This window comes from Plodia interpunctella, chromosome 4 (assembly GCF_027563975.2).
Source record: "Plodia interpunctella isolate USDA-ARS_2022_Savannah chromosome 4, ilPloInte3.2, whole genome shotgun sequence".
NCBI classification, from domain to species: domain Eukaryota; kingdom Metazoa; phylum Arthropoda; class Insecta; order Lepidoptera; family Pyralidae; genus Plodia; species Plodia interpunctella.
Window position 1 is genome coordinate 3621581 of NC_071297.1, and position 144179 is coordinate 3765759.

The 144179-nt window shown below is 33.6% G+C and overlaps 1 protein-coding gene across 2 annotated transcripts; it reads left to right on the forward strand.

Moving 5' to 3' along the window:
* The first annotated feature begins 28454 nt into the window (after positions 1-28454).
* Positions 28455-76992, forward strand: LOC128669424 (protein sax-3-like). Of its 2 annotated transcripts, none has more exons than XM_053744251.2 (11): positions 28455-28582; positions 61647-61786; positions 67861-68187; positions 68371-68524; positions 69511-69641; positions 69832-70104; positions 70285-71601; positions 71686-72019; positions 72208-72380; positions 72951-73297; positions 73879-76992. In XM_053744251.2, exons 2-11 carry the CDS (start codon positions 61735-61737, stop codon positions 74464-74466), a joined length of 3696 nt encoding a protein of 1231 aa, XP_053600226.1. In that variant the 5' UTR covers positions 28455-28582; positions 61647-61734; the 3' UTR covers positions 74467-76992. The 2 variants fall into 2 exon arrangements, with proteins under 2 accessions (XP_053600226.1, XP_053600225.1); XM_053744250.2 differs by lacking the exon at positions 28455-28582 and adding an exon at positions 39653-39796.
* The last annotated feature ends 67187 nt before the right edge of the window (positions 76993-144179 follow it).

Consider the following 144179-nt stretch of genomic DNA (forward strand, 5'->3'; position numbering starts at 1 on the left):
ATGCATATTTTTTTCAGTCTCACTTGTCAGTTTTGAAAGACAGAATTCAGAACTGTGAAGGCTTTATCTCTGTTTTTTAAATATTTAATTACTTGTGTGAGGTATTTAGTGGTCCGCCTGTTCAGCACCTGTCTGGGGGTTCTGGCTACGATTCCCAGTGCAAATAATTTTCACAGACATTTGCTTGCAGTTGTTAGTGAGTTACACAGCTAAAAAGTTAAAAAGCTAAAAAGTGTATGAGTTTCGCAACACTTGACTATGTCTACCTCGTAAAGCATAAAAACGTGACAATGTATCTGTTCTTTGGGTGTTGCATGATTCGTTACCTATGTAACTAGGTATAGGAATTTCAATTCCATTCAAATTCTATCCAAAATTCACTGCATAAAATCCGTTTGCAATATTTTTATTAACATAGAATTGATAACCAAGGATTTAATTAGTAATCCGTTGTACCAGCATACTGTGAATATATCTCGTAACGGCGTTTTTCATTCCGCGACTCGGGTATATTCGGACAGTATTTTTATAGCAATGTATCTGTCTATTTAATACAGATTTTTGGCAGTATATCGTTTTGTTTAAATCTAAATATATACCTCCTATCATGAGATTCAATACGAGTATGATTGGTCGTGGATTGAACATATCCGCGATTGTTTGATTATTTAAGGATATTGATTACGTTGATGCGCGTACAAATATACAGACAGATAGATAGACAGACAATAATTAAAAATATTTTAGCTTCTATTAGTCCCATAAGACCCCCATAATATTTTTTCTTTAATATCTCCTATGTACAGACACTGTTTTATATGTATAGATTTCTCTGTTGCAAATCATGTTCAATGCAGATTGGTTTGAATTTAGGTGAGCTTAAGCAGGTAAGTTGGTAATGATTACAAGGGTTTTCCATTAGTAATAACATAGTACGTATACTTGCTTCGGGCTACAATTAATGAACATACGATTATACGTGTTAAATAATTTAAAATTAGTCTCGTGAATTTTGACAGTCTGTTTATTACAATGGTGTTAACTAAAATAATAACTATCTAAATATATATAATATTTTCAAATTCGTAAAAGCATAACATACAAACACACCAACTAACTTTTGCATGTATAATTAGTAGTATGGATTATGGATATTTATTATAATGGATATGAATTACCAGAGTAAAAAGTACCCTATTTGATATTAAGGTATATGTTCTGTCCGCCTACTTAGAATTTGAATTTTTTGAATTTGAAGTACAAAATTTTATCGAAATATGTTTTGTTGATTTAGCGTGATTGAGTTACAAATATTCTCACAATCTCACTTGCTATCCAAACTTTTGCATTTATAATATTAGTGGGATAGTAAGATAATATTTGCAAATCTTCACTAAACAAATATTTTGTAGTTTCGAATAAATGCATTTTCATTAGAAATTACTACAAAGTTGGTTCTAACTGAACCGGTGCTACGTTCGAACTAGTGTATCTAAATGGGTTGAGAGCGGCAGAACTCTGGACGTTTCATTAAAACAATATGATTTATCGGACATATTCGAATATACTGCATCCCGCCTGTGTTCTGTATCGATTTTACAATAGTATATTTACATACATGTAGGTACTTTTATTATCAAAATATCGAATTTCATTTGTAATCTCAGATAAGTATCTTGTGAATGCGAATAGAAGTATACTATTAAAGTTAATTAAAACAGAACAAGATGTCGTTTATCTTTGAAAAACAAAAGATTGCAAGCAGACAATATTGCCGAGTATTGCTGTTCGAGCAATAAATTGAAGAAAATTATTAACAGGCCATAAATAAGAGCGTAAAAGCCTTCTACGAATACTGGCTCGTTTCCAACAGCGCTTTATAAGAGAAAACACCAATTTTTAAAACAAGAAATACTAGTACAATGTTTCCTATAATCAATGAATGAAGTTGTGACTATATATTTGTGTTAAGTTTTCGCTTATTTTAGGTCTAATTATAATAATAATTATATTTTGCAGCCTCTATTTCAAAAGTTTAGCACACAGCTAGTTCCTTCCTTTGAGTTACGCAACTCTTGGCTCTGTCTACCCCGTAAGGAATATAGTCGTGATACGGTATCTGTGTTAATTATATTGCTTTTTTTGTATTGATTGTACCTAATTAAAAATTAAAATTGGTAATTAATGTATATTTGTATTGTATCCTAGTAAGAGTATAGGCAAATAAAATTGAGTTTTATATAATGTGTTAAGTCAGTGCGAATTTCGATGATATTTTGGTATACGCATAGAATATTAATAAAGCCTGTCTGTCTGTATTATTGCCTGCCTGTCTGTATTAATAAATCCTGAAATTCGTAAAAGAAGCGGATATTTGGGTCAGAGAAGAATCAAAAACTAATGACTAAATTTTTAATTATATAAAAACAAAACAAATACAACACAGATCAAAAACATCTTTACATCTTACACATCAGTTAACTTTGTTGTTAACTTTACCCGTTGGAAGATTATTTTTATTTGTAAAACGGCATTTTTGTTTTGTATTTATGATGCTTTTTAAAATAAAAACTTTACCCTAAGTACAATAACACAAAGTCCGCCATTTATCTTTACCGATGCGGTGGCGCGCAGGTTAAAATTAACGTCAAAGCTGATTGGTGCAACTGAGGCTTGTAAGCAAAAATTTAGCTAGATCGGTGAAACGTAGGGTACTTTTCACACGTCATCGTCTGACGCGTCAGCCAGCGTCAATGGTCCGGAAAAGCCAATAGATAATGCTACTCCCGAGCGTCTCGCGTTATGGAAAATGTTTTTGACACCTGACGTCAGGGGTTTGCTACTTTAGGCACGAGAGCCAAATTTGAACCGGTATTGTCGCGATTAAGAGAGGGTTGTTATGGATATCAATATGCCGTGTCATTTTGATATAAAATATGCTTGTCTATTTTTAATTACATATCTGAAACTTTTCTATGAGATATCTGTCTGATGAGAGTATTTATTATACAGGAATTGTTTGTTTATCGTGCTAATGTTTTGACTGGTCTGATTTAAAGATTACATGTTGTCTGGTACGTCAAAATTGGTAAGGAAATGAAATTATGTAGACAAAAAATGTGTGTAAAATTGAATAAATATTGGTTAAGTGAGTAGGTTGTAGAGGTAACAAACAAACAAACTTTCGCATTTATAATAGTATTCAGGAATGGACATTGGACAAAATCAAGAGCCCTATAGGATCCACTATTTTATGGTCAAAACTTGAACTTAAAAACTGAAATAAGTAGTGCAATTAAAACAAAATATAACTGGCCACTTTAAGTGACTGGCCAATAATTGCTTTCCTTATTTCTGTTCTATTACAGCAACTACAAACAGCTTTCATGTTATTTCATATGTTTGTCATGAGAACATATACTTTGTGCAACAGATACTACTTATCACGAGAAATATCCCGCTTGCTTCCTCTGGGCAAATTTCCAACTACTTTTACTTCAAATTTGTTTATTGTGCCACTGACAATTCTTGTCTCTCTGTCTCTTTTTAAAATTTAATAACTTATGTTAGGATGTTGGTGTGATGTCAGCTTCGATTTGCTAGAGATTAGTGTCTACAAATAATGTTAAAGATAACAAGTAATACAAAGACACTTTAAGTAATGCCACACAGTTGTGCTTGGGGTAAATAAGACTAATATTAACTGCTGTTTATAAGAACGATATTTAAATTGAATTAATTGATTACTGCAAAAAAAATCAATAATTGCATTACCTGTCTATTTATAACAAGGTAAAAGATAAATACAAGTTAAAAAAGTATAATTAACGAGTCAACACAACGCTGCCTCTGTATCTAGTTAAGGAGATAAGAGTTGTTACATCCGTAAAGTCCTCACTTCGTTAGGTTGCTGTGACGTGGGACTAGGGCTGTCAATATCGATCTAATTCATGGCGATTTGCCTACTACAAAAATTATAAAACATATAGGTATGTATGAGTCGTTCAGTTGAATAGATTAATGAGATTCACACAGTTGTTCCAATGTAGTCAGGCTTTTCACACAATTATGATAGTCATTATATTAATGTATTAATTAATTTTATATTTCTAATGTTACATAGTCTTTGGTTTATCAGTTATATAAATCACCACACACACATACACCATTAAATTATCTCTGAAAACCAGGGCCATGACACAAGCTACGCTTTTTGGTTTTATTCAATTTAGTAGAATGTTGATTGTATACTATGTTTTATCCTCCAAACCAATTAGTATTTCTATTTCTAAATTACATATGCAACAAATGCAACAAAAAGTGACCGACACATATTTTCTGTTTAAATGTAACTAGTCAAAGTTTTCCATTCACAATTGCAATTCAGCGGCATTCGTTCGCCAAATCATGTCAAATGCCTTCAGGCTACTTGAAAATCTGATACTATAAGAAGGAGATGTATTAGCTTTATCTAAATACAGTCCATCTGTTTGAGTGATGGAAGCCAGCCCTGCCTCAGGGACTAATCTCCGTTGCGGTCCGTAGTAGGTCCGTTTATCCGGGCCTTGTCGACGGACCGCGATGCGGGCAGAATAATCATCCCGAGCCTTTGTAAGAAAGTCAGGGTTGGCGGGATAAGACCCGATATGCCAGCAAGTTCGTCTTTAAGTTTGTAATTAAACAAAACATATACGTCAATGGAATGGCTTATTAATATTTTTGTGATCTTGCAAATCCAATTGTTGAATGTACAATAGAGTACTTTTGCAAATTGAATTTTCCCAATAAAGTTCAAAATAAAATAACTGTTTTTGTAATGTAATTCTTCTTATTAAGTCTTTTATTTTAAACCTATTTCCTTGTGTGTTCTATGACTTCGGTAAGAGAGATGTGGAAATAGGTCTGTTTCGTTTTAAGTCAATAATGAGTTAAATTGTATTTCAAGTAATATGACAACCCAGAAAAGATTTTCTATCATTCCACTTGAATTTTATGTTGTTGTTCCGAAATAACTTTTATTAAAAAAAATTGGACTAATATTCGGAAAAAAACATATTAATACCATCAACTGTGGTACCACCCTAGATCAGGACCATGCCACTAAGGGGACACAGAGCCTTAGCAACTGACAGGCAACAGTGGTATTCACTAATGTTGGGCATCGTGGCGTACCAGCCCCTAATGAAACCGAATTAATATTAACATAACTTCCAGTTAAAACAACATTTCCAACAAAGATACTGCAGGCCGCAAAGTTGGCAAATCTGGGCTTAGCTCTAAATCTAGTCCCCGCATCGATTGGCAATAATGCCAGTAATTACGCCCTGCCATTGGCTGTTAATCTCACTTAAGGCTTACCCGCGCCGTGCCAACTTTAGTTAAAAATTATTGGCCCAGGTACTCCCCTTCCAACACATTTTCGCGAATCGATCGTTAATACGGTCGTATTATAGACTTTATTAAGATGACACTAAAGGTGATGGGGTAGTCTAATACGATGTAGGCTGACAGAATTGGGACTTAGTACTCTCGTTACTAGGTTCGGAGCTAGATACAAGTTTGGTACCTAATATCATTCTTAATTATTACAATGATTAATTTTTAGTTGTGTATCTTGTCAGATGACTAAGTTTTATGATAAATCTTGAGACATATCTGTCATTGCCCTATATACAAAGGGCATTTAGGTTCAATAACCTATTCTATAAATGCTCTTAGTTAGTAGGTTTTTATAAAATAAAGGGATTAAATTTTTCTATCAATTCTGGCACGTTATCACATACTTCGTTAGGACAGGTTATTGATACATCAGAATGATTCAAGAATTTACTAAACCATCCTTGTTGCTGGCGATATTTACAACAAAAAAATGATACGCCCCAACCATAATCTCATAAATAATTCGGCAACATTGCACATTCAACAATAATCCTAGCTGTTTTTTAGTAAAACGACTTGCGTAAATCTTTCTGTGAAATCGAATAAAAGGATCGTTCTGAATAATCAGCGAGTGTTTTATTTTGTAGGAAAATGTTGGAAGCCTTTGGAAAACTGTCGGTTATATAGTTGAGGAGGCCGGTCACGTGGCACCGTTCAGTTATACTCCGTTCAGCCAGCGAGCAGCGGTTTTGAACGTGGAAAAGGAACGACGCACACAGAGGTTGGGTACAAAAGGAGCATTTTGTTAGTGTCATGAAGTTTATTTTCGAATTAAATTGTGTCTTGAAGAATTCAAGATTGGTACCTATCTACTCTGTAATTTGCAGCAGAGATTCACAAGCTAATTTTAATAAATGTTTTCTCAATCGGGTTTGAGACAATATATGTAATAGAAATTAATCATAAGATCCGTTTCTAGAAAGCAATAAATTATTCACCAGATTTATGATTAGTATTAGCCTAAGTTCTATCCACTAATTAGTTATAAACTATGTAGGTCGATGAAGGATAACATCATGAAGAAACCTGCCCAATTACCAACCTGCTATTTAGTTCACTATAGCGTGTTATGTCGTAAAAGTCCCTTTGATAAGACGCCTAAATAGCAAACTCTATAAGACGAAGATTTATATCTACTATATGTTTCTTATTTGTAATAACTTCATTGTTTGTAAATTAGTTCGCTGGATCAAAGAACCAAAGTGGATCTGCCTCACTTCTTGTCATAAATTAAAACTAATTCAAGAACGATTTCAAGGAGAATCAATCCTATGACTTACGTTAAGTCCAACTTGTCATAATATGTAAACAATCTTACCATTTCTTTTTATAATCTCATAGTAATAATTAATATAGACTTTCCAGGAAATTACTTTTGTAGTTAATTTTTTGATTACTAGTTTGAACTAATATTTCACTTACAACAAAATTCAGCATAAAAATTTTGAGGTTTGTTGACAAGTTCTCGTAAGAAAAAATGTTGTGTACGTTTCCTGTAACCCTTCACAGTCCTAAGGTAGATATAAATGCCGGGTTATCCCTGGAGTGATATTAGTAGTCAGGCAGTTTTGTCACGGGCTGTCCCAAACGCTCCATCTCAAGTTCCATGCGATTCGCCCCTGGTGAAGATTATTTATGTACCTTATGATGTATTTTTAGACTGACTATAAAATGATCATAGTTACTGATTAGTACCATAAAATCCCAAAAAAAGATAAATACGAAAGTTTGTGTTTGTTTGTTACCTCTTAATGCTTTATCTAATCAACCAATCTTTTTGAAATTTCTCATATATATATAATTAGGAGTACGTGAAGGTATAAGGAAATTTGATCTCGGATAAGAGGACTGTTTCCATGGGAAATTTACGCTGGCGAAAATGCGGGCTAAATTTAGCGTAAAATAAACTGCTATGTAGATATTTCTAGGAATTATTTCCAAATTCCTCATATAGGTAGGTATTATTACCTGGCACGTAATATTTATACAACTTTACTTATTCACATATGCCAATCTGACTGTCTATTACTATAAATATTGTCGTTAAACAGACAGGACAGTCGATGTGACAACTGACACCCTCTGTTTTACCCCGGCTACATAAAATATCTATATTACATAGTTCACACTTTGTTTTTATTTATGTTTACTCTCAGCAGAAACTCATAAGTCACTAGCGACCTATTTCAATTCCACCAATAAGCCATACAGTTGAACATGGTCTTAGGCATATATAGGCATAGCCAAGAGTTTTGCAACTATGCCTTTCTATGCTATGCCTTTGTCTGCCCCGTAAGGGATAAAGTTGTGACATTGTATCTGTATCAATAATCTAAAATATATAGATTACATTTTTATCAACTATTATGCGTATTAAAACTTGTATTAATTTACTCGTATTGATATGTTAGCTTCCTCTGCATTCACCTTATTTTAGCCCGGAATCAAATAAAAGCATTATATTGTGGACAATGGTGATGTCCGAATGTCTTGGGGACTGGGGCACGAAATTGGGGATCACTTACCACAAACTCACAAAGGAATAAATAAGATTGTGTTTATTTATGGCTGGTTATCCAATTTGTCTGAGTATCATCGTTATTTTTCGGTATGGATAACTGATGAAAAAATACATTTCTTGGTTATAAAAAAAATATGTCTATATATAATAAATTATCCTTTTTAGTCAAAAAGCTTTTAGTCGCGGATTCACTGGTGATTTTCCTCTCTATTTCGTCTGAGCGTTTTTCCGGTTTCTTCCCAAGCCGTTGAGCGTCTGGGCCCAGGGTCCGCTTTCGTACATTTTCATCTCCAGTCGTCGGAACCTCTGGTTACCAAACCGTTGGCATGTGTAATATCCACCGATGATATACATGCCATTAACGATATCAAACCAACATTTCTTGGGTACATGGCCCTTCTGTCAGGGTCAGGTCGCACTAGCGTGATTTTCCTATGAGAAAAGTACATTTTTCTGCGATGGTGGTTGCCTATGCATTTTTCTATACTCCGTGTGTATGTATGAGAAATATTAGATTAATTGAATAATAAAACGTGACGGGATAAAAATAAACTTACTTTCGCATTTACATGTTGGGATATATTCTACATTTTTTTGTGTAGTACCTAGTATTTCATTATTTAACAACGGCAAATAAAATATCAGTCTACTGGCTTAGCGGGACATAAAAAAAATTAAACCCACCCCAAAACATCAAAGAGTTTGGGGTGATGGATTAAGCAGTATCAGTGTATGAGGCACGTGTCATAGAGTTGTAATACTTAACGATAGTGTTCCCGGGGGATGATTCAAGATCTTTATTGTAGACCTTTGCAGATTTGTAATTACTGATGCTATCGAGTTTAGGGCTGTATGAATACTTACAAGATATACATTTTTATAGTTACAATTGGGAGATTTATAGTATTTTATGTTTAAAGTCACTTGCATACCGAATGCGTATGCTGTACGTATGCAGCACGATTCTATGATTCTACGTATTCGGTGAGAATGAGCTTTAAATATCTCGAAACTGCACTTGCACAATAGTGTTGTATGTTGTTTCCGAATCAAAATTAATTAATAAAAGCTTATTTGTTACCACATAATATTACTTAGCAGAATATAAACGAAATAAAACAATATCGATCTGTTTGATCTTTTTGCGTAATCATGTTTTAAAGAGAAACCAAATACGAGTAGGTATATTAATTCAAAAAATACTGAGATATTTTTACCTCTCTTTATCATCGCGAGTGCGAACCTTATTAATTACTCCCGCGGTTTTTTCGGAATAAAAAATAACCGTCAGTACCAGTTAGTATAAAATCCGCCCATTTTGCGACATAATTGAGTAAGTCAAGCTTTTACATATTAAATTACATATGCGCATGATACTCAAAGAATCATGCTGATATATAAATGCGACTGTTTGAATGTCACTGAGTAAAATCCATCTTCACTCTTTACTCACATACTTACTCAGTGACATTCAAACAGTCGCATTTATATATCAGCATGATTCTTTGAGTATCATGCGCATATGTAATTTAATATGTAAAAGCTTGTGATAGACAAATTAAGCAAAAAAAGCGCTCATATTCCTCCAGTCATTAATATTGATGGCTGCATCGACTGTTTGGTACAAATTAATTCAATTTTTTGGGGAAATTGCTTAGAGGGAGGGGTGCTTTATCATATTACCGATTTCTTACAGTAAACTCCCCTATATTAATAGCTTGCTGAGCAATTTCACAAAATTATAAATATAAATGGGATCGTTTTCCTTGTGAGCATCTTACAATTAATTGTGTTTATTTTATGAATATCTACTGGTGCTTGATTGTAAATATATAATATTTTCTTGAACAAAATAAACAAATTTGAATTTAAACTTGAAAATCCGTATTTTTAAATAGGTTCTAAGGGTGAGTTGCATAAAAAACTGAAACATATGAATCTTATAAAACAGCAATATAGCTAAGTATAACTAAGCAATACATTTACGTAAGAAGTTTTCGTTTCTTTTCTGTTTAATATTGTTGAAAGGGTGAGTCGGTATCGACTTGAGTGATGTGTTTTCCTTGCATATTGTAATGTAGGCTCGGTTTGATTTTTACTTGACTATCCAAAAAGGGAGTGATGTTTTCAGGGTTCATGTAAAGATATTAAGAAAGGTGGAGAGGACACGTTATTGTTTTATACTACTAAGCAGGTAAGTGGTTCACCTAATGGGAGATGGTCACCGCTTATGAATGCCACCAAAACCAGGGTCATCAAACGCGCGTTGCCGTCCCAGAATTATATTTTATACTAGTCTTCCATACGGGACTGGTCTGGGAGCCAGCCGCTTCTCCTTCCGCGCAGATTGTAAAAGACATTCAAGGGAATGGAGTATAACTAGAGATTTTACGCATTCATATCAATAGGCATTGAGCTAGCAATCCACCTAATCTCAATTCTATCAATCTCAATTCCGCACCTAAACGTGGCCTTCGTTTTTGTAAAGACCTGAATTGACGTGATACTATATTTGTATCATAAAAGCTACTATTTTCCTACCGGTGGAATATTCGCCACAACACTCTATTTTGGGCTTTTCATTTGAGATATTGAATACGACACGAGACGCCTGCATTCTCTTTCTTACTAGACTTAGGTAAATCTCTCATGCTCTCCCAGAACCAGAAGGTCAACCACATTCTTGAAGGAAAAGTGGAGGAAAGAATTATCTAGAATTTTCTTAATAAATGTTTCTAAACAGATCTTACTTTAAAATATTTTATTATGGTTATTGTATTAATTCTAGATATCTTATTAAGTCACTAATCAGTCGCCGTATTCCCATCACGTTTGCACCAACAAAACGTTTTGCACCAATGAGACGATCTCGCATCAATCATCACTCGAAGCACTGTTGTAATAACATTATTTCCTAACACTGAAGAACAATTTCCCGACTAACTGTGTTACGCGGGCGCATATTGAGCATTTTCGATGAGGAGGGAGGGGATTAATTTTCAAAACGGAATTATAGCGAGACAGGTGACGATGAGGGATCTTCTGCTGAGGTATTTTGAACTGGCAATAATTAAGAAAGTTTAGCTTGAAATCAAAATCAAATCATTTATTCAGAAATTAGGCCTTCACAGGCACTTTTTCACGTCATATTCTAAATTAAATGATGTTTACCAAAGCTACAAACTACTAGCATTTCGGAACGACCACTGCTGAGAAGAAATGCCGAAAGAAACTCATTCAAACAGTGTTGGTCCCTATTATGCCAGAAGAGCTTACCATTTTTTAAATATAAATTTATGTATAATTTTTTATCAGTAATATAACAATGTAAGTACATAATAAAGTACATGGTCAAAAGGTATACTCAAACATATTATGATTGTGATCAAGTGCTGATGAAAGGAAAATATATTAACAAGACTAGAGACTATTTGACAAGACTAGCTTACTAATCTGGAATCCACCTTCATTTCTTAAAGCCAAAGCCTTTGGCTTTAACCAAGGAATGCGGAATGATTTCCAATTGGCCAGAACCATTTTTAGGGTTTCATACCTCAAAGGATCAAAACGGAACCCTTTGTTCTTCTTTCTAGTGTTATATTAAACTTTCGCGCTTCGAACACATAACTACATATTATATTAATGGGACTCGGCACGAATCTTTTTTATTTAATGTTGCTGATGTTTCAACGACTTATAGTCGTTGTGGTCGCAGCCAGACCACGACCAGTCCCACTTATCATCAGGTAAAACGCATGTCTGTGTGATTGCATATAAAAAAAACAACGCGTTTCATAAAACGCGTAGATATCATGTGAATATAATAGTTTCCAGATGAATTTAATAACGTTAAACCTTCCACTGAGCTCATCAGTCACTTTATTTCAACGGGCAATAGAGTAATGCTCGTGTTACCAGTGTTGCCACGTGCAAGCCACTCAAATTAGGCAGCCAGCCACTCGTAACTGCTGTCTGAAGCAAAACTGTACAGAATATATAAATCACAGGCAGAATTAATGTTTTTATTTAAAGTCATTTTGTAAGTATTATGAAAAATATTCTTTAGATATGCTCAGTTTAAAAAAAATATAGTAGTTTCTTCTGGTGTTGAGCACAAGTAATATGTATACCTACCTACACATTCTTTAATTACTGCTGGATTCTCTTAACGCCTCATATGCTAGAATACCAGACACAATAGTTAAACATTACATTTTTGCGCACGTTAGTACTCGAAAGGACAGCATCTTACGGATATCAAAATAAACAAAAATGTCGCCAAGCGTATTTTTTTCTCTTATTTCTCTAAATATCACACAAATCTTCTAATACATTTTTTTTATCTGTGGTTTATACAGTATAGATTTATATATTATTTATTTTGTGAAAACAGCATGTAAACTGGCAGCGTCTTCATTTCATTAGGGGGAGGCGCGTCTTAGACACCCCTGAGGTGACGCGCGGGAAAGTGAGCAAGTCGTGCGATTTTTGATCTCAGGGTTTGGACGATTTTAAGATCGGAATAAATTTAGTACTGATCGTATTATAGTAATATGAAACTGCTCTTGCAAATAATACATTTTTCTATGTTCGGTGGCACGATGGTCAAATCTGCTGTATTTGACATTTTCATTTGCTGAAATTGGAAATGTTTTTGTGCGAATATCGCATTATATAAATAAATTAATAGTTACTTAAGAATTTTTGTGACTCTTTTTTTCAACTCTTCCCATATATCTACACTACACCAACATCATCAGTCATGGCCATTTCCGATTTAATTTTTGGGTCGGATTTTCTAACTCTTTTGTGCTATTCTTCATTATTTTTCTACGTGAACAAACTAAAATATAAAAAGGTTAAACCTAACAAAATTTGTGTTGAAGTACCGCCACCACACCACATTTTCGCAATCTCTCAGTTAGCCGACATCGCTCGTCGTATTTCCCGGGAGCTTATGTTGGCATTGGTTAAGGTGCCGTCAGCTCTCCAGATATGTAGTAGAAAATACGTTAAAGATGTGCAAAATGCTTTATTTGCTTTAAAATTGAGCTGATAATGTTTTACATTATACCTAACGCTATAAATTCTCTTTCAGTTTTATCTTAAGTTTATAATTAAATCAAATTATTACAATGCAACGTCGATAGTAAAGTAGTACGTACATTTCTGTTCCCTTTATTTTTTTTCCTTATTAAAAGCAAATTGTTCGGAATGGATCTAAGTACCAAATCTTTTAATTTAAAATTCAAAGTATCACTTAGATGTATACTCAGACACGGCTCCATGGTAAGCATGTACCTCATTACTCATTGTAATAATGTACTACAAAAACGTGTATAAGAATACTAATTTATTACAAAAATAATAGAACAGTCTCGACAAGCGCTGAAATACATTGCTCATTATCAATGTACAGACAAAACATGCTGTGTTACTTTACACTCGTCTCTATGTTCTATGTTAGTGGCGAAATTCTATATAAGTTGTGTACGTTAATGTGCTGTTGCGTGTACGTACATTGCAGTGAACATTAATTAATTAGTTCCACGTCTTGTATCAACACAGCTTTCTCTGGAGGCGTATGTATGTTACATGCTATTTGAGTTTCATTTCGCAGATTAGTTTGCAACATTATATTTAATAAGAGAACCTTAAAGTTGTGTCTATCTGTAGATCTTAAGTTTACGTGGGAGTTTATTGAATCATTAGGAAATATAGTTATCTGAAAATGTATTAAATAACTGTTTTCTTTTTGTGTGTGAAATAAAAAATTAAGGCATTAATTTCTAATATTTTAAGACTCTCATTTGTACTACTAACATTAATGAATATTTTTTAATGAATTGAATGAATTCGTAAAGCAAGCCTTAAGAAAAATCATCTTCTCCTTGCATGATATAGTAGTATTACCTTTAAAGGCATCAAGTCAGTATTTTTTGTTTCATCAGTTACTGTGCATAAGTAAAAAAAAACTAAGGTTTTAAATAGTTTTTTTCTTCTAAGAGATAAACCCTTTCTTTCTAAAACTAACTTGAAAACTTCGGAAACTCCGCTCCATTATACATGGCCTGACAAACTACAAATATTATAGTATTCTAGGGTGAGTTGCACTAGTCAGCTTTGACGTTGACTTTAACCTGCACGCCGCCGTCGTTCGACGAAATAGCGTACTTTGCGTTTTTCTGCGCTTGTTATAGTTAATGCCGAAGTTGACTGGTGCAACCCACTTTTATACGACAGTTGAAACTGGTGTAATTGTAGGATTTCGTAAAATCGATTGCGGCTAACTCCGGCATAAATTGCTACATCAATCTTTTGCTTTGGAATCAAGAGCTATGATGATCTCGAATTAATCTCAAGATTGTTTTCGAGATCTAGACGAGACCTCGAGTATCTTCGAGTATCTTCTGCTGTTTTTATTCTGTTGATACAAATTTATTTTCACTTACTATAGAATCTTCGATTCAGGAATTTCATTTGATAACTACATCTAAATTCGGCAATGTCTCATAGAATCCGATGATTCCAAACGATATTTAACATAAATAATTTAATTTTTTCAGTATTGTAAAATCTGACAAAACTGATGATACATTAAAAAAAATCAAATAGATGCTATGCAGATATTTACATCGTATACATCGTGATTATGATATGGTTTGACATTTGACACTGTTGATTACAAGGGAATATTAGATAACCGTAAAATTTGGAACAGATGGATTCGTAAGACACAAAGAGACTAGATGCCATTCTAACTCTTTTAACACTACTTCTTACTCCATTGGCTAAGTGACTATCTACTAAGTGGACCTTGGCGTCCGAAATAAGAGAGTGCCCTCTGGCACACTCTCTTCTCTTCTCTCTCTCTCTCATCTGTTCGTAAATGAGATATAATCGCGATGGTTCGCCAGTATAAGATATTTATAATGAATTTTGTTAACTCGTCATCCCGATACTTATCAGATGCTAGATAGATGATAGTACAGACCTTGATAAGGATAATTGACTTTTCTTTTCGATCTTTAACGAACTTAATTAGAGACAGGATCTCAATTAAAGACGTGATACTTGTTAATTAGAGCGGAAGCGTGATTTTCTGTAGTCTTGTCTTTAAAAGTGTGAGTAAAAATCTTTGCACTGTTTCAGAAAACATTTCGGTGAAACAGTTTTTTGTTCGCTGGAGGATTTATAATCTAACCCATATCACATATATAATATTACATGCTTATAAACCAAAACGTTCCACGTTTGAGTTCTACTCGTACAACATGAGTTTTTTTTATACTTAGCGATTATTACTATAATACTATCCATCAATTACTTATCATCAATTACATAATCTCGAATGCCACTCAAACTCAAGGGCAAGATCTACAAGACGGTGATCAGACCTGTTGTTTTGTATGGTTCGGAATGTTGGGCCACCAAGGTGACGGATGAAAGGCGACTGTATGTTGTGGAGATGAGGATGTTTCGATGGATGTGTGGAGTGACAAGGGTGGATAAGATAAGGAACAAATATGTGAGAGGAAGTCTCAAGGTAGCACCAATCATAGGAAAATTGGAAAGTAATGGATCGATGGTATGGTCACGTTATGAGAAGGGAGTAAAATAATATTATAAAAAGGTTATGGATTTGAAATTGAATTGGAAAAGAAATAGGGGCAGGCCGAAGAAGAGGTGGATTGAGTGCATTCGGCAGAATATGGCTAAAAAGGAAGTAACAAATCGGTTAACATCAGACAAGGAGAAGTGGAGGAGACTGACTTGCTGTACCAACTCCACATAAAGTGGGATAAGGGTAGGCTGATGATGATGACTATCCATCAGTTACTTAGCTCGCTAACTCATGGATGGATAGTTTTCATCAACCACGAGCACCAGAAGGTTTTCCTTGTCATGCTTGTGGTGGGTGGTCGATGAATTAATGTAAGGAAATCTGCACATCGGTAGACTCCTAAGTTACATATGATTGCGTCTACTTGAAAATGTGCCTGTGAAAGCCTAGTTTCTAAATCAAGACCTTGACTTTGAGTTTGAAGCAGCGATATATTAGATGATGCAGCGATGTAACGAGATTGAAAATAAATCGTGGCCATCGATTTTCGAAGCTCTTGGTTCTGTCTACGCGTAAAGGATAAAAAATTGATACATACATAATAATATGTATGTATGTATGTTATACTGATTGGGAGAAATGTATTACTTGAAGAGTTCGAGACAAAAACCACCCACAGTAGAGAGCTTGGTGTAAAAAGCCACAAGCCGCACTTGGCGGGGCTGCCGGCAAAAAGTTAAATTAAAACATCCCTACATCCAGCCGACGCAGCACAATTAGTGAACGATGTGAACATGTTACCAACTTTCATTTTAATCTACCCATTTAGATTTAACGTGCATGCATATGAAATGTATATAATGTATGTAAATGCCTTAGAAATTCTTCTGCCTTTTGTGGACAAACAAATGAGTCTGATGGAAGTAATGATTGGCATTTGATAACTATTTATAATGTCTGAGAAAACTTTTTTGAATGGTTCCTAAACTACAAACTTTCAATATTAACGCATTCATTTGTATTAGCAATTATAATACATAATAACTTGGTCCCATGAGATCTTAGTTCCATCATTTACTTGAATAGTTAAAATATTTCTTGTTTCAAATGAGATTCGTCAATAACACAAGTCACTCAAACTTCAAACGCAAGATTTACCTTACCACTTGAACCTAAAATATAAACAAGAAAGAACTCTCAAAAATGTCAAATTTGTAACAAAAGTGGGGAACAATTAAAGTTTGCCGTCTTGGGAAGAGGAAGCAAGAACTTTGTAAGTGCTCCAGTTGATTTGTTTGACTTTTACAGCGGATCCATCCACATCGCAATTGGTGTAAAGGCGTCATTCCATTATTCTCGTCCTCTTCGCAAATTTTATACATTTGCTGGGATAGCCTAGAACACAGATGTTAGGCGTGGACGGAAGGAGACCTATACCCAGCAGTGGGTCACGGAGGTCTGCAGATGATGAATATGTACCTGTATATTCGTTAGTTGTATTGGAATAAACTTAAAGTCCTACATTTCAATTGAAGTCTTCGAAGAAAAGGCTACGGTGAAGTTTGTTGCCCCGCTTCTACTTCACATGCGCTTTGGCAATCGATTTGACACTATTTTAATGTAATTGTTTGACATCAGTATGATGTATTTTATCCTAAATTGAATTATTTTTTTTTTTTTATAAATTTTCCAGATATACTATAGTGCAGACGCACTATGCGTCTAACGTGTATTAAAGGCTAATAGCTAAGGTAAATATTGATCAATTCAGCTGATGCATTTACTTCCAAGTTAATATAGATAAAAGCATATAAACTGCATTTTCACTATTATGTATTAAGTAGCTGGCTTTACCGAATAGGCAAAACGTTTTGTCAATAATGAACCAACATTATAAAAGTGGACCAAGCTACCATAATAATATTGGAATTGCACCTTAAACGGATCCATCTACATTAAATTGTGAGTAAATCAGCGACGGATAATTTGATTTCATCACGAGTGAACAAAGACTTATTAGACATTTTAAATGTGAACACATCTTTTGTTTTTATTTCGATTCTTTGAGTATTCTACTATTTTCGTTTTATGAATTTCCAGTGTAACTTTATTCTCAACTAGCGGCCCGTCTCGGCTTCGCTTGCGTAAAACCATAATGAATTAAACATCTAAACCTAATCATTTAGTGAAAACCATATAAAAATCCAGGTTCATGCAGAAAGACGTGACACGGGTCTTCTTTTAATAACATGTTGGATAAGGATGGTTGATGCTATTTCAGTTCGTTCGATTTAAATCGTAGATATTCCAGGCGTGATAATATGTATTTATGTGTATCCTAGGAGTAACTAGTATTCCAGGAGAACTAAAATTCAGATTTTAAAACTAATATTCCACATACATGTAACCATTAATGTTATTCATAGACCATAGCTGTATGACAATGCAATGGAACATTAGTCAAGTAGCGCGACGTCGCGTTTTACAACTAAAGTTTCCTGTGGCTTTCGTCTCTATAAATTAAAGTGATTTATAGTCAAAACTCAAATACTTACAACTTTTGCCGTCTGAAAAAGCTTTCGCACTGGGACTAATGAAGGGAACTCTTTGTCTCGGCCACTTTTGCTCAGATTATTTTCCTCCCGGCTCAAATGGATACAATAAAAAACTCCATTGGCAGCGATTTTATTTTCAGTTTAATTTCTGAAATTTTGTTACTGGCCATAAATCTTTTTTCTTTTAGCTTTGAAATTTTACAGATTCGATTCAGAGCGTTTTATGTTTTCGTAAGATCAATTAATATTAATCAATTAGTATTAGGTATAGATAAACGATATTCTTATGTATTTTAAACTAACGCTGGTTTTTGGGATAATTATATACTCGTAAAAACATATTATCAGTGTCATATAAGTTTGAGCCATGTTTTAGTGGATTACGACTGGACATAAAAGGGAAGATGCTTATTTAGAGGAGAAATATACATATGAATAATAAAAATTTCTGGTTCGGCAGCTTGGTCATAAATTATTATGTTAAATTATATCTTGTGTTCTAGATAATTTTTGATCTAAGTGATAAAATTATTACACAATACACATTTATAATATATACTTAAGGTGAGTTGCACCAATCAACTTTGACGTTACCTACCTACCTTTAACATGGGCGCCGTCATTATTTAGATTAAATGACGTACTTCGCATATTTCTGCGCAGGTTAAAGTTAACATCAAAGTTTACCGATGCAACCCCACAGATTTATATATTAAGTGTGCAACCCACTCTTAACTCATTCTAGTTCTAACGTTGTCATTTGTAATTTTAACAGTTCTGATTTGCATAATCACCGGGCGATATATGGGTTAACCTGGATTTATAACCCACTAAGCTAAGAGTATTAAACGACTTGGAGAGATCTCATAAATCTTGGTGAGAATAATGAATCGACTTCTTGATCCAAACCGCCGCTTTGCAAAGTTACGAAGCCATTTAGATCTCATCCCGTCATAATGACAGTTATTTGAGAATTTATCATTTGAAAATAACTAATGGTTAAAGATAATATTACCATTATTCGTTTTAAAATCAAATTCATACAATATCCTGCGGTAGTATTAACGATTCGATTCGATTTGATTCGATATTAGTGTAGTTCATGGGCAGCGGTGACTACTTACTCAATAAAAAATGTATAGGTACCTAATTTAATCAAAGTATAAATAAATTTATAGAAATGAAGGGGAAGTTTATCGCTCCTACTATCTTTTTATTTAAATTTATCTTTCCTCACAAAAACTAAAATAGTTAAAACGCCTTTTTAACTCAAATAAGTACCTAATAAATTATTACTTAAATTTGTTAGGTACTTATTTTAAAGCCCCTCGTCATTTCAGCGTTTGAAAAACCGCTGGCCCCAAACGCTCGTGTGTCTAACGTCTAATGTGTCCTCAGGCAATTCCCTCACTCACCTGCGAAGTAGTATTCCGTGTCGTATACTTGAGTTGTACAGAACGATCGCGCAAAACAAGCAAGTCCGCCATTGCTGCCGGCTAAGCTGTCCCTGAAATTCTTTGATATTTCGTCCCATTTTGTAACTAACTAACGACCTGCGCCTCTGCATCTTTTTCGTAATAATTTTGAGATAATATAGTATTATATATTCCAAATTGTATTCGACCTTTCATCGAAAATGTACTTGATTGAATAACAAACTTCATAACACACTCATTCTTTCACATTCAACTTTTGCATTTAATAAGAAGTAGTATTTGAACACTTCATGCAATCCTACTAACAGATACCTATATAAATGTGAAAGTCTGTGAAGATGTCTGTTCGTTACTCTTTAACGCAAAATATACTTGACGGATTGTTATGTACACGGATAGAATTTAACCTGGAATAACACATAGGGTACCTACTTTATCCCGAAACTCCCACGGAAGCGAATCACCGGGACGCAGCTAGTACCTATTATATAAACTCCAAAAACACGATAACGTGTTACAGTTATTACAAGCTTATCCTCTCAAATGTGTTCAAGTATTATTTCAACTCGGAAATCACGTACATCGTTAAAACTCAATTTTACAGAAAATTTTCAAACAACGAAACATTTACGTTGATAATGTTTAGAATTTATTTATTCTTGGTTCTCGAGTTGGCTGGGATGTCTTTTGTACGGTAAACTGTATGTCAAATTAGCCTACATGGACTCTAGCGCGGTGGTTATAGGGACGAATTTACAATGAATATGGAAAGGGTGATGTGTAGCCTATTACTCTGTAATGGTATCGCCGTATTATGCTAAACATCTTTACCAATTGCACCGCTCTCGACTGCATTCATATAGCGCTTGCTTTCGAAGGACAATTACCCTATTTGTGTATTATTCAAATATTTTCAACTTGTACAATGTTTATGTTATAAAGTATATATTTTGTTCTCTTTATTTAGGCGTGAGTCTATATACGACATATTTCGGAGATAGGTATTTATTGTGAAGAAAAGGCAGCAGTGATTTTTTTTTTGTCGATTCTTCCTCGCCTATGCAGTTTAAATTTTTGGCACAATTAAGAGATGTATTTAATTTGAAGTAAAGATCCGAAAATCAGCATTACTGAAGGTTACAAGCGGGCATGACAATCCCCGCGTCGACATCCGTTGTTGGATTAAAACAGAACAACGCAGAAATCTTATGGAGTTTCGACGTACGTCAACGCACGTACGCATTATTGTCAAAACTTATGAAAAACAACGGCGCACAACGAAGCAACAACGTGCTTCGTCATCGCACCGGAGTACGTCTATTATTATGCTACAAATATCAGATCAGTGGACTTACAAAATCAGTTTGGACACATCAGCCAGTCTAGAAGTTTCCATAACAGTAATGTTTCGCTCCACATGAGTTTAAGCACTAAAAGCCGACATTGCTATTCGGCCTGGCATTTTCATTATACTGTCTAGATATATTATACCGAGGTCATCTAAGAGAATGAGTATGGGAGCTAGCCAAGATGAGTATTTTGTATTTACAATTTTGTTTGGTCTTTCATGCCAAAAAATAAATATAAGTAAAGGTTATAGTTTAGCAAAAGTAAATTTTAGTTTAGGTTAACTATATTCATAATCATATTATTTATTCGACAACCAAGTGTTACAATAATCTTAAAGTAACATGGATAAGTATATCATCAGCAAAAATAAGTGATAGGCATTTTATTTACCTTGAGTAGGTATTTTTGGGAGGTCGTTATTATACAATAAAAATAGTAATCCCTTAATACCCGCACTGCATTGGGACCATATTATAAAACCATTATAAGGAAAATGTAAACTACTAATTCAAACTTGCAACTAAATATTCATATAATGGGATTTCTTTTTTCTTTCTTTTTTCTCTATACTGGATTTCTGCACAAAATTAATTAATTGGTTTTATAATCCATGATTTATTTAGAACCTGGAAGTGAGAAATGCTAAATATTTATTCCGTAAGATTTATGTTTTCCGAATGTAGATCTCACACAACTGTCTAAAAAAATAGAAATATATAAAATATTGAAGAATGAATTTTCGAAGCTGTTTGCACCAGAGTTGTCTTCCCAACTTATTATTCGTTTTAAACAGGGGGTGACTAGAACACACCACTTAGACACCAAACAAGGGTGTATTAAGTGTGAGTTAAAATTTAAATTGATTCCACCCTCCCTTAGGAGAAAATTCAAATAGTGTTCAGTGTGATCTCGAGCGAGCAACACTCTGTTGTGGGATTTTTTTCTGAAAAATGGACGCCTCCGGCCGTTTGGCTTTAAAAAGAACGGGGAAAGACATTCTGTTTGTCTATATGTATGAACCTATGCGAAGTACAGTGGGATTATACGCTTCATTTGCACTGGAGGGGTGAAGTCTGAATTATTAGCGACAAAGATTTTAGAAAAAACTTTAGTATTTCAAAGATATTTATGTATGTAACTGTAAAGGTTGCTTGGAAGATATCTCTTACTGCGATAAGGTCGCCTTTTGTACAATTTATTTAAGGCGTTATTTTCTATTACCTATACTATGTAACTAATTAGTGCAAAAAAATATATATTCTATTATACATAGTATAAAAAAGAAATAAATAAAAATAGTAATTTCTTCCATTATTGGAAGAAATCATCCAATAGTATAGAAATTCCATTCTTGGTTGCAATTTATGGCTAGGACTTCCCAGTGAAATATATATTTACTGAAAGAAACTTGTTCATTTACAATACATATAATTATATAATAGTCCTTATGTGATTAATAAAATGCGAGAACTTTGTCGATTGGAGTTAGGTAGGTATCTTTATTGATCCAACAAGGAAAAAATTCCTACTACCATAGATAAATAAGGAATTTTTACTCTGAATACTTATAAATAATCATAATATATACAATCATAATGATATGACAGTACATAAAAGAGAGCGAACGTTTGTTATCCTAATTACAGATTCGAGTAATTTAAAAGAGAAATTCAGATTGTTGTTTCGCAACGTTTACGATTGCATGGGCTCGGATGAGCTGTAATATCATGCAAATTTCCCAAGGCTTAAGTATGAAAATTCCTTTTATTTTTCCTTTCATTTTCTTCGGGCATCGCAAAAAAAGCTTTTACGTTTCTCTTACAATGTTAACAAAAGGCGCGACTATTTTTCTAAACAACGTTCTTAATTGATGGTGCTTTTAGAAATTTTATCTTATGGTATGTTTTTAAAGGTCGGTTTCGGACTTTCGTATCGAGTGACAATTATGAAAAATAATTGCTAATGTCGTCGTTTTGACCTTTGACGTTTAAGTGTGTTTATAAACATGTCGCACTGCACTTTCGTATGCAGTACATAATCACTTAAAATGGTTTTAATCACTTTGAGTAGATTGCACCGGTCAACTTTGACGTTAACTTTAACCTGCGCATCCCCTTCGTTTTGACAAAATAGCCTACTTTTCCTTTTTTGTGCGCAAGTTAAAGTCAACCTTAAAATCGTCTGTTGGAACTAACTCTCGTATTATCTTATGCTTACCACAAATATATAGTAATTTATTTCAGTACAGGTCAAAATTAAACAGGCAGCGCAAGACCCAATAGTCACTATCTAAAAAAAACACTATTTTTACTAAGTGCAGTAGTCCTTAAATTAACCTACCAAAATTCATGCAAAATCGCCGCTATCGCCACCGCTAAAAAGATGGGTAACTTGATGTGCAATTGACTGTATAACACAATGGTCACGTGACTAATATTTTCCTCCTCGCTATACAAGTATAACTTCATACATGGCGCTGCCCTTTTCACAAGAGGCGGGGACACCCCGCAAGCATCTGCCCAAATCAATCTTAAATATTGAATTTGCGTCGTAATCTGATGGAAACTTTACGGGAAACGAGTTTCTATTACGTTTTAACACAATTTGTTTCGAGTTTCACCTTTTTTGAGGAGGTGCTTGAAACTTGTGAGTACGGCGGAATTTAAATTGCAAGATAAGTGCTTAAGCTTTAACTAATTTTAATTAACTACCCGTGAATAAATAACATTTCTGAGAATATTGAAATCAAAACTGGTAATGTTTTATATTCTTTTTATAACTTGATTATGGGTAAATGTTAATTATTTTAAGAAATGATATTCAAAGAAAAAAGTCCTTTCTTACTGGTCTATGAGCGATAGAAAAAAAAATTGAATTTTCCTGTTTTCTTATTTTGCGCAGATTGAAAAAGTCAATCAAGGAATAACGAACTACATGATCTATATATTTATTATGAATCTCGATTCTAATAAGCCCGCTATCAGCGAAACGAGGCTTTCCAATATTACATCCTTTGACTTTATCCATCCCATAAGTGGTAAAAACATGTTTTTATATTGCATCTGTAGAATTGTTAAGAATGTAGAATTGTAGAATTGTTAAAGTCAGTATTAAGATTTTATCTACAAAATAATAAATAATTTATTGAGTGGAAACAGATGATTTTTCGGTAGTCAGTTTTGACCTTAACTTTGACCTGAGCAGAAAAACGCAATGTACGCTATGTTGTCTAAAGCGCGTGGAAGTTAACGTCAAAGTTGACTGGTGCTACCCTCCCTAAATGTCAATTTGGTCGACGGAATATTAAAAACCCAACGTCTTTCGATTCCTTTATACAATTGTAATCCTGGAATTACAATCGATTTATTCATTGACACTTTTCCATTCAGGTGTATTACTCCAGATTACAGTTGTAAGCCGAATTTTCAGCGGCCTATACAGTATTTCATCCTATCTATACAGATTTTCATCCGGGTGGGATTAAGCCACGTCAATGGGTGTTCGTTACGGGCAACTTGCCCGTTAAGCCTTTTTACACTGAATTCACTCTTTTAAGTGCCCACCTTATTAATTAATTCCAGTTTTATAATCTAAAGTTTGGAGAGTTAACTTCACAATTAGGAGCGCAGGGTTTAACGTTGTTTGAACGGTGTAGGTATTATGTTTAATATTCCTGGGTTAATAAAGGGTGTTTTGATAAAAAATTTAGTTATATTTGCAATGAGGCGATTTAATTTTGTTCATTACGAAAAATAAAAAAATAGGTCGCAGCGCGCAGCTTTCTAGTTGATATTACTATTTCTAACCTTACTTTATTATTATTTGAATTAATTTTGATTTAAAGTAGGCACTACCAGTCTTTATACTTATTGTAATGAGTACATTTCATTTATTTGAAGTACAAAGTAAACGAACATATAAAACACATCATTAAAATAAAAACACTTATACTTGCTAGTAATGTGCAAAGTTTTTAAGCATTTTTTATCCAAATATTGTTTCTAATTAGCCTAGCCAACACACAGAGGTAATATGACTTTTGTCACAATAAATCATTTTTTGAATAGACGACCTTTGAGTGCAGATTTTTTTGTAGATTTCCCAAAATCCCTGACAATCGCATGAGACACAATAGAAGGAAAATGGAGCTACACAAGCACTGACGGTGAACAATATGGACTCGCAGGAAATAAAAATAATAACATGCTCTTGTACATTTCGGGTATGTTTGTTTATTTCGTTGCCTTTTTCTACGTCAACCGATGTTATGTCAGGTATCATATATAGGGATGCGGTTTGAAATATCTTTGATATTTTCTATGTAAATATTCCGTGCATAGGTTTGTTACCTTTTGGCTGTGGTGTCACAGATTACTATAGGTGTGATGTTGCTATAAATCGATGCCGACATTGATAATACAATATTATTATATTAATACAATATACTTATTTTTTGTGAAATTAAGTACTCTTAATTTTGTTTATATTATTATGACTACTGATAGAAATGAATAGTTAAAATAGAATAGGTCCAGGTTTTCTAAACCAGATTTAGAAAATCAGGGGTCTGCATCTAAAGGACGAAAATCATCTTATTATTTTCAATCTTCTGCCTAACTATTTCTTTCGTCAACTGCAGTTAATTTTTTATCTTCTTCCATCCCACTGCTGGGCAAAGATCACCCTCAACTCCATCCAAGCTGTTCTATCCGATAGAATCCAATATACAGTTAATAAAATTAAACATACGATTTAATTCATAGATTTTCACCGCTATTGCCACCGCATAAAGGACAGTTTAAAGTAACTTAAAAATAGTCGACTATAAGCATTTATATTGGTATTAAATAGGCATTTAATAGGTATAAAAACTAATGTTTTTATACCTATTAAATGCCTCACACAGACATCACAGATAATTCTGTGATTCTTTTAAAACTACACTGTTGTTTTGACTCACACTGTATGACATTCTTTTTTCCCCGAACAAACGTGCAGAATCCTGTATCCGTACGAAACACAAACATACATACATATATGTAATCGTAATATAGTGTTGTGATCCGGGAGCGATTCAGAAACAGTTGGGAGCAAATGGATTGGGTGTCACAGCGCCAGTAAATACATGGAGTTTTCATCTGAACCAGCCAGGAAATTGCTAGAAATATTCCATGTAGTGAAAAATACTGTATCCAATTTAAGTTTTTGAAGGCAAATTTTATGATTTTACTTAAGTCGATAAGAAGAATTTATAATTTAATAATCTTGTGATTGAAGAATCTTCAAAATACAATTTGATTGAAATAATCTTTTAAGAGTCGCAATATCTCATTACGAATCTTAAAAGATTATTTCAATCAACGGGCAAACGCGAATTGATCCCATTCCAATGTAGTGACGCGAGTCTACTAGGGGCCTGTAGTCTAACTTTGGGACTTTACCTATTATGATCATGTAATTGAAAATATGTTAACAATGGATTGACTATAAATTATGCTCACATTGTCCGCTAGTCTTATCTATATTTTAATCTTGAACCATTTATTCATAGAGCATCTATAGGTATGAAGCCAGAACTTTCCACTATAATAAAACTTCTTACTTACTAAAACTGTTAGATATAATCCATTTAATAAGTTCGAGATACATAGAACATAAAAACAACATATCCAACTTGGAACTGCTGGGTGCTATACAATTGTACTGCGTTAATTTTTTGCGTGGCATGGAGGCTTTTAGGGGACAATGATTAATAGTTGGTTGAGAAACATGTATCTCTCTTTTTACACCATCGCCAGCTTAACAATACCTCCCACCACATTTGGTTTGTTAATGGACTAGGTATTGGTTCTGAAAAACGAGAGGTCAAGTAATAATGGCTGTACAACTGTTTGAAAAGACCTCTCAGGCGGAAAAATACTGTGAAAGGAAAGCGCCTATGTCATTGCCACATTATTAGCATTAGGAACACTTATTTTGTTGTTTATTGAAATCAATCACCGTTCAACATTCTTTTATAGCGTATACTCGTACATTTTTGAACATTTTTTTTATTAATTGAATTATTAAGTGGAAGATATGGTCAGACAACTAGGGATGTCGACGTCCCTGCAAGACAAAAAATAAAGTGAAAACAAAAAGTAGAAAAGCAACCCTGAGTTTTGATATTTAGTGGCTAAGGAGGTAACCGGGAAAACGATCTGACGAAAGGGTGAGTATAGAGATGAGTTGCTGTATGCTAAACAATTTTTCCTATTTATCTGCGGTCTGCGATCTGAAATTATCAATAAGCCTCCTTTAGAGTAAAATTCATAAACTACCTTTGCCGTAGTGATTTTTGTAATTTATTATTACAAAAATTACTTCTTGCATTACTGAATTTTCAAGGTAACTGGGAAAAAGTAAAATAAAATTTCAAAGACATTAAATACTACAAAACAAAATCTAATGAAATCAGCAAGGCGGAAATTATAATCGTGATTATACACAACAACACTTGTTTGTTCACCCGTAAATCAGCGGGGAAATTTAAAAATACAGTTAATGCTGTCTCATAAAGAGGGAAAAGGACAACTTAGCGGGTCCATTAAACGTAAAGATAAGCTCATCCAACAAAATATCTAAAGTATAGAACGTCTTTTTATCTGAGTGTTTACCCAGCTTATTCCTTAGCCTTTGAGCATCGGAGCCCACGATCTGATTTCTAAGAATATAAAAGTTTCTAATACATTTTTTTAATATAATACTGAGCCAGCAAACATGCCCATGTGATAGGAAGTGGTCACCGTAGCCTATGAACGCCTGCAACACCAGGGGTAAAGGAATTTTCACGCCTAAATAACTATTATTGATTTGAATTTTATTATCAAAATAAATGGGCACGTTGTATAAAGTGACACATCCATAAGTCCCTTTCATTTGTGCTCACACTGTCAACTTAAACATCATTAATTTTGCCAACTCCACTTTTTATTTTATCTAATTTCTCTCTGTAAAAAATAAAGCGAGTAATGACATCTGACATAAAAATTTATGTATTTCTGTGTGTATTTTTTTACCGAAATCAATATGGATGGATATTTTTGGGTTCTCTACAACAGAAGCTAGAAGCAGAAGAAGGAGAAGTAGTTCGTGATAAAATCTATTATGACCAGCCAATATTAGATATGGGGTACACCACGACTTTTTAAAGTAATCATCATTTATAGAGAGATTACAAAAAGAACATGACATGATATAAAATTTTACGTTATCCTAGTTGGGTTACGTAAAACAACGAAACACCGACAAGCAAACAGAACTAATAAAACGAACTACAAAATTAAGCGCAGCCGTAAAAAAAAAAATTCACCCGCGCGTTTTCCACTTTCCCACAAGCACCTGAAAACAGCTGGACTTAAGTTTTATTGCTAGTCATTATACCCTCCTTAGCAAGGGGCGATGTGAGGTATTCCTTACCTGTTCCGATATTGCACTCAGTAACATATGGAGGTACCCTTTGCTTACGCATGTAAGAAAGGGATGCGCGCGCTATGCTTTCCTACAGGAGATTTCAGTCAGACCCCCCTCAGTAGGCTTCGGATCGTGGAGAAGGCCGCACGCTTCAGGCCTCATTTTCAGACTCTCGTTGAAATTGCGATGTCCCGGTTTTCAGTGTAAAGTGCTGTGTAAAAATCCACTTGTGATCGGACTTTCATTTCTGGTATGGAGTCGTGAGGTAAGCTGTTTTTTAAAAGCTTTTGAATATGTTTGGTTTTATGTCTATTTTGTATTTTGAAAGGTTTGAAAAGTATTTTCAGTACATTATACTATAACAGTAATACACCAATTAGAAAATACATTTTGTATTAAGTGACTTCTTATATCTATCACATCCCATCACTGCCATTGAGCGTGAGCGAAGCCCAGGAAAAAATATATTGCAAATTATGTTTTTTTAGGCTAATATAATATAACATACGTAAAGTAGGTTTGTATCTTAAAAACATGAACATTCAAAAAATAAAAATATATGTAGGAAAATATTCACTACGTTTCCAACTTATTACAATAGGTATAAAAAACTCAGAAAGTAACCAAAACTGGTCACTCATGTCGACTTTCTAATAAGATTTTTTTTTCACAAATATATAGTTATACCCTTTGAAAAATCTGGGATAGATATGCTCTATACATTGGGTCGAATTGGAGAATCCACCCCTAGGGAGGATTTTCCGGTTGCCAAGGCTCTCCGGTCCTTTATCGGCTATAGGTCAATAACGCGTAAGATTTGACGATTGTTAATGGATTGGATATTTTATGGCATTGTAATTACGGTAGAACCTGTCGTTTAGTATGGAGCGTTTGAACTAGTCCCAAAATAGATGATTTTATTTTTGTCATATCTATGAAAACATTGTCATTATAGCAGTAATTTTTTCACTGGTGTTTCTATTAATATAAGGGCCTTCGAATAGTTATCAAAACAAAAATTTGTCAACGGTTTTTTGGACCGATTTTTGTTTGATAAATTAAATGAATTCCTCCAATATCTAATAAAATATCTAATTAATATAAAATATTATGTTCTGCATTTTATTTCTATTACTTATTGAGAAATACCTATATTTTTCCGCAAATATCACGCATTCAATATTCATATCCATGATACAAAAATAAATAACATGAACAACAAGTTCAACCTACGTTTTCCATGTACCTACCTCTCTATAAAATGTAAAATATGTTTTTTTTATGGGACAAACAATAACTGGCCATCGTGTAACATTATTTTCTTTATCTTCCTCGTATCTTCTGATATCTTTACCACTTGTATCAACAGACGGAAACACGTATTCGAAAAAAACCTAAATAACTCCATCGCTTTTTAGTTGCGTTACAATGCTGAGATAGATGTCGGGATATAGTCATTTAAATCTATTGTCATCTTTCGGATATCACTTCAAACAAGCAAACAAATGCAGTTAAAATATATGGTGTTGTTCAATTGTGAACTCTTCGTGTTGAAAGATAAGGGTGATGAAGTAGAAAGAGAACAGAAAAAAATGTATTTGTTAGAGCACAAAGCAAGTACGATAAAACAGATAGCACAAGTATACAAAGGCAACAATAGCATTATTACATAAAGAGTCGCAGCTGTAGCAATCCTTGTGTTTGTGGTTTATGGTTCCTGAAGTTTTAATTTGAATGTAATAGCATACCTACTTTAACTAAAAACAGTAGATGCAGCGTCATTGAAATATTTTTTGGTTTTTTGCTTTTCCAACAGTAAGCTCTTAAAGTGTGCAAGTTATATAAGCTGTGTACAAGTTATACCATAGTCCATAAATAAATCGGAAAGGTGAAAAAAAAACTTAGATTAAATAAAAAAATCCATCTACTATCCCTTCAAATTACCGATACATCGAACACTTAAGTTAATCATTCAATAATGAATACATTTCCTGCAGCATATAATTATGGCAGTTTCAATTTGGACGCCATAATCTGTGCAATTTATGCATTCTATCTTCTGTCACATCAAGCGGGTATCTATTACGAAATTGCTATTTGATAAATCGCCAAACATTATGACGGCGGCGAAAGAATTGGACCTACTCAACTTGAAATGATGCTCTGACTTCTGAACACCAAGAAATAGACTCTATTATTTGAGTATCAAAGTTCATTTTTGCTCTTTTCATTGCACACGTTGAAATAAGCATTATTAACCTATAAGGAAAACATAATGGTGGATGCTATGATGAAAGCGAGCCTTTTGGTAAATTGTCCCAAGCTTGAATAAGTAATATTAATTTTCAGAAAGGTAAATACATTGCTTTTATTATTCTTTTGATAATGAAGGCATGGAAAGACTAATTACTGCTAAGTAATTATAAATTGCAATACAAAACATGGGTGCCAACTCTGTCACAATTGACACAGATGATTTTTTTCTTATTGTCACACTGTCTGGTATGACAGATAGTAGAATATAGCATTATAGGACTAACAGCACTCCGTATTGACTGCTGTTAGTTCTACTACTATATTGACACCACAAATCTCGTTTATAAAAAAAATTGTTTTCATTACATTACATTCTAAATCGATTTCTGTTTGGAGAGTTTAGAGAAACCAATCGCCAACTGATAAATAAAGGAATCTTCACAGGTATGTTCCATGCACTAATACATCCACGTCACTGTAGAACCGACTAGTGAATTATCTCCCTAATACGGAGCGTGCTACAAAATTGCTCGATTTTCTCCTTCCCACCCTTGGAAGCATCGCGTGCGAAGCCTGCCGTGTCTGTTTGTGCTTGCTCACCTCACGCTATAACTACATTTTCTAATATACCCCAGATTACGTCGCAACAATTATTCTCGGCTCACGAAATCTCGTCATTCTCGCTTTTCATCTACGCACAATGTGTTTTGTATTGTATGAGGGCTTCGCATTGTCATGTCTTTATTTTCAGAGATACAAAATAAATAAAAAAGAGCAATGTGGAAATTAAGTACCTACTTGTAAAATTAGTCGTGTCCTCTAAGATGTTTTTAAATATACTCAGCGCTAATGACATCAGCTGGATCTTAATTGAATCGCGAACGTTCCGGCATTTATATGGTTTCGGTTGCAAGTTTCTCTTTCAATCTTATAATTTTGATAATAGCCACGCTAGTTGACGATTCAGTGTTGATGCAAGAATCTCTCAAACAATTTTTTTTCATTACCGAAACGGTATAAAAATAACGGGTCGATCTGGCTTCAATTTCTTTCTAGCTGAATGTTATTAGCACGTATAGGGGAGGGTCAAATAGGTTTATTTAAATCAACTCGCAAACAACTACAAGATTCTATTTGGTCCATGAGCCGCGAGTAACAGCTATAATAGTTTATTTCTCCTCGTAAGGTTTTTTTGACTTAAGTATGTATTGTAATATTTTCATTAAAATCCAAAACGAACATGAATTCAATTCAAATTTGCATTAAAATGAACATGAAATCCGTATCGCTCACTACTTACCGTAGTTTCACTACCCAATAATGTGAAAGTCGCCAGAAGGTATTTCGAAACTTTTCCAATGCGTAATTCTGTACGTGTTTAATGGTATCGGACGATGTGTTAATTTGGCCTGTCATGCGAGAAGGAACAATGTTTTCGAGGGGGATCACCTTTTAGGGACAACAAAGAAAATATTACGCCTACGCATTGGCAAATATCGCGGTACAAACATACAGTCCTCTCTCTCTCTCTCTCTCTCATACGAGCGTATTCCGGTAACTTTCCCTGCAGTTTAGCATTGGATATCAGGATATCGTGGCTTAGTGTAGTACCTCTTTACCTTCACTCCTTGCAAAGTTCTCGCAATCATCTCAAGTGGCTCCATCTATGCCAGCGATGACAGCAACCATACTTTATTATGATTTATGGTGATATTGAAAAGGGTCCTCGGTTATGGTTAGTTGACATGAACAATTATTGAGTGTTCACGTCCAATTTGATTGTCTAGTCACGTTCATTATCTCAGAATATACAATACATGGGTACCAATTGAAGTTTTCAGATTGTAAGAATGAAAATTAGCAAGAAGTCCCAATTACCTATATTAATTTTATAGCCGGCTGTTTTATCGCTTGCTGATTATGTATGTGATAGTTTATATGTGGCCTTCAGGGAGATCTATCTAGCAGTTAGTTTACCTGTCAGATGTCTATATGATATATTATCAGAAAGTGATGTAGTAGGCCTTTAATGTCCCCATTTATGTGGCGCTGGCTTTACTTAAGGATGGATAAGGAGAATGGGCCATGACCCCCAACGAGGGCGCAATAACACTAGATAAGAAGAGTCTCGAATTAAATAAAGTTTTAATGAACAAGGCTTAAAGTTTGAATATAAACTCATTGTGGTTAATATTGATTCACCTTTACAGTTAAAGCGTTAACTTTTTCAGTCTAAAAATGACACAACATGCAAACTGCATTTACAAAGGTCAAGGCAACACCAACCAACTAAACGTGAAAGCGGCAATTAGATTAACAGGAAGAGCCACATTGCGTAAATTGTCCAGAAAGGGGTGTCTATAACTTTTCGTCCTTGTCTACTCGCGAACGAGGAAGGGAGATAGGTCGAGCGCATAATTAGAATCGGGTTGTGGCTTACGAGTTTCCTTTAAATTAAGGCTATGTACGCAAATAAGTATAGCTTGTATAGCTAATTGGTTGCCTAATGCAATCTCTTTGAAAAAGTGCAGTAAAAAATCGTAATTTAACGGTGCATGCATTTCTGCTTTGTAGTTAGTGATGGTAAGGTTAATTGCATTTTTTTACTCTTTTATTGAGGTTTAATCTGAATACGCACATTGGGTGCACAGTTTTCATGGGAAAATAGATAGAGCTAGATTTACGGCAGAGCTTGGCTAGTTATTTATCATCTTAACGTGTTACTGTTAGATTCGGGGCTGTGACGCCGCAAAGCACGGAGTTGTCAGCGTAAAAAATAAGTAGACAATAAATTTTGAAAATTTGGTTATGATTTTAAAACCGGCCGTCTGCTTGACGTCAATCCTTCTTGGAAATGCTATTGTTGCCGTTGTCTGTGATGTGTACTTTAATTGCCTCATGCGATAATCTCGGATATGGAGTGATTCTAGGGACCACACATCACATAACACATAACATCAGTTTGATTGATGGCGTGAAAAATCTATCCTAATTTTTTACTTTATTTTGAAATACTGAGGAATCACAGTTAATTTATGATTTTATGACCTCTTTACTCTAAAGGTTTCTACAATAGCAAGAACCTTAGAATTGTACCATTCGTACAAGTGATTCGTTTCGCATCGCGGTAAAAATATTGTCCCTTCTCATCCGCCCGTATTGGGTGATTGTCAGATATTTAGGCATGCAGTTTTGAGAATCGAACCCACAATGGACCAATGATTATGTTCAGTGGTCATAAAGTAATAATGTTAACATTGAACTAAAGCGACTATTGTTTACGTGGAAGTGGTTAGTGTATATGCACGACAAACTTATCTTTGCTGTTCGATGAACAATAATTCAAACATTAAATGCCTTTAAAGTGGGAGCGGTAACGTCTAAAATTGATTGTTAAGCTGTTTTCTTGATGGTAATACAATGTATTTGCATTTGGACGCGTGGGGTACAGGGTAAGTGATTTATACGTATCTTTTGTTTTTGGCTGTTTAGCTAGCAACGGTATCAATGGCACACGGTCTAGGAAGGTCGTTATTCTTGCATTGTGCCACTACCATTGTCTCCAAAACGACATCGTTAGTAAGTTGGCGGGTGGTCGACGCATTGAAATTCTATTGGTCACATGATAAATCTCTGGTCGCGTGTTATTGCTGGAAACCATTCGTATAAATTGTCAGATTACAACAATACTTTCTATGTTAATTTAGACGAAAATAGCTACTTTTTAACGACCAGCCACAAAAGTGTAGATTTGTCTTAATAAGTTAACATTTTTAGGTCATGTATTTCAACAAAAATGTTGAGGAACGATTTATGCGTCGATATAAAAAGTGACATTCACGAATCTCGTTTTATATTTTTTTGTTAAAACTTTTGCCTCACCTATTGATTTATGGCGTTTAACGTAACAAAGAGATTCACGTTTGTGTGTCAAAATAAAAGCGGAGTCTACCTACGCGTAACATGGGATTTCGGCCTCAAAAGAGCCATTTTAATTCATTCAATTCGAAAAAGTCTTAAAAACCACGCTGGCTAGATGTTTTGAACCTGTTTCATAAATTGATGTACTTCTCTATTCCAAATCTAAAATATGGTAGTCGAAGTGATTGGTCCGTGATCTTAGAGAAAATAGAAGTATTGTTGTTGAGACTTGCATTCAGTGATGTTGTCTATTGTAATGTGTCGATCATGAACAATGACTGACCAATAGCGACGGGTTCTTTGTAATGGCAGCTGGGTATTTTATAGAGGATGCTTATCGAACCAGGATGATATGACTTTTAATATATATGACAGGGATTTATAATGGTTACACTAAGAATAAAGAAGGATTTAGACACCTGTTTTTTATACCAAAAAATGTTATGAATGAATTTTTTAACTTTAGTAAAAAATGACAAAAGATTTGGTTTTATTTCAATGGATTTTCCTGTAACAGTTAGAATAATCATAATGAAAAATTATTTTATGTTTCCTTTTAAACCGATAGAATCTTTAAAAAAATATGATCTACCAATCGAAAGAATAAAATTAAAAATTGCACATGTGCTTACTACGTACTTAAGCAGTGAAGACTTAAATAAAAATGAAATCGCTTTTATCAAATTACAATATTGCAGCAATACTTAATCTTATTGCTCAACAATATTTCTGTACTATGTAAAATGGTTAAGTTGCTTTAATGAGACACACAATTTAATTATCTGGTTAACAACTAGAACCAATTCTCTCACCTCATTAACCCTAGCCGACAATACGAAATGGGTGTACTTTAATTGCTGCAAACACATCAGCAGTCAGCCAAATGACCTCTCAAGCTAACGAAGGGCGCAATAAAGAGACAAAAATAAAATGACGCTCGTACTTTGGGCATAAATTAACGAGATTGTAGAACTATCGATAGGAATAGTGACGTCGAAAGATGAATGGTAGATTCAAAATTTTTAAATTCACCGTTTTAGGTTTTATAAATTGGGTCCAATAGAAAACTATGATACTTTTTTTATTTTTTAAAATGTTCACTGATAAATAAAATAAGCTTTTATTGTTTCTCAGAGCGTTTCGACTGCTGCGGCCGCGTTGTCGTTACACTCCGTCAATTTTCTTGTGGAATTCCAATTTTCCAAATATTTCTGTACATTATATATTTGTCCTCGCGAATTCATGGACATCCCATAGTAAGTAACACTAGTGAGTTAATGAGGTAGGCAGTGAAACTGGAACGATTCCAGTAGTAAATACGGAAACTAAAAGTGAAGTTGTTTTCCCTGTCTTTATTTATGGCGGTTGCATTTTATTTCATTGTCCTACTGTTTTTATCAGTATACCTCACGTGTACGTATCGATTAATTTCCAGAGGTCCTTAACCGACTCCTAAGAAATGGTTTAGAAATCATTACACTTGTAATAAATGATTCCTAGTTGAATCTAATGCTTGAAATATAATACTTGCTGATGTTGTGAAAGAACGACCAACAAACAAACATTGAAACTGAACTATTGAACGAGACGCGTCCTGAATCGTTGCATAAAGTTGCATATTTTCCAGAAATAGAGTGAACTTTTTCATTTAATACTTAAGTTTAAGTAATGATGACAAATTTATTAATAAAAGAGTCGACGGAAGGTACAATCAATCAGAGACTTTTATACGATTATATTTCTCCATAAAAAGAAAACTATCAAAACATTTTCAAAATATAAACATGATGTTCTAAAAATACTGGATTTATTTGGAAAAAATAAAATACAGTTTTATTTCTAGCATCCGTAACAGTACTAGGTACAAATATCACAACACGTAAACCCTTTTTTCCAACAATAAACACACGTAGGTAAACGTCAAACTGTGTGCTTTGGAGATAGTAAAAGCTCGCTCGTGGCGCCGGCGGCGGCGGCGACCCGACAAGAAAGCTTGAGCAGGTCGGCGATTCGTCCCTCTATATGTTCGTCCCATATAGTACGAAATGTATACCTTCAAAAATTTTAGGTTTCATCCCAAATATTTCATTTTTTTTATTTTAGTACAGATACGCTTTGAAAGTTATAAAACCATTTAAAATTTTACGTCTAAAATATAATTTCTGAACAAACATTGATATTGACACAAATGTATTAATTTATTTTTTTTGACAATATTAATATCTCCTTAAAATCATATAATATTATGTTTTTTTAATAAGACCTAAATACTAATCAATTCAATTAGGAATAATAACAGTGGAGACGAAAATATTACGGGATGATAGCCCTCCCTACTCAAAAGCTTTGTCCAATGTGAGCTTAGCGCTATGTGGCGGATTATCTAGTTCCTGGGAAGAGTTTTAGATATATATTTTTTAAGATATTTTAGTAAATTATGAACGAAGAGCAAATAATTTAAATAACTCACTAAGGACATAATAATATAACTGAAGTGGTCCACAACACATTATGTAAATAAAAATATCGAAGATCAAATGTGCTCCGAGCAAAATTTCAATTCATGCTTAGTGATTTTCAATTTTTATTTCGCCTATTAAAATATATTTAAACCAAAATGTACATTACGTTATGTATAAATAATTTATCATAGTTATAATTAACTCAAAATTCAATTTACGCGTCCGCCATGATAACCATGTTAATGCAAATTCTGTGTATAATATTTCACAATACGGTACAAGGAATACATACAGTTAAATACACAAGCCAAACTATAAATAAAAATTATCTTCCACGATAATTGAAAATGAACAATTTAAAAGTAACCCTTCATGCATTATCTTTGTCATCGGAATCAAAAGTATGTAAGTAACGAAGAAAACTGCCAAATCATGGACATCCTATTATTCAGTGACAGTTAAAGCAGAGGAGCGTTTATAATGACGTGTCATACGCGTTGTCCGGACTTCAATTTGCCACCCTCGCATTTTTATATTTAAATATCCTAGGTATTTTTATATTTTCAAAATCCTAGGATTTTGAAAATATAAAAATACGTAATCGTAAAATACGTATATTTATGGTTTTTATATTTTCGACTGTAATTTGTTTTTTTTTTGCTATTAAACTTGACTATACAATCGTGGTTCATTCATAATAATAAAAAAATGCTGAAATTAACTTAAATTGACGTTAATCGCGACAATAAAGTCAATCATTTTGTTGAGAACGAGTACAGAATTATGAAAATCGGTCCAATAATCTTTGAGATTATTTATTGGCAACCAAAATGCAAGTCATAACTTCATATTTGTTTTTAGTATGGAGTATGGATTGTCTGTTTAAGTAAAGCTATCTCACTGTTATTTGTGATATGACGTGTGGTATAATTACAATTAAGTAAGTTGTTAACTGTTTTTAATTATTATTTCCTTCTTGACTTCTTTTCCTAGTACGACCAAGGAGATTTCATTTGTTAATGAAATCTTATATCTATGATGAAAATAATTTTGACAACACTTTATCTAATTGTGATTATAAGCAACATTTCAACGTTAGCATATAGTTCTATATAAGTGATGAATGAATTTTGAACAATAAAGATCGTGTGCACATTTCTTCGGACCATGCCAAAATTGAAAAGTCTTACATTCCATGAAATTTCATTCTCCATTTAGTGAAATATGAGTAGGAAATTCAAACACCTATACCAAAGAGCAGCTCTTATCTGAGCGTTTTCACGGTTGCTTCTGCAGCTGTGCACCCCTGGATCCGCTTTCCTATTTATCCTCTACCTACCAAATTATCTACTTAGGTATCCATTAAAGAGCAGCTAACTACTTACTACTTACTTAGCTTTAGGAGCTTCCAGTCAAAATCAAAATAAACTAGATCGATAGTTGCTCTCGCCGCCGGTGCATTCACTGTAGACATTTTATTAATAGCATCCGGTAAAATGGCGTCACAAATAAAGAAAATTGAATATTATGCAATTCTGAAGTGAGAGTGGATGATCATTGTAAACCTTGAATTGGTTTTATGAAGATTTTTAATTTTTCTACTAGTACGCTGCTTATCATGCCGTCACTTACATAGAGGAAGTTTTGAATAAATGTACGCCTGTGTTTCTATGTCAGGTCTATCAGTTTATATTCTTATTTTTATTGGTAATTTTTTGTATACTATTAACTTAAAATCATTTTACGACTGTATAAAAGTACATTAATATTTGAATAATGTTTTTTTATAGAAAAAAAAAAGAAATATAAGTAGCGTTACATTGATTATTAAAAATGATTGTTTTTCCTTATGAAAGAAAGATATTCCTGTTCTGTAAAGAAGGTTGGAAGATAACGCTATAAATTATATCGTTTCAAATTACCCCATATTCAGTGAATAGATATTTAATGAAACAATCACAAATCAAAGGCGTCATTACGTTAAATTCCTGAGACTTTTGATTCAAACTCGTAATTCCGCGGAAAAGATTACAAGGATTCAATTTATATCGGATTATAAATGAAAAGTCAAAGAAAATTTCAGATTCCACGGTTCGAAGTTTGTAAGATAAAGTTTTCTTACCTCGGATCTTTGAGAGTTGGCTTAAGGCTGGCCATTGCAATGTTTTGGTCTTAATTCAACATTATTCAGCCTTTTTATTTTAGGCTTCTAAAATTATTTTTAGCTTCTGATTTGGATTCGTAATTGTAGATTTTCCTAAGTAAATAATTTGGTAAGGACAAATAATATGATTTAAAATATTTTAAATTAGGGCCCTGGTGCGGATTCGCACGGGAGGGATATAACCTTTATAACAATGAAAACAAACAGAGGCGGAGGGCAATTTTGTCTTATACTATGTAGTAATTATAATTAAATAAAATATTCCAAAAATTTGTTTCTCTTTTTAAAATGAAAATTTACATTTTTTCTGTCATGCTAACATTTGATTAAAATAAAGTTGACGACAAAGTCTAAACAATCAACATTAGCTATACGGACTTATTAGCTTAATGGACCTACTTCCTTACGATATTGGAGGTTTTCTGGGTAAGAAGGGTCTATATCACCCTCGATCTTTCCCTGCCCATCCCTCGTCTAGACTAGGAGCCAGACTAGCGATACTGCGTTGCGTTAAGCGTCAGTCGGCTCCCGGAGCTCGTTCGGAGAGGACGTGTCGCGTCCGTGTCTAAAGGCGGGAAATTTGAACGTGTGTGTGAAATTTGACTTTTTTTTATCGGATTGATTGTGTTGTGCTGAAATTTATTGCGTGTGCTAATGGAATTTGCGGATGAATAGTGTAAGTTGAATTGATATGATTTAGATTTGATTTTAAGATTTTCTTTTGTAAATTTGTAATTATGCATCTATGGTATCATATGTTGTAATGTTATATTTGACATTCGTATTGTTTTATAAAAATTTGGCATATATTTTAAGATTTAAAAATTTGTTGAAAGTTTTGTTTTTAAGTGTAATGTAATGTAGTTTTGTCTTTTAAGTGTTAGAAACTTATTCCTAAATAAAATATATTTTTGCCACACGTATCATCAAATAATATCTGAACATAACTAATACAAATACATTATTATTAGGTATTTAAAACTTCAAAATATTATATAAAAATATAAAAAGATGAAACCTAAGCAAAATATACAGAAAAAAAAACCAAACTGAATGAGTCTGAGTGGGGCCGTATTGTAAAAAATACTCTCAATAGGATGTCAAAACGTACTTACGGGAGAAAAGTCGTTTTCGAAGACATTTTGCAAAGCCCTCAAGAGTTGCGAGGGAAAAAAAACGACTTCCGGCGAGCTGGCCGCCACTTATCGTCGCCTTAAAAGTGAGCCGTGAATTAGCAAATATGCAAGACTAAAATAGAAACTAATATTCTACTAAAAGTTTTATTTTTCATTTGTGATAAAATAGTACTAAGCTGTAAATTGATATCTTAAACAACAATTCTTCTCGCTTAAGTTATCCCAGTGTTTACTAATGTCTAATGTGTGTTTATATCAAAACATCATCATCTGTTTTCTTTTTTTAATTGCAGTGTAGTTCATAATTTTGTGCCCCGACCAAAGGTTATGTCAAACTCAAGTCGAGTAAAGATTTAAGAATACGGGGTTAGGTACTTAAAATGTACTTTTTTGGTGCAATTTGTTATATGTACTTGAATAAATAAAAATAAACAATGGATTTCAATCGGCGGATTCTGATTACTATTTCCACATAATAAAGAAATCATCCAAAAAAAATTGTAGGGTTCGACTTCTTAGAAAAATATATTTTATATTTTTGTATATATTTTTGTCATACGTCGTAACGTCTGAAATTATTATCTATATCATTGTTGATTATCATTCAAAATTTGTCACGATCTTTTTTAATTACTATAATTTCCATTTTAGGATGCTACAGCATGAGTTAAACATATTTCTCGTTTAACAGCATTCATTAGGTAAGCATAGATAGCTAGAAATATACATTTCGATTATAAAACACTTTCAGCCGAACTTAAATCATCAAAAACAGTGAAGCCACATTGATTGATGACTTCAATTAAACTGTTACTTCAAAAATAACCCCTATTAACCGCGCTCATACATTGCGTTTTACAAGCTTTTATGTATTAGGAGCATCACAAATCTCTCTTTAATGTACAGTCGGGTAAAACCGGAAACATAGAGTATTACAGATAGACACATTTGTCCGTGCCACCTGATACCTCGCTAATAGTAACCAATAAAAAAATAGGTAGCGAAATTAAAAGCAAAAACCGGGCAGTATTAGGGATGTTAATTCACGCTTCCCTAAAAATTACAATTTATTTAAGTCGCTTTCACGTAGAAAACGTGTCTTCGAAACTAGACAACTGATTTTGTTTTTAGTTTAATTTTGAATCCATGTTTTCATCTGATGAGTATGGATCATATCAAATAATGTAATGTAAAATCAATAAAAAGTCATAAATATTTTTTTTACTTTATACCATCTTAGTTGAATTTAAAAAAATTGTCATGTTATTTAATAAACCATAGCCTCTTCTTCCTTGTCTGTTACCTCTAGGCGTGTGAACACTTAATTACAAAGCAAGATTAAAGAGATCATTCAAGAAGTTGGACCTATGCCCCTTAGATATGATATAGTGAGAGAAAAGCTTCACAGAATAGTAGCGGGAGGGAGGATATAGTCGTTGGACTAATTGGTAGGCAGCAATTAGATATAATGTCTATCAATGAATATACAAATATTTTAATTAATTTAACATCATTTATGCTTATCCGAAAATATATAAATTGAACAGTACAGTGCAGTGATACGCTGTACTTTCAATGTATTTTTTCCATTCATACATTTTAAAACTCGTCTCATGTTTCTTGTACACGGCACCGAAATGTATTCTATTTTGGAACGAGTATTGGTAACAAGACACAAAATACATAATGTTTTGAATCCTGTGTCACAGAGGTCATCTGTAACTGAACGGATGCGTCCCATCTCACACATACGTGGGTTAATGTTTAACATACAATATACAATATGCGCATATTTACTTCACACGACTGGCAAGACCCACTTTTAAGCCAAAGCGCACTGGAATCCTTGATGTGTGCAAAATCGATGGAAAACTAAAAGGAGCCGTTGTTTTTTACATATTTATGAGCTATGAGACATCTGTGTAAAAAATTGATACTTTCTAAAAAAGAACTTGTTAGTTTTTTATCATATTTTCCGAAGTCACCTATTTATTTATTTATTTAGCTAAATACAATGGTACACAATATGTATCCTTTTAAAGTATTTAGTAAGAAAAAATAGGCACTTACAACAATTTCTTAGAGAAACACAGTATTATCAATCGTCAATCTCACAAAACTGCAAACAATTCCTGACAAGCGTCTTCCATCCATCCACGAACACATCACACTCAGGTTCCTGGTTCAGAAATGCGTTGAGATCCTCTAGCATGCGGCACAGCGGAGACTGTGCATGGGATACAGTACGTGTATGAGGTGTTGCGAACAGTTTTCGTGGTTGACAATTGCGTTGTAAAAGGCTTCTATTCACAAGTATAGATTTAAAAAAAATACTTTAAAAATTCAGATGAATCAGATTACTGTAGCTCATATGTATAATTCTATTTCATTTTACTGAGTCGAAACAAATTCCAATCAATAAAAATAATCTTTTGTGGCATGAAAGAAAACTACATTACAAAGATGACACTTTTATGATAAAATTTATGGTTACAAAAATTTATTTTTGGATACAAAAAGAACATTTAAAAAATATAAGGTGCCAATGCGTTTTATTGTCATTTTATACGATACTGTATGAAGCTATAAAATTCAATCCTTATCGCCATCTAATGCCCAATAGAAGACGGAACTATACTTTTAATCCAAGGAACTTGATATGAGTTGATCAATGAAATGAACCCACAGGAATTTTCAATTCAGAAGGTCACGTGCTTACCCCCCACTTTGCTATCAGTCGCTCCCCTCTCTTTAAAAGCCTATCCTTGTTCAGATAAGGTAAAGATATCTCATGACCTCGGTATCTTTCGTTTCCAGGATAACAGAAACAATGAATTTTAATTTTGTACCCGAACCGCCGCCAGCCTCATAAATAAGCCCCTTATCGAATAGGTAATTGGTTATGTGGGCGATCGCTCCCAAAACTAGGGAACTGATACGTGACTATAAATTTAATTATACAGTCTCAAATCAACAGAGCTGTTAATACAACAAAGTGATACAAATCACCTAACAACCCTTTAACCAATTTGCTTAAAGAATTGAAACTAACGACACTTATCATTTTAATCTATATAAATTCAGTGACCCCTGAAGCCATATAAAGAGTACAAGCAAGATTATTCAGTTTGTTTGCCTTATATTTTAAGTAGCTTATCATCAGGACAAATATTTTTAAAATGCTTCTTCAGAAGTCCTTTTTTATGTCTCTGATAACGCTTTAATTTTTTTTTGAACTTTATGTCGTGATCTCTGTCGTATCTTGGTAGTTTGTTTAACTCCTATTTTGAGTAAAAAAATAATTTTAAAAAACAATATTGTAAGATAAATATTCCAATAAATGTAAAACCAATATTTGTAACCTTTAAATAAAATACATACAAATAACTTTCTCTTATGAAGAATTTTGATAATATTTCCCTTTAAAAATATAGCTCGTCATACCCTTGAATGACAGCGAGACCTAAATCCGCCATCAAGTCTATCAAAATCGAATAAAGTACAATTTTCCCCCATTACCGCTCTTCACTTCTTCCGTCATTTTACGTATCGCTTCCGAGCCCTAAAGAGGGTAAGATGTAAAGATGAAAATAATAAATCCGTATCGAATATGCACGGTCGGAGCGGATAAAAAAAATATATTCGCGAAATATTATATTCGGCCGTGAAATTCGCCTGCCGGAGATCGGCGCGATCCATCAACAATTAAATGCGAGCTGTTGGCGATACTTTATCAGGCGTATTGCCATTCTCTGATTGATGACACTACCGCGGAACCATGGCTTTGCGTCCCGCTTGATTAGCCACTGGTCTACAGAGGCGGCTGTCAAACTGTGACCGATGACCAGTCAAGATTCAATAGGCGCGCCATCAATGAATCACCACAACATGCTATTATTACCCCAAATCAATATTACAGTTACAATTAAACAATAGCTGTAATTACATTCTTGAACTTGCAATAATTTCCTGCACGGGGGTCCCTCGATAAAACTCGAGCGATAAATTAACACTGAGATAATAACCATCATTTGGCAACAAAACAACGTGCACCTGATATTAATAATGTTTTAGAATACGCCAGTTTAATCACAGCCTCGAATTTGAGCTTAATTATTCCATCCGTCGGATAATTACTTAAACAAAAGACTCATGCAGCTAGGTAAGTATTCAAGCTGACTTCCATTGTTGTTGCTATAACAGGGAAAAATCTGCGATGCTTCCGGCTGCGCCGCTGCCTCCTCTTTGTTCATTCTTATTTCAATTTACCCAGTTCTTTCTTCGCGTGACTGATGCATTTATCATTTGAGAAACTTCTTTTGCCCCTATAAATTGTATATCGAACTGATGTTGCTAATCGGGGTTGAATCGAGTCGCTCGATGTCTTTTTGATTTGGACGCAAACGACGGATTTGTAGGCATTTAGCGTGAGTTTGTGGGGTTGTGCCGTCGTTCCCATGCCTTTAGGGTGTTACGCTATTTTAGTGCGTCGTTCGATAATTTATGGTATGCATTGCACACACGCAGCCCTGCTTTTAGGGAGATGGGCTGGAATAACGATTTCGTGAGCAAATGTCACTTTAAATATGATAAGTGGCTGTTAACAAGGATATATACAGAAAGTAAACATATACACAAAGTAGAAAAATTACGGCTAAATAATTTATTTATAAATGATGACGATTATAATCAATGCATTAATACAACAGCGTGTTAAGAATAAGAAGAACAAAACATAAATTTCATTGTAAAGTTGCTTTCGACTGAGACGCGTCAAATATTTAAAGACTTAACAAGGCCATTAATACGTGAAATGTTGGACCAATTTGTACTCAAATTATTTGTCGAGAGGCACCATTCCGAAAATCGTTTCCAGATTTAGCGGGAAGGGTTCCGTCGTGGTTCGCCTGTTGTGTTCAACAAACTTCGCCGAGCAATAGAAGCGGCAATTAATTTTATTGTTACGTAATGTTTTGGAAATGTAATAAATATTTAATACATTTGGCTCATAATGAATTTCGTGGATATTTTGTCACTTGTTAGTTAGTAAAGTACCGTATACAATAATATAGAAACATAAGAATTAGTATTTAAACCTCGTGACGACTTGGTGGATTTAATGAAATTTTATATACAATTAAGCTAAAAGATTAAATTGCCCAAATATACACAATAAATCTACGGAAGCAGTGTTTTTTACACTTTCACCAAAACTAGAAATTTCGTGATATAGCTTAAAAATATTATGCTAGCCATAAAAAAGATACAAGATAAGAAAGTAACTAAATCTTCATAAAAATAAATAACTTTATTGCAAAGCTGAGTACAATATCGGGCAATGTCACGGAAGACGCAATGAGGTGTGAGCGTCGCGCAGCTGCCGCGTTTTGGTAATGACACACTGCACTGTCATCTTTCTATGCTTTGTCCTACTGCTTTTAGCAAAATGTATTATTAGCTGCACTTATTATATTAAATTTATAGATAGGGTGTGAGTGATTATAGTTCTCTTAATTTGGTTAAGTGAATATAGGTTACTGTGTATTTGAGCTTTATATTGAAGAAGGTTATACAGACTCCGAATACCACATTTAATTAAATTAAGTCCATCAGCATTTATATCTATCTTTCTTCTGACGTAATAACAATCTAGTGATTATGTTTATTTTATTGTGGTAGTTGTGGTCACTACTTGCTAAGGGTATCATGATTTGTCAAATGATATACACGAACAATACAGACAAGAAAAGTTGCTTATGGAATTGAAACATTTTTAAATACAGGATCGTCTTTGATCTTAAACTAATTATGAACGAAACTCAAATTTGATAAAAAAAGTTCAAGATGGAAATCTTGAACGGGCCTTTTTGCCGCGTCTATTCATAGTTCTGTCTGTGTCTTTCCCGCCGGGAATAGAACAGTAAGTTGTGTATATAAATTAGCTGTCAGGGCGCTAATCGTTCAGGCCGCGATGAAACTTTAGAGTCCATCAGTGGTTGTCTAAAAGGCCAGGCAAGAATAGATACTCAATAACCCGTAGTTTATTTTGTTATCCTTTTAGCAATACCCCCGGGAGAATCGTTATTTTTAACGAACTGCATTTGTTTGTAAGAGATCAATGCGTAATCTATGCTGTCTGGCTTGTTGGGTTTTCATATATGGATGTTTATAACGTCGTACGGAAGTTGTTAGTTATAATGTGAACAAGATCAGAGCTATGTGCATGTCAAAGTTATGACGTGAGGAGCAACAAATCGCACAGAAAACGCAATGTATTTACTTAAACAATTTTGTAAATCGAGTTAAATATGATCTATATTCGTGCGGCCTATTATTCTTATTGATATATTTTAGTTTCCGTATTTATTTATCCCTTTATGTTCATATTATTATGTGGAAACTTATAGATGATTAAAATAAGTACAAGGGCTTCTTATTTCAAATAAAATTATTGTCTCATTTTGGTAACTTCGGGCAGGTATGAATTATTATGCCTATTATTGTGATTACTAAAAATCATTACCCATTTTCGATTTCGTATCTGGAGCAAAAACAAACGGAAGCCTGCAATATATCCCCTCGGAGATTCACACGGTTTACCCAAAAATGGAATTCGGGGACAATGGCCACAATTACACGTTCATAAAGATGAGCCAACGGGACAGGATAGCAATAAAATTTCGCCACACAATACGGCCATAATTAGAATTAACTGTCTCATTCCACCCACATCCGATCGCCATCGTTTTGACGGGAGCCTGGATCTGATCTGCTCTGTGTCTCTTAATGGTGACATATTGTCTTTTCATTGGTTTATTCCTTCACTAATGTTTGCTACTTATCTTCCGCAGTTAGCGTAGCTTTGTCTTGAAACATTGCACATTACTTATTCTAGTTCGTTTATTTAAGAAACTATCAATCCATGAATATTAGAGGTATAAAAGCGAAAGTCTGTCTTTCTGTCTGTTCCACTTTCACGGCTAAACCGCTGGACCGATTTTGATGAAATTGGTATGCATGTAGTTATAGACTCCCGTTAAAGGTTCTCGTTCAAACATATACGATTATTTTTTCAAAAATCAACCCCCAAATGACTATGATCGGGGTGAAAATACACGCGGGTGAAGCCGCGGGTAAAAGCTAGTTGATTATAGATGGACTATAATTTGTTTGTTTGTAATAACTTTATTGCACGAAAATAAGTACATTAATTAAAATTAATTTTAGCATTTATAAGGCATAACGCATTCATATTTTCCATTATTGTATATAAGGTATATGTACCTTACATACAATAATGTATAATTTTTTTTGTTAGAAGATGAAACTATATCCTCTTGCTATGAAATAAAAAAGGTATCGTAACTGACACATGGTTAATATCAGCATCAGTTAATTCATACAAAAAATGTTGCGAGTTCGCATGTTTAAATTTCAAAGACACAAAAATGCGGTTTTTCATAAACCATTCAATCATTTAACAGCAGCTGTTATTGCGTTACTTTTCTTACAAGGGTCAATATAAGAACTTTTTGTTTAACCAATTAAGACTTCCTGTTATAGAAATTAACGAATTATTCTCAGACACTCTTCATTTTGAAGGATTTAGAGGAATTTATGTTGAAAGGGCGAACAGAGAGCATATTGTATCGGGTTTTAGTCACAATGGTCCATTGTACAGTACTTACCGTTTCACTTCATAACTAAATTTTGAACATTTCTATTTTATAACTACTGTTTGTTTTGGACGTTATAATATAATAAAGTAATGAGGTTTCGTACAAATGAATGGAAACTGTGTTTGAATTAATTCGTGCCAGGCTTTTGTTTGAATGAGAAACTATTGATTGTGTTATGTAAATAAATTAAAACGACTTCATATATATCTTTTTTTAATCGACGTTAAAAAACTTACTTTGCTGGTTCAGCGACCCAAAGAGGATCATGGCCTCCGTTATTAGAATTATCCGCACTAAACATATTAGAATCATATTCATATACGAAAAGGTATAAATAAAAACGAGCAGCCAAGTTTCTCATTATTTAAACATGGAACTAAATTCATTAAAGAAATGAATGAAACAATACTTCATTCAATTGAGCAAGTAAATGTCTGTAGGTAGAAACCATTTGATAGTTATTAAATTCGAACATCACCGGACATGATTTTTGAAACAAAACAGTCATATACTTCCGCGCTAACGGCTTCAATTGCTTCACAAAACTAAACAGTAAAATGCAAATGCGTTGTAATTAGTTGTGCCATAAAATATGGTGGTCGATTCAGCTATAAATAACGTAATGGAATCTCCCAACACCGAATTCATAAAGCATTCGTTGTGAAACCCGAGCCCTGAATATTAAACAGATTTGATTACGTTCTGAAACATTTTTTGTGTCACATCGTAAAGTTGGGAAAAGTTTCCCAATATTCGTTATTCTAGTAAATACTCGTAAGTAGCTGTAATATATTTATGGAAGTTAATTTCATAATTACTAGAAATAAATGGGCTTTTGATTTTTCTGTCAATATTTTACTTTATGGATAATCTTTATGGATTTTCTGTTAATTTTGAGGAAAATATTGACACGTCAAAATATTGCATCTATAAAATAATTTATATATTTTATGATTACTTTTTAATAATCCAATAGCTGTAATTTATGTTTCAGTATTCCTCGAAGATTGCCTAGTGGAATGCTTCCGCCGTTTGCAACAATTTGGCACTTAAATGAAGTTTGAATAATATAAATAAATACATAAGCACTACCTATTACATGTTGATTAAAAACACTAGGTACCTGTAGCCTGCTCACGATAATATTGATATTAGTTTTACAATCAAAACAAAATCAATGCTCTCCGATTTATTCAGTTGAAAATGTTGCCACTATTTTAATGTTAAAATCACAGTGGCAACACAAATGCTTTTGTTCACATTCTTGTTATTAATGTCTCTTGCATTATTTATATTTTAATTGGGGAAGCTGCATTCATTAAACATACGTAATTATAAACATACCCTGATAGATTTTTAATGAACACTGTTAAATCATTATTACAATTCCCATTTGCATAATATTATTTTAACGAAAATACTCTTTATTTATCTAAAAAAACATAAAGTCGTTTTCCTTTGTGACATTACGAAATAAAATAGTTTGTATCGCTATCAAACATTTTTATTAGCCATACGTTTGTCGGTTGTCTGTCGTATTTCACCTTATGCTAATAAAGCTAATAAATATCGGATTTTACTTAAAGTATTATCAGAAACACTATAGCAGGGCACGGCTATCAATCAAACCTTTTGAAATTCAATCTGTACTTTTAGACCCTCCAATTAAGCATAATTTAAGATAAGCCTTTAATTTTTACGTCTCCGGTGGGCTCGAGAAAATGTAATAAGCCGATCATTAGCTACAGTTTAGTCAATTTTTATACCTTTTGTTTAAAACACATCGTATTTTTCAAAAAGTATACATAATACATGAGGTATCGGGCGCCTCATAGCAATTATGTGTAATAAATCTCAAGTTAGATCAACAGCTGGAGCTTCAATATTTTTTGAATCACTTGCACGTTTTTTGAATAAAATTTCAGGTAAAATTCAATGATCGAACTCAATTTAGTCAGTTAAGCACCACTTCGGTGACCTAAAAACAGTCGGCCATCGCCGTTATCTTCCGAAATAAATGACCAATTAAACAATCTAATTCATTTCGGTCGGGTCCCGGTGCTTGACGGGGTGGAAGCATAAATCAACATGCCGTCGAGTGGCGATAAACATTTTGTGACCAACCCAGGTGATAAAAAATGTCCTCTTTTTGGACACTGGCCGCAAAGAGCTTTGGAAAGGGTGACATTTTTTTAGTAGTAGGTAGCTCCTTAATTGTTACTATGGCTACCCTTTAAACATCCCTGGCAACAAAAAACTCTCCTAAATAAATTACCCTAACGAGGCGATGTGAGGCGCAAAAACTAGTAGGTAGCGGGCGTAATTGATTTTAATGTAACTTTGATAATAGATTCTTGAAAGCGTCGACACTTGTATAAATATACCTGATGGCACATGTCTACACATTAAGCACTAACTAATGGGGTAAGCAAATAAAGATGCGCGCACTTGTACGTATTAAAGAGCTACAATGCTACCGCGATGCGGATAAGAGGGTCAATATTTTGATAGCGCGTGTGGTTCGATGGCAGCATGTGGTCAAACATTGTGCAAGAGGCAGCCACACTGTAGCCATAGCTTTAGGCTGGAGTTTAATCGCTAAAGCACGATAATGGCTTACCGGCGTCCTATATAAACGACCAAAGCGGTAACACAGCGCGATGTGTACTATGTTTAATCTATGTTGTTGCCGTAATTTTTTATACATGCACAGCGTCACATTAAGTTATGCAGCGTGTCGTCGCTTAGGATGCTGAGTTAGGCAAAACAAATGTAGCGGCTTTCGTTACGGTCACGCCATGCGTCACAGGAACCGGCGCAGGCCTAAAATAGCCAGTCGGGATGAATCAGGCGCTAACTCGAGACATTCCTGAAGATCAAAGGCATTCGCAGAATACTACTTTTTTGGTGTAAATGTTAATTGCATGTTTTGCGATTGAGTAGTCTTTATACAGGATACTGTTGCAATGCATGTTAACATAATTACTTACCTACCAACTACCACTTTGTCTCTATTTTTAAAAGATTTTTAAATTTTTAAATAGCACATGTCTGTAATGTCTATTACCCCACACTAAGGTGTAATTTTAAATAATTACCAAATCACAAATATTTGGTAGGTAGGTACCTAATATTTTAATTTCCACGGAATATTCGATTTTTTGAAATTTTACGAAATGTAACAGCAAATTATGCTAATAACATCATGAGATTGTAAACTGAAACAATGTGCACGAATACTATATTCTGATAAAGATTCTGATTCTAATTAAGTTTGAGATGAAGAATTAAAAGAAGTAATGACTTGGAAATGTCGACGTTTCTCACACTATTTGTTATTGCAGACCCAGAGATCGGACAGACATCAACATTTTCTTGGACAAAAAAATAGTTACTGTTAAAAATTCTGAACACAAGCTCTGTTTACTGAACTATATGTTCTAATTAAAGAAAAAATAATAATCACAAACGTAAAAGGAGTTGTTAGTTAATCATTAGAAAATATATACTTAGGTTGATCTTAAAGAAAAAAATCCTAAGGAATTGTATTAAAAGATGTTATTGACTTCTCGTATTGTACCGATAACAGAATTAAAAACAATATCGTCCATTGTTATGCTCTTGTAAGCACGTATTGTTTGATAAATAACAGTTTTCCATTTAGACATAACAAATTAAATGAAAAAAATTTAAACAAAGAACACAAATATGGTCGAATGTACAAAAATATTTCGACGAAACTAAACATTTTTATAAAAATATATTTGACGTTTTTATTTCCGGGATTTCAATCGTACGAATCGAATTAAATACAATTTTGTTCTTGTTTATATATTTCGTTTTAAGTTTCAGGCTAGTATTTTAATTACATATATCTTATCTTTAATTCAAATCTATACGCGGCAATCTTTGAAAACGCTAGGTTATATTGGAAAACTGCAATTTCACCGTTATTTCCGCGCCATAAAGATCCATGGGTATCTAGATATGAAGAAGCTATAGAAGTACGGTCGACTAACTGGACTTGTACATCTTCTTTACGCGTGGATGAAAATAAATTTTGCTTACCATGACAAAGATTTCACATATTAATTTTGATTTATTTCAGAATTGCTATATTTTAATCTGAGAGAAAGTAACAGATATATAAACCTACCTGAAGTTTGCTACTTTGCTTATCCACCATTTGTGAAACACAACACTATCTGTGCGATATGATACGTAGGCTATATATATAATAGTAAGCGGTGAAACAGGACCTAAATGTACAAATTCATAATAAAGACAACGTGTAACGTTTATTAGTTAACCTCAATAGACTTTTCGTTCAGCGGGAATGTACCAGGATTGACCTTTTAACTAGTTAGTTAAAATAGTAGTTAGTTATAGTTATAACATTAACTTTGAGATAATCTCTAAAGGTTATCGATTATTGAGTTGACATGAACAATAACTGTTTTGTTTAACTCAATTCATACTTAGTTATGTGGCATTCAATGGCATATTGTTATCGAAACAGAGCACAAAGCTTTGTCTTGTATCTAAAATGTATACTAAATGCTAATTAATTTAATATGAATAAGTATGAATTGACACTGGGACGTGTTGTCACATTTACAATTGGGCTATTTATTTACTACACTTCATAGAAATTAAAAAAAAAACAAAGAACTTTAAAAAACAAAAAAAATGTTTTCGATATTTCTTACATTCACAACCGTGAAACAAAATCAATAAGCAGGTTTCATTCTAGAGACAAAAATATATTGTCCCTAGGGCTTGCATTGAAGTCGGTGCCACTATCATATTATTAAAAAATATTAATACTAGCTGCGCCCCGGATCTTCGCTCCCGTGGGATTTTCGGAATAAAAAGCACCCAATATGTTTTCCAAGTTATATTCTACCCTTAAACCAAATTTCATAATAAATCCGTCCAGTAGATTGATTTTGCGTGGAAGCGTAGAAAACATACACACATACATCCTAATAAACTTTCGCATTTATAATATTAGTACGAAGTAGGAGACTACCTAAGTACAACTGACTAACCTGACCGTGATACAATAAAATCGTTTTAATTGTATTCATTAAAGAGCTCTCAGTCCTTCATAAATCGGAGTCCACTTCAATAGATTTAAAAATTGAAAATTAAATATTGATCAATAAGTAATTGTGAAAACGTTACAGGCGTAATCTCTTTGTGTGATTTATACGATTCAGTTTCATAAGTTAATAGATTAGTACCTAGTTTAAGTCGGTTAACTTAAATTACTAATCATTTAACTTATATAGTAACTTTATAATTAAAGTAGGTAGGTAGGTACGTGATGATATCATAGGAGTTTCAAATTCATGGATATTGTCAATAAATTATTAGAACACTTGTTAATATGTTTATCACCGTAACCTGCCGGCCGTTATTTGATACAATGTTGTTTTAAAGACATTCGAAGCGTAATTTACTGTTCGTCTAGTTAGTAAATTAAGTCATAAATATATTTTTATGTTCTTGCATAACTCGCCGCGTTCTGTAAGTTAGACGGAAGACTTGTAACATAAACTAAAATTTTGCTCTTTGAAAGTCAGAAATAGAGGTGTCAAAACCTTTATTTGTAGCATCAAAGTGGGAAATATTTATAATGCGCTTAGTTTTGACTTCGTGTCGCTACTGCTTGCTGTATCAATATTTTATTGGAGCATTGTTATTTGAAGTAGTATTAAGTAAGACACAATACAATTTTTGGTTTTAGATGTGTCTATAAAAACATCTGAATTTGTTTAAAATTAAATAGTTTTCCTATCTACTTTATATATTCCTATATACTTTATTTTAACATTACTACAATATTTGCTTATCCAATACAAAATGTATGTATCTTATTCGCGATAGTCTTAATCAAAAACGCTCGCGACTTATAATAATTTTAGAAGAAAAAAAAACTTTTTTATGTTGAACTAAAAAAAAATTAAGAAATAGTAGTAATCTGTTTTGGTTCGGCCAGCTGTATATTATGATATACATTTCGACATAATAAGTAGCCGTATGATGTGTCAAAAGCTTGGAAGTGCTAATAAAACCCACCGATAAATATGTATTTCGTTCATAAAGCCACTCCATCGACAATTGTGAAAACTCACGAGCAGTAATAATAAAATATCATTGTAGGCTCTAAATATCATAATAAAAGCCCAGGTGTTACAAAAGTACAGTCTACAGTAATTCACGCTGTATTATCCTGTATGCGGTGGCATTAGGAGTGAATTCGCTATGATTTTGGTGGGATGTGCTGGTTGTTGTACTTCGCTCGGTTTTATCCCGTCGATACGAGCCGTGCGAACATCTTGTCACAATAAGTCGGGGGTGTAACTTGCGGATACTTTATGAGTGATGTAAGTTATTGTGTTTTTGTGGATATTGCCAACATACTTCGCTATTGAGACAATCTATCAATGCAATAAAATAAAATAAAAATAAACTTTTTTTTTTCTCCACAACAATACAGATTTCTAGACTATACTATAACTAAAACATTGTAATTGATCTGCTGTGGAGAACTGGTGCTTGAACTAGGTATCCAATGGAACCTATCATACAGGACACCACCACAATGCAACACTGCCAGTAAGTGATTCATATATATCATCCTAAATTGAATTGAGAATTTTTGTTTTTTACCATAAAGTTATTTTTCTTGTGAAGTCAAGAAGAAATCGATATTTTTTTCTTCTTTTTATTATTATAGGTATGTGATATCATGTCTTTATAAAAACAATATTTATCCGCCATAATAAAATAAAAAACTTTTTTATATTCAATCTTCTATCACTTTGAAAACTTCACATAAGTATTCAAATTTAGTAATTAGATGTATTACTATACATACAATATAATGGATATAATATATTTTTTAGTTTGTATATGATTTTATTTAATGAAAACTCCAATATCAATGCTGAATAGCCTAAAATAAATACGTATCGTCACTATTCATCCCATGTATTGTATTTGAAATCCTAACCTTCAAAACCTCAACAAAATTCTCAGCTTTGAGGCACCGCTTCCGTCGAGCACAATAGATGCATGCAAACTTAGTGAAATGGGTAAAAATAATCCTCTACCCGGGTCCAATACATCACGCAAACTGTCAGTGGCCACCGCACGAACAAAAATATACCATTGTGAACGACGGGACGCTTTGTTCAAAAGTTTTGTAAAAACTTGCGCAATTTTGGCAATACACGCACGACGCGACAAAAGCCTTAAGCCGCGATAATCTGACGATTTTGCGTCTATTCTCTTTTCTTATCTGAAACTCTATTAAAATAGTCTATCAGTCTATTCTTTTCGGTAAAGGTGCCAAGCTGGATGATTTCATTTTCAAAAGGTTTTTAGCCATGATTTGGGTTTTTTCTGAATACGTTCATGTTAATTTCGGGTAAATGTTGATTTTACCCAGGAACATGAATCGTTTAAACAGTATACAAAAATTCGATGTAATTTTTAGTTGGTAAACAAGTACATAGGTAATTTTGATGATAAATTGGATTTGATATCTATAACATATTTTTGAAACTAATGTGTCACAAAAATATGAAATTGGTAATTACTTGAAAGATTCTCTGATTGTCTAAATCTATTTCAACGATCGAATAATAAGTAGGTAATCGAAATACACACTCGATTGAACAACTCGTTCCCAAATTGGAAACACTTAGCTTGTCATCGCGCTTCGCAATTAATCAATTTAAATGTAGAACACTCATATTTAAAAAGGTCTAGCGATCAATCGTTCTCTGTGTGGGTCTCACGGGCGCCGGCGCAGCCATGCCTAGAAGCCCCGTCTAAATAAACATTATTCAAAATGCATGTTTTCATTTATTTTTATAATACACCCACGTTTTGAAAACTACCGCGTGTGATCTCCATATAAGAAGTGGTTTCGTGAGAGCTTCCTGCATCATGTTTGTCATAATTCATGATCGACATGATCATAAAGTAAAAATAATACAGAAATTTGTTGTACAGCTCACAGCCTCGATTAACAATTATAACAAATCTTACGGCTCATAGATGAGAGGATAAATGCTAAAGACATTGTTGAAGGCATATAGACAAATCGATAATAATAATATAATTAATTACTATGTATCTGATCAAGAGATCAGATTCTGATATCCGGTCAAATAAAAATTTAGTTAATTTGTTCAATCAGTTGTACCAGGGCGGCGGCAGTGGGCTCGTCATATGACGTATTTTAGTCATAGTTTGTGATTAAAATTGTTGTTAATATAGGGTTACAGTAGCTATAACCAATGAAAGTAGCTGAGAGATTAATATTTTTTAAGGAGAGAATAAATAAGTTTGTGACATACACTTCTGCACTGTGGCTGATTTATGACGTAAGAAATTTACACTCGCCTTATACGTTTATGTATTTAGTGACAGTAATACCAAAAATGACTAGCGAAATATTTTCTTTAGCACACCCTAATAATAATACAAGTTTATTAATATTAACCAGTTCCGTACATAATCATGTAATGCCCACAAGCTTTGACGAGGCCAGTAATGTGAAAAATAAACATTTTGAAGCGCAGAGCTTAGTTCGTTTGCTAAAGTTATCTCCAGCCGGGCCTTGAGAGTCGTCATGTCAACAAAGAATTAAACTCTCAAGTGTCACACTACAATTCTAATGACACTTATGTTGACACAAAGTTTTGTAGTAATTTGATAAACGTTATGTTTACTTTTATAGAGAAAGTCAACGCGAAGATTTAAATTCTTTAAAGTTTAATCGACAATCATTCAACAGTTACATAAATTATAAGATAATACACTTCCTGGTGTTAACTGTAAAGAAAACGTTTCCCCATTTTTTAATAAAGCTTGCTTCAAAACTTTGTGTCAAATATCACGAATATGCACGTGTAATTCCTGCATTAAATAAAACAATTGAACAATAAATAATATAAAAACTCACCACATACCCTTCAAATAAACCTTCCATAATTCGAAGAACTTTATGAAGTTCGGTGCGCCAAAGGCTCACTGACGTTGCTTTGTTTCAACACTGTGATGCATTTTAGGTTCACTCCCTTTGTTACCTATTTCTTTAGAGAACACCTTGTTTTTTTCTCAATTTGGCATATCATCTTACCTCTACTCAATATATATTTGTTTATTTTTTATTTATTTATTTATTTTATATATAACTTATATCCAAGAGATTTTGTCCTCCTAACTATAGGACTTTAAAAAAACAGCTAACAAATAGGTTTAGTAATATAGTTCATTGTATTTTAAATATATGTTGAATGAAATTTGGCTCAATGTAAGAGTAGAGAATATTATAACCCAACTGTAGCGCATATACTTTTTTATAGGAATAATTCATCTTCCTTCATTCGTGTTGGTATCACACAAGCACAATTAAGTCTAGACAGTTTTGACTTAGCAATACCGATCAGACAATGGATCCAAGCGGAACAATATTCCATTTACCCCGTCGTCATACAAGTGGCTATAAATTATAAACTTAACCTTGGCCGCGATGTTTTGGTTAAGATTTAACTAGCATATGTGGGTCGTGAGAACAGCTTTAATAGTCCCGTTGGTTACAGTAAGTGCTTGTTTATTTAAACAACCTTAAACAATCAATGCAGTTAGTTAACCCCCAGCCCACAAAGATTAATGAAGGATGAAATAATTACGTGCGTTTATTAATATTACCACCAGAAGTCGTGCCTGAGTTCGAGTGTAGAAGACGTAAGTTCAATTAAGTTTTTGAAATCTTTGGCTTATCAAAATTAGAAATGTTATGAAATATTTTGTTGGAAAAATGAGATCATTTAAATTTAGACTAGTAAATAGTCACAATAGTAAATCAACATAGCTATTGAAGTTTGAAATGGATGCGAAAAAATAAGGTGTAAGGTGTAAGTAAAGATTTCATTTCAGATTTAATTAACATTGCAGCTTCTCTTCATAATAGTTGAAGTGACTTCTGCTATCAGTAGACATATTAATAACACAACCTATACTGATTCAGTTTTATACATATTTTGTTCAAAACATTATTGCGCAAAAATCACATGTACAGCATTCTAGCAGTCAACCATTGGACTAAACAGTGATAGTTTATCGAATCGAATGCAAATCTCGGTCATCTATAACAGCCATTGTCATTTAATTGAAAACCAATGGTTGTAATATGCATAATTTCAATAATTCCAGTGATTTCCGATTCGATTTCCTATACGTCGACTTCATTAGCATTATCCAGGGTAATAGGCAACTAATAATCTGAATTGGACCGAAATATTCGTAAATCTATTTGTCTATTTCGACATTCTGAACAGTGTAGGTTCACACCTATCGCAACCTAACGTGTTAGTGATGTGATAAAGAGCTACCTTTGACATGGAAATTGTATGTATATTTGAATGACCAATAGTGAGCGAGAAAGATATATCACTGAACAGCGTTAAAAATGAAAACGGTAAAAAATATTCTTGTGTTATAAAAATGATCTTGTTTACATATGACAGTCTACCACAGAACATAAATAAACTGACAGACTTATTGTAGTCTTTAGTTTATCCCTATTCCTTGACTGACTTTGAGAATGACTTTCAAATATAGCCAGCACGGGCAGAAGAACTTATAAAAGTCAGTCAAGAAATACGGAACCCTAAAAGGGCTATCTATCTCTTAGGCGAAAGACTGACAATCTATTACCATTTCAAAGTTTTAATTTGACCAATAAGGCCATTTTCGAGTAGCCTTATCGAGTTAATGTGGTGTTTTTTGTAAAATATATGTCCTGATATAATTATTACATAATCTGATGTAAATAGAAAATTTGTTCTCGATTCCAAACAAAATTTACCAATAACCAGATTTAGTCTGGCTTTATATTTGCGCAAAAGATGTTATCTTTTAGTATCCTATTTGTGTCACAGCATTTATGACCACAGGAAACGCTTCCCTTTTGCAACATTGTCATAAACGCATGAATTTCCGTTATCATTATAATAATTTTTAAACAGGGTTTATTGGTTATAATCCGGGTTTATTTATAACACTGGACACAGGGATATCTTATCTCAGCAACCGCGGCTCTTAATAAGGAAACAGTTTTATCAGGACCGAAGAAAGTTTACGCTAATAAGGGCTATTCAGGTTTTGTTTGAATTTGTTTATGACAGCAACTAGCACTTTCTAAGGCCTCCATAAGCATCTTCTTAGAATTTTTTTTAACTAATATCCTCTTGAATCTTATCACATAAAACAAAATAGATGTATTTTAGGCTGATTTTGTAATTTGCATTAAATGCAACGTTTCCATTTATAGGTAATAGCACCTATTTAATATAATTATTTTATACGTATCATTGCTTGTTATCATTTCTTTACTTTAATAAATGTGCGTGAAGATAACAAATATCTATATTATTTTCTTCAATATCACCAATGAGTTAAAAATAACCTCTTCAGCTTTACCATAATGATGTTTTAGCTTCTAGGCATAAACTTGTTCGTAATAAATAAAATAATAATTACAGCTCTTCACCTAACTTTTTCGATGATATGCCTAATAACATTGAGTGAGTCGATAGGATAGGATTATGACATCACAATAATGATAGACAAGCATCACTATCACCCACTCTTCAATCACGGAAGTCCTCGTCAAGAGTGGTTAAAATTTCAACTAGTCAAGTGTTAAATCGGGGTCATGCTGACCATAGAACCAATCATCTCATATAGAAGGGTTACAATAAGCGTTATCAAATATACTACCCGCAGTTTTTGAATCCACTTACGCGTGTTTTGTAAACTAACTCGACTCTATTTGAAGGGTTGTATGGTTGTTCCAAATTTGAAATAACGCATTTTGTTTATTTTTAATTAACAATTTTTTTCCAGACAGCCATATCACATGTCATTCCAATATTAAACTGTCAATTTCAATTCATTGTATTGGTTTCAATATTTGTTAAGAAAAAATAAGTGTATAATTTGCTGAAGTAGTGGTTTATTTTGGCTTTGATGTCGTAATACACATTCAAATAAAATGAACTACGAGAACACGTGTTCGTTTCATTTTAATGTTGAAAACATGAAAGTTTCTCAACGCCTCTAAATAATTCTGATGAAACGTTAATCCTTTTTAATAAAGTGTCAAATTAATAAGCTTTTAAGAGGGACGACATAAAGTTTATTTTAGAAGAGTTGCAATAATTCCGAGAAGCGTAAGTAAGACAAGTTTAAGAGTTTGAAATCTCGATTTGACAGATGTTTATGGTCGCCTCAGTAATCCAAATAAAATAAATACTGTCAACTGTCAAGTTGTTTACATTATTGCAACGCGAGAAGTGTTGATTTGAAGACGCGACGCTACGGTAGTCTTCTGTTTATTTGTTCAATTATGTTTGGGAATATTAGTTACGGAAATTTCATTGTAACAATATGAAATTTTGAAATTTTGCATTTCATTTAATTTAAGGGTTCTCTTGGTGTCTTTATACTGTACTAGCGGCCCGTCCCGGCTTCAGTGGGGTAAAAACCTAATAAATTATACCCTTAAACCTTCCTCAGGAATCACTCTATCTATTGGTGAAAACCGCATGAAAATCCGTGCAATAGTTTAATATGAGTTTTTTGCGAATAGACAGACAGACGTATTAGAGGACTTTGTTTTATAAATGTAAGGATTGTCATCAGTAAAAATCAGTAAAGTTCTCTATGTCTTTCATACCGCCATAGTGTGTCGGAGCCCAGGTTTCGCTCTCCTATATTTTATCTTCCACTTAGCATAGTCTTCGTCTCTAGTTGTCAGACCATTGATATACACAACACATCGGCATATATACTTATTTCATTCATCCTATATCAAACTCTAATTTAAATTCATATACGAAAATACTTCATTTAGACCCGTTTATATAAACTTTAAAACAAATACTGAATTTATCGCATTGCTGCAAATAAATAGCTCAAATAAAATTTCGTTTCAAGCGGTAAAAATGTTTCGTTCAACTGGAACTATGAAAACATTTCTTCTTAAATTGCCGGACACCGTAGCACGTGTGGATAAAGGCTGCCTCGACGATGTGATTCCGGGCCCAGCCAGAGTGTAGCCCTCGTTACGTATTATTAAATAAAGGAAAGGGTTTTATTAAATTCAACCTAAAACGAAAACTAGATTAGCGAGGTCCGCAAACGAGGAACAACTTCACGGAATATTTGGATATCGTTCGTGGAAACTCATAGGATTGAATGAAAATATTTTTGTTATTTTATTACCAATGGATGCGCGTGTTTGCGTTCCAAATTAGAATTTTTTGAAAAATAAAAATCAGTATTTTTTTTATTTTATAATTTTTGTTGAACTAATCAAATATTAGATTCAATATAACATATTTATTTACCGAGATTTGAACACATATTTACAACAAGTGATCTTCACAGATTAATATCAATATATATCTTCGACAAAATGTCACACATGTTAGACAATATTAGACTCATTCTTTTACAGTATCTTAATTGCTAACACTGGGGTCAGATTTTATTCAAGTCGTCGAAAGGCATCTGACTTGACTTTTACGACTTTTAAATAACTAAAAAAGACAGAGTATTATTTTTCATAAAATAGTTTTTGAAAATAGCATTTATTGATGTGCTTCATTGTTTTTTGTTACAGATGAAAAAGAAAAGATTAAGCAATGAAAAAGTACCTCAAGTTCAAATTGAAGATAACATCCCGATGAAAATGTGGTAGAGACGCCGATATGGACACGTTGAGTGTGGTGACATCTCTGCTAAGTCTCATCTTCTACCTCAGTAAGTATTTTTTTAATAATCTTATCGATGTAACAAGGTACGTACAATTTCCACCTTTTGATCTTGCTTTTATAAGAAATATTTTTTTAATCACCTAATACTTATTTTATTCGTTCCTCCAAATTACCTTTGAAGATACTAATAATTCACTACAAATTCATAAAAATTCTGTTTAAATATAATCACTACCAATCAATCATATAATTACTACCTAATTTATCTCCCTTATCGTTGTTTGTACCCGGATACATTTGAAGCTGTGACGCCCAAAGCCCAGGGCTCGCGGATAAATTAAAGTAAAATTTTGTGCAATTAATATAATTTTTTTGGCTTCGTATTCATACCTACGATATCTATGGGAGGATATGGAGTGGTCCTATTCTAGGGCGGGACCACACGTCGCAACTATTAGCTAATTTAACTTAAAGATACTGCTAGTGATTACTTTTTTGTGATAAGTTCTATTAAACAAATTTCGCCGTTTCTATTCGTCCAACGAAGATGTGAATTTATAAGATTTATAAGAGTGAGATGTTTTGATATCACCACAGCAATGATTGATGGAACCAAAAGTGGACCCAATAAAAAAGGCAATATAAATTTAGCTATGATCTGTATGAAACGCCACAATTTTATGTCAACTGTCGCAACGCAGATCTCGGTATTTGGGGCGTAAAATTTATGATATATTTTATGTTTACTACCGACGGTGATAACCATATGATGCTATTTAATCGAGTTATTTACCTTTACCTATAAAACGGTGTAGTATATAACGTCTCCGTGTCTTTTAAATCACATGAAGATCAGGATGGTGGATCCAACTGATAAGAGTCCGAATCACCAAATAATAACTATTAAATAATACAAATTATATTCAGTTAAACTAGCTTATAAAATAACTTATAAATTAATAATACCTAGAGATAGCCCTATAGTAGGTATTATTACACAATGTTAACTAGTTTTCCTTCATGGAACATAAATTTACAATTAATCTTTAATCAAAATCTTTGGTGACAATTTCAGGATATGATTTCAATCTCCATAAAGTTCATAAAACTTATGTTCATCAAACATCAATCGAAAGCAAATTTTCAATATCATAAGACCCTCTTCTACTATAAGGATAAAATAATTTAAATTAACAAACTTTTATCCCTCGTTTTATTTATCCAAAAAATGTCCCCATGTTTATGCCCAACTAAGAATTAATTCTTCCGCTCAAACTTACTTACTCCTTAGCGCAATAAAGTATAAAAATAAACGGCGATGGCAGAGTTCAACCAGTGCTAATAGCTCGGAATTCACCCTCGTGGGGTGGATTCCCCCACACTATTAGATATTTAGTGCCTTGCGGTACCATCTTAGATTTCTTGCTTCACTTACAGACGCGAAAATAACCATGTCATTCGAACGATATGGGGCTAATTTGTCAATGGTACGACGAGGGGTAGTGTCGCTAGTCAAATTTTAAATTTAAAACAAGAGCTTCTTCAGTGTCTGTAATATTACGTAAGTACTATATCCAAATACGATACAGAAATGAATAAAAATTTATCCAATTTTTGGTGTTAAAAAAAGTAGTATCTATAAACTATATTAATATTTACAATAAACGTTCCCTTTTTAAAATTTCCATTATGACATGGAATTATGATGTACAGATATAAAAATTAAAATTTTCATATAATTCATATAGCTTCGTAACTACGCCTGAAATCAGGCAAAATTAAATGTATTTGATATTTGAAATGCTTTCATTAAGTAACATTTTATTTCCAGTTACATTCTGTATATTTAGCAACGTCAAAAAGCTCTTTTTCTGCAATACTGAATAATCTCGCCTGTCACTTCTCCAGTCTCTTTAGTTCGCTTGTTATTTTAGTTTTTACCAGTCGCGCAATCTGCTCTGATATTAAAAGAAGGCGTCCTCACAAAAAATATAAAGTAAATTTCAAAACAGCACAACGTTGAATAAAAACAACGAACTCGACTGATTCAGTCACTGAGGATTTTATTATAACTAACCTTTTTATAAAGCGTACAATTTTGTTATGGAGATTTTAGTGTTGTAAGAACCATGTCTAACAAATAAACAGCGTTAAACGACTCCCAGGGGCGTACTGCATAGTAGAAAGCGTAACTTATTGACACTACTCATTAGGATAACAAAACACACATGCGTAAATTTAGTCCCACATCTGCGTATAGCATATATTTCACAATCAAAGTGGCACATCCCAAAAAACTACAATATCTGGACAACTTCAGTCCCCCAGCTGACAAAATAACTTGGGTTGAATTATTTTATACTGTGGTCGCATGCGTTGGTTTACAAAAAATAGAGCTGGCACCCCAGGCGGTTATCAAAGCGTAAAGAAGTTAAGCTAATGTTAAACGACGCCTATCTTTTGTGCCTAATGCGTGATGGATGCTGCGTAAAATGTTGTAAAAAGGAATAATAAAAATAAACAGAGTCAATCGCTCGGGGCGGTTTACAATAGGCACTAGCACAGTGCACGTCATTGTATTAAAGAAGGAATTGAAAAATGGACCGATATCTCGAATCTTGATTTAACTATGACTTTTATGAATACGGCGCGCATTCGACCCTTGTGTCGAAATAAGACATTTATGCGTTCGAAATTTAAAACGTGTAATTTAGAGTTTTTGACGGAAGTGTTTCTGACTACGCAGGTATTATAACTCTTTACGTCCATAGCGCAGTTTTTTGTTTATTATATGTTTAAATCAGATAAAGTAGTCTTAAATATAGATGTTAGTTGTTCCGCTAATATCAATGGTATCGCGAAGGGACATCGCCGAAAACGTTTTATGCCGACATCATTTCAAAAGCTCTCCGATCAGATAGCTTTCAGTTTGCAAACTTAGTTATTTTTTTATTTTACTTTGTAAGCTCCCGTGCACGCATCTCTGAAGTGGTGTAATCTTTTGGAAGTAATTCTATCAAGCTTATCTGATCTTGTTAAGTTATATTACTTTTTCTAACGGAGATAATTTTTTTTAAATCGCATTATAAATATTGCATGTTATAGTTTATTGCCACGTAAAAGTGAATAAAAATGGAGCTTATCCACTAGGCCTTAAAATCAGGTAAAATCATTTTGCTTAAAAGGCCCAAGTCAAGAGAGCTTCAACTACTAGTGATCCCATGATCACTAGTAGTTGAAGCCCTCTATGACATGAAGAAAGACAAAAATAAAATATTATTACTAGTTTATCACATAACACATATAGAAAGGCGAATTAAATTAATTTAGGATTAGGTAAAGGTCATGGGAAACGTGCGAAGTGTATATAGAAAAATATTTTTCCGTCAAAATACAAGGAAATTTCCTATGTTATTTTAAACATAAAGTAAATAACTATAGACGTGCAACGTGGAGGCTAAGATTAGCAGTATCATAGTAGATGTTATTCCATCTGCCCACGCGCCAAGTCACAACAAAGAAAAAGAAACGACACAACTGTCACCAACGTCTTTCCGCAAACTACATCGAAATGGCTACAACTTTCAACTGTTTTCCGTTTTTAAATTATCTACTTTATTTCGACAACATAGAGATCAGTATTCTATAATTAAACTTTTTATTTCAATCAGAAGTCCTGTTGCCCTCATTCCTAGCAGGTACGGCGGCCCTATGAAAGATGACACTGTGTCAACAATTTGTCCCTTCATGCATTAGAAGAACGCCTTACAAGACAAACATTGAGCACGAAAATCATATTAAACTAATCCATACGTCTGTTGGAGCCCAAACGGCTAATTCTTAGCACATGTGCGAAGGAGCGCGTTCCGTTTTTTGCACCATAAAACCTAAGTGCTATTTCATTAACCGTGACATTTGTCTGTGTTTGAACTATCATCTGTAAATATAAGGCGGCAGTTTCACGACTCATTGCAAGTATATTATTAAATGCAACAACATAATGTTCTTAATAATCGTAGAAATGAGCGTATACCTTTTCAACTTCAGTGAGTTCGAAATTTTAATTAGAGTTTTGCACTCGGAGCAATCTGAACAAGCTCAATTAAGTCAAAAATGTCGCGACAACTACATTGCTAGTAATAACGCCATTGGCTTCAAATTGCAAGAGGGTCCCCGAATTGAACACGTGTTCGAAATTTGGAAAATCATGATTACCTCCTAAGGGAGCCAATCACGGCCATTAGAATTAGATATTCGAAATTTAAACGCCTATCAAGTTGCATGGGGTGATAGTTACAGACACAGAAGACGATCGCATGATTAGATGTGACGTACCTAATTTGATTTTTCTACAAGATAGATACGCACGATCAAAGATTATTTTATGACTAATCCGTGTTTGATCTTGATTCATATCGCAATGCCAGGTTTGTGTTAAACTAGAAAATAATCTGTGGATCAAAGCGAACCCACTTAACACGACCATAAACCTACATTTCCGTGCGAAGTGAGAGCAGCCAAATGTTTGGTCTAAAGATTTCCAAGGGCTACACGTTAAAAATATACAGTTGCTGCAATATATACGACCTGGTCTGCGAGCAAACTTAAATGGGAAACCCGTGTCCTCATAACCGATTTTTTATTTATTTTTTTCTTGCGACGCGTGTCAACATGTGCCAGTAAATTAGCAGGGGACGAAAGTCACCCTCGCAAACTTTTTTTAACAAAGACATTTGAACAATAGAACGTAACTACTCTGACGCAAGTCGAAATCACTCCCTTTGCCATCGGCGTGGGCGATTGTGAGATTCCCAGCAATGCTACACTTGGATTTGGTCCGTTAATCTTCATTATTATTGTTAGCATGGCTTTTTTATCTTAATCCTTGTATTACAATTGTGTTTATTTATCATCAGCATTATCTAAGCCACAAGAATGAGCTATATATTATGAATAGAATGCACCAGTTAAATTTATTCGCATAAATGCTTTCAAACAATGCTTTACATTATATTTGTATCATAACATACAATATTTGTCGCAGTATCAGAAAATGATATTTTCCGCCAAATATCGAATATAATCGATGCGGCTATAACGCACAACTATCCAATAAAGTTACGTTTTATGCGCGATAAACTAACGTATCGAGATCAACATAAACTATATTTTATGTCCTTTCCAATCTGCTAAATCTTACTTCTATCTATATTCGCCTGCATGGCATTGTTTATGAGTATGACAGATAATTTATTATTATCATTTGTGCAGTCTATGCAAGGTCTCGTTTTTGTCATCCATGGGTGCAATCTTTTTTTGTTAGATTTATCTTAAATGGTTCGGTTGAATCCATAAATATCACTTTGTATCCCAACATTCTCAATTTATTTCATGAATAAGTTTGAAAATAGCCATTTAAATTTTTGTTTATAAGAACATTTTTTAAGTACCCAAATTGGGTTAAATAACATAGATCAAAAACCGGGTTTTGTACACAAAAATCGAATGATAGCAAATCGAATGGAGATTCAATTATAGATTAGCCCTTGTATCGTACCGCATTCTCAACGTCGGAACACGTGAATAAATAAACACAATTACTCCATACAAAGAATAATCCTTATTGATTTTATTACAAAAAAAAACGTGTCTAAAATGAGTCACAAACCATTTTCGAAGGTTTATTTCGCAAATACCGGACACCGAATCGAATTTTTTTCGCTGATCGATTTTTACTTCGCAACAATAATAGCGCACACAACAATAGACATACATCAATTCAAGTGTCAAAAACTAACATCTGCGCGTATCGTTGTAAACAGAGTAAAATAGTACAGGGGTCTACCAGCATCCTTTGGGGTACCCTTCAGCAAGCCTGTGTTTATGGCTCATTATTATTGTGTGCCGCTTTAGAGTAGCTGCAAATGACATACTCCACCTATTATTAAAATAAACCGTAGCCCACTAAAGTCTTTGTTAGGTAAATTTAAAATAAAGCAGGAAATTGCAGTCGGCAGTATGCTTTTGATTAAAAGCAGCCTGGCAAAACCTCTTGAATTTATGAAGTAATTATATTACCCCGCAATATTTATGTAAGTAATAATGATATTTTGTCAACAGATCTAGTGGAAGGAGGACTTAGCGATGATTCAATGAGCGGGGAGGCTCCTTACATTATAGAGCAGCCTCTAGACGTAACCGTCGCTCGTCACCAACCAGCTACGTTGAACTGTCGAGCTGGAGGCTCACCTCCCCCTAACATAAAATGGTACAAAGGAGGGACCCTAGTTGTATCTGATACGCACAGAAGTTTGTTGCCTGCTGGCGATCTGTTTTTTCTGAGGGCTACACATGGCAGAGCCCATTCAGATGCTGGAGTATATTGGTGTGAAGCAACGAATCAGTATGGTACAGCGAGAAGCAGAAACGTCAGTTTACACGTTGCAGGTAAATTACATTGCATATTTCATTTGATTTACATCTGAAAATTACAACAGCACATTCAAGAATTATCACCTCTGAATAGTCGATCAAATTTTTATTTATTTAAGTAGATTGAGTAAATAAACATTATAATTATAATTATATTTAGGTCGGTTGGATCTTTTTAATAAAATGACATATTTGTAGTGCTCCGTGAAGAGTTCAGACTAGAGCCGGCATCCACTCAGACCGCACAAGGCGAGACCATCATTCTGGAATGTTCACCACCAAGAGGTGCTCCTGAACCTAATGTCTATTGGAAGAAAAATGGCCAAGTTCTTCATTTTGATGGTGATGCAAGGTAAGTTCTTCAAATATTAATTTATTATTAAACGAAACTTATTGTTCAAAAACTTGATATTCGATAAATCTTCATTATTTACAAGTTACTGTTTTTTATTTTATGGTTTCAGACAAACTTATTTAACTTTGTCTTCTGCTAAATATAACGACATATTTCACTTTTTTTACTATTTTAAAACCGATACATCAACGAGGTCTAACGTACAAGTAGTAAGAGTGAAGGATCCAAATTCACGGGAACCGTTTAAGAGTGGACCCTCTCATGAAAGTGGGGGTAGGAAATATGATAGTCTTGTGAGAGAGCACCGTTTGATATTGAATACCTCATGCATCGCGTCTAAATCGCTGTTGTTTCGTAACCAATCAACATAGTAATAAACGCAAATTAATGGTAATACCGCAAAGTTTTACTGTTCACACAACTTTGACTTCGAGGTTTAATTTTGTTTTTCGTTGAGAGATGAAATAAACTGATATAAACGTAATTTATTTGATTTTGTGTCGAACATTGAAATATGATGAAACAAAGTTAATAAATCGTAGTACATATTTTGACTTTGACTTTGACATTGTGATAATACAAATAGATTCCCAAAATCAATTCAAACAACAAAATTGAATTTCAGTTAAAAGTTATATTGGCAATTTATTTCACTTCGTTGTCTATGAATTTTTATGAGATCCGAGTTGCATCTTGAGGGAGCATGTCGTTACGTATGGTGAAGCATAAAAATAATTAACAGTCATGGGGAGGGTACATCAAAGTTATAAAAGAGAGGGGATTTTTGAAGAGCTCAACAAGCAATCAAGTAAAAATCTCAATAGTTCTGACTCACCGTTCCCTATATTAAATGTTAATTTCCTATAGAATTATTCCGCCCCACATTTGAATTACTTTGTTACGAAGTAATGAGATGTAGTCATAATTTTGTTTGCTTTTGTTGTTTAGTATACGATTTTATTGAATTTTGGTTATTGTTGCAGAATGCATCTAGTAGACGGCGGAAGTCTCGTAATACAAGATGCGAGGCAAACCGACGCTGGACGATACCAATGCATCGCAAGGAATGCAGCGGGTACAAGGGAATCTGCAGTCGCTACGCTCAAAATACACAGTAAGTTCCATCCTCCACAAGAATGCTTTCTCCACTGTGAATTTCCACTTCAATTATTTGACAGAGATTTGTCGTGCACCATTCATATTTGAACGTTGAATTCTGTTAATTTCTGTAATTTGACGCTGAAATATAAGGGACGGCTTTTGTCGCCGTTGAGTAATACTGAGAGAAATTTCTCACTGTGCAGTTAAGCCGTACTTAATCACGGGTCCTGAGGATGTGGTGGCGCAGACTGGCGGCAGCGTGACGTTCCAATGTCGGGTGGGTGGGGACCCCCTGCCCGACGTGCTGTGGCGACGGACTGCTGGAGGTGGAAACATGCCTCTCGGTCGTGTCAAAGTCCTCGATGATAGAAGTCTGAGACTCGACAATATCATTTTGGGCGACGAGGGCGAATATACCTGTGAAGCCGAAAATTCCGTTGGTGCTGTTAGTGCTAGTGGATACCTAACTGTATACGGTGAGATTTCTTTTAAATAAGTACGTGAATTACTCTACTACCTACTACCAAACAAAATTAATTTGGTATCTACTATCTACGTTTTAATAAATAATATCTTCCTCGCTGAATGAAAAAGTTGAATGTTTTCAAATAGCATTTTAATTTTAATCAGTACTAAAATTTTATTTTATTTTTTAGATCCACCAACAATAAAATTAAGGCCTAATTCAGTTATTGCCGAAAGCGGTTCAGTGGCAACTTTTACGTGCATAGCTACAGGCAGGCCAGAGCCAACCATGTTTTGGAGTTTAGAGGGAAATAGGACCATTATATTCCCTGGCACAACACGAGGCAAATATCATGCGTCAGAAGTATCAGACGGAGTTACGATACTCACTATCAACGATACCAATAAAAATGATAGCGGACATTCGATAGTTTGTTCTGCGGTAAACTTTGCCGGCAGTTCGTTTGTGAGAGGGAAACTAAGCGTGACGTCAGACGATGACCGCCCACCACCAATCATAACAAATGGACCCTCTAACCAAACGTTACCTATAAAATCGATGGCTGTTTTCCCCTGCACAGCGGTCGGCACACCTGAACCAATCATTGCTTGGTATTTCGAAGGGGAAGCAGTTATACAAAATCACAGAAGGAATGTCTCTAATGATGGGACCCTAATATTGAAGGATTTAGATAAAACAGATAGCGGCACGTACACTTGCGTCGCTTCATCTGAACACGGAAAGTATGTTTGGAGCGGTGTCTTACTTGTAGACAGTCCAATAAACCCCAACATACACTTTTTCCGTGCGGCCGACGTGTCAGCATTACCCGGTCCGCCTACAAAGCCTCAAATTTACAATGTCACAGACAATAGCGTAACAATAAGTTGGAATCAGAACAATAAAATTGGATCATCTTCCATTTTAGGATATCAAGTAGAAGTATTTTCTAGAGAAACTTTATTGGGAAACAATACGCCGAGAAACTCTCGAGGTTGGGTACCTATCGCAAAGAGAGTACATCAAACACATTATACAGCTAAGTCGCTTATACCTGGAGTAACTTACATGTTTATAGTTCGAGCTGAAAACTCGCACGGGTTGTCTGCTCCGAGCCCAGTCTCTGACTCGGCTACTGTCGGCGAAGACGCAAACTCTTTGTGGCAAAGCGGAGTGTACGCCAACAATACGGAATACCGAAATAACATTTTGACTGATAACATAGTCGAGTTAATTGAAGCTACCCCAATTGATGCAAGAACAATAAAGCTCATGTGGGAAATACTGAACTTCTATCACTTGGAGGGATTATTCATATATTTCAGACCCCTAGACAATATCACTACTGAATACGAGATGAAAACTATTCTGCATTCCAACGACGTATCTGGATATGAAATTACTTCTTTGAGAAAATATACAAAATACGAGTTTTTCCTTATCCCTTTTTATAAGAGATTTGAGGGAAAGCCTTCCAATTCTAGGGCGGCTCAAACATTGGATGATGGTAAATATGATCTTAATAAAAATCAAACACTTTCAATATCTTATCTATAACAGATTGAGTAAGTAATATTTTACTTTCTTTCAGCCCCAGATGGTCCTCCAATCAATATTGAACTATTTATTTTGAACACGACGACTGTACATTTGAAATGGTCGCCGCCAGAGTCGCATTTACAAAATGGTGCAATAACAGGGTACAATGTGATTGTCAACTGGTTGGACATTCCTGCTAACAAATCTATGGTCGCAATAAACACTACTGTGCACCAAGCCACGAGCCTTATTATGACCAATTTGACTTCGGGAGTGAGTTATTCTGTGCAAATTGCCGCTCAAACCATAGTGGGACTTGGTCCGTATAGTCAAAAAGTGTATTTAAATATCGATTCTCGTTCCGTCGGACTGGATCCACTGTCCAGGTAAACTTTATGCATAATTTACAATTTATATATTACAAAGACAATTTGTGATCGACATCATTCGTCTTAAATATTAGGATTTAACATAAAAAAATATTATGGTTTAAAAAACAGAGAATGTAAAAAATAAAGGTAGACATTTGTACTTATACCAATATACAGCATCGTGAACATTCAATTTGTTTCAGATATCCCATGAACGGTGACGTATCCATAGTCGCTGGGGATTTCGTGATGGAAACATGGTTTTACTTTTTGATTGGAGCTATCGTGTTGTTCAAAATAATTGTGATTGGCGGCATAATTTACATTCGGAAAAACAATATTTTCGCTAAGAAATCTGCGCTCCCTAATATTTATGGTAAGAAAATTTGGTCACACTGCTCATTTGAAAATTAATGTCATCTTGTTGCGTTCGTCGAATAGATGGGGTGATTCGAAAATAAACAGTTATTTAGCTTATCTCGAAACGATTACATTTTTTTCGTGGAATCGGCATCAGAATTTCAAAATTAAAAACATTCCTCGGGTGTCGTGGGGTGGCACGGGCGTCGAGCGTTTGTTTGATGGAGGCTTTGCCTTGCCGAGGAGGGGCGCTAGATTACTTTCGAGTTGAAAGGTAGCACGAGCCCTCTCTGCTGAGCGCACTGGATCTCTTTCACTTTGCATTCACGTTCGGGTACAAAGGAATGATACAAATCCGAGAAATAAAGACCCAGTAAATGTAAATGTTTTCTATTTTGTTTTCCCGAGGCGATTCGTTTGTTGACTCACCCAGTTACCTTTAAGCCAATTTTCTTCGGTTTGTTTGCACTGTTGCGCGTTTACATCTTTAAGCTTTCGGTAAACGAGATGATTTGCATAAGAATTATGGAATTGATACAATTAAGTATTGACTTTGAGGAATTTTTATATTATTGTTGACTTTCAGATTCAAATGGCACGAGTTTAGTCACACAAATGAACATAAAAGCGGCGGTGTCTTTGTCACATCCGTTAAGTAGTTGTTACAATAAGAACACAGTGACTAAAACTGAGTCATTATTGTGGATGGAGAATCAACCAGGACTGTGTATGTCTGGTAACCAACCGAATCATAGCAAAGAGAAAGTTAACTCTGAATACGATAAAGTGACTCAACAATTGCCGGAATATGCAGAAGTGACGTCAGCTAGGGCCAATCCAAATGACTGGAATACTAGCAAAACTGCGAATTCTCCAGCAGCGTATGCGTCGGTCACTCTTGTTGCGAATACCAGGCAGTGTGTCAGTTCATTGGTATGTACATTAAAACTACCTAGTTATGTTGTTAACTAGATTCTGTTAATTTCTCTGCGAAAGCGAAAAATAGATGATTTTCATACAAACTACCCCCATTATATTTATTTGCGAAAAAAGTAGCCTGTTTGGACAGGTTTCCTTAATTAAAACACACACCAAATACCAAATTACCTTAAAACCGGTCCAACGGTTTAGCCGTGAAAACGAACCGACAGACTTTCGTTTATAATATTAGTATGGAAAAATAGAATAAATATTTAGATCAAACATTACAGAAAATTATTTATAGAAATTAAGTAGAAATATGGAAGGCACTATTGATTATGAATGTATGATGTGATTTCCATCTAGCTTTACTTGCCCCATTGCATAGTAAATCACAATCCGCTTTACTAACATAATTTTAAGTGAAATTGTTATTAACATTTATGATCTAAGCTATCTGAATACACAGTTATTATTATTATTTAGTACTGTACCACTGAAAGTTTGGTCATAAACCTACATATCCCCATAATAATATAACATAATCATACTGATAGATTAGCCTATATATATACTTTTTATATTGTTCATAGGGTTGGTTTCCACCTGGAGGAAAGAATGTTGATAACTTTGACAATCGATATGCACCAGATGAAGAATTATATCCAGCTAGCAATGGTGGATATTACAATCGCAACGTCTACAGTGAAAAGTATTTCCAAGGACATCCAAACGTTCTGAAATTCTACGACTTGCCGTCTTTAGATAAGACACAAAAGGTTCAATTAAGATACAACCAGAGTCTAGACGAAAGAAAAGGAGAGAAAACGAAGACAGAGGTTACTCAGTCGCTAATAGGACGAACTTACGGGGTCAATTCGAGGAAAAATTCTGAAACTGAAACAACCTACAGAGCATTTGGCGAAGACGAGTCTGATGATGAAACTTACGCAGAAGATGGTGGATATGATGAGCTGCAAGCCATGCAGCCGCAGAGACAACGATCTCAGCATCAATATGAGAGGCCTAACTTTGATATTGATGGGTCGAGGACGATATCTCGACTGACATCATTTAGACATGGCCAGGGGAGTCTTGGAGCGCCGCCGTCTCAGCTATCCTTAGCCCCGACACACCCACCCCCTGCCCCTCACACGAGAGCTGACTCCATAACACGGTAGTATCACGCTTTGCCGGTTTTCGGCGACCTGTGCCAAACGGACGTATAGACCGAAGTTTTCCTAAATTAGTGTAGTGATGTCACAAAGTAAGATCGCAGTTCTTCCTCACGTTGTACAGATCGTTGTGTAAAGAATTTTGTGGTCAGTGCGATGTTTTGTTACTTTTACATTTTTCAAGACTGAAGCCTATGTGAATGAACTGAGTGAACAAAAATAGGCCTAATAGCCGCGGTCTAAGTGTAGCACAATACAATCGATTGATATCTATATTTAATATATTTTCTTTTAATTTTTAACTTTTGTAACTAGTCTTTGTAAAGCTATATTTCGAGTACTGAATTAATTCGACAAACTAGAATGTCAAAAATTGTTGAACACTTTCATAATGTCATTCTGCAAATTTTAAATTGTGGACATGTGACATTTCTTATTTTGCTCTTTTAATTAGGTACCTTTTGTAAATAATGTAAATAGTAGTTATGTATGACCCTAATGTTTAAAATCTTATTGGGAACGATATTATCAATTCTGATAGATGTTTATAATGTTATTATTGGATTTGATAGAATTCAATTGATATGTCCGTCTTAATATCAATAAACGAATTTGTAATCGTTATATCATTAGGTTAAGGAAGCGAATAAAAAAAACCTAGAAACAAATTAACGCTTGGCAATAAATTAAAAATACTTACATCTTAAAAATTAATGTAAATAGGTCAAAACAGTTGTGGTATTTTTTTTAATATCTTTTAAATGGATTATAAGAAATGATAGTAAAATCAATAAGAATTTTAAATACAAATGAAATAGTTCAACCGAATTAAAATATTTTCATTTCGTTGAACTATTCTAAATAATTTCTTATATTCTAATTTAGAAGGTTAACATCACTTTTAACTTATTGGTATAAATTATTTTATTTAAGTAGTAACAAAAACTTAAAATATTTGATTGTGTTATTTGATTAGATTAAAATTAGTATTATTTTACGTGCCATAGAATCTCTAGTTAATGATAATACACATAGATTGGAGTTGTGAGTAAAATTCAGAGAAAGCTTTTACGAAAAATGAAGTTATAATCTACGTAATATAATGTGATATGAGTTTATATAGCCACTTGTTATTATGAATAAATAGCACGACTTGTATTATTGCATATCATCTGTACTAGGCATCTAATAGTTAAACATGTTATAAAATGGGCGATAACATATATAATATTTACTTACTGTAGTATATTCATAATATGATATTAAATGCAGAAATAATACTAAACGATTGTTCTAATAAGTTGTTTAAAAACATATTTAGCAGGTCTATAACTAATATACATTCCTGCTTAATTATTATTATTTTTATATTATGTGTATTTTTTTTATTCAAATGTCACTTAATTGTCACATATATAAATTATTTTGTGATTCTCCGAATTGATTATGTATATGTGGTCGCCCAAATCATTATTTTGTAAATATGTAATAAAAGTTGATTGCCTTTTATACTTCGATATATATATCTTGACTTTGAATATTTATTTTCAAACTTGGATACCTTGCTTGGTTTTTAGAAAAAACGTGCCATAGATATTAGCTACTAGGAAGGCCGAATAATCTCTAGTTCCTATTTTCGCACTTCTGGCTAAATTATGGACGTATTAAAATCGCACGGAAAGTTATTGACAATACTTAAAAAATGACAGTCTAAGTAGTAGAATAGTTATTTAAACTTTGTATGTATGTGATAAAGAAAGTAAACAGTCAACAGCACCTCAACCTATCCAATATCTTTGACCTGTATTACCACCACACAGAGTTGTAAAGCACACATGAATAAGTTGGAAAGCGGAACCTAGGATCGACGCTCAATGGCTGATGAAGGAATCGGGAAAACGCTCAAATGAGAAAAATAAATTTATTGCGGTTGACTGTACAATAAAATAAAGAACTAAATTAAAATTATTGACAAAGCGTGCGTTTTAATACATCTTGAATGCTTCGTAGAACACGTATTGACAGTGTTCACAACTATGTATTAAATGTCTGAAACTATTGTTTATACGCAGAATTGTTAAACATTTCACTAATCTTATAGGAATTTATAACCTAAATAAGGTTTTGTGTCGCTAACCGCCTGCTTAGTTGCAAATTACAGTATAAAATGTAGCAAGGTGTCTTAACATTTTTTTATAAATTCAAATCATGCAAAGAACTGATAAAATGTGAATGTTTGTGATTGTGGCAATTTTTTATTTCTTAATAAACTCTTTTAGAATTTATATTCTAAAATATAAGTTTTAATTTAATGCCATCTACCATATTATATGTAGCAAGTTTTGGTAATTAACTACATATATATATTTAAAAAAATAGTTTCGCCACAATACTAAACAATCATTTAAACCCTATTTTTGTGTACGTGTTGAACCACTCATGAAAATAGAATATTCGAGATAATATACAAAAATCTTTAATCGGATTCTAATTTTTGTATTTATTCTTTGAAACCTATTTTTAATAAAATAATTTGAATTACTAATATGCTAGTTTTTCATTTCAATTTACCAACATGATTCTTCTTCAAAAAGATATTCAAGAAGATAAATATATGTACATACATGTATAGAGCAATGGTCACGTTTATTTGATGCTCCACAAATATAGAATTACCTATTTGCTATGTGAAAAAAATATTGAATTATCTAAAGTAGGTATTTTCCGAGATATAACAAAAACCTTATGACATCATTAATAGGAAAATCGACTCTCCCTTATAGTTTTATCGCTTACAAATTAACTCAGAAATATACACTCAATGTGAATGAAAAGTAGCAAATTGTGTTAATGGTAAATATTCTATCGTATTATTGTATATTTTTGACAATTCACGGATCCTGTCTGGTCTATACGAAAACATTGCTTGCTTAATAAATTGACCAACAAATAGTCCAAACCACTGGGCACGACGATTGCTTCGAACATAATAATTACCATTCGACTAACCACACAAAAGTACTAAAATTTAATTATGGGCATTGAATAGAGTCGCCAGACAAAAGCTACACATGGAATGAAAGCTTGTAAAGCTTAAAAGCCTACCACGTGTAGGTAGCGACAATTGTTGCTGTTGCATTCAATTTGCGCCTCATAAACCAAAAGGGTGGTACTTGCGATAAGTACGTTATTGGCGGGTGTTTAAAGCTTGTGGTCCGGAGGCCGGCTGTACCCTGTTGATAACAGTCACAAAACCAAAATGCATTACATTTTATGTCAGTCCGAATGTACCAATCTGTTGTTATAACAGAATTTTCGAATCACTGAATACATTTGAATATGGTTTCACAGTTCGATGTTAGAAATGGTTACAGTGTTTCTAGGATAATGTTTTCATATCTTTGTACTGTGTTACGCCATTTTATCTTTTGTTTTTTAAACCATAAGGCCGAGTTCAGGTACGTAACATAAAATTCAAAATTATGGAGCCAATGAATAATGCCGATAAAAAATTCACAGTCATACAAGTACTTACACTTTTCTTGCTTTCATTACTTTCTTTCTAATTGCTGTTTAAAATATAAAATAGTTATTTAAATGCAAAATCTTACGAAAAACTTTGCATATTGCATTTACAAAACAGACCAAGCAAAAGTAGGTTAACCCTCGCGATAACTTTTTGCCCAAGTAACACACACAACGCACGCGACGTTTTTTCTTGCGTTCCGTTTTGCATACCTTTTTAACAATGGCGGCGCGGGTCGCCGCGGGTATCGTTTTAATTTTCCGCTGAAAATTTACGCGATCCGAATGAGCCATCTATTTTAATGAGCTTTAAAAGTTAACTGATCAAGCCACCGGGTCATGAGAATGGGTCTCGCGTCGACAGTTACAAACAAAACTTCTCTCAATTGGTGAATTTTTTTCGCGCACGTTTGTCAACGGTCACGCGTTCAAAGTAAATATTTTATAATGGCTTGAATAGGAGTGGAAGGAAAAAATATTTTTACAAAAGAACATTATATATTTAGGTACTTTATTTTTTCCTACGAATACATTTATAATAATATATATCTTATACATATGAGAAGTTGTAATATTCTTTTCTCTTTTAGGATCATTTCGACTAATGTTCAATTTTCGATCGCACGAAGATATAAATATCTATTAATAAATTTCTGCGTTGATGTTATCAATGACTATAAGACACCGAGGACAATATAATTCTAATTAAAATTGTATCTATTCCTATTACAAATTTGATTGCCAGGTGCTTCCGAAGCCCACAGTCCACTCACCGATGACGGATGTAATCCAATTACGGGTTAATTGCTAAATTAAGTTGTGTCACAGCCACGGGAGGGTTTTATTTTGCTTGAAATATGATTTGGAGGGAAGGTGCGGCCGTCAATTACGGTAATGGAAAACGTTTGTGATTAGGACTCTTGTTCGAGTGGCGGGGTGACGATCGAGAGGATTTCCAGTTTTTCACCGTTTTTGGAAATCATTGGAGGTATTTTGAAGTGTACCGTATTGAAATTTTAGACTGATTGAGAATGAAATCTAATTAACTTTTCTATTTCATTTTATTTTACATACACATATTTGTTTTATTAAGTACAATACAAAATTGAGATAACTGAGTAATATAGTTCTTAGACTTTAGGGTTAAGGAACATCTATACAACTGCAATTACTAATTTTAGCAATAACTCACACCAAAAAATGTCAATTCATTTTATCTAAGTGTGTAATACAACTACTTATTACAAAGCTCCCGCTACACTTTACTATAAAAGTTACTACTCCTGTAATTAAAAAAAATTATGAATATCAAAAAGTTAACTAAATGATCGCACTTTATTCAACGGGTTTCATAGACAGTCCCATCCAACCCTTCCATATTAACCCGTCCGAACTAACGACTTCACTATCGCTCATGGGCACACACATGTGTCTGACAGAACTGTTATTACATCATTAATAAAATTACAAAACTGTACCCCATGTGCCCAGGACTTTAGAGCCCATTCTAAAGGGTTGGCAGAGGTAGGTTTAATTAAATTTGGGCAATCGTCATCGCTACTTTATAAGGACGTTACTGCTTGACAATGACCCCGATGAGTGAATTAAGTGAATTAAAGTCAATCACGTGTGTCCCGATGGCTTTATCGCGTGATGCAGGCGTGAGTTGCTCTTCCTGATATACAGAGTGTAATTTTATTGACTTGACACTTTGAGTTGCTGTGTGCCGCTGTGATCACATAAAAGCGCAAATTTTCTATAGTGTTTGCCAGGACGTTATGTAATCTGTTTTGTAAGTATTTACTATTTGCACTTAGTATACTCGTATATGGACGACATGGGCGTGTATAAAAATAGTATTATATTATTTTACAATTATTTTGTCCCCAAACAAACATCTGTACTCAGGTTGGCTTGATGTCAGCTTCTAATAAAGCCATGGAAGTGGCTCAATTTTGGCAAGAAAGGGTTTAGTAGGCGTTTTCAGAAATGGGATAGGTAGATGTGCCGAGAACTGTACCTAAATGAAATTATGGGCAAAATAAAATTCCTTTTAAATTACATCTTAAATATCAAGTTGTCTTTTCATCTTATAACGGTAAATCAAAAATGCACAAAGTAGCATTATAAACGTGTAAATGCCGTTAAAAAGTAGCTGCTCGTAGATATCCCATAAGAGCGAGGTGGGGTGATATTAAAAGGCTCAGAAGTGTTGCTCTAAAAAGCCTCCGAACTCTGAACGCCCACTTGAACACAGTATTAAGGGTACTTTCAGTCCGTATATTATAGCAGTTTCCTAGATGTCGAGTAGATTTTATGTTTCACTTTTATGCGGCGTGTGTGATATTTGCAACAATTAAGTTAAATAAATAAATATTGTATTCGTTCATGAATCACCAATCAATACAGAAAATTCTCTCGTAGCTGATTGACAGACAATGGTAAAATTACTAAATGTAGAAATTAGAAATTTGCTAAATCCTACAAAGCAATACTCCTTGATATATTGTAGGAGGTGTACTAAGAGATAATTTCGAATTTCCCATGGAAATGAGGAAAAATGAACAAACAAGCGTACAAAATCACAAGCAACAGCTTAATTTTAACCAAAATGAACAAAAGAATGAAGTTTTGTGATCAGATGAGGTAGGTACCACCATCAACTCTCTCATCAACAATCTTCAACTCTCGATCCAAACAGAGAGGTATTATAAGATTGACATGTCTATATATTTATGTATCTGTGGCATCGTAACTTCCAAACTGATGAATCGACTTTGATTTAGTTTTCACAAATGTATTATAAAATAGATTTTTTCTCAATGATGATTCATTGTTTGAATTAAACAAACATTAAATTTAAAAATTTATTAATTTTGTAGAAAAATCTATTCGAATGTGAAACTACTTACCACAAAACAGCGGTGTATGTTATGTGGCCAAAGACAGGTTGTCGTCAGATTGAGCTGGTTGTTGGCAACACTCGCTATTACTCACAAACTTGATAGCATTAAAGTTTTCAGACAGCTCTGAAATATGAGGACGGGCGAACTCCCAAAAACCAAGTTACAACCACGCAATGTTTCCATTGTCTAATTTTCTTAATCGTTAGCTATATATTTGTAAGTAAATGTGTTTCTCAAGAACAGTACAAAGTTATGGAACTATCTCGTAAACTTGTTCTTTGACAAATCGAGATTTTATAAACTTATGAAATAGTTGCTTTAGCAAATTGTCGAAACTTCTTATCTGTATCAAACTTTATTTACTTAACAGTTTCTCTACTCATTTATCATGTATGTATACAGATATACAAGAAAAAGATAGATAATGTAAATAGTAAAGTAATTACAAAGATGCTGTATTATTGAAATTATTTATCTCATATGACAAATTATGCTTTTTTATGGTCTGTTATACTTTTCTTCTACAATTTCTATGCACACATTCGACATAGTATTTAATAGGTGTATCAATAAACAAACGCGCTTCTTTCTCGATTGCAATGAGCTCCTCAACGGGTTCATTAATTATCTGAACTCTTTCAATGGCAGTCATTACGGTCGCGAGATGATCCATTGATGATGAAACGAATGAATGAATGATCGATAGTTCAACGAGTTCGGATGTTCTAGTTCAATCTTCATTCTTTATTGACTATTGAAAGTTTTATTAATTGCGCCCATGTTGATGATGACTTAATGTTTAAGGATTTAATGTTGATCAACGAGAGCTTAAACTTATAATGTGTTGCGCACAATGTGTAAAAGGTAAAAAATTTAAAAAAAATTAAAAGTAAATGACATGTATGGATGTGATGAAATAACAATGATTGAGAGAAATTTAAAATAAATATGCATGAGCTGGATAGAATAGTATACCTACATGCTAAAATATTAATTGAATGATTTTTATAGATGCTTCCCTAGTGATTCCCTCATGGAATCTGGTAATCTGGTTTCCTATCTTATTTGGTATTCGTTTCTTCTAACATAGGGCACTGGCATGGTACTGCGTGCAAACGTCTAATAAATATACGTCTTAAAACGACATAGGGTGCTTGTCATGGGGCAAGTTTGTCACAACGTACCCTAATATGGCTGCTAGACACGATAAAATAGCCTATGTGTGTAATCACACAGTTAAATTCGCGTTTTGATTTAATTTAATTGTTTCGTTTATTACAACAATTATATACATAGCCATTAACGGATGGTACGATATACGATTTATGTAAATAAAACAGTCATCAAACCATTCTGCATTATTATAAATTATACATAAAGTCGAATATGGTAAAAAAAACTGGTTGCACTTCGGGAGTACCCTGGTCACGTACGCGATTTTTTTTTTTTTTACATAGATTCAGAAGGGCCCGACTCCCTAAAGACTTATCACTTTTAAAAAATGTGAAAGTTTGGTGATCTGCGATCTAAGTATACAGTCAAAAGTCAATAAAAACTTTAAACATTTTGCCTTAACAACGACGTTGTTGAACAACACATATAGCAGTGCAAGTAACACAAAAGGGTCAAAAATAACCGACGATCCCGCGACAGATAAGGACAAACGAATCCATCATCACATTAGAGGGAACGAAATATTTATTGATTTTTGGCAATTTTTGCCCGCCACCGGTCGCTTTAATGGGATACACTTTGTTTTTAATAGAGAAAAATGGCCATGGAAAATTTAGTTATGGCGATAAAGTGAAATGCTGCAAAGATTAAAATTTTTTTCGTAATGCACGGTTTGCTTTTTTGAGCTTATAGTTTGAAAGCATTTTCCTTCGTCCACAGAATTATCTTTGCTTTTCCTAATATATATATAGGCTGCATCTAATTAGCGGACGGCGGAGAGACCGCATCTAGCATATAGCTGAAACATATTTTAATATAAGGGTTTCTTGTACAGAAAATCAATATTAATTTTTTTTTTATCAAAGTCAAAAAATCTTATACAATACAGAGACTTAAAGAAAATTAATGTTTTGATATCTTTTGATACAAATTAGTATCCGCTACAGAAACAAAGGCAGTAATCACTCAAAGAACATCAAAGGTTTCACGGGCCATCAGCTGGCATCAACAATAATCTCCATCATTCACTTGTATTGTATCGAAATGAGGAAAATTTCGGCTCTAAAACACGGCCATTCCGAGACAAGGAATTATTGTTTAATTCTTGTCCCAAGCAAAACGCAGCTGGCTCGCTTTTGTCAGCGAAATTGCTGTTTGGATTTCACTACACTGTTATTTGCACATGCAAATCAGCATTTTGTTTTCATCTTGGAGTGTGAGAGAGATAGAAGATATCTTCAAAGGCATTTGACATACATTTGCATAAACTATTAAGAATTAGCAGCTGAGCTTAATGTATTCTGCACTATTTCAGATGGTTTAATTTGCGTTTAATTTTCTGTGCATGTGCGTCAGTTAATTGTTGTATTTTCAATTGGTATGGGAATAATAAACTGTTGATTTATTACTTACAGCCGAAGTATTATTAATTGATTATAATTTTAATCAAAAATATGTAGAACAAACATAAAGTATTTTGTTCACAGTCCATAGTAAATGTAGTCATTTTGTACGAAACAAAAGACCATCAAGCGCAACGCCTAAAACATAAAAATGTCATGTGCACAATGCACCCCATAAATATTATTCCCAGTAGATACTGCTAACGCTGCTAAGTCTCTCTCCAGAGATGTAGGTCACCATGTTATCTATCCATTTATGATAAAAATTCCCCTATTTATACCCCGAACGCCAACGCATAAAGTCTCATTTTACTATTCCCAATTTTACATCACAGCTCACATTCAAAATTAAACTTTATGCTCAACATGAAAACGTTCAAAGTACTTTAGGTATTTATTACAAAAAATCTTAATATTACAAGGGTAAGTGATTTGTGCATCTATTGCAACGTTGCATCTAATGGTCGACGCGCGTACGCGTCTGTCGGCTAAGTAAATGCATTTAATTTATGGTCAATGCAAGAAAGGGTGCAGGATTAGCTATTGTCAACATTATCTTAAATATTTTATGCGCAATTAAGTCGCTTTTTGAAATTAGACAGCTATAATTCTTGTTGTGGTCTGTGGAATATACGATTGGGGTTTTCTAATTATGCTAAACAAGCCCTTTATGGACAAAAATGAACGTGTAACGGATAGAGAGGGTTTATAGAATTATATTTAAAACTAGCTGCGGCATTCGGCTGTGCTTAAATAGTCAGAAGTTTGTTTTAAACATTTAATGAATGTATAGTACATAATTGTTAAATATTTGTAATGTTTTTCATTAAATACCTATAATTTTTATAAACAGTTCGAAAGCTAATTACTACTGAAACTACTGGGCGATAGAAAAACAAAATTTTGTATTAAGGTTCATTAGGAGGTACTAATAGACATTTACGGGATCGTTCCTGACCTGACCGTATTCGAGTCTTCGGAATGATTTTACCTTTTTCTGTACCTTTAAGATTTTTAATTGTACATTAATATATAAAATTTTAGTTTTTGTATTAGATAAAATTTTATATGTTGGCACGATATTTGTAAAGAAACAAAAAAGAAGAAATTATATTCCACTTGATCGTACCTACCTTCTTGTGTTCCATATTCATAGTATCTTTGTATAGTCACACTGCCTTCGTCTTGGCTTTGTCTACAATGCCTGTGGCATCCCAGAGGCCAACCACCCCAAGGCACTGTTTACACAGTAACCTACATTAAAGCGAAAGAGAGATGGCATCATTAATGATCAACATGAGGGACATGATTTGGGGGACAAAACCCTCCGTGCCTGTGAATGCATTGAGCCAACCAACCCTCATAGATTTGACATAAACCATCCAGAAATTTGACTAAATCTATAAACTTTTGAAGCAATTTTCGAACTGCCAAAGTTTAAAAGACACCTTAGTGTAGTCATTAAAAAGGGGAGATGGTATCATACTTTTTGTTATTGAACAACAAATCAAAATTTGAATATGGTTTTTAAGAAAATATACCTAAGATTTAGACTGTATTAATTTTAATAAAAAATTAAGTACCATCAATATTTTTATAATGTCCTTAATTGTACTACTTAAAAAAGTGGAAAGTCGAGAGTAGAATAATAGAATTCAATCAAGAAGCGGATAATTTATAACAATTTTATGTTTATTGTCTCTCAATATCCCAAATATGGGGATTACGTGCGGATCTAAGGTGCGGAAAGATTACAAGGAAAGTTAGAAATATTTGCATCCGTCCGTACTTACACATCCGTACACAATAAAAAAAAGCGAATGAAATCAGTATACTGCACAACATATAATAAAAATCCAAAGATGTAACTAAACGAAATAGGAATAGGAACACTGGCCGAAAACGCAAATTCAACTGTAGATTTAAACTGTTCTGATTGGATTTCACTAACCAGAGTTAAAATAAAGAGAAATCGACGTTACTCCTCCAATTTCAATATCAGATCGAATTCGGTGTATTGTGACCACCGTCCAGGGCTGAACGTAGAGAACTATCCTTTCATTCCTATAAACTCGTCACAACTTATTTAATCCTTATTTCATTATACGTAAAGATCAAAGTTGTGGGTGCTCTAGAACATTTCCATTCAAATTTTTACCCTCGCCGAGTGGTCTAACGTCCATTGAATGCAATTTGATGAATCCAGCGCGGTGTACCCCATTCAAGTTGAATGGGATTGGCCGCGACAATACAGAGATTTAATGGAACCGTTCCAAAATATGCGTTTACATGCTAGGTACTAGGATTGTCAAAGTGGATTTGCTCGTAGTTTCCGGAAGGATTGAATTGGCAGTGGAAATGTATTAGTTCATCTGAATTAGTTTACATTCAATCATGTAACCCATTTGGATGTAAACTAACATTAATCGCTCATGTAATTTTCACTACCTAACATCCTTAAGTTATCTGCAATTAGCGCATAGGAATTACATTCTACAAACAAAACGTTGAATCATTCGAAACTTTCAAAAATCAACCACAAACCCCCGCATTCATCAACATTGACACTATTTAGCGCATTCCACTAAACTAATAAATCCAACAGCTACAAACAACTAAAACTGAGTTATAACAACAAAGTCAAATTACGGCGCAGTTCGCCGCAGGAGGGGTCGCCATGCGCAGCGACACCGGCAGACGCACGACTCGAATACTGATTTCGACTAACTCCAAGATTTCCAGATCGGGATTTTCCTTTCTTTACAATGGGCCTACTCCTGGGGCATATCAATTGCACGCGGTTATGTCGTTAGAAAGTTTCTCGAGAGGGTACACCAGCCCCATCGATTTTCGAGCTTAGCGCGCAAATATACTATAATGGGCGCATTTGGCAAAGAAAACGACTGTTTTGAGGCGAGAAGACTCCTAATTAGGCTATATTTTATTGGCAATATTGTTTATTGGATTAAATTTTGTTTCGTCAGTCAAGGAAAAAGCTAACCAACCATTTTATTATTTTTGTTCTATATTTTACGCGTATTTTTAGTAATATAAGATTTCCACTTTCAGGTATTATGCATATTTCTTCATAGTTGTATTCCTCATTGAATGCCATTGAATTCCATCGTGGAATGAAACATACACAAGAACTTTCTTGGCACTACTAATGGAGTAGATATAAAAATTTAAATTTCATCAATTTCAAAAATCAATCTTAGTACACAGTTGGCTGGTATTAAGGGCTTCCCATATAATTTCGTAAAGTAATCGATCTCCCTTACTTATCCACAATAATGTGCTCATTCGATCCCTTCATTTCATTTACATAAAAGTGCTGGCTATTGTTCATTTTTCTATGAAGGGGGATTATCAAGGCTAAATAGTGATCCCCTGGGCATTAGTCTATTGTGAATTAGGATTTTACTACCCGCATATAGGTCATTGCATTTGTCAATAGAAAATTAAGGATTTGCAGAAAATTGAAAATTCGTCATAGATCGATTCAAAAATACGTAATGTATGTAATCGAAGGAAAAATCGTTCGCACGCACGTTTTCGGCGAGTCACACCTTAAAAATTCCACCGGCTCCAGACGTGGGGCTCCTCAACGGTTTACTGCACGGACATGATATTTTTGTAACAACAAATCTCTGACAACAATAAAAGCTTATGTCAAAAATTACATTTTAAGTAGTAAAAAACTTATACATTTTTATTGTTGCCAAAGAAACAAGCGCTATATTTTCCATCGAGGGGGGTCAGTGCAGGTAAGACGTAGGATCTCCTAAACTGTTCACTGGCACGGCAAATTGCATTCGTTATCGTATATCCGACTCTTCGCTGCGCTCCGGCGAAAACGTGATAAGGGGTGTCTCACCTATTTTTGTGTGACAATGTTTTAGTTTTCCTGAAGATTTGAGCCCAGAATTATTTTGTATACTTACTTACATTTACAACTACTCTTATATTTTCTTAATTTCCAATTTATAATCGAAGGATCGGAATTAAGGGAACTCTAGAGGAGAATATTGTAATTTTATTATTAAGAAATTTATTACACTGACTAGTTTTGTACTTGGCAAGGTCTGTTAATTTATTTTAATTTATTCATTCCTCGTTTATTAATTAACAGTTATTAGTTAAGTAAGTTTGCTGTATTGATGAACCAAGTTCTCCGTTAGGTAATTTTGTAGGTTATAAATGATTTTTATACGGAGTTCAATTAATTATTATTTTTCTCTGTTATTACGCCCATAAATCAAAAATATTTGCTAACTTTTAGGACAAAATTAAAGAAGATCCTATTTGTCCAAGCTTCTATGAAGAGAAAACCAGTCTCCACCTTTTAGCTGAGTATCCCGCATACGCTGCAGCCAGAAGAGCAATATCTAATAGGCTCGGATGCCCCTATCAGAAGAGGGTTTAAAATATCTAACAGTAGGACAGTTACTCAGGTTTTGTTAAGGTACAGGTAGGTTTAGTGGACCTCCGGCAACTTAGGGTTACCAATTAACCTGCACCCCATCAGGGGTTTCGGGAATCTGGGTGAAATGGTCCCAGTATGGGAGGACAGATCATCCTCGCTCGGGTGCTCGCACAGGCGTATAATATATAATAATAATAATAAATAACGTTTACCATATTTATATAACTTCCATGGTCCTATCTAAATAACACCAAAACGTCAAGTTTGAATTCAATACTTCGTAGACGGCTTCGTATTCATCTCGTACTTTCTGCCGTCTCATCGAACCTCAAAGGTCCCCTCGGAGGCAGACGACACTCTGAATGACCTCCATTCATTGCTCGACGCTCATTCTGCTAATGGGCTTGCCTTTTAAGGTGCAAATAAGTAGTGAAGTCAAAGTGGGCTTGTCGCTGAAGAGTTGCTAATTAATTGCAAAAAAATATTTATGGAATTCAGTTTCTTTAATTTTTTATGACTTGTAAGTATAGATTTAATTATATTCTTAATAAATTCGTGAATATCAATGAAAATAGTTGAAAAGTTTTGGTATAGTTTTATAGATGTTCTAGTAATTCCATATCAGAGAGAAATCAGGCCTCTTCAAAAAGCGATTTTTAAGAGTTTTCTTTTTAACCTCCGGCTACTGAAAGAGAGTTATGTCTGTCTGTGGAATTGTAATAGCTATTACGAATTTTTATCTAGTTTTTTTTTTACTTGGAAGAGAATTTAATCAAAATGGAAAGAAATGAAATTCCCTATAAAACAATCAAATAAAGAACGATAAGAGGAAAGAGAACACAATTTGTAATATAAACAAGCCGCCGTTATGCATTGTAATGTTGCAACGCCAATCTCGGCGTTCCCAGATCAGGCCGAGTAATTGAACATTCTGCTCGAATCGGAATATTTCTCGATTAGCTTCCGCATGCTCGGCAGCGTTATGATTTGTGAGCTTGAAATTCTTGACTTCGTTGTTATGTAAACGTTTTATAATAATTAATAATAATGCAGCCATTTTACTTATCATAATAGAAAGGTGCAGAAAGGCCTATTCATTGTTGGCTGAAAACGCGTACCAATATAATAATTATTGATTTACTTATTTTTACATTACCGATTATTTGCACTGACAGCTGTGAACTATTTGTTAATGATTCCTTTGCTGACATTCATTACCTCGATTTTTCTAAAGTTACTAGGCCGGCCGGTATATTATATTATCTGTGTAGGTACAAACGAGGCGCCAATTTTTACGCTGTATTGTTAAAAGAGTAGTATTTGTAATATTTTAATGGAAAAACTGTAAGTAAAAGATTTTGTCATTGATGTTATGTGAATACATGTTATTGAATGACCCCAAATGGTTTTAATTTCCAATGATAATCTGATATTTTGATCCGATGTCAACACATATTTATGTAGGTTTATCCATTTATGCAAATTTTATGGATTCATTATCAAAAATCAATTCGACTTTTGTCCTACTGCCGTGTAGTCAGCTGCATAAAGTCGAATCAGCAAGCATGGGCAATGATACAACAGTAATAAAGAATAATTTGCAATGATATCGGATATGTATTAAATATTACGTTGCGTTGCAAGGCTCCGTGTTAAGAATTCAGGCCATCATGTATTCAACAATCACCCAGACTTGTCACTAACGAAAAGTAATCAAAGACATAAAAATACAGAACTACTTCTATTATCATTAAGCGTAGAAAGGTATCATCCATCGACTAGCCACGTAATGCTAGACAGATGTAATTCCTAAAATCATTACTTCAATTAAAATTTTGAGATAACTTGGAAACAATAATAACATTACAAATTAGTGTATTCAGAAAACAATTCTCAATTCAATTTCAATATCAAAGAAATCAAACTAACACTTCCTAATTTTCCCTCAATTCCCTTGCATTACTTCCCTTTGCAAGTCGGCAATAAAGCCTCCAACATTGCATTTATAATCCGCCCCTCATTTTTCGATACGACTCGATTGGTAATGAAAATCCGAGACGTCTTGAGGATTTGCGCACAGAATTGTATTGCACGACAAGAATGTATTTTCGTAAATAAGATTCATTTTCCTGCAGTATTTTCTTAGGCGATGGTATTTCTTTAAAAAATTAAATACCTATCATCCCATTCAAAAAAAATCTATAAATACTTCATCAAGGTTTTCATAATATTATGAAGGATATCCTTTATATATGTTGACATACAGACAGAACTTAAAGATTTACTATAGTCAATGGTGACGCAGTTATCGATCTGATATAGGACACACTTATAAAAGATTCATGATGCGAACGATACTGATCCTGGCAGGCAGAAAATACATCTAAGTATATTGTTGGACTATTTTTAACTTACGTTATACAAGAAATATTTTTATATCAGGTTCTTTTTGTTTAATTTGAAAATACTGGCCACATAGAATATGCTAAAAAATTGTACAACTTTTTTAAAATTTCATAATGATAATACAGCAATGCCTTGCTATGCTATTTGTCTTGTTACTCTGTATGTGCAATCGTTTACGTACGATTCATTAAAAAATATATAATTAAAATTATTATTTGTAACTCCCTGTTTTTTTTTTCTTTTTTGTTGATTTACGATACCCTACTTAAGAGATATTTAATATTTACTGTTATTGTGCCTGTGATTTGAGATCTTCTTGGATGTTTTATTTTTGACAAAACAAAAACATAATCAGATAACCAATAATTTTTAAAAAGGAAACTCTGTAAAAATAATTATTATTTCTTTTTAATTTTTAAACTACTAAATCGAAATACTGCGTCCCGTACATATTTTAACATTAACTAAATGTACTTAAACTTTAAGTCATTTTAATAACTAATCTGTAATTGTCACAATACCCGTTTTTCTTAATCTGAATCTAAAATATAACATAAAGAATAGTTAATTTTTGTCACCTGTATATAAAGCTCAAATAAATGTAACTTAAGGTTAACATTTGGTTGATTTTTCCTTTGTCTTTATGTGTCTTGATGACAAACGACATTATAAACCATAATATATGCTCACCTAGACAGCAATGTCTCGGAAACGTAAAATAACATAAAATATTCAGTCGTGCTTTAGGGAATTTGGGTAAAAGCGTGGATGAAAGTAATGTTTTCGTATTCAGAAATTGTTCGTGCTTTGATTCATTTAGAAAACAATAAAATATACGATAAGTATATTGTTTAAAAAAGTAAAATATAAACCACTTAACTGAAGATGTTTTTTATCGCATTTTGGTGAATTAATGAATGCCTCATTGCGAAAAGTGTAGGATAAATAGTCTTTGTTTATTAAATTATTTTTGTCTGAAATACATATAACATATGAGTTAATTTGCTTTCAAGAAAAATGTACAACATACGCGTCCTGTAATAAAAACATCTATGAAACCGTTAGGATATGCCGTTGACGAATTCGTCAGGAATAACGTTATTAACAGCCGACTTAATTTTAGTAAAACAAATGTTTCATAAAAATTTCATTCTCATTTAAAAATGAGTGACGCCATATTGTAGATAATTTCATAATGCACGACTTTAAATTTATTATAGTAGAATGACTAACGAGTAACATATTTAAAAATAAAATTAATAATACAGACAACAAAGCGCCTTCGAAAAGCGAAGATGCAACTCATAATTTCAGGAGAGAGTTGAGAAGGCGTTAAAGTCACGTACAACTCAAAGCTACATCCACCGATCGAAACGAAACAGTCCGGACGTGCGCACAGAACAGCGAAAGTGTGTATTCTAGATACATATTCGATATATTATAATTTTTTAATTAAAGAATATCGTCTATGGTTACTATGCCCGTCCGCTATCTGCATGTTCTGGTGTCGATTGCCATAGCGCGGACAAATAGTTGTACCTGTTGTCGTAAATATTTGTATGAGTATGTTAGGTGTGTTGTGGTCGTTTTGTATTTTTGTCCATCGGACTCGCGATACAAGCTTAGTACTTAGCCTTTAAGTGTTGTCTATTTATTTATTTATTTAGTTGTCCACTTATTTAAACAAATTCGAAGTAAACGACTCGTAGATACCTTTTTGGATTGAAAAATTATCTCTAGAGCTTTTTTCAGTCATAATAAAATGTATAGTAATCCATCATGGGCTACTGACCTTGTATGAAGAGAAACAGTTGTAATGATTAAGACTAGCATACATAATTATTAAGCATTCTTGTGCAAAAATTATATGACAGAGTCAGCACCCTTAGACTGGAACTCGACTAGTGTTCTGCTAATGCTATGCTAACTGAAGCTATGTTTCAAGCAACCAATAGAATCGCTTTATATCTCTCTATTAGCTTTTAATACCCAACTGGTCAGGGTACTGCACGACCTAAACTAACAGAATGTCGTGATTATTGAAAAAGGGAATTGTATTGGTTGCGGTTGGCATTGGCACCGTGTGGTTTAGTGGGTTCGAGTCCCACATACCCGTCCGGCTTCCCGTGGCTGGATGGACGAGACGAGGGTCTTTTCGCACGTTAAAAAAAAAGTATAGCAGAGCACTAGCCAAGTTCTAGCCTTATTTCCGCACTATCTCTGTTTTGTGGTCCGGACATGCTTACCCCGGTTACCCTATCCGATAATGGCGTCTGATTTATCAAATATTCAACAACTCCAACCTTATTTATGAGTACCTTCAGTAACAAAAGCTTTATTTGGAACACCGCCGTTCATTGTTTAAAGAAACTGTTGACATTTTTTATTTTTTTACATTAAACAGACATTTGATTAGTTGTAGTATAGCATAATAGTTATCATGCAGTTAAATAAAATAAATTAAATAACAAATGTTTAAGTTGAGTCAAAGTTTTTATTTTGGATAACATAGATTATAATATACTTAAAATTGCATAATTCTGAATTAATAACTTTGATTAGTAATAAAAGAACTTCAAAGATATTAAATGCATCTTACACAGAATGATGCTACATTGTCACAATTACCGTTCACAGTTCCATGATGGACCTACTGAGACACTAGCTCCATTATAAAAGTAACGGACAGATGTAACGTCAATGGTTTAATAAAAGTCATTGATTATATATATTCTTATGATATTTATAAAAAACTAGATTTTACCCGCGGTTTCGCCCGCGTTTCTTTCGTGCGTCCGCTCATAAGTTATTATTATTGTCAACATCTCAGGTTCTAAGCAATGTATCGTGATGAAACCTAAATTTTAAGTTAGACCATACGCTATACAACTCTGTGAAAACTGCATCCGATTCCATCCAGTAGTTTTTGCGTGAATCGCGAACATAAATATACAAGCGGAACGATAGAAAAAAAATTAGTTCCATGAAGACCCCCATAATTATCGTTCTTTAATATAATATCCTATGTACAGAAATAGCCAGCTTACAGTTTTGTTGATAATTTCATATAGATAATTCATATACATATATATAATTTATAAAAAAATACTCTTTAACAAAACGAATGCGAATCCAAGGCACACCCTACACTCAGAAGATATGTTATTGTGGTATAATAATAGGGTACCACAGCTATGTTTACAGTGATCCGGGTCATACCTAGAATATAGACTAGGGCTAAGTTTATAGGGCAACTTGTTCAATCAATCTAAAACAACGTTAAATTTAAAAGAAACCAGTAATAAAATCGTAAAGAAAATTTACATTATATTCTATTTCCCTAAGGAAGTATCATTCAAAGCAGGCTAGATCTACCATCGTTGGATTAAAAAAATATCTAGAGTAGAAATATCATAGAGAAATGAAGTTACATGTAGATTATTAAAGATGATTATCATAGTACTTAAAATTAACTTAAGGAAGGCACAAGGATAAGTTCACAGAACTCATAAAAGTCTTTATATAACCAATATTTTTCCACGTTTCAATGTGTACGATCCTTAACAATAGAAAATGAAAACTAAAATGACGCCTTTTCCATGTTTCTGTAATAACACATTTCCAGCAAGAGAAGGAAACGTTTGCCGTCAACAATTATCTTTGTTCAAATTATTTATTTATAATAGGAGTTTATATTCCTATGTCTAAAAAGTTGTACGTTATTTGAAGTTAGATTTTTTATTAACGCATTGTAAGTTTTTTTATGTATTTAAACAATTTGACTCTAATTAGTTCTATAGACCATCCATCGTCCATCACTGAAAAATATGCGTGGGTCGGGTCGTGAGGTTCCCTCTATTATGGTTGAGCTACGCGATGGCTGTTCCATGCGTCAACTCGTGAACGGGTGCTGCCAGAGGGAACTGGTCATCTCGTTTCTTAAATATTTTTATGTAAGTTAATTGTGTTTCACATCGATATATATATATTATAATCAGCACTCGGATCACAATCATAACCTGTTTTGATATACCTTTTGACTATGTACATTATGTACTTTTATATATTATTAGAAAAAAACATTGTAAGAAAATGGTAAGCCGATCTGGCATGATAGGGATCAACACTGTTCAAATTAGTTTTTTTCGGCATTTCTTCTCAGCAGTGGTCGTTCCGAAATGCCAGTAGTTTGTAGCTTGTGAGAAATAACTATAAATATAAAAATTGACGAGAAGAGTGTAGGTCTAATTTCTGAATAAATGATTTGAATTTGAATTTATTAATACCTATATAAATGACGTGTTAATTTTCAAAATTAACATTTCCAATATATATCATTATTAATGAAATGTAAAAGATTCCATCTAATTTAATATGAAAATTGACCAATCCGAAGACACTAAGCCTGAAATCAATTTGGACAAAATTAAAATATAAAAAATAAAGAAGTGAGCGAAGGAAAGTTTCAAGAGATTAATTCTCTTGATAAAATTTCACGGTTCAAGAAATCCAACTACCGGTTGCGTGGGGCGATGAACGATACTGATTACGTTCTTCTCAACAAAGCCTTTAAATCCCGTAGAAAGAACATTTTTTCTAAATTCTCTGTCTCTCTCTTCTGTGCGTTTCCTACTTTTTCTTCTCCATTTTATATATTCTCGGGCATCCATAGTAGTTAAACCATGACATGCATGTGATATGCGTGTCTTGACAATCTTTTTGTGAGAATCCTATACTACGATTATTTCGTGATGTAAACTACCCAAAGTGAACGCATCTCAGATTTTGTGTAGATACCAAATGAATATGGTGGTAGTATTGCCACCACTTGCGGTATTTTCATTACGTAGCATAAGTTATTTTTTTTTGCAAATTCAATTGAAACCTAAACTAATACTCAAACTAAATTTATAGCAAAATTTGAAGAGCGAGAGAGAGAGAGTGATGAACATGCGTAAAGAAAAAAACATTTGAACACACATTCCGCTTCCATACCCAATATTTATCTCATCAATAAAAAAAATGGACCGCTCTAAAACTTGTCAACTCTAGGTTCGTTACCGTACGCTACGACGGTGCTACGGCTCGTAGCTGCCTGGCTACGACTCCCCAGAGACATCGTAGCCTTCCGTACAATATTCGTAGCTGAGCTGCTGCCTTATTATTTCCTAGATCGTTTTTAAACCTGTTACTTTTGATAAGCATTTCCTAAACTTGAAAAAGGAATACATTTTTTTTTGTTTGTAGATATATTATTAAAATTACTGGTAAAGTATGTTTACTTTACATTACTTTTGTTTTACAAAACTCAAAATAAAGCAACTCTTTCTATGAGCCGTACAGATAAATAGAATAGATTTTTAATTTTATATTAAAAAATAAAAATATTTCCTATCCTCATTTGTCATCACTTACACAATGCAGATAGTCCAATTATGGAAAAAAAGAGAAAAATAAAACTAATAAATTCCAGAACTTACTCGATACTCTACTCCGATGCCCTATGGCTGAGGTAACAAACGATTATTACCTCAGCCATATAGGGCATCGGAGGCTAGGAGTTTTTACTTAACGAAAATTGTTACGCCAAAACTAACTGGAAACATTACAGTAACACACCTATAATTTACCAGTCAGGTATTTATTTAGGCACAAATGAACTCACCCACAAGTATACAGTGAAATTTATTTACATAAGGTCTTCTCTTAGTTAAAGCCAAAAATGTTCGGCGAACTCGAGATAAACTATTACGGGCCAAATTGAGCTGCGAAATATAGGCAACAATATAAGATGTTATTTGAGTTACAAGAGCATGAAGTTCTGGATGAGGCAGGCGGAACACGTGGCCCCATGAAATTATTTCATTTTAGCCTTTCAGTTAGCTATATTTTATAATTTATTATGTTTATTCAGCATTTAGGTAAGTACTGTGTTTAAAATGTAATGAAAAGTAAAAAAAAAACTTGTTACGCAATTACCAAGAATCTCGTACATTGTTAAGTATAACATGTAATTAAATAATGTCAATTAGATTTAGCATTATTAATTTTTTTAAAGGTTTCAATTTATTTACTTGAAAGTTTACTCGGAAATGATTAATTAGATACATAGATAGATAATTTATGTATTTTTGCCTACTATCATCAAACACATGCAAAATATACATATACTATACTTATATACATATACTTCAGTAAAAAAATACTACACGGATTTTCATGCGGTTTTCACCAATAGATGTGATTCCTGAGGAAGGTTTATGTATAACTTATTATGCTATTGCCCGAGCGAAACCAGGACGAGCCGTTAGTATTGAACAAAATATCCCCTTCCAGATTTCCCTACATCTTGGTATGTTATTGTAGGAAAGTTGTAACAAAGTTGGTCTTAACCGGCTCGCGCTATCCGACCTATGCTATGAGCCAACTCAATCTTGGCTGTTATTCTACACAATTATATTATACAATATACAGCCCTAAAATCAGAGGTACTTGTGTCTACGTTTAATGTTTGTTTTTGTGTTTTTGTGGTATGGGTCATTATTGGATTGGAATAAGTAATACCTATAATTGTTATAAAAAATGTCAATTAATCTTTATTGGCCGTTTTAGCTATAGCTATTTTTTTTTTCTTTTACATTCACTTGAAAAACTAAATTATTTAATTAATACCTAAATACGGAATTTACTCGAAACATTAAAATATTGATACATAAAAATTAAATAGCAATAAATCAGAACCGCAACACTAAATCATTGCCATGAGCGTGCAAGCAGGCGCTGTGGACTCACTCATTATCCGCGACCGCGACATTATATATCTCAACATCTTAGCAGTTTAAACGTGAAAGGAAACAGATGTGACCGCGGTGGGACAACCAGGGCCAACTCTGGGCCATAAATTACGGCTTGTCTAGCCCTTGTTGCGACGAACAGAACAGACATTATGGCAGGCTGTTGAGGAAACTTGACTCAACTGCGTGTTTCCGGCATTGTTTCGGATATTGAATCAAAAGTGTTTTTATTTTATTTTCATAATCTGTCTTACTTTTTTAACATCATTGACTGATTTTTTTTATGTCTTTTAAGGCTTTAGTAGGAAGGTATATTCCATAACAATGAAATTTGAGTGTAAAACACAGTACCTATCTATCAGAATCAAGCTTCGAGTATTCATGAATGGACAGGTGTAATGTACCTACACGACCTTTGTATTATGGATTCAAAGTGGCTTACAAATACCAGTCAAATTTTAATATATATAAAATTTCATTTTAATGACTATCCCATACCTATAGACTTTAGAAAAATTATATTGTTTTCGCATCATTATACTGACTGATCTACTGAAAATTCGGTAAGTATGTAAAAGCCACCATATTTATACATACATATGGCTATTAAGCCTGCTTCATTATTTATATTGAACCTACAAAATTAGGGGGATAAGCAGTATCCTGATTAGTTATGAATCATTGAGTAATTAACTGACCACCACATCGGCCACCGGAAATACACACGCGGAAGCCGACGCCATAACTCAAAGAGAGAGAATATCCGGTGTGGCTTATAGCCAAACCTTTACTGAACTAGATACTTTATAAGAATAATTTGCTTTAAATATAGAAGATAAAATTTGCATTAGAACTTGTATTTGTGAATCTACTTACCTAAATTGTTGAATATGCGCAGTTCAAACAGACGATTAATTTTGAACGATATTTATATTGGTTCCAAAGAAAGAAAAAACTATTCTAAATACTTTGAGTTCATTTTGAAATTGGAGCTTGTGGCATCGTCAATACAACTGACTAATTTTATCTTTTTTTATCTTATGATACTTAACAAGGCAGGTTAGGTATAATAAGATCGAAGTCCCGGTGTGCAGCTAGTTATCTATAACTAGCTGCACCCCGGGACTTCGCTCCCTTGGGAATTTCGGGATAAAAACTACCCTGTGTACGGTGTTATTCCACGTTATATTATACCCGTGTACCAAATTCATAACAATCCGTCGAGTAAATTTAGCTTGAACTGAATAATAAACGTACATACATCCTTACAAACTTTTGCATTTTAGTAGGGCAGTCAAAAATATAGAGATAGGCATGTGTAAATGATTTAAAACAGATATTTTCATGATGATACATTTTAAGAAATTACTTAGATCATAACTTAGATCATGCATCAATCAATGTCACTGAATAATTATCATGTCTTGAAATTATAAAGTTTGAAAGCGTAAAGTTATGTGTAAAGCTAATTTTTCAGCAAATCGTGGTTCACGATTCGTGAACAAAATGATTAATTCATTCTAAGTACTCACGTTATTTTCCGGTTTGGAGGCAATAACTGTTTTCGGCTCCTAAATGAGATTGTAACTTGTTAATTATTATTCATGTCTACCTCTTGCGTATTTCGGTTAAGTTTTGTAATGGAAAAACTTTTTTAACTGGCCGAATCTCGAGGACCGCCATAAATAACTGTTGAGGCAAGCTGTTCCGCACGGCCTGAGTCGCTCGGATCAGAACCAAGCTTCGAGTGTTAAACCAACTGGAGAGGCCGTGAGCGTAAATGTTTAAATGCGAAAAACCGCTCAGTAACTAATGATGTATTTTACGACAAAATTATTATACACTTATACATAGTTTTATGTATGCCAATCCAAACACCATCATTAAAATTACGCTTCCTATCACAAAGCTCTAGCTATCACAAACTCAATATCATGGTTTCTTTCATTGGTGTCATTCATAATTTTATTGCGGTGTTCTCGGTTGAATTTAAGGCTGTGGCGCCTGAAACCTATCGGCGCGCGGCGTATAAAGAAGTGTACATAGCCTCTCCAGTTGGTTTAATTCTCAAAGCTGGGATCAGAACGAAGGGTCAGTCTGCACGTAGGTAATTATTTAAGATACAGCTCCCCGTAAAAAGGGACGTTTTGTAATAAAACGCGCCAGGGATTAGATATTCTGTTTTCTATTGGAAAAATACGGATTTAATTTTTTACGCTTGTTTTAAAATTACGCTGTCAAAATAGCGTCATGAAATTATCATTAGATTTTAACTATACAATTAATTGATTCATACTTTCAGCATAAAATAATTCCCTTTTGGAATACCACCACAGATTTTGATGGGAGCCACTGTAAATAATTTGGATACCATGACGACGTGTGTATTTATTTTTACTTTTCATCTTCCACGGCATCGGATTGTATTTTTCAAAAACAACTTCTTTTAACTTTATCATGCGCTGGAAATGTTAAAATTCATTGATTTATTTATACGTACGGAATATTTAGGCATTCATTAATTTTTGACTTTCTTTCCGCGATCGCTCGCCGTGCTCAGTGGAAACAAAACTCATAAATATGTAACGTAGTCGGAAGCGGGCTATGCTAAATTTTAGCTTTTCCTTCACAAACAGGTCAACTTCAGTTTAACATTTCATAGATTCAAATCTGAATCAGATTATGCGATGATATAGCATAAAACTGTGCAAAAAATTAGAGAATAATAGAGAGCAATTTCTTGAAATTTCACATTTTCTTGAAGCTTTTATATTTATTTTTTTATCTTTAAACAAAATACATTAATTTAAACTTCAAATAGATTTTTTTTCAATATTGAAATATGATTATATTTCAAATATTTAAATCATTATAAAGATACTTTTTGTAAGTACATATTATGTTATGGAATTGTTCGTCAATTTCGATAAAATGTAGACATTTTAAAAAATAAATAAAACACAAAGAACAACTTTTCCATCACAAGATTTTCAAAAATAAAAAGCCCTGCTAGGTATTACAGTACTGGCAACTGTGCATGGAATTATTTTATTAAATTCCAGTGAAGAATGTTTTTATTTGAAACTCATTTGTGTTATGTAAAAAAATGACCACTTCCTGGAGGTAGGAGAAAGAAAGGCAGCCTTGGAATTTCATTTAAGTATGCCTGCCTCTGATCCGACATATTTTGAGGTCCGAGACGCTGAAAAATGAGGAATATTGAGATCGCTTTGGTCTTTCTTTATTTGCCCAAAGTTGATAAAGTATGCGAGTTATTTATGGTTTAAAATGAATTAGTCTATTAATTACTGAAATAATATTTAATATTTTTAAAGTAAAAACTTTAAAAAATTTAAATATTATTTCAGTTATTAACATTTTATGTGGTGAATTCGAGTTTTATGATATGTGGTACAAATTTCTTGACGAATTAACAAAATATTGTGATTTTTTTTCTAATTTGTTTTTTCAAACGCAACACACTTACTAAACTATGGCTACAGCCGACCCAGTCAATTTTGGATAATGTTATAAGATCTCATTAATTCAAATATAGCATAGAACATGCCCATCTCGCATCGAAAATAAAAAGTTACCCTTTTGCCTGACCGGGCAGGCCCTTATAACTTGACTTGTCCAATAATATCGTCATATTTTTTCTAACATCGCGAAATTGGAATAGAAGGGAAAGTCCGCATCGAAATTGCTAGGGTCGTGTACTTGCCATAAATAATGGACGCAATCTGTGAATATGTCGTTCTTAGGGTTGCCAGATTATAAGCAAAACCTGGTTGCCTAATTTATAGACAGCGAATGCTTTTGAATTATAATAATTATGAAACATATTTCATGTCGGACAGACCCTTTTTAAATATTCTCTTGGCCCTTCGATCGAACACTTGATTTTTTTTAATCGATGGCGTATAATAATGATTAAAAGGCCAAACATATTTTTGTGCTATTTTTATTTTAATTTAGAATATACCAAGCTAAATCTAGTTTATAAATTGTCTGTCTGCTTGCTCGATATTAGATGTAATATATTGATTACTTTCAATTTATTCGATAATTGTTTATATTAATTAAACAGTAATATATTGCTTTCATAATGATTTATCTAGTAGCGACCTTAGTTTCGTGGTTAGAAAATCCAGTAACCTATTAATTACTGGTCGACAATCGAATAAGGGGACTGATTGACATGAATCGGAAATATGTACATTTGTGAATAATCATATCAATTTAGTCTTTCTTTTCAAGTGCGAGATTTCATCAAGCCGCCTCAAGGCATCTGACATGACTTTTACCACTACCTACCGCGTCTAGGGGTAAGTAAGCAATTACTTATACACTAGTGAACTTGGGCTACGTTGCACCAGTCAAGTTTGATGACGTGTTTTGTAACGCGTTTTATAATAAGAATTTTTCAAATCGGTCCAGCCGTTTTTTGCAATCGACGGAACGCAGGTCGCGGTAGCGAAATCGTAACGTAACGTAAATAAAAGAACTAAAAGGTCGCGACCAATTGAGAACTTCCTCTATTTTTTTTAAATTCGGTTAAAAACGAATGGAAAAAGTAGGTATTTTAAAATTGGAAAACTGGAAAACAGTAACAAGTGTCAATAGCCGTAAATAAGAGGAGCTAGTCGTCTCGTCGTGACGGTTGCGAACCGCCTCTTCCTTGTCTGTGGCAAATGAGACGGGCCCCTGATGCGCCCGGGCGTCTCTTGGCAACTTCTGGCAAGGGGTGTAAGTCATTAACTTTATATATTTATTGTTTTATTAAAGTTTTCTGCCTACAACTAAAAAATAAGTAATATTTTTTAGTTTTATCGATATTTAGTCGCGTTTTCGGCCTAGCATAGGACCACTCTGTATGTTTTCGATGACGTACGGAGCGACTGAGGGATAAGCTGATAAGCAACAACAGCATTTCCAAAACGGCTGGTGGCAACATGAAGGTTTATTTTGGATGGATGTATATGGATATTATGCATATGCTTTGGCGTCACATGGAACACGAGTTCACGACAGAATGCCATGATTTATAAAACACACAACATGACCAAAATAACTAGAATGTTTTTGATGTGAAAAGTTATTGAATTTGAAATAAGTATACATATACTAATTTTCTAATTATATAGTGTCCACTAAACAATGATTAAGCATCATAAAAAAATTAAATATACATCACAACCGTGTGGTGTAATCGTCACTCCTTTTTCATACACACAGCTATAGAATGACATTTGAAAACCTCGACGCATTTCGTGGTTAAGTGTTTATAAGCGTTTATAACTTGTACCACACGTCAACTGAGCGATTCAATGTGATTTTCACCTATTCAAATCATCGATCGGTAATAAGAGCGTTGCAGTTAATCTTACTTTAAAATTGACTTCGGAGCTTAGGAAAATTTTGATTACGGAGAATTGTATGATTCAGAACCATTTAATTTTTAATCTTATACATAGCAATTATATGTCTATGTATGACTTATTTGATATAAGGAGAGCATCGAAGCCCAAAGTGAATACATACATATGTATTAAATTTGGGCTTCGGCTCTCTATGGCCATAGAAGAAACTGTATGTATGCATGTATGTATTATAACTTTATATTTACCATCACGATTTATATTCATTAGGCATTATTTAGCGTGAGCGTTTGTCATTTGTCAAAACAAATATTGCGTTTTACATCGATGAATTATATTCATTTTCTCAAACTTTTATAAATGAAATCACGAATATACATAATATTTGTTAGGTTAGAATATCAATAACAATAAACCTAAACACACATTGTTTTAATTCTCATACGCTTTCAATTAATTTTATAAGCGTATGCTTACACATTTATGAGCATCATTTGATAGCCTCTTCATAAACGTCAGTTATGGGAAAATATCTAGTTACCTTGGGAAATAATACCGCGTGAGTTAATGTAAGCCTCTTAACGTAAGGCTGTATTGTAATAGATTTAGTTACCTCCGAAATGGCTGCCTTGCGGCGAAACTGCCTCTTTGTGGGAAATTTCAATATTGTATCTGTGTTAATAATGAATTTTCATATTTTTATACCTAAAAATAAAACTTATCTCAGTGCATCTGTGTCTGTCCATAATAAAAATCAAATAGGTACCTGCATACAGTCGACAGATTAACTTACCCAAATTCATTGCAAAGGGCCGCCATGGCACAGTGGTTAAATTCACATAATAGTTTATGCATAGTAAACTCTATGTGCAATTGAATTTTTATTCAATGGAGCGGAGGAAAAATTGGATAGCGGACCCTAGACTCCAGCGCACTAGAGCAGCGAAAGAAACCGGGAAAACGCTCAGATATCGTTTATTCATATCTTCCTCGGATACAGCCTTTTAATAAAATATCTTTGTGGTGAATATATGTCACCAATTACGCTTTAATTTCACACAGGAACAGATAATGGAAACCGCACCAAATCCATTATGAGTAGGTAAGACATCGTTAGTGGTTAGACGGAATTAGACAGACATTCTCTCTCTTATCCTTGCGTGTACCCGGTTGCATTCGCGGCAGCGACGCCAATTTTACAAGCTTTTAGTTAGTTTCACCTGTCCCGTCGTCTGTCTGTAATCAAATCTTGCAAGTTAGATTTCTCCTACTTCCAGTTGACATACAGAGTCGAAATTTCCCACGTTTCTTCAGTTTCCATGACAATGCATTATTATGATAAGCATGACCTGATGGCGCAGCCCGGATCAGCTCTAAACGCGGGAACTCCTCAACGGATTGCAGCACTGACATGGGGTTTTTGTTGGACGTTAAATGCCAAAGGATCTCTGACGACAATAAAAGCTGATGGCAAAAATAAAATTTTTGTAAAAAAAAACTTGTTTACATATATAGAAACAATGTCTCAGTTCAGAAAGTCCTAGTCACGTGATGTACCATCACCCACAAAAGTTAGTAGCAATAATAAGGTGCGTGAGCTCAAAATTAGCATAACGCTGAATAACAGTCGTGCCGCTGGGAACCCACACGTGGGCAAACATCGGCATAAACGGTGCGTGAGACTGTACAATGTAATAAAAATAAGGGATAGCAAAAATATTACTCGTTTTTCGCACAGAAATAAAGGGCAAAAGAATTTCGCTCAGGTCATGATTTTAACATAAAAATGTCAGCATTGATGATTTGGGAAATAAATTTAAAATTCTGTTTGTTGAACATGTTTTTATGCTTTCGATACCTTTTATTATATTTGTATAATTAAAGTGAAATAGAGAGACATATCCTAGAGATTTAGTTTTATAATTAGTATGCATATTGTCACAAATTAATAATTATTACCAGCAACATTTTAGTACTTTAATCCCCTTTAGCTCCGCGCTTTGAAAATTCTTTATTTCAAATAGTTTTTAATTTATAATTTTTAGGGTGCATTGCATCAGTCAACTTTGACATTAACCTACGCGCCGCTGACGGTTAAATAAAAAGGCCAACTTTGCGTTGTTGCGTTGTTCTGCGCGAAATGATAGTTTACTGATGCAACCAACCCATATTTTATTGAATAACGTCTAGATAACTCTCGTCGCTAAAGTCAAATTGAAGATAACGTAAAAAATTTCTAATTATCCATAAAAGTTAGTCCGTAATATTCACTCTTTCTCAAAATAAAAAGTATGGTCGGATTATTATTGACGTACCTACAGCCAACGCCACAAATTCACAGCAACATAGCCTCTATTACCACTACCGAGAACTCGTGGCTCGACATGCAGTTTAATGTACACCATACGAACGGTAATTTTAATGACTCCACGTTACTGTCTTATTATAACTTTGAGTTTTCCACGCTTCATTAGGGGAGTTTTAATTAAGCCGCTTCTATGCGGCCACTTGTTGAAGTCCTTTAACTGCCTTTTACGTATTTATGCTTTTCAGTTTTAGCTCGATTGTTATATGTTTTTTATTTCATTAGTTTTTTTTATACTAGTAGTGTAGAACCTGAAATGAAATTCCAAAATTCCCAACTAGTATCCAACCGAAACAAGATTTTCAGCCGAAATCCAAAATAGACTTTCGTTGTTAAGTTTCGTTTTTTTTTTTAAGTTTTTCGTGAAGTGTGTAGAATTAGCTTAAATTCTTGATCCTGATTTTGTTTTTATAGTATCTACAAATACAAAGTAAAGTACAATATAAACATAGTGAAGCAAAAAGTACTTTTACTAAAGCTAAAAAGTAGGTTCGTAAATATAAAATGTACTCCATTAAAGTAGAAACTCTGCAAAACGACCATCCTTAAATCTCTTATGTAAATACGACCTACTTTCATCTCCTAACATTATGAACGTCATACATTATACGCATGAATATTATATTAAACACCCCGCTTTATTATACTATCCACGTGAGTCCTGTACAGACAGGACTCACGTGGATGGTATAAAATTCTGTTTGACCGTTTGTATATTATATCTTATTCTTGACGTCAAAACCGTTGTTTACTTAGAGCGGGTTGCACAAGTCAACTTGACGTTAATTTTAACCTGGACAGAAAAACGCGAAGTACGCCATTTTGTCTAATTGTTGGTGGTGCGCACATTAAAGTCAACGTCTAAGTGACTAATTCTTTACCTAATAATTTACCAAGATTATTTATTATTGTACAAATATTTAAAAAAATATTTTCCTAATTTACGTTTGAATTAGTAGGGCACAGGCGCTCCTGTAGAAAATTTGGAATAAAAGATGGCTAACGTGCTGTTGCAGAAATTCTATCCGTGAATCAATTTTTTGTCATTTGCGGGATTCAGTAAAATAAAGATCCTCACATCTTCAGGAGCATCAAGTCATATAATATTAGATATGTCGAGTACTCAATATTACCTACACGTTTAAAAGCAGATCCTATACTAAGTAAGAAATAGAAACAAATTGCGATGTGAAAATTATGTGAACCACGCAATAAGTTCCTTTGAGATTTACAGTAAAGGAATTACGAACCATAAGGTTTTAAAGAATTACAGGCTGTTCAGGTAACTGTCTTTGTAGTTAGGGAAATTATTCTCCATAAGCATTCACGTGCGAAAGTACGCCTTGCAATGCATTATAGGTCGTTCACTTCACATAAAGGATTCGTTTATTATGATCGATTTGCAATTTCATAAGTTTTTTTCATTAAAATGGACGTAACAATGTAATATATTTTTATATATTACATTGTTTTGTATATATTAATAATGAAGATCAAAATGGATGCTTACTTATGTCACTCATTGACGACTGAGGGTAAGTTGCGGCGTCAAATTTGACGTTGATAACTAGCGCGTCGCTGACAAAATGTTTAGACAAAATGGCGTACTTTGCCTTTTTCTGTGCTCGTTAAAGTTTACGTTAAAGTTGACGGTGCACTCCACTTTAAGCTCCACCTAATATTCGCTCAAATAATTATGTCTCACTCAGATCGGATCTTATTAGTAAAATTGATAACAATCCAATCAATTTTGCTCCTAAATATAATGTGAGTGTAAACTAGAATTAACTAATACCTTGTAATTTCTTACAAAAACATAATTTTACTGTCAAAGAAAAACCGTCTATTGTTCAAGAATAATTTCAGACAAATTCTGCAAATTTACAAAGGTATAAAATTGAAGCTAATAGAGATTTTTCTTGCGCAACCCTTCCGTATAATTACGTCTTTGTGGAGCCGCGAGGTTCTTTTGTTTGTGCCCTAGGTAGATATCACAAAAGCCGTAGACAAGGGAAAGCAAACAATGACGTCTCACTACAAGCTGAGTCTGGAGGCGATTCGAGTTATCAAAAATCGATAACGTTTTGTCTGAGTACTCGATATTAAAATACGTGGGCTGAAATATTATATACTATCGCGCAACTGTTACTGTTACACTGAGGTCCATAAAAGGTCACATTATAATTTGTACTACTGAATATTATTCAGCCTTCCACGATCTTGGTATGAAAATTATTCAACAGAGCAAACCTTTAGATAGTTTTTCATCTGGCAGACATAATGCTCGATTAACACTCCATAACGGTCAACCGGAAGTGTGGACGCCATGTTGCCGGCGAGATAGCGGAAATATATCGCCGGAAGTAGCTGGCCATTATTCAGTAAAGGAGGCTTTCCGTCGTCACTTGGTAAGTGGTTATTATTTCGGAGGCGGTGATATGGGATTATTTTCATAGGCTAGTTTCGTAATTAATGGCGCCTTTATCGTTGCTCGGTTATTCATGGTCGGGCTAAATATGCACATACTATAATTAAGTGACTATCTGTACCATGCTATGATTTTGTTCATTATAAGTTGTTTCTATTATAAGATAACTTTGTAGTCATAGTGCGTTTAAGAATTGCGTGATTATGGAACAAATTACGAACCCATTAATCAAAAACCATAATGCAAATACAGTTGCAGGCAGAAATTGACCTGATTTGACTGCGATGAGAGCTAGAAGCTCAAAATAGGGTAAAAATATGTTCATAGGCATGTGAAAACTTGTTGATTACATTTGTTATGAATTATGGAATTCATACACCATTTTTACCGTTCAACAACCCGATTTTTCACTCAAATTATCATCGAAATGTTAATAATTATTTATTTTTATTCCAAAGTAGGCAAATTAAACATTTACAGATTTTACTACTCCTACTACTACTACTTCTTGTTTATTGTGGAAATGAAGATTTAACTAAATCGACACAAAAAGATTATTATATATCAACATATTGAAAAACTACAGATTATCGAATTGCATAATAAGAAATGCAACTCCCATCCAGGAAACTTAAAGGAGCTAGAACCCTTTTCACCCTAATAACATGATCTGGGTTAAGTTATAAGAAAAAGCGACATTGTCAATGTTAATCTATAAGGATTTTTTCTATAGGTTGTGATGATTTCATTACACAGGAGGATTTATTATAGAGAGCGTTTAATTTCGTTTCAATTACTTAGTTTTGTTAAGATTATCCTAAAAGTTACAAATGTTATGTTATTTTTACAGATAATTACCAAAAGACTTAAGAAGAAATTTTTACGTACAGTCAACAGCACATCGACCTATCGAATTTCATTGTAATCTCGGCGCTATTATCGCGCCATAGAGGTTCATATAGGGGTTCATATAACTTGATGTGCTGTTGGCTGTATGTATACATGTGTACATACCAATAAGATTCACCCTTTCTCTTTTCTCAACTAAGTTTTTAAATTCTGATCACTAGTTCAATTATTTGTACCGCGGCACCTCTCTTATCGTGAATGCGCTACACTAAAACACATTTTGACAAATGACAATTTTATTCTAGGATTATTATTCTCTAAACATGCAAAGCAAACTCACATGCAGATGTGCTGCAGTGATAAACAGTAATGTCAGCTTGGACCAGAATAAATCCATCGTTTAAAATTAATTTACATACATTTTATTAATTTAAAAATATGCCTATGTTACTGGCCAGCAACTTTCATGAAATCAATGACTCAACAGCAGCCTCCGATACCTTATTCCCAAAAGATTTCAAACAAATAACTCATAACCACCCTCTGGAGGTTCGTGTAGCTAATGACCTGTTCTCACAACGACACGTGACAGACACGCGCCACTACGAACTCTAGTTTTATGTACTACATGAGTTGTAGACTTTTTAGTGGTTGCCCTTGATAAAAAGGCGATATTTCATTCGGCATTAAATTGAACGGTTGTTTTTTGTGTTAGGGTAAGCTGCAAGCCGAGATATGTACTTGTATTTTTATTTTCTGTTGAAAGCACTTTGAAGAGAAACAAATATCTAATAGGTAATAAATATAAAGTTAATACGACCAAACAAACTATTCACCATACGGTATTGTTATTTTGTTTACTTAGTTTGTATACTCTGTTAAAAAATTGAATGTAAAAAATGTTTACTTTGCCGGAAATGTTGCCGGATTGCATAAACACAACGCTGAATCTGGTCACGCTAAATTGCTTTAGTATTTATGAATTAAACAAACAATATATCTAAACCAAATTATCAAAAATTATGTTAGTAGAGTTATCAATAAATCATTTTAATATTTAAAATATAATTTAAAACTAAATACAGTTCACAATATATAATTTAAATCATGTAAATTGAACCGCATGTCCTTTGGGGAGAAACACAATTCAATACACATTAATATGAATTAAATTAAGCCATTAAATCCAGTGATTCGATGCAGGCTAGCTATTGTTGACATTGAGGTGTTGGTTATCAACCCTGATCAGAGATTGATTGATAAATAAGCTAAAAAGCCGTAGGGTGACATAATTGAGCGAATTTCCTAACTTCTCCGCAAAGGGTGGTGTTATCGTGAATGCTAAGTATCGTTACACATTGCCGCAGCCTTTGACCAACTACTTCGTCTTATATTTATATGAATATGAATTAATTAATTTTATTATCTCAAATAAACTATCCAAAGCTATGTAGTTATATTTGCAAGCCATTAATTTACTATCTTTATAGTTTCACTCCCAAAAAATCTTGATTTCTTTTTATTATTGTTATAGAAAAATGATTGCAGAAACTATCTGGGCTATAGTGGCATATGGTTTTGACCATGGCGTGTGTATAATCATGTTCCGCCCTAGAATCGAACCATGCCATATCCTCCCGTGGATGTTTTATGAGCCGACTAAGGGACACCACAGCATAGGCAGCTGTTAGGCAACAATAGCAGTTCCAAGGAGGGCTGACATCAGGCAGACCGGTTGTAATATCATAAAAAAGTTAAGGTTACCCTGGGCTACGCGGCTTCACAACCCCGATCAGATCGTTACTGCAGAGACGAGAAAGAGATAAAAAAGTCCTGGCATGTCGTACTACCAAACTGAACCGTGTGTCATAGTGTTTAGGGTGTGCATCGAACCATACGACACATCAGAAATTAATTCATGTTTTGTCATTCCCTCACTTTATATTCCTGGTTTAATGACGTTGCACTATAAAACATCATGGATGCCTGTACGGAAGATATGAGGCACGTTCGTAGTAAATGGAAAACATGGCTTTGCTCTTACTGGACGTCACTGTACGCAACAAAAACCAATATTTGGAAGGGGTGCCATTGAAACTCACCCTTTGCCGACAAAAAACGTACGTGGATATTTTGATTAATATGTGGAGGGCAATCGAAACTTTTTTAATCCGAAGATGTTGATTTGATGTCGAGTGTATCGAGGATCGGCGTCCAACGAGGGAAATGTTCAAAGATTTACTGCACGCACATTATTTTTTGTTACGAAAACAAAATAAATTTTTGTTAAGTGTTTAGTGTAACAATAATTTGGAAAAATGTTATATATTCATAATATTTATATAAAAGAAAACCAGAATATATTTTGAAAACATCATATACTATCGTTATATTCTTCCCATAGATCGCTAGTTTAAACCAGAATAAATATAAAAATATGTTTTTGAGGCTTTTAAAAAACTCAGGTCGTAAGATTTTAGTAGGTTCATTTGAACGAGTGTATCTACTCCCGTTTGAACTTGAATGAATAAATATGGAACTTTTTTATTTGCTAAAAATGTGTCCGTGATAATTAATTCCGTCTGTGGGTTTTAATCAAGCGGAATGTGTTGAAAATATGCGGTCAACGTTCATACATACATTAAAACTGCTATTTTAATTATTCACCGAGAATAAACTCGTGTCGGACGGTGGTGAAGTTATTTTAAGCGTAATATCGCCTCTGTTTTATTATTTTTCGTGCTAAAGTTAAATTAATAACTATTGTTTAATATAATATTTATAGATATATAATATTATTTTATGGTTTTACTGCGTATATATTAATCAAGAGTCTAAAAGGAACGACTTCATTTATTAATACGTCGGTTCATGGGTTTTCATTAACTCAATAGCACGCCTTCCTTATTTCCCCTATAGAAAGTGATTTTAATGAGTGATGACCGATGATACTAAATAAAATAAAAAATTTAAAGTTGTGCATTTTTGCATACGAGTTTAACATTTTTTACCCATTACAAAAAGTGCACAACGCTAAAGAAGTTTTCACTTCAAAAATGTGTGAGGTATACCTCATACTTTTTCAGCAATATGGCTATAAGTTGAAATTTTCACGAAGAATTTAATATGAAAAATATAGGCATTTGAAATATTTAGATTGATACAGCACGACATGACGGGGAATAACTCGAGGGACAACTATTTTCGATATAAAAATGTTAGTGCAAAAATAATGTTGGAAATTTTCACATAGCTTTTTATAGGTTAAAAAATTGAAGTAAAATGTATCACAATTTTTATGAAAAATCACGAAATAAATGGGTTTTAAAAATTTTAAATGAAATTTGAAGTTTAAAATCAACTTTAGTCATCGCATTATTTTTTTATAGTTATACGAAAAAAAATTTAATCACAATAAGATTTAAACTGCATCTTTTGTAACGTTTCTTTTTCACTCGAGATTTAAAAATAATATTGCACATAGTGCAAATTCTCTACACTTGTTCACGTAATTTCAATACGGAATATATAATCATAACCGTTGTCACTTCGATATTATTACAATATTGTAATAGCTTTATTGTGTATTAGCTACGGAAAACAACGTTAGGAAAGCAATTTCGGCTCCGTATATTGCCTATTAACGAGTGTTCGTCGGTTTTTTCTGTCATGTATTAGAACGCTAACGGAGTATTATTCTAGAAGAAGAAAACTCCATATTCTTCGGTGGGTACCATAAGAGGTATATACCAACTTTGATGTTTATAATTTCAGTAGCATCTTCTTCATAGTCGTATTCTTCATGGCTGAGGGTCATGTTCATTACGTGGAATTAAACACACAAACAACTTTCTTGGCATTAGTAATGCAGTAGTTTGCCATTGCCTTCTCCATTTCACACACAAGTTAATAATCAACCAATGTGCAGGTTTCCTCACGAAGTTACATATACATACAGAGTCATGAGTCAGGTTGGTATACAAACTCATGTGGCACGAGTAGGATTCAAACCTGGGACCTTTTGATCCACAGGCGGGCGTCTTAACCATTACACCACCACCGCTTCAGTAGCATAGAAAGTAGAAAAAGTGTATTGTTTAATATCTTCTAGCAATTACAAACTGCATTTAGATTGCATTGAAACTACATACTGACTGGACGGACACATAACTGTCATTTGAACTGCCATTTGATAGCTAGTGTGTAATGTTTTAGATATACTTGCATATAGACTAGCGGCCCGTCCCAGCTTCATTCAGGTTAAACTAGGTATAGTAAATAATAGTAGAAAAATTTCCTCAGGAATCACATTACCTATCTATTAAAAAAAACAGCATCAAATTCCGTTGTGTAGTTTAAAAGATCTATGCGACATCCCGCTAACTGTCCCTATGTATATAGGAACAGCGGGAAGTCACTTTGTTTTCAATACTAATATTATAAAGAGGGAAGATTTGTATGTTTGCCAAAAAGTACTGGGCCGATTTTGAAGAAATTTGGCACAGAAATAGAAAAAACCTTCTGGAGTAACATAGGCAACTTTTTTATTATGGTTTTATTCGAGCGAATTCAGGACAGACTTTAGTATACTATATAATGATTTCATATTTTGGTTATTTTGTCACTACTCACCACTATTTCTAAGAAGAAAATATATGCCAAAAGAAAATTTAAACAGTATTGGTCCCTATCATGCCAGAAGGAAGGATATAAAAAGAAAACAATTCTGTACCTATATTTATAATTAGCTAACGCATCTTTGCCTGGTACCGTATAAAATACAAACGAATTTCTTTTTAAAGTTTCCAGCTAATATAAAATATTGTTACACGTTTACCTGGCATCCGGAATGTTCCCAACTCAATTTCCCGCCGAAAATATGGCGAGTTAGCAAATCGTCAGCGCACCTGCGCATGAATAACGTTTTTCCCATTTTCCTGTAATATCTTTAATAAATCTTACAAAACTTCGGAATATATTCATGATTCCTTTTATTTCCTGTCATTGACGATGCAAAAATTTTTGGACACCTCTGAAACATTTGAAGGTCTGCGTTTTAACATTATAAATTTATTGAAAATTATAAAGTCATTTAAATTGTCACTTAAATCCAGCATTTTATAAAATACTAATTTTTAATACATATATAAAAGCATTATAAAATATGCCTAGTCGAGAAAAAATGTTAAACGACTAAATAATGAACACCCAGATCGATCATCCATTAATTAAATTCTTCTTCAATAAATCTTTGAGGTAACTTTTAATTAAATTGTTACCATGAATAGAGTAAAGCGTTTTTTCGGTTTTTTCTTAAAAACCGGGGTTTTCCGCTGTTAAACATGCCTAGAAACATTTCTAACACTAGGTACATACATTTCCATGTGACCTTATAATTTAGTCCGACTTTTAATGAAATCGGAACCCGTGCAATAGGTAAAAACTTATACTGATCTTGATTATCCTACCATTTATATCTACATCGAAATCTAAATGCAAAAAGGCACGGATTTTATTTCCAAAAACCGAAACGTGCCTTCCACAGTAACCTCCCCGCGATACTTCCCGGATGGAATGTAAATACATGGTGATATGAATATAAATGCTGTTTAAGTAGATGGTATAGACGTAGGGTCCACAGGGCCTTGATATACGTTGACTTATGCTTATGTGCAATAAAATGCGCCGGCGGTTTCAAAATATTAGGAGTTTTTGAAAAAGATTATGTTCCCAAACTGGTAATTTTTTGGGTAACATAACGCGTGTGTGTATAATTTTTTTTTTCAACTTTGATCAATAATAATTATTACATAAGTATTAAGAGAGATAAATAGACCTAAGTGAACTTGGTTCATCTAAAATCTAAATATACAAAGTAGGTACATAGTAATTAAAGTTTCCTACTTCTTTTCTTTTGAGAGAATTTATTACAATTACGCTGATTCTCGGTTTCATAATTAAAATAACATGTTTAATGATTCCTATCTTATGGCGTACATAGTTAAACCATAAAAATCAGTAATATTTTTCCATGAAAAGATGGCGGGAACCATCTTGGTGATAGTAGGCACTCGCAATATGCGAGGGTGAACATGCATATTGTGTGCGAGACGAAGAGCACTCGACACACAAATTAAATATAGCACAAATATTAGACACGTCATCGTTTTATTTTATGTAGTTACTACTTTTAAATTATGTACGTTTTATTTTATGTAGTATTACTTTTAAATAAAATATGTTATAATTTAGTTACCAACACCTTGTTGATAAAGAATACTTTTGACTATAATTTATTGACTTCATTTGATCGTGAAAAACAATAGAAGTTGTCGGCATTGTTTATCTTTGGTGTAATTACCCCATTGTGTTTATTTATATATAGTGAACTGTGAAAAAAGACCTAAAACTATTGTGACATTTGTCAAAAATACTTGATGTGATTTTTGTGTCTGCCTTCAATATTAATTATTTTTATACTCATCTTACACATTTTATGCCAAGGCTATACCTCTACTTCTTTAACTCATGACACATATCAGATTATACCGGAGTACTGCGTTAGTACCTACGTCAAGGCTTGGGACACGTGAGGAGTTAAGTAGACGAGTTAACTTTCTGTAATATCGAGATTTGTGGTCGACGGGGCGCAACAATACCGGTGTAATTTCAGTTTTTATAGCTTTATTGTTGCTGCACATACTTAAAGTAGTTCCGAGTACATTAGATTTTTAATAGCAGTACTTTATATTATGATATTTAAATACTTTTCGTATACTCAAAATACTAGGTTTTGCACGCAAATTTAATTCTTAAAACGGGAACGATACTTTTTTCAGGATAAAAGGTAAGTAGTTAGTTAAAGGTAAAGGAATTCTCTTTTTCCGTACATCTAATTATAATCATTGTTATCCACTCAACAGCAGGCCTACGAAACGATTCAAATACAGCGAAACAGTTCAATTTAAGAACCTGAAATGAATCTCATTAGTATTAAAAATCAACTTGATGATACGAATTTGCGATGTAGATCGCATTAACAGATGACGCTGTAAGCCTACATATTATAAAATCTGATGAGTAGAGTAATATGAGGATATGGCTTGTTAAATCCAGTTTTGTTTTTACTATAACGTCAAACTCTTATCGTATTAATATTATAAATGGAAAGTTTTAATGTGTTGAGGATGTTTGTTACTGAATCGCGCGAATTCTACTCGATGGATTTTGATAAAATTAACCATACGGATAGAATACATGAAATAGCACATGGGGTTTTTATCCCGTAACTCCCACGGGAACGGATCCCCTGAGCGCAACTAGTTTGAAATAATATCAAACACCTAAATCGTTATTTATACCAAAGTAATTAGGTAGTATAAGTTATCAGCTATCTGTATATGGGTTAGTGCTAGAAGGCACGGCAAGTACCTATTCAATCTTAAACAGATAGATATCTAAGATACGGCGTGAAATAAAGCAAGCATTTCCGCGGTCTGTGGCGGCCATAGATAGATTTACGTCCAGTATTTGCCCAGTTACTTCCCAAAAAGTTTGGGACCGTTTGGGAAGAAAGTGGGCAACTGCTGGACGTAAACCCATGTCTGGTGGCGGCGCGCGATTCTAGTGGTTCCGGCTTGCGCTTCGTGAATGGGATGCTTAATACACGCTAACTAATTGCATGGGACTCTGCGATAACTGTGCTAATGTAAGCGGCTACATTTGTTGTGGTTTTTTTATAGTATAGTGGGCAAACGAGCATACAGGTCGCCTGACGGTAAGCAATCAACTCAGCTCATGGTTATGGTTTATGTGTGATTCTAAGGTGCACTTTTCACAATATGACTTAAATGCACATAATATCCTGAAGTAGAATTTACCAATTTCATACGCGGCTGTGATGCCCAAAGCCCGCATTTGCGTAAAATTTTGAAGATTCGTCAGATGCCTGACCTCAAGTTACCAAAACTTATATTAATAACTCAAAGTAACATCAGCAGATGCTCCATATTGGTTACGTACAAAACTGTAATTTATCTCCGAAATTGATTATTCTCAAAATTAATTGTAAAGGCTTACTCACACTAACACACGACGTGACATGATTACCCTAATCCAGTAGACTCGTTAACGAATAAAACATTTACAGGGACCACCCACATGAATATTAATATCTTTCTCCACTCTACCTGAAAGTTTATTTCATTAGCGGAGCCTGGCGGTCTTGACGCACAATGTCACTATCGCAAAATGTCATCGTGAATCATTTGATTACTTTCGGAAAAGCAAAATGTCACTTTCGTGAAAATTCATTGTGAAAACATTATAATTCTCTGGAAAAGGATTTTTTTAAAACATCTTTTTCGTACAGTGTCACATCCACAAAACTTGGTGTCGCAAAATTTATTTTTTTTATCCCAATAGATATAAAATAATACAACTGAATCAGGTAAGCAATGGCGTTTTAAATAAATAAAAAAAAATAAACGATATCTATAGTATTACTAGTGTTGGTATAAACAATGAACCGAATGACATTCAGTGAAAAAAAATGTTTTGCAAAAGTTACATTGTGCGAAAGTAAAAATTGCGTTTTTTGAAAATGACATTATACAAAATTTACGACTTGAAAGTGACATCGTGTGAAAATTACATATTGCCAGAGTGACATTTTGCGAAAGTGGTGTTCTGCATCAAGAGAAGCCTGCCGAACGATATGGACGGGTTATGAAAGTTGCCAACTCGATTTGTTCAGAAACTGGGACGAAACAATGTTTTCACTAATTAAAATATGATTTCAAGAATAAATCAAACAATATTGATGTTGTAATTTGGTTTAAATTTTGTTAAGGGAACAAATAAATTATTAATTCAAAATGATTTTTATAGGGTTATGATCAATATTAGACTATTTCTAATTTAAAGTTATCATGAACTGCAACTAAGAATACTTAACATATTTATTCAAAATAAAAAATAATACTTGGTACAGTAGGTTTTTGTCTGATTTAGCTGTGCCCTTGGTCTTTGCTTGAGGCTCGAGAGTTTTAAGAAAAAAGTATTTGGTATTCCAGATATAATCTACAGATATATAATAACATACAGGTACTATACTAAATTTAATCAAAATTGGTAAGGCAATTTTTACAGTAGATTGCGATTGAGTAACATACACATCCAAACATTTTTATTTATATATTTTAATGTACTAACATTTCTGAGTGATGGTTACTTGAATAAATAAATTTGTCATTCGTATATTTAGTAGGAACTAGCTTTTCCCGCGGCTTCACCCGCGTGAGTTTGATATAAACTTTCACACCCTGTTATAGTCATTCGAGGGTAGATTTTTGAAAATGGCTATTTTTTAATGGGGGTCTTACATGTATAGCAAATTTCATCAAAATTGGTCCAGCATGTGGACAGAAGGACATACAGACTTTCGCATTTATAATAATGACTATAGAAGTATGGATTGCTAGACTTTACCGCGTAAAAGTGTGCTCATTTAAAGCGACTCTCCCATCGTAAGTACCTAAGCAGTCTCACATAAAATACTTCCCTTATAATAAACTAAAAGCAGCTTACAATCAATGTCTAACTACAATACGTCCAAGAGTAGTCTTCAGTCTAACCCGAGTATTATTCCGCCTCAGTGTCATGGCTGTAGCTAACGGCTTTTGCACATGGACAGTCACTTGCAAGTGAATAATGTAACTTAAAACTTGGAATAGTGGTAACTAAAAACTTGGCCCTACTGCCTAGTCCGGTGAGATGATGAGTAGGTATATAACTATTTTCCTGTTGTTCGACTCATTGAACAGAAAAACACAAATCCCATCATATTGAAACTCTTTTAAGTTACATGAATTACTCATATGAAATTTGAAATATACTTAACTATTCTTTACACGGCAAATTAAATTTAAGTACTTTTTTTATGTCAATTGTATTGTTTGTGTGTGTGTGTGTGTGTTGTCAATTGTGTTGACCCGGCTATCGCTATGGTAAAACTATAACCTTTAACCTTCCTCACCTTTAACTTGATACTAGATTCCAATCAATATTTCATTAAATCACTTATTATATTTGACTGCGAGTAGACCCAATATTGTTTTTAAATTACCTCCTAGCGATTTTCTTCGAACTTGAATAACGTTGAAAGGCAGAATGCCTTAGCCAAGTGTGTAAAGGCTCTAAGGATTATCTGCAGTCGACGTCTCGCCATCGTCAGCGACTGTAGGCTTAAATTTTCATTATGTTTATTGGATAATATAATAATTCATATTGAGCGGCGTGAGGCGTCCTGATAAAGTGGATTTTGGATGCGACACTGAACATTGCACAAAGGTATAATACAATACCATAGATAGATACATTAAATTGCAACAAAATGATCGTAAATTTACCAGTGGCGTAAAACTGTCGAGGAAAAGACAATAGAATGTGGTTTAAATGGCGGTTGGACATTGGGACTGTTTTATGCTAAAGTTAAAAGCAAAATGTAGATTACTTTTGCTCTACAATATTGTGTAATGTATGTACTTGATGTACACATTCTAATAAACACATGGGGCTTACTAATGTATTTAATAATAAGTCCAGATGTTACACTTATGAAATATTCATGAAACGTAGCTAACAAAAAAAGGAATTGTAAAAAAACATTCTAATATAATCTTTGTCGGACTTTTAAGAATCAGGTCGCTTAATATTATCTAAAATATATTGAAATCAACATTTCTTCATGAACTTTTACCAAGAAACCTAAGAAAATTGTAAATTCCAATGGCTGTAAAGATTTGTTTATATCACTAGAACAAAATATTGTTAGTTCACATTGTTATTGAGATTAAAATCTGTAAATGTATGTAACCCGAATAGTGCTGTAACATGAATGATATATCTCCGAAAACAGTCACGAGGTCGCAGATGGTCCGGATATTTTACTAAATGAGGCCTACATTTAAATGAGATGAATAAGGAAGCTCTAGCCACATTCTCGTTGGAGAAGGCACAAATTATGAAATAATAATGATGTTTTTACAGTATAATCTACAATTCAGATTCTTATTGGACTGTCTCGTACAATATGGATCGTCAGTAGAAAAATATGATTTTTCACTTCCATCATTAAAATCAAACTGTCGCTAGTATTCTGCCCATCTTGCCGTCTCGGTGTAAGAGCCCGTTGGTATATGGATAACAACCGAGTCTCGCTGGACCCGTCATTCGAAAACTGGAGAAAAGAACATTTAAAATGAACGTGCATAAAAGAGATCGTATATCGTATCGTATCGATTCCAGACGCCATGGACATATATGTGCATGCACAGATGCCACATTCGAATTTCGAATCTCCTCGGCTACGCGTATGCTACTCGACTGGCCATCTGTCACGGGCTGGGACACACTAAATTACGTGCCTTCATCATCCCGACCTGGCCTGCGACAATTGTATCCTTTGTATTACATCTACTGTGTTTTGCACGGTTTTCAGGGCGTTACGTGACTGGTGAAAAGAAGGCCGAGGATTCGACGATTCTTCTTTTTAAATTGCGGTTTGTATTCGTAATGGCCAGTATTTCATCACTGCCACTGTGTTACGCTAAGAATGTCTGGTTTGGTGAGTTGTTGCTATCAAATAAAGAGAAGATCATGACACATCAACATGATTTTTGAAAGTTGCCAATGTTGATCGCTATATCAAGTTCCTATGTCTGCACAGGCACAAATTACTTAATACTTAGCAGTCAGTATAAGTCAAAATTCATTATATGTAAGTAGATGCAAAAAAAATTAACGAATCCATCCAAAAACGAATCCATTTAAACTTTGAAAAATGATTGGCAATATACTTTTCACTTAGAAGGTGATCTTACGCAAGCAGGTCAAACCATTGGCTTTATTATAATCCTGCTTTCAACCAACCTCTCTATAGGCATTATATAGATAATACTGTATTTCAACGTAATCTATGATTTGTCACTCGCCTAATCTTGCTGATTCGGACATTAATCTGGCACTGTCATCTAATGGCAAGTAACAACCTATAGATACAAATGTATAGGTGCCAAGTATAGCTGGTGATAAACAATTTATTTATAAGTACAATCCGAAATATCTTTTTTTTTATTCGGAGGTAATGAAGTGTGGAAATTATTTCGAATACGTATTCTTCTCTAGATTTGTTTGTTATGATATAGAAACAATTAAATTTTAAAAACAGATATAAGTTGCTACTTCTCTATTTCTTAGAATACTAATATATATTTTAAATAACAATGACTTAAATGACAACCAACTACATTCATTACCCCGTGAATTGAACAAGAATATAAAACTTACAATGCAAACAATCATGATAACATCTACATTTTACACAAAATGTCCACGCCTTCCTCAATTTCTTCAACCGTTACAATGCGCAGAATAAAATTGAAATTCGCCCTCGAACACGAACACGTCATTATTGCACATCAAATGCAGATGCAGTAATAACACCCGACCTGCCGAAATAATGTTTGCATCCGACTCACAGGTGTAATCTTGTACGTGAACTTTCCAGTTTATTTTCTCTTCCAATTTCGTCTGAGTGCCTGCCAAGGTGTTGTCTGATGTCGGCTTATATGATGACGGATTTACGGGTTCGAATTGTGTCAAACTTGCTACGGTGATTCCACAGACCGAATTCAGAGCACATATTATACGAGACTATGCAGACTGCATAGTATTTATTGACAGATTTTTTCTGGCTGCATTATGCACGCTTTCGTTACTAATATTTATTATAGAAATATTGTAATACAATGTAATATTTGTAACAAAATAATTACATACGATTATGTTAATTTGACTGAATACATAGTGTTTAATTAATTAAACACTATGTATTCAGTCTACACAGGCCTTTTTAATAGTCTCTATGTTTTTCGAATTCTTTGCTAGGTCTGAAAGCATGTTCTTAGTGTCAAAGTCTTATAGTAAATCAGCAGGGCAATATGATAAGAATATTTCTAGTTTTTAGTTCATCGACACCGTAAGCGATTTATAAAAATATTTCATGATAAGAATAAAGATCAAATTCCGATTCACAGATGAATTATTGCTGAATAAATGTTGAAATGCACTCCCGTAAGTCTCCAGATTTAACCAGCTTTTAAGTTTTCTTGCAGTTTCGAGCCAGTGCTCAACTTTGTTTTTAAAATCTCCGAAGTTTCCCCGGAGCTGTTGGTTCAGTTTACTTCTGCTGTTGGACCTAAATAACAAAGCCAAGATTGGCTATTACAACAGCTTTATTAATAGTCTTGTTTTATTGATTAAATTTGCATTTTATATTATTTATAGGTTAAACATGACATACTTTGCAATTTGATAAGAAATGCATGGAGATATGCAACAATATGCGTGAAAAAAATCTATTATAATTCAACGGTATTTATTTTTAATTACTTACGAAGTGTACATCAAAAAGTTTTATAACTCAATATTATTTTATATTATGCTATGTACAAATTATGCAAATAGGCCAATAGGCAAATGCTACACAGGACTTTTATTTTTGATATTATTCGCTTAAACTACTTATAACGCTGCTGTTCAATAATATTTACACAATGGATTTATATATCTTCAGGCAAACACTCGCAAAATAAAAGGTGAAAGAAAACAGAGAAAAGGGTTTCCACGTGGGTCAAATCCTTTCATTATTTATAACCCATTTTCGACAACTATACCTGTGAGAAACCGACCGCTCTGATTTTCATGTAAAAGGAAAATAGTGCATAGAATACGAAATGTGTCATTGTATGTGAAAATGTGTTTATATGTTTTTTTTATACTATTGAGCAAGCAAACAAGCATACGGCCCAAGGGGAGGGGTCATCACAGCCTCTTTGTGTGTAAGCCTTAGTGAGTAGACTTTACTGTTTTCAGATGATTATAAGCAGAACCTATACGATAACATAATAAGATTAATTCACGCTCTTAATTACTATTCGATAATTATCTAATTAAAGTAACAAAATTTATAATGGACACAAAATTTACATGCAATGCATTATAATAGTACTACATTTTTACACAGGGCTTTGTCACGTAATCTATTCCAGTTTTTAAAGACACGTTAAAGCATGACAGAGCTTTTTGCACCCGTTATACACTAGTGAACGGAACTGTCGGTGTGCAGTTATTTCACGGTAGGAGAATTTTTAATGTTTTGCCATCTTTATTCAACCCAACGCTTTACTTTAAGAAGCTATTTTCTTCATAAATTTCGCATACATTTACTCTGATCGGCAGGAATCCTCTTCCGTCGCATCATTTACACTCTTTATTCATAATCGTGGATGAAAATCCTTGGAGAGTGAATATTTCCAAGTATTTATGGGCCAGAAGGGTCAGAAAGCCGATTACAGGTCGCCTGAACGGGAAAGCTTTCGCGTGTAATCCACTAATGTGGGCTTATAGAGGACACGAACTTATGATAACCCCTCGCTAGAATTTCATTATTAAAAACCTGTCTCGTTTTACGATGCTACATTTTCAATTCCGCATGGGATCGTAAAATCACATAGCTTTTTCGTGTTAGCAAAAAACTAAATAGTAACAATTTGTTTATTAATTATAAATTATTTTAGTTGCTAAAATAAGAGTCCATCAGATTTTTATCTAAAACTTGTAACTACACGTTGAAAAATGTATGAAAATAGCGTTTTTACTTGACTGGATAAAAAGAAGGAACTATTTTTGATTTTTTTTTGTTTTGTTACATATCACACATGATTTCCATGCCAATTGAATCGAAGACATGCTAGTTCGACTGTAATAATTCGTCTTTTAATAGCTCTAGCTCTAGCAGTAGTTCGATAGCTCAGTGATTAATAACACTGTCCCAGATACATAGGGGCGTGGATTCAATTTCCGATTCCAGATTTTTTCTTCTCACTATCTTCAAAATTGTTTTAATAAAGAAAAACTAATAATTAATTAAGTTTAGTTTATTAGTGATTTTTCTAATAATAAAAGTAGCACGATACAGATAGAGCAGCACGGGAAGAGAGACGCAGAAGGCGGAAAAAAAACACGACTTGACGTTTGATTGTCTATTGTCAGAATAGGGTGAGTTCTATATTTCAACATTTAATCTCTTAAAATTTCTTAAATGCTACCATTGTACACTTTTACTTATCATAAAATCTTACCAGTATGATTTGTCAAATATAAAAATGATCAAAAACAAGATTCCTAAAAGGGATTTATTACTTAATGCAAGTTGCCAGTAGGCAAAACTTAATAGAATAAGGACAGTTCCATCAAATTATTAAGCTCAAAAATTAGTTTGTTAATTTATTCTCCCGCTCATTAAACGGAACCATAGGAATAGTTCTAAACATTAGTAGTTCGAGTGTAAGTAATATCCTAAAGTTGTTCGAATTGAAGCGTACGGTCTGTTGCAAACTCACCGGTAATATCGTCCAATCCCGTACTGTTTTTGTCTAACTTTTGAACATAATTCATTGTGTATATTCCCTCTATCATATGTAATATTAGTGACTACTCTAAATATTTAATATTCTATTAAGCGAAGCCGATTATTTGGTCACTATTGTTCCACCGAATATTCAGCTTAAGTATCGGCAAATAAAAATCTAATTTCATAGTTTTGGTTGCACCCCATAAACTAGTTTTATTTATGTATCTCTAGGTCTCTGAAGTGAAAAAGAAAATATTTTTTATTTCCAAAAATAATAGACCTAATTAAATCCTAAGGTCGGTTTCGGCCAAAATTCACCTTTTCATAGTTTCGGGGGAACACTATAGGTATACTTTTCATTTTATGCATTTTTGATGAACGTATTCTTATGAACTATATTTTTCAGGTCAGTCTGATGTTGTTGCTCGCTACTACAAGTTCTATGAAATTCAGAAAATCTTCAGATAATTCTTCATACTTTTCAAATCTATATCTCCGCTAATAATAATCATGCAAACATGGCTCATCTAATAGAGTTGTGTTTGAAAATAGGAATAATTAAAACAAGCCTGAAATTTTAAATTTTTCACTTAAATTTGCTGTTTATTCACGACAATAGTTTAACAACTACCAACAAAGAATAGTTTATACGTTTGCCGTTACATAACCTAAAGAAACAGGGTCCCACTGTCGCGTCTCTCAAACCTTGCATGATGTGGTCCCTCATGCGTCGTTACGAGTTCCGTACCGCCCCGCGTATCTGGGAACTTTACGAATGGGCCATTGCAGCGGTTTCATGGCCCCCGAGAGCCTGCCGGACCCCTATCTCGGCTCAACTGGGCACTTTCAAAAAGAGTTTGTTTTCTTAATTTAGACGAAAAGACTCGTTTTGGGCCATTGGTTGAAACTGATCTGAATAGGAATCGACATATTTGAGCAGGTTGACTTAAAAAAAATGTCTTTCTATGATACAGGTTGGTTCCAGTTGTTGATTGTGGTACAAGGAGATTTGTCAAAGTATGGCGTAAGACATATTATAAAAACGTTATTCAATCAATTTATTTTTATTTTATATTTCTTTTTGAATTTTTACAAGGTTTACATATGAAACAATTAAAAAGTTTTAACTTATACCAAGGAAAATAATTCAACTAAAATTTTCTAACTTACAATATAAAAGAAAAACAAGCTTATACCTGTGATCAATAGATTGATTGTTAGATAAAGAATTTGTATCATTCTGTTATTAAAATGAGGCGTCACAAAAATCACTTTTCTACTAAGTTTCAAGAGCAATAGTATATACAATACAAAAAATACACTGTAGCATAATTTAAAAATAAAACACCGTTCAAACGTCGAACAAAATATTGCCAGCATATGCGATAAAAATTCTATAATATTAAATTAAAACTACTTCTTTTCCACTTGGTAGAAGTTGCGACCGCGGCGTCCGCTGGGAGCAACTTTACCCGTTTTGTGCAATGTTACTGGCCACTTACAATCTAGCTCGAATTAAATGTCCTGGGATTCTACAGTCGTTCCCTTAAACACAGCATTTATAGACAGCATTTATAATACATACTTAATCACTTTTCATTATAGGCTAAGTATTTTAGTTATTGGAAAAAATGAATCGAACGCAAGGAAGGGGTGATTACTAACCATCAAGAAATTATTTTACACTTCTAGGCTTATTCGTCCATTTCTTTCTGTTCAGTTTTTTTTTTAACGTAATTGGTATCAAAATGTAGTTATTAGCATACTATCGAATGCACGTGTTTTTTATTCACACCACCAATATTTAATTTTAATTTGTAAATACACATTGGAAATTTTTGAGATGAGGCATTTTGGAAGAATAAAATAATAAGTTAGGCACAAAATAAATCAAATAGTAAATATTCAAGAAAATCGAACGCCACCTCATGGACATAAAACAGCACATGATATATAGAAAAATGTATCATACTTATCTATAGAAAGAAAAATGTATCATACTTATCATTAAATATTGAAATTATGCTGTAAGCAACATAATAGTGTAAATCTAAATCAAGATTAGTTAGAAAACTTTCATATCTAGTAAAAACGGATTTCATTTCCAAAATAAACCGCGTAGCAATCCTTTTGAGATACGGACAAATAAATATTCACCAAGCCAGGGTATCGTGTATGGATGTAAATTTGAAACTGAAACATTTAGACCACGTAGTTACCCAGGGGGTAGGACAACCCTCGGCCACTATGTGCTCGGAATGCGATAAATACACATTCGGGTAACGTCCTGTATTTGTTTTGGTCACTATAATTCCTGGTAAGCGATGACGGATAATGTTTCCAGTTATTGATATTTATATTTTCTTTTACATAATTTTGTATCAAATTTAAAATCATTCGATCAAAAAGATACAACATGATTCAAGGAGTTATTTCGAGAGGGACGCTGTGGAGTGCTATATATAGAGCGTGCTACAGAATGGGACTCATTCCATAAGATATTCCTGTAATAGAATGGAAAGGTATAAAAGACAGGCAGGTTGTTTGTCGTAAAATTAGAGCCGAATCTTAATGTATTTATACAGCCGAGAAGTAATTGTTCAGACGAGAGAAAGACTTGAAGAGGTGCATCCACAGAAACAATACTATATTAGGTATAATATTAGGAACTTATTTTAAAACTGAAAATAAATCACTATATACCAATGAATGAATACCAATGAACCCTTATGCAAATATGGACTTTGGAACAAAACATTATACGGTCAATAGAATCGCTAAATTGACATATCTTCACATTATTTTTAAAGCTAAATTCCTCGTAAGAAAGTTATTTAAAAAGACATTGATTAAGTACATAAGTTCTTGATACAAATCCAAATCAAAATGAACCCCATCGATCGAACGTAAGTACCTTAAAAGCCAATCCAATTTATTTGGACGACATTCGGTACACCGCAATGATGTTGACAAATCGAGCGTCGCTTCGGCACGCCTTTTTGATGTCCGATCTTTTCCGATCGATCCCGAATGCTTATCGCGCGATACAATAACTCATTCGATTTTCAAATAGAAGCCATGTTGCAAGTGCCATATGAATTGCAATGATCGTTCCTTTTGTTCACTTTCGGGACTTATTCGCACGAACTCATTTTCAACGTGCGAAGTTGGCGCGTTTAAAACGCTTTCGATTTTTGGCATTGTACCTATTGTCCTATGCACAGCAGCACTTAAAATGCAATTAAAACATCGCATCATAAAAGCGCTTACGTGTGATGTCTATTCATAATAGTATACTTTATTACAAAAATGTTAAAGCGGACATAAAGCCATTTGTTTTTAGTTAAGGCAAGTTAAAAAAGAAAACAAGATCTTATAGAGATATTCCTGAATTTCTGAGTTCAGAGTTATAATTTCGTTTAGCTTTTTATGGAATCTGTCCTTAGCTTTTTTCACTGTGTATCAAAAGTAACTTTGACTAAGTAACCCCCTGTAACTTTTGCCAGTCAAACAGCCAGTAAAAATTATATTTAGAATTAAATCAATTGTTACTGGGTACGCAGTGGAAAACATTGGACATCGAATATAATTGTGTAGTAACACAATTATATTCGATGTCCAATGTTTTCCAAACGTTTATCGCACATACAGTACTCATTCGAAACTGAAATAGAAGCCATAAAGTTCAACCGCCATGGAAATTGCATTGTTCAAAGTTCCTACCGTATTGGTTTAAATGGTTATGTGCCGGTGAATGCGAGCCAGTATCTTTTTATTTATATATTGGACTTGATTTCTAGAAAATGCTTGTTTTTTCCCAGCTATAGCTCTATACGGTTGCACGGCATATTAATGAATGGTTTGCGTTGAGGAAGACCTATCTATACTAAAACCTTGCAGTGGGATAAAGGGCGGTCAATGATGTTTCCCTCGCTCTCATCCTTTCATGGTACTTTCGGGGTTGCGATGCTGTGAAGCCCGCAGTCAGTTTACATTTTCCCCAAGTTCAATCACAGATTCCATGCGGCCTATGTCCCAAGCTACATGATCAAAACACACAAAGAAGATTGCATTCAATAAGTTCAGTTATATGGGCTAAGTAAAACACCGCATTTCCATTAGACCGTATACAGACGCAAGTTTTTCTCAACCTATTCTGATTCCAACAATCTCATCAAATCGGCGGCGAAAGGCACCAAGGGAGCTGATTGAATTGAATCCCCTCTACCAGACGCCATATTTCTTTTCCGGTTTTCCCCAAATTGAACTTTTACCTACAGTTAAATGTACTTTAATCTGATTGAACTTGCGACTTAGATAAATAGCGCATTACGAGGTTTTAAAATGTCAAGTGATGTAAGGCATAGCCTTTGGGCCGTGATTTACTGGTATTGATTCAGACGGGCTAAGTGGAATGATACGTTTGGAAATTAATTCATACACTTCAAAGACCGATAAAATATCGTCATATGTTCAATTCTTATGGTTTTATCTCTCACTCTTTCCTCCTCGCGTGGCTGCGAAGCTGTGACTCCACGAATCCCAGGGTTCACGTAAAAATCAACCATTAAAATTTAAAGCTTGGACTACGTCAACCCTCTTTATGGATGATATGGTTTCCTATCAGCTGTAAAAATTTGTGTCCCTTAGTAGCCTCGTACGACATCCACGGAAGGATTTGGAGTGATCCTATTCTAGGACCACAAGCCACACACTATGGTCTCGGCTATTAATGCATTAACAAAACAAATAATTTATCAACTGCTTATAACTTTCCTCAAATATTATATCCAAATTAATAAAAAAATTAGGTAATAAAGTTCAATACCATTATATTGTACATCGTAAAAACAGTGGAGCTATTGATCCGTTGGGTGAGTTACACCGTCCAATTTGACGTTGATTTTAACCAGCGGCGCGCGCTAACGTTTTGACAATATCGCGTACTCGCGTATGGAAATAATTCCATCAGCGTACTTTGCGTTTTTCTGCGCACGTTAAAGTAACCGTCAAAGTTGACGGTGCAATCCAAACTAAATATAAAGTTCAATAAAAGTCCCCTATAGGAAGTCCGGGATTTATCGAGCTAACCCCATGTAAATAAATAAAGTGGAGGAGCATGAATTTCTTATGAGACGACGTAAGAAGGCTCGTATCGATTCGGGACTGCATTGTTATGATTGTTAGTGTCAACAATGTGTACTGTCCTCGCCATTTCTTTGCCAGAAAACTTGTGGATTTTTACTACTTGTTGTCTTTTGTCTGTTTCTAAAGTATACTCGCGCGGTGCGTGAAGCGGTGGTGATCTTGTGTGTCAAATGGAGAAGGCAATGTCAAACCACTCCATTAATAGTGTCAACAAAGTTGCTGTGTGTGTTTCATTCCACGTAATGACCCTAAGCCATGAGGAATATTACTATGAAGATGAAAGTTTCCTCTATGTTTATTTGATTTTAAAATATGAACTGATCCTAATCATCTTTTGTCTTGTGGCTATATTCATTGAGTGTATAATATTTGTATCGAGTTTGGATTTGTATATTTGTCTTCATAATATGTTATGTAATAGCCCTATTTCTAACTTTTCTGAGTTAAGAGTGATGTACGGTTTTAGTGCAAGAGTCTGATTTTTAGTCTCTGCAGGATACAAGAATATATTTATAAATGTAAATACCTAGTCGAAAACTAGAGAAATATGAATGGATGAAACAGTTATGTTTAACTAATGGTGCCGGTCGTAAATTCGAGTATAATATAATGTGTATATATAATAAACATACCTTTAATGTTTCTAACAAAATACGATTAGTTAAATATTTCTTATAAATTGATTGTGATAATACATACCAAGAATATCAACACTTTAATTAAACGTTTGCCAAAATACTTGATTAACGTCCTAGTGTTAAAGCAAGTATTTATGAATTCCTAGCATGCCGATCCTAAAACGAACGAACAGACGGTCTCAGAGCAATTAGGAGATGTCAACTATGGCTGAACGTAAAATGCAATTTAACAATTGTTGTATTTACGGCTCTGGTAATTAACGGGGACACACAGGAGACTGCGACACAGAATATCGTTGGTATAGAGATACCTAGTTGTATGAATCTTTAATGTAGTTCCGTGTCTATTAAAATATTTGTTCATGATTACCTGACTGAGTATCCTACCTAGCTATTTATTATCTAAGACAGACATATAGTAGTATTCTGTTGAAGTATACACAGGATGTATACTTCAAAATCAAAATCAAACCATTTATTCAGAAATTAGGTCTTCACAGGTACTTTTTCACGTCATATTCTAAATTAAATGATGTTTACAAACACTTTACAAACTACTAGCATTTCGGAACGACCACTGCTGAGAAGAAATGCCGAAAGAAACTCATTCAAACAGTGTTGGTCCCTATTATGCCAGATGGGCTTACTATTTTTTAAATATAAATTTATGTATAATTTTTTATCAGTAATATGACAATGTAAGTACACAATAAAGTACATGGTCTGAAACATATTATCATTGTGATCACGTGCTGATGAATGATGATGCAGGTGATGATGATATATATATATATATATATATCTGTATAATTAACTAAACAAAAAAAAAACTTTTAATAAAAGATCGAGCTGACCAGTTCCCCCCGGCAGCACCCGTTCACGAGTTGACGCGTGAGTCAGCCATCGCGAAGCTCAACCACAATAGAGAGCACCTTCCGACCCGATCCACGACGCCGCCACCGGTTTGACCATTTGAGTGTGCATGATACCTATACTCGATCTCCATAATCTAACATAATAGATACCTATGTTACTTTCAGACACTTGAAGATCACAAATCACGCATATGTTTTACAAGTAAATATCAAAATATATGCAATAAACATGTCAAGAAAATATATAAATAATTATAAAAAGGTATAAGATCAAGTGTGAGAGGTAGAAGTTTTAGGAAGGGTCCAAGTTTTTTTATCACTGAAATAGTCGCTAATTGTGTAATAAGCATTAGCCATCAAAGCAATTTTAATATATGATTTAAATTTTGGCATTGGCATGCCCAATGATGACCCAAAACATTCAGCTTTAGAGAAAAGGTACCAGGAGAAATAACTCCAACTAAAATGGGACCAATATTTAAATATTAAATATATTTACTTTAATTTAATGAATCTGGTAAATTTCCCGTAAAACATGTTTCATTACTTTATTAAAATTGAATAAGTACCTTTATTATGACGATTAAAAAATATCCAAATAACAAGTTTTTTTTTAAACAATTTTAGGTATTTATCCTGCTCTGTTTTCTATAATGTCTTTGATTCGTGTCCAGGCAATTTGTCATGGCCGCCGCGCGTCGTGGCCGGTGGCACTACGCAGCGCATGCGAATGCAGACTTTGATTGGCGCCGTAGATCTACTAAACGTTATTTTGACATTTTATTAGATATTTCTTTTGAAACTTATTTAATTTTGTTTAGTAGATAAATCGCATTATTTTAATATTAAATATCGTCTCATAGACAAATTGTTCGCTTTCACTTTATGTAGCACTTTCTGCAGAGCACATACTAAGTGGCTTTTACGATTATCATCTACTTTCCTGTCCTGATAGAGCGACGGAAAACTACGTGACGCGACGCAACGCTATGTTAATAGGTATAAAAGATTACCGCATCAACATGTGATAGGCCACACTTAAATTTGTTTGTATAATTGATGTACCTACTTCTCGTATCTAGGCGACTATACAGAGTGCAGAGAGTGACTAACAGTATATAATCAAGAAATGTATAATATGTTTCATATTATCGCGTATATATTATTTCGTATTCGCATTTAGCTCAGCTAGGATGATTGGTGAGAAGTATGCTACAAATTACTACGCCTAGAAGCTACAATTTGCTACGATTATCGGTGTACTACAATTTGCTACGATGCGTTGCGTAGCAGTGTGCTTGCTACAATTTGCTACGATGCGTTGCGTAGCAGTGTGCTTGCTACAATTTGCTACGATGCGTTGCGTAGCAATGTGCTTGCTACAATTTGCTACGATGCGTTGCGTAGCAGTGTATTGCTACAAGTTGTTACGGTGCTACGCTTACCAGTAGATCTGTCTTCATAATCTCCAGACTGCCTGACACCCGAAACCAAAGTTATTTGTTTCTTTCACGACCTCTGCGGCCTACTGCTATACTGGAAGTCCCGAGATCGAGCCCCGGCCTGGTCAAGATGGAAAATGATAATTTTCAGATTGACCAAGGTGTAGGATGTTTATATGATTGATGATTATATGATTATAATATGTTAATTTATGGTATATGTTATAAGATAATATAATGTCATTGAGCTACTATTCCATAACACAAGTTTCGAACTTACCTTAATTGGGGCTAATTCAAACTGTGTGATTAGTCCATATTTATTTAAATATTTTTTTTTATTTTAACGTACACTGCATCAGTTCGTGGAGAACAGGATTACATTCCCAGTGCCATTACACCGGATGCGTGTACGATTGTTGCGGTCCGGCCGTAATGGGCTTAATTATGTGCGGCTTTCGGCTTTTAGCCAGTGTTTACCTGCAGCCGCATACAGCCAGGAATATCGTGAGCGAAAATGATATTGTAATAAATCTTAGTTCTATTGTAAAAGCTTAGTTAGTTCTATTAAAAATGCCATCCGTTTAACCCATCACGCACCTTTTTTAAATCAAATTTTAGATATCATTTTTGGTAAAACCTCAAACAACGTATGACAACTTTTATCGAAATTCAAACCAAATATTTATTTACTCATAGATAAAAATTATTATTATTTGTTAAACCTCTCTAATTTTCTATAGTAATTAGAATATTGGAGTTTCTACTTTTCTCATGAAATTACAATATTTTGAAAGAGCATAGTACACGTAAGTACTATAAATTCAATACCACTACAGTACAGTAACATAACAATACTAAAACCGGTTTGTAAGCGAACAACGGCAGATAAACATACGTTTTGTTATCTTGGTAAATGTAGCGCATGCGTGATCATGCTTTGTTTGGATAACACGAAATGCTTGGTTGTTCAAAGTGTGGTAGATTTAATTATGTAAAATATATGTAGAAATGAGAGAGATTACAGTTTATATGCCCGCAATAATCTTAAAAACGAATAAGAGGCATCCAACACAAATTAAGTGATGACCGTGCGAAGTGATGAAGAGAAAAGAAAAGAAAAGTGACGCTTTATGGCTGAGAGACAACCAAGAAATTACTTATATGATAGAAAGATGCTTAAGCCACTTATTTAGCCAAATTCCCACTGGAGCTGGTACACTTTGTAAAGACTTGAAAAAAAAAAGACTTAAAAACTTTGTAAAGTTCAAAGATCAGAAAATGGAAGTACCAAAACTTTGAAATTATTCCCACAGTTCCATCCATCCATACAGGTCCATCCATGCCGCTGCATCTCGCCATACAATGGAGTATCACGTACAAGCGCATATAAAGTTGTGGTTTTGATGACGTCACGTTAGACCTGCGGCCTGAAGTTAAATTGAAACTGGTAGGCGCACCGCACACGTATGATTTATTAGCCACATGTGAATTTGTACAAAAAATATAGTAGATACAGAATTGTCAGTTGTTACAAGTAATTCTTGGATCATTAATTTATCAACGATTTTATTGTTTTTACTTATGATACTGGCCATATTTATTAGAATAAAGAACAAAGAGTAATGCATTCGTAATCAGAAGGTGGTATTGACCGACAAACTTCGACTGAATTTTATAGCCAGAATAGAACTATATTGTTAATGTACGCCGCTATTTTTCCACCTATTAATCGAATTCATTAGTTGATCACTCAAAAGTAAAAAACATATAAATAAATGAATATTACACAAGCAAAGAAAATTACTAAACAAACCATCAATAATTATCAACTGTTAGAGGATAAGTTGGTCGTTTTTCATGCACGTTTACGATGTAAATGTTTATACTTACTTACCCTTCTGCATTCATTTCATTCTAGGAATAAGTTCAACCAGAGCTTTGTTAGGCTTAATTGAGAGCATTGAAACGAACAAGCCTTTTGGGTACCGTTCTTGATTGCAACATTACTAATTTCAACTTCCAGGAAGTTTGTTGGCATTGTTGTACGAAGATACAATTTAAGATAATCACACAAAACAAGTCATTTGAAGTTGTACTTAATGCTAGTGTCCTACTGCGACAGCACAGTTTAATCGACACGTAAACTGGAAATGGGCTTACTAAAAGCTAAAATCACGTAGAAAGTTTGTACAATTACTACTAAAAATGATAATCTAGATTTTTTATTCTAATCGCATTTAATGAATACACACGTTACAAACGATAAAGAACAGAAACATATGTTTGTATTAGTATATTTTAGTTACTGTTACGGGCTGACTTCGAAGCTCAAAGTCCGCTAAAGTGTGTCTTAAAATGTTGAAGATTCGGCTTTGGTATTACGACCTTGACTGGTTTCAATCTCTTAGTGGCCTCTTAGTGGTCGCGGCTCTATATCTCTTTACTATGTTTACTGTGATTATCGACGGAAAAGTTGACTATAGTTTATGCTTTATATTCATTTAAAAAAATACTATTTATATATTCTCTTGATAGTATAAGTATAGAATAAAATGGACACTCTTAGTCATAGTGTTCAAAATACAAATACCTATCAATGAAGAATTGAATGAGAACATCAGTAAATTATTTGAAAGCTGGTCTTTATAAACGGTCAAAGGTTCTCACGATAACCGGAGCTGCTCACACTCGGTCAGAGATAAGGCCCGTTACGGTATATCTGCATTACAAAAGCTGTGTCCTTGGGAACTGTGGCATGTGCCTTTGAAACTATTCCAGCGCCATTTACCGGTTTCGTGGATTTGTCAAAATTTGATGTAAATCTGTTGAGTTAATATTTAACATTTGAAAAATCAGTACAAGTTGATCGCAACTATCGTCGCATACTTAAAAAATCACATGTATTTTTTAAAATCATAATGAAATACAGAAAATTTCAGGTATTATAAAAATATTATAATATTAACTAAATATACATACCATACATACCATATTTAGTTAGATGTTGTTCATAAAAAAATGTTTTTGTTTCTTTATTTGTTATATAATTTGTGCCGGCTGCTATTCCTTCTGCGCAGTCAATGTGGAAAAGGCTATTAAATAAAAGATTATTTTCATAGGTTAGATTTCACATGATAGCAATTAAATTGTATTAATGAGCTTGTCAAAAAATAGCCATCGAATTTCGCAACTCAAGGCTCTGACTACCCCGAGGTGTTAGAAAACATTCACTTCGATCAAAAGTCCTAAAAAATATAGCTGCTCTGTCTTTATTCACATCACGTACCCTTTGTGTTCATTTTAATGATCATAAAAAATCTCATTTGAGATACTTCACGCAGCTGGCATAATATTTTTGTAATAAAACCGACGTGATGTTACTTCAACAAGCTTTTAATATTATTTATGGAGATATCTGTTGCTTTAAGCTGGACTAGGGTTGTCCCCGACTTCACACGCGGCAATTATGTCTTCACGTGGAAAGTGACATAGCTCCTTAACTATCTCCACATCAAAATTCACCACAAACCCTTGACGTGAAATAAGGACAAATAGTATTTTTTACATTTATAGGTATTATTAATGGGGATATTTATGTAGTATTTCTCCCTAATATAAGTGTCCGTCCATTAATACTCATCTTCATTTATACGTGTATATTTCTTGTATAAATAAACTCATTATGTCTCATCATCCAGATCCACGAACAATGGCTAAAAATAAATAAAATCCGTTTCAGAGTGCAATTAAATTGTCATAAAAGCTAAAGGCATAGACGACCTTAACACAAAAGAATAAAGTACATTTATATAATCAGGATTGTTAGTGACAATATCTCGAGTAGTTTCATTAATATCGTCCCGCCAAATCCTGTCCGAGCCCGTCCACGATGTCTGCGCTTGAAATGTTATTATCTTTCCCCAAAGCTCCTCTTCCGATCCAGTAATCTTGCCAAGTGTTTTTTTATTTATATACTTACTCAACCACACATCTAAGACTCCGTTTGTTCTCTCATGTGATATTCTGAAATATTTTCCACAAGAGCTGCTGTCAAAATAAAACTGTTCTTTGAAATTGAGAGCCCTTTGGTCTTCAAGTGAAAGCTGTTTATACTTAATGTTCTTGTTTTTATACTGTTTATTCTAAACTCTTTTGTAATATTTTTATCTCATATTTTGTAGCGAAAACGTTTACCAAGTTTTAAGTTTATCAACTTTACTTAATTATTGTCTACGATTTTTTTTCATACATGCAAAATAAATGTGAATAATGAAAAAAATTAGATATTACAAGTTAATATTTTTTCCCTTCATAAAAAAAATAATTACCCTCGCTAAAGAAACATCTCACATTTCTTCGCGGCGAAACTTCCAGAATAAATTAATTTGAACAAGAAAAATAGAAGTGTTTCATAGTGCTCATTATAAGTTACTATTGGTGTTTTAGCTTCTATACTTTGTGGTTTTGCAATTTAATGCGCTTGGTGGGAACTTAGCGAACTTCTACGGGGCTCTTTGTGTTTCTTGGGGCGAAATCACGTCATAAAGCTGTATTCTCTTGACTTGTGAGTACTGCAAAGTATTTAATTAAGTTAATAAATACTAACTCAGACCTGGAACCTAGTTCTCGTAAATAATAAATAGTACCATGTCATTCATAATGCATGTAGCATAACAGTAAATGCTACTGCTGAAAGAATCGATTGAAAATATATAAAAAAACTTGAAAAGTCTTTGTAAAACTATTAATTAATGTATAAAGGTTGAGAGATTTATGACAAATGAGCTATTGAGACTCTTTCATTTCGGGAAAGAAATCTGTAATATGCAATTCCAGTTAAAATATTCCCGCAGATAAAAATTCATCTAGTAGATATTGTTAAAAGCAGTTGTAAGCCTTCACCAAAACATAAGTAAAAATAGTTGCAATAGCCTTTCAATAATTTGTCCTAGGATCGCGACGTCTTGTGGGCGGTAGTAATAAAGGGGCCTCTTTCCAGGCACCGGCCGTGGGCGAGGGTCTGCTTCACCCACGCCTAGCTAGTAGCTACGCCACTCCGAATAGTAATACTTGCTGATAAAAAAATAATCGTGGAAACCCATTTCTAGGTATCAGGTCGAATCCATCCATATCATCATTCATTCATCTATTATACACACTAATATCCGTTTCTCACTTTCCATACTAACATTGTAAATGTGTCTGTATGTTTGTATAACGACTAGATGGACCAAGTTAAAGGTAGAGACTAGAGTGTGAAAGTTTTGATTAAGCCATCTTCTAGTAAATACGTTGATATTTAATAATTATTATTAATAAATAATAATTAATAATAAAAGAGGAAAAGTACACAAAATGTAAGTTTTATTCTACACTACAGTGATCATTAATTTATCAGCAACACCGAGTTCCCGCCAAAATGCTGTTGTTCCGAAATTGAAAAGCGTCTAATGGACTGCTTTGTCCGCTGACAGATCAAAAAGGAGGCGTTCCTGAAGGCAATACATAATTAATTTGCTGATTTTGTAGGCCCTTCGACGGCTGTAACAATAGAAACTTGTGACAGGGTGGGTAACACGCGCAGGGTGAGCCCTTGCACTTCTTATTTTAATCATACTAAAAATTCCATGAAAAATGTGCTTTTTTTTGTATTGCTACAGTTTGGGAACAACTTAACTTGATTAAAAAATATATTGCGATATATTTACATAGGTTTATTACTATAGCTTTGATACAACTAGAAAAAAAATGACATTGACCAGTGGAAATATAATGGTCATATTTTTTATTTAAAATTACGACATTTTTATCTCATTACAAAAAACCAAACATAATTTACAAAGGAAATTCCTTGTCTTATTTACGAAATAAAAATTTCGCAAAATACGAGTCACGATTCAAAATGAACGAATGAAAAAAGTAAGTTTTTTTTCACGCTCACGTCTTAACAGAGATAAGCTTAATTAATCTGAAAATGCTTATTCCTTCACACGTTCTTACCCCAAATAACAACATAAAGCTACATTTTTGTTTGAATTTACATTGTTCAGTTACAAAAATAATTCAATTTGATTTATGTTTAAGAGCCCCTCTACTCTCTTGATTTTGAAGAGATCAATATTTGGAAGCCCACTTTGAAATAAACGCTTTAATATAATGACGTAAATAATAAGCTATTTTGGTGCCTATTTAAAATTGGAATATGGTCTAAAAAAATAGTGGTTGTGGAAGAAAATAATTGTAATAAACCAAACCTTTGCCGATTAGTGCGACAACATTAAAATATCTTAAATTTGTAATTAAATTTTCTATCTATACAAGTAAATGAAAAAAAAAATATTATCCCTCTCTCTCTCATTAATATAAAAATCTAAAATCATTTTTAGCAACAGATTGTGCTGAACCATATTGAGCAAGTCTCTCTCGGACTTGGTTTATTTTTTGCCACTAATGACGGTCAAGAGGTTATGAAAGTTCCCTCTTTTATGGCTTACATAAAATGGAAAGTTGATTGCTTTCAAAACATTTTTAAGAGTAAACATTTTAATTACAATATCCGCGTAATGAAAAAGCAGCTCCATTAATTTTATATCTTAAAAAAAGAAATGATTCTCAAGCTGGCTCTGCTTTTTGTGTGTCATAACTACGAGTATGTAATCCAGAGTAATAGCAATAGTTTCATCGTGTGTGTATAATAATATAAACACAATTTACATGTTTACAGACCATACGGTATACTACATTAATTATGGCTTAAGAATTAAAACAGTGGTTGTTTTGCAATTATTATAAAAATTTACAGAAATTACACAATACAGTGGTTATTTTATTAAAAAATTGAAGAACAGAAGTTACACAGTTGTTGATTATTTCTTTGTACTTCTAAAGATCATATAACTCAACGGTTACAAAGCCAACATGATTCTTCCCTTTTATCCGGCCATAACCAGGTCGGTCCCTAACACGTGTGTAGTTACAGCAGAAACATCTCATTACCAACCTTCGTTCCCGGAAAATGAGGGTTAATTTCATTAGCTGAGCCCAACGAATCGTGTGATAACTTTACCAATGTTATGTTATGAAGATCCCTAGGGATCAAAATGAATGTTTGCATGAGTGTGCTGACAGGTTCAGTGTAGCATTAAAACTATCTGTTTTTGTTTTAGTTGGTTCGTGTGGCTGCCGCATATTTTAATGAATTATAAATATTGTTGGTAAGCTTGAAAATACTATTATAGTCGTATTTAAAAAAAAGAACCCTAATGTTTGTTTATTTTCTGTCAGGATAATACTTAAATGCTTTTATAGTTTAAGTTAGTCGTTTTATTCGAAAACCATTTTATTAAAAGTATTTTTAGATAATTTAGGATTTATTTTATATTAGCTTCGGAATGAAACAAATACCAAAATTTGCGTAATTCCACCGCATATATACAGCGATAAAAATTAAAACCATATATATATATATATACTCAACAAAAAAAAAACTCTTTCCTTAAAAAAATAATACACCATATAAGTACGTGAATCATATTCAGCTGGTTTCATGACACATTACCTGATTACAGTAAATCTGAACGTATTGATACATACTTCATTACCATACCTGATTGGAGTCGCGTCGAAAATTCATGCAGGTACCAATTACGCGGACTTCGGTGCATAGTCCCTGCGCTGTGTAATTGTTACAAAGGGTCCAAAAGTTTACTACGAAACAACAATAGTTAACTGGCATAACAAACATTTGAAAATAGAATGTCGTCATCGATAATAGACAAAATATTTACTTATTCGTTGTTATTTGTATTAGAGAAGAGCAGATATTTCTGCTTGCATGCCTTAACTCATTAGTATGACTCATATCACATCAAAATAAAAGTTTTGTTAATGTATATAAATATGTGTTAGTAACAATTTGTTTAATATTATTTTCTTACTATACTTCATTTTCAGTGCGCGTCCATACATCGGTAAACATGTAATGAAGCAAGATCTTCTGTTGTTTCTTACCTTTTTTATTTTAATACATGATTATTTTTTAACAGACTTTCTCTTAAATGTTTACTGTTGAACCAGAACCATCAGGGTGCAGTTGAAATACCTACAGGGACAAAACAGATTGGACACACCTCACTAATTGACTCGCTCGACCGTCGCAACCGCTCCATTCGCTTATTTTCGAATTGCGAATTGCTTTTTATTGGCGCTTCTGCATACTTTGATTCAGTTAAGCTACATTTGTTGTAAATCAGACAATGTCGCAGTTATATTTATTGAAGACTTGACGAGAAATTAAAATTATTCTATTTATTTTTAATTTTTATTATTATTAATCGAATATATACATGCTATCCGTTATCCGTCAGTTATTTCCGTAAAGAGCACAATCCATATAATATTGAGAATTTAAAATTAGATCCAACACCATATTTATAATGCAGGTTTAAAGGCTAAGGATTTCAAGAGACAGGGTGTGTGAAGTGGGTCAACTGAGGATCTCTGAATCATTTATAACCATCATCGCGACATTTGGACCCGCAAAAACAGCCCGTCGACCCACTGTGGAAGTAAACCCGCTTTTTGCTTCATATCCTTCACTTATGAATGAATAAAACAATGTTCCACTATTAAAAGGGTTCTCATACGGGCTCATGTTTTTGTGATATTTTAAGTGAAAGGGAAAAGTTTTGAGTTGAAATTAATTGGGAATTTGAGCAGGATAAAATATTAATCACTTTTTAACAGCGTGTCCGTTTGAGGCTACTTTTAAAGATTAAATTGGAATCTTAATCCGTTATCTAAAAAGCAACAACTTCAAGAAAATTTTGTACTGTTTAATAAAGTAGGTAACAGAATTTCAGGGAAAAATATCTCTAAAATCATTCGTTCCTCGTTCATTAGAAAAGAGGCTCCGATTCCCAAAAGAATAATCCTGAAATTAAACGGATCATCGATAAGGCTACTAATTTTTAAGCTCGTTTCATCTAAAAATTATTACCCAGGTCACGCTCCGGGCCCTTAATTAAGAAGTTAATAAGATCGAGCCCGACCTCCACTGCGGTGATCAATAAAGGTCACAAAATTCGCGCTAATTGTTATACATTTTACATTTTTGCTGGAAATTTATTTTGCTCTCACTTCTTTATGATGTTATGATAGATGGCTATGTAGCACAGAATTAAACTGATAAGACTTGTTTCAAAATATCTCGTTAAAAGTGGGTTACACTAGTCAACATTGACGTTGATTTTGAACCTAGGCGGAAAAACGTAAAGTACGTCATTTTTTCTAAACATCAGCGCAGGTCAATGTTAACGTCAAAGTTGACTGGTGCAACTCACCCTATTTTCGAAAATTTTGTAGGTATGCATACGTTCAGTTCCAAATAATACAGTTTAATAATTGAGGTAGACACAATACTAATACATATAGACATAAACCATATCTAGGTTTAACGAACTCGCTAAATGAGCTTAGACACAGTTGCGTCATGAATGCCGAAGTGTTACCACGTACGCTAATAGCCAATATCTGCCGGCAAAATTGCCTTCCTAACGATATTTCAGCTGCTAGTAATAAAACCTATAATCCTATTACTTGAATCGTTTTCGCCCACATCGACATAATAACCATTGGCTGTCAAAAATACTGAATATTGATTAATAGCAAATTCTAATAATTTATTCGGAAATTAGACCTTCACAGGCACTTTTTCACGTCAATGTTTATATTATATAGTAAACTACTGCCATTTCGGAACTACTACTGCTGAGAATAAATGCCGAATGCTAATAATGTTTAATAAATAAATAATTGAAAAAGAAATTTAATATAGGCTAAAATATTATGGGTGGGTTGCACCAGTCAACTTTGACGTTAACTTTAACCTGCACAGAAAAACATTTTGTCTAAACGTCAGTGGCACGCAAATTAAATCAACGTCAAAGTTGACTGGTGCAACTCACCCATAATATTTTAGCCTATATTAAATTTATTTTTCATTTATTAATTTATTATACATTATTAGCATAAATTAAGATTACATTTATAGAACATAATAATATTAGGAATTAGTAGTATAGTATAGTATTATTGTAATCTCAATTTCATCCAATATATTGCATAAAGCACTTTTCGATATTGCAATAACAAAGTCTAATTTACTTTAATGAATTTATCGTTTGCCGATAAGTATATTTGAGACATTAAAAGCGTGTAGACTATCGATATTGCTTCCTTAACGATGTTTCCATGGCAAACAAAAGCCTTAATTTTATTAGAAGCGACCCGCATCGACCTCTGTTAGCTCGACTTGGTTGTAAATTAGGAATATAACAGATACTACTCTCTCTCATTTCTTAGTTCCCGGTTGTGTTCGGGGCTGTGATGCTGCGATACCTTGGGCCAGATTAAAAACCCCTCGGCTGTATACTATCCTTGGGAATGCTATTGCTACTACTATTGGCTGACTAGGTTGCTGACGAAGCTATGTATACCTAAGTCGCCTCGTAGTACATCCAATGGAGTGGTCCTATTTTCGGACGGAACTACACACCGTATTACAGATATTACAAGGACAATGCAAATTCGATTCAAAAAGCGAATTATATGCTTTGCTCAACATTCATCGTATGTTTTTTGGTCGTCCCTTTACCCGATTGGCAATCGACCAATTTTAGTATTTTTGTTGTAAGTTAGCTGAATTGTACAATCCTTATAATATAATTAATGCGAAAGTTTGTGTGGATGTATGTGTGTATATATGTTACTCTTTTGCGCAAAATCTACTCGACCAATTGTTATGAATTTTAATACACTTGTAGATATAACCCGGAATAACATATTTATCATAAATTCCTATGGAAGCGAAGCCCCGGGACGTAGCTAGTAGTTGTTTACTATAAAATAGTATTATATGAGGTAGTCACATAAAAACTTTTAAAACGTTACAGTATTTATATTACGTTATTAGTAGTTATAGAAAAGATCAGAATAATAAATAATTTATTATTTTTCTACTACTCATCTTTATAAAATCTGAAGTTTTTTATTCTTAAGATATTTTATAAAATAGATAAGTTTTGATAATATAGTAAGTCATATCAAACTGAACAGTTCGAAGTCCTGATGTAGAACAAACTTTATCGACAAATGTTAAGAAAAATATAACGACAGAATTTAAAACATACTCAGTAGGTGAAAAACTTTCAGCAATAATAATCAATTTAGGGGAACTCCGGTAAAACAAACTAAACGCAGAAAAAAATTACATTAGGTCGGGAAAATTGGCCGTCAAAAATGATATATGAACCTGAGCGCGAAATATTTTTTTCGGATACTGACCCAGTTATAAAAAGTCGTGATAGATGACTATTGTTTCTTTAATATAATAACCTTAGTAATAATAAATTACCCTTCGGAAATGCTTTTTGAGCCAAGATTTTGCAAGATCAAATAACTTAATGGAATTTGCGACAGACAGTATAACATTTTTTTTTTTCAATATTTAATTAAAAAATTCACATCAGCTATGTACCACTGTAGTCACAACAAATAATAAAATATTTTCAGAATATATTTTTTATGAGCAACACTTTTACTATGTTTATTAATTTAATTGTTATCAAATTATTTACCTAAAAATTTAGTAACTAGTTATTAAATAAAACTAAATAAATACTATAATATTTTTATTACAATAGGCATTACTTTAAGCCAAAATGTGTTTTACTTAGTATTTTTTGAATTCTATCTTTCGTGATTCAGAATAAAACAACCGTTAATGTTATGGACATAAGAAAATGCTGATGCAGTCCAAAAGATTTAAGAAGACGCTTTGTCTCGTGTAAAGCAGGACTGATTGGAGCCTCAAATAAATTCAAGACCCGCTTGTACAGCTAACGCCATAAAGTTCCCTGTATGAACCTCTATGAGGCGATAATAGAAGCGAATTTTCAATGAACATGAGTGGGTTGATGTGCAGTAAACTGTACCCTTCCACACACGTGATCAGACTTTGCTTCGAAACGCTAGTTTCGTTCTGACAGCGCGATAGGGGAATGTAAAATTCGTAAGATTTATGTTTTCACGTGAAACACCAGCAGACAGATCGTAGGACATAAATTTGTTCCTTGAACAATTCTTATCATAAAACATTGGACATTTTGAAAAATCTAAAATATTTTAAAACTTTTATAGAATTACAAATTTGTCACGTATTTTGTGAGAATAAATTTCTCTCTAACTTCTTCCACACAATGTCACTTTTGTCACTTTCAAATCTTTGTCAAATCATTATTAGCAAGTTTAAAATATGAAGACAAGCAATTCTTTGTATTTACATTAAAAATTTTGATTGAATTTTTGATTACAAATAACAGTTTACTTACAAATGCCTTATTACTCATACATGAAATGGATATCAAATATAATGATTACCCCCAAATCAGTAATGTAGCCGTGTTAATAATTTTAAAGTTCCT

Coding starts and splice junctions, on each gene's coding strand:
- LOC128669424 (XM_053744251.2), top strand. CDS start 61,735: ATGGACACGTTGAGTGTGGTGACATCTCTGCTAAGTCTCATCTTCTAC. Junction 70,105..70,284: donor TGGATACCTAACTGTATACG/GTGAGATTTCTT, acceptor TTTATTTTTTAG/ATCCACCAACAATAAAATTA. Junction 72,020..72,207: donor GGACTGGATCCACTGTCCAG/GTAAACTTTATG, acceptor AATTTGTTTCAG/ATATCCCATGAACGGTGACG.